The 144,179-nt window shown below is 44.6% G+C and overlaps 1 protein-coding gene across 4 annotated transcripts; it reads left to right on the top strand.

Moving 5' to 3' along the window:
• Positions 1-27,783: 27,783 nt before the first annotated feature.
• sfswap (splicing factor SWAP) lies at positions 27,784-143,422 on the top strand. Of its 4 annotated transcripts, none has more exons than XR_011594155.1 (19): positions 27,784-28,050; positions 32,618-32,784; positions 33,264-33,395; positions 38,268-38,350; positions 46,476-46,701; positions 49,920-50,029; positions 50,366-50,504; positions 68,925-69,159; positions 71,031-71,162; positions 77,697-77,790; positions 93,563-93,737; positions 94,391-94,603; positions 111,447-111,637; positions 115,916-116,107; positions 118,567-118,826; positions 121,991-122,176; positions 126,761-126,949; positions 134,104-136,332; positions 138,757-138,830. XR_011594155.1 is itself a non-coding variant. In XM_070888141.1 (19 exons), exons 1-19 carry the CDS (start codon positions 27,836-27,838, stop codon positions 139,394-139,396), a joined length of 3,075 nt encoding a protein of 1,024 aa, XP_070744242.1. In that variant the 5' UTR covers positions 27,784-27,835; the 3' UTR covers positions 139,397-143,422. The 4 variants fall into 4 exon arrangements, 2 of the variants coding, with proteins under 2 accessions (XP_070744242.1, XP_070744241.1); XR_011594154.1 differs by having other exon boundaries at positions 134,104-137,586; positions 138,757-138,829; XM_070888141.1 differs by lacking the exon at positions 134,104-136,332 and adding an exon at positions 139,331-143,422 and having other exon boundaries at positions 68,928-69,159; positions 138,757-138,829.
• The last annotated feature ends 757 nt before the right edge of the window (positions 143,423-144,179 follow it).

Below are 144,179 nucleotides of genomic sequence, written 5' to 3'. Positions count from 1 at the left end.
TTCAGAAGAATGAGAGGGGATCTCATAGAAACGTTTAAAATTCTGACGGGTTTAGACAGGTTAGATGCAGGAAGAATGTTCCCAATGTTGGGGAAGTCCAGAACCAGGGGTCACAGTCTAAGGATAAGGGGTAAGCCATTTAGGACCGAGATGAGGAGAAACTTCTTCACCCAGAGAGTGGTGAACCTGTGGAATTCTCTACCACAGAAAGTTGTTGAGGCCAATTCACTAAATATATTCAAAAAGGAGTTAGATGTAGTCCTTACTACTCGGGGGATCAAGGGGGATGGCGAGAAAGCAGGAATGGGGTACTGAAGTTGAATGTTCAGCCATGAACTCATTGAATGGCGGTGCAGGCTCGAAGAGCCGAATGGCCTACTCCTGCACCTATTTTCTATATTTCTATGTTTCCTGCTCCTATTTCTTATGTTTAACTGTGTTGGTTCAAACTTACAGTGCACTCTCAATCAGCCAATCCGTCAGTCAATTGTTCCTTGAAGCTGCAACTAGAATGTGGACATGACTAGCATCGAGACAAGGGAATCTGCAAGGGCAGATAGCAGAGAAATATAAGTGGCTGTACGAAGGCTCTCAGAGCAGTGGCAATGAATATGTGACAGTTCTGCTGACACAAATGATCGACCAGAAGCAAGCTCGAAGGGCTCAATACCGTCCTCCTGTTCCTATCACAGCCCATCTGACTCTGAATCCCTCATACGTGCTTTTGTCACACCTCGCCTCGACAATGCCAATGCTTTCCTGGCCGGGCTCTCATCCTTCAACCTCGGTAACCCTCAACCCATCCAATCAATATATCCTATCAATAACAACAACAACAACTTGTATTTAGATAGCACCTTTAGCATAGTGAAACGTCCCAAGACACTTCACAGGAGTATTACGAGATTTTAAAAAATGACATCGAGCCACATAAGTAGAAATTAGCGCTGGTGACCAAAAGCTTGGTCAAAGAGGTCGGTTTTAAGGAGCATCTTGAAGGAGGAAAGAGAGGTAGAGAGGTTTAGGGAGGGATTTCCAGAACTTGGGGCCCAGGCAACTGAAGGCACAACCACCAATGGTTGAGTGATTATAATCAGGGATGCTCAAGAGGGCAGAATTAGAGGAGCGCAGACATCTCGGGGGGTTGTGGGGCTGGAGGAGATTACAGAGATAGGGAGGGGCGAGGGCCATGGAGGGATTTGTAAACAAGGATGAGAATTTGAAATTGAGGCGTTGCTTAACCGGGAGCCAATGTAGGTCAGCGAGCACAGGGGGTGATGGGTGAGCGGGACTCAGTGCAAGTTAGGACACGGGGCAGCGAGCACAGGGGGCAATGGGTGAGTGGGACTTGGTGTGAGTTAGGACACGGGGCAGTGAGCACAGGGGGTGATGGGTGAGTGGGACTTGGTGTGAGTTAGGACACGGGGCAGTGAGCACAGGGGGTGATGGGTGATCAGGACTTGGTGCGAGTTAGGACATGGGCAGCCGAGTTTTGGATCACCTCTACTTTACGTAGGGTAGAATGTGGGAGGCCAGCCAAGAGCGTGTTGGAATAGTCAAGTCTAGAGGTAACAAAGGCATGGGTGAGGGTTCCAGCAGCGGATGAGCGAAGGCAAGGGTGGAGACGGGCGATGTTACGGAGGTGAAATAGACGGTCTTAGTTATGTTGTGGATATGTGGCCGGAGGCTCATTTCTGGGTCTAATAAGACACCAAGGGTACGAACAGTCTAGTTCAGCCTCAGACAGGAGTTGGGGAGAGGGATGGAGTCAGTGGCTTGAGAACGGAATTTGTGGTGGGGACCTAAAATCCTGCTCACCCATCACCCCTATCCTTGCGGCCAATATAGTTCTCAGACCCCAATGCCTCGAATTTAAAAATCACATCCTTGTGTTTAAATCATAGAACCATTCAGTGCGGAAGGAGGCCATTCGGCCCATTGTTGCCTGTGCCGGCTCTGTGATAGAGCGATCCAATCAGTCCCCCGCTTTTTCCCCCAAGGCCCTGCACACTTCTTTCCTTTTCAAGACATTTACGATGATTTGCCTGATTTTCTTGCAGTTCAGTGAGTCTTTCTTTTGACACTGTTAATTACTTTGGGGCCAAAATTGGTGGCCTGACCATCTACTGTCGCTGCCGGGTTTTTTTGCTGCTCTCCACTCAGTGACAGATTCCTCCAGGTCTGCATCCGGCGAGACAGAGTACCGCCGGGAACTTCCCGCTGAAGGCCAAGACGTGTAAGTGACGTCCCGCCCGCCAAGCTGGAATATTGGTGCGGGCGGGAGTCGGCGGGAGTCGATTCCCACCCGCTCACAAACAGCAATGTGATAATGACCAGATAATCTATTTTTTTTGATGGTGATTGAGGGATAAATATTGGGCAGAACACCAGGGATAACCCCACTGCTCTTCTTCAAAATAGTGGGATCTTTTACGTCCACTTGATAGAGCAGACAAGGCCTCAGTTTAACGTCTCATCTGAAAGACAGCACCTCCGACAGTGCAGTGCTCCCTCAGTACAGCACCTCCGACAGTGCAGTGCTCCCTCAGTACTGCCCCTCTGACAGTGCAGCACACCCTCAGTACTGCCCCTCCGACAGTGCAGCACTTCCTCAGTACTGCCCCTCCAATAGTGTAGCGCTCCCTCAGTACTGCCCCTCCGACAGTGCGGCGCTCCCTCAGTACTGCCCCGCGACAGTGCAGCGTTCCCTCAGTACTGCCCCTCCGACAGTGCAGCACTCCCTCAGTACTGCCCCTCCGACAGTGCGGCGCTCCCTCAGTACTGCCCCTCCGACAGTGCGACGCTCCCTCAGTACTGCCCCTCCGACAGTGCGGCGCTCCCTCAGTACTGCCCCTCCAACAGTGCGGCACTCCCTCAGTACTGCCCCCCGACAGTGCAGCGTTCCCTCAGTACTGCCCCTCCGACAGTGCGGCACTCCCTCAGTACTGCCCCCCGACAGTGCAGTGTTCCCTCAGTACTGCCCCTCCGACAGTGCGGCGCTCCCTCAGTACTGCCCCTCCGACAGTGCGGCACTCCCTCAGTACTGCCCCCCGACAGTGCAGCGTTCCCTCAGTACTGCCCCTCCGACAGTGCGGCGCTCCCTCAGTACTGCCCCCCGACAGTGCAGCGTTCCCTCAGTACTGCCCCTCCGACAGTGCGGTGCTCCCTCAGTACTGCCCCTCCGACAGTGCGGCCCTCCCTCAGCAGTGCCCCTCCGACAGTGCGGCGCTCCCTCAGTACTGCCCCTCCGACAGTGCGGCGCTCCCTCAGTACTGCCCCTCCGACAGTGCAGCACTCCCTCAGCACTGCACTGGGAGTGTCAGCCTTGATTATTTTGGTACTCAAGTCCCTGGAGTGGGACTTGAACCCACAAAGCTAAAAGTGCCATATAAATCCAACTTGCTGCTGCTGGGTACCACAGCCAGTACATGTCTAACATGTTGCCATGGCAGTTCATGTTATAGTCCAGGACGGCGGGCATTGTGCCAGATTATGATGATAGCCTTGCGTTGTAATAAAGTCTGCTGGCAGGCAAGAGGGATTTTATTGAAAAAATATGACACACTCTGCTATCGTGGGTTGTTATAATATGCCACAGCAATATATGTAGGTACACAAATCTTTGAAGGTCACAGGACAAGTTGAAAAGGCTGTTAAAAAGGCAAAAGGGATCCTTGGCTTTATAAACAGAGGCACCGAGTACAAAAGGTGAACCTTTCTGGTTCGGCCCCAGCTGGAGGATTGTGACCATTTCAGGGCACCGCACTTTCGGAAGGATGTCATGGTCTTAGAGAGGGTGCAGAGGGTTTACCAGAACAGTCCAGGGATGAGGGACCTCCGTTATGTGGAGAGACTGGAGAAGCTGGGATTGTTCTCCTCAGAGTAGAGAAGGTTAACTGGAGATTTGATAGAGGTGTTCAAAATCACGATGGGTTTTTGATAAGAGTAGAAAGAGAGAAACTGTTTCCACTGGCAGAGAGTCGATAACCAGAGGGCAGATTTAAGATAATTAGCAAAAGAACAAGGCGACATGAGGAGAAATTTTTTTACGCCGCGAGTTGTTGTGATCGGGAACGCGCTGCCTGAAAGGGCGGTGGGAGCAGATTCAATAGTGACTTTCAAACGGGAATTGGATAAATACTTGAAGAGAAATAATGTGCCGGGCTGTGGGGAAAGAGCGGGGGGAGTGGGAGTGATTGGATCGCTCTGTCACAGAGCCGGCACAGGACGATGAGCCAAATGCTCTCCTCTGTGCGCTATCATTCTATGATTCTATGTAGTGCATGCTATTGACAAACATAGGGTCGATATTTTGAGCTCACGGTAGCGGAGGGAAGCTTTGCCCACCAGCCATGCATATTTGGAAATGGAGCGTACGTTGCCCATGATTTTCTGTTCTTTAATCTTAACAGGTGGAAGAACTTGGGTGATGGAGCTGCAATTTCCCACACTTTGGAAGAGCTAGCGAATGGATAGCTACCCACAGAAAGAAAGCCTCTCATTTCTATAGCGTCTTTCACAAGCTCAGGATGTCCCAAAGCGCTTTACAGCCAATGAAGTACTTTTTGGAGTGTAGTCACTGTTGTAATGTAGGAAACAAGGCAGCCAATTTGCACACAGCAAGCTCCCACAAATAAGCTCCCAATGTGATGACGACCAGCTAAATTAAGGGTGAGGGATAAATATTGGCCCCAGGACACCAGGGATAACTCCCCTGCTCTTCTTCGAAATAGTGCCATGGGATCTTTTATGTTTGCCTGAGCGAGCAGACAGGGCCTCGGTTTAACGTCTCATCTGAAAGACGGCACCACCTCTCCCTCAGTACTGCACTGGAGTGTCTGCCTGGATTATGTGCTCAAGTCTGTGGAGCCGATTTTGAAGTATCCCCGCTCTGAATGCCTGGTCTACTCCTGTGGGTTCCATTGGACAGGCTGGTCAATCACCAATAATGCCCTGGAATTTCTTTGTTCAGTTATTGAATTGCCTAGTCCGGCTTAGGAGGTTGACCTGGTTGGAATCTTCCATTGCACGTCAACATTAAGCTACCTTGACCCTACAGAAACCCAAGCCCCGCCCACCCCCTAACCTTCCCCCAACAATGACAACTCAAATGTTGTGAAGGTGGGTGTGTTAATGGGTACAGTAGTGCAGCGGTTCTGTTACTGGACTAATAATCCAGAGAACGTGAGTTCAAATCTCACCCTGGCAGTTTGAGAATCTGAATTCTGCTTTTAAAAAAGATGGAAATAAAAAGCTGGCATCAGTAAAAGTGACCAGGAAGCTGTTGGATTGTCAAAAAAAGCCAACTGGTTCACTAATGTCCTTTAGGAAATCTGCTGCCCTTACCCAGGGGCTCAATTTTCTCCAGTGATTTGCGGCGTTTTTTTGGCACACGCCGCTTTTTTTGGTCTAAATTTAAAAATCCAAGTTTCCCCAAAGATTGTGCGCCAGCATAACTCAGTTAGTTATGAATTTTTTAGGTTAGTTTTTTTGCGTCAGGGAGGGCGTAACCTGATGTCTGCGCCAGTTTTTTTTTACAATTACGCAAGTTTGGCCAACTTACAATTCTCCTAGGATGGCGTATGTGACCACTCCCCAAAAAACCTCTGGACTCTTAAGAAAAACCAGTGCTTATCAAATAAGCGGCGCAGAAAGACGCCATTGTTTTTAGGCGAAGTTTTGGAGGGAGTCAGGAACACATCAAGCTTAATTTTTTCCAACTGAAAATGGAAGTTTCATGCAATTCTTTAAGTTTGGATTTTTTTTTAAAGTGTCACGCCACCACCAAACGAGAATCGGAGCATCGGCCGGCAGAATCGGTCCCTCCCCCGGGCACAGGGGCTCGGCTTGAAAATAAGCCCAGGGAGGGGTGCGAGGTTGTGGAAGGCGAACTGAAGGCATGAGAAGCCTTACGCTATTCAGCAAGCAGCATCAAATGAAGCCTGGGGTGAGGGCGGGAGGGGTTGTTTGCCGACCTAAACAAGCCTATTGTGCATGCTCAGACTTGGGTGTGGTTCATACTAGGGCATCGACCTTGGGGAGACAATGAAGCTTGTCCTGCCTGCTGTTTTGAGCTTCTTGCAAAGGTACAATTTATCTGGTTTTTGCCTCTCCCAGGAGATCACATGGCTCCGGTTGGGGTGGAGTATGTTTTAGTATAAGGGGTGTCGCAGTTGTGTGAGGCAGATTGGTTGGGCTGGGTGCTCTTTGCCTTTCCGTCATTGTTCATAGGTTTATATGTAACCTTTAGGGCTGCTGACCGAGGGCCGTGCGGCTCTTTGTTGGCCGACGCGGACACGATGGGCCGGAATGGCCTCCTTCTGCGCTGTAAATTTCTATGTTTCTAATCATTGGGGCAATACTGACAATGGCATACCTCATGCAAGTCTTCTGCATAATGGTGCTGCGGAGGAGACGACTGATTTGATGTCATCGCATGAGGAACCTCAGAGCACGTAGGATAATGGGTAGGAGGCCTCACCCACATTGGGTATATTGAAACAGGTGTTCTTACCTGCACCTGAGTGATGCAGGCTGTGTCAGAAGGCTGTGTTTCCGCAAAGAAGTTGTAACTGAGATCTGTGAGTTGGTGAAAGCAGATCTGCAACCTAGCAGCGTCAGGAGGACTGCTTTGTCAATTGAAGTGAAGGTTACAGCTGCACTTTCATTCTATGCATCTGGATCATTCCAGGCCACAACTGGGCATGTGTGCGCCATTTCTCAACATGCAACACATGTCTGCATTCGGCAGGTGACTGCTGCACTATATGCCCGGAGGAATGACAACATAAAGTTCCCCATGACCGCCCAGACAATGCATGACAGGGCTGTGGGCTTCTCCAGCATTGCTGGCTTCCCAAAGGTACAGGGCTACATTGATTGTACCCACATCGCCTTGCGAGCATTTTTGGAGGATTCCAAGATGTACTGGAACAGAAAAGGCTTCCACTCCGTTAATGTGCAGCTTGTGTGTGACGACATGCATTGCACCATGTCAATTGATGCAAGATACTCTGGGAGCACCCATGATGCATTCATCCTATACGACAGCATTCTATCTGCTATGTTTCAGCAGCAGCCAGAAGGGCAGAGCTGGCTACTGGGAGTCAAAGGGTACGGCCTCGCCACCTGGCTCATGATGTCCCGACGCGTAACCCAGATGGAAGCTGACCGTCAATACAACATGTCGCACATTGCGACGTGCAGCATAATAGAGGACCATTGGCATCTTGAAACAGCGTTTCCAATGCCTGGACCATTCCGGAGGCTACTTGCAATCCTCCCCTGAGATTGTTAGTCAGTTCACTGTTGTGTGCTGCATGCGGCATAACTTAGCCATCATGAGGCAGCAGCAGCTGGTGGTAGAAGACGCACCTGAGGTGAGAGTGGCTGATGCTGAGGAGGAAGATGCAGATGGTGAGGAAGAGGAGGAGGAGGAGGAAGCCAAGCAACTACCTGAACCCGGAGCACGACGGCAGAGGAGGGCGGGCCGTCGAGCCCCTTTAACGATTGCTCGAGTCTTGCGCCAGCAGCTCATCTGTGAACGTTTTGCTGCCTGAAGGCTCAGCGGCAACTATTCCACATGGACCATGTTTACTGATTGGACCTGGACCTGTCCGTAATGTTGTGTTGTGTTAATGGAACAAATAATGGAAATGATTCTTGTTTACTGCAAAAAGTTGTGTTAATAATCGAACAAATAATGGAAATTATTCAGTTATAATTTAAAATATATTTTAATCAAAAGTTTAACAAACATTTGTTTGTACTTAACTTTAATAAAAATATTCTTGTATCAAACTTTAAAGTTTTCAGTTAAGATCACTTACAAACTTTAACATCACGTAGAAACTCTAAGATCAGTTAAAAACTTTAAGAGCATTTACAAACTCTAAGATCACTTACATAAGAACATAAGAAATAGGAGCAGGAGTAGGCCATACAGCCCCTCGAGCCTGCTCCGCCATTCAATAAGATCATGGCTGATCTGATCATGGACTCAGCTCCACTTCCCCGCCCGCTCTCCATAACCCCTTATCCCTTTATCATTTAAGAAACTGTCTATTTCTGTCTTAAATTTATTCAATGTCCCAGCTTCCACAGCTCTCTGAGGCAGCGAATTCCAGATTTACAATGCTTTGAGAGAAGAAATTTCTCCTCATCTCTGTTTTAAATGGGTGGTCGCTTATTCTAAGATCATGCCCTCTAGTTCTAGTCTCCCCCATCAGTGGAAACATCCTCTCTGCATCCACCTTGTCAAGCCCCCTCATAATCTTATACGTTTCGATAAGATCACCTCTCATTCTTCTGAATTCCAATGAGCGGAGGCCCAACCTACTCAACCTTTCCTCATAAGTCAACCTCCTCATCTCCGCAATCAACCGAATGAACCTTCTCTGAATTGCCTCCAAAGCAAGTATATCCTTTCGTAAATATGGAAACTTTATGATCACTTACAAACTTTTCAACTTGTAAATTTACATTAACTTAAAAAAACTTTTAATTTGAGAACAGTTACAACAGTAATAACAATAACAACAACAACAGCAGGAAACAAAGGCTGCACCCATCTCTCCTCCACCTTATTCTAAGACCGCCCGCTGCGCTTGGTCTTGGTGACTCCACCCCTGCCTGCAGGCGGTGACACAGAGTTTCTCGGGTTGGTACCAAGTTTATTCTTTCGAACATCTCGGGTAATGCTCACTTCTTGATGGAGGGTGGGGGTAGGGTAAGCGGTAATGTGGAAGGCCTGGCTTGGGCCGCTTCAGAGGGGATTGGAGTGGGAGTGGCAGTTGATTCTGTCAATGGACGCGGGGTCTGGGCATGTTCCCTTATTGCAGCAGTTAACTCCGACATTCCCTCCCTCATGTTCCCCGGCAATGTCTCACCTACCTGTGACATGCCCTCCCTCATGTGCCCTGACAGTGTGTCAACTACCTGCAACATTCCGTCCCTCATATTTACTGACAGTGTATCAGCTACCTGCGACATTCCCTCCCTCATGTGCACCGACATTGTATCTGCTGCCTGAGACATTCCCGCCCTCATGTTCCCGGTCAGTGTTCCCATTTCTCGTGAGCGTGTTGTTACTTCTCCCGATAGTCCCGATACCTCATCACCCACCCCACTGATGGTGTCCAGGAGTGATCGCGTAACGTCAATGCTCTCCGCACTCATTGCCATCATCTGAACCACATCTGTTAGATCCTGCACCTCAGGAGAGCGCTGTCGAGCTCTCCTTCCCCTCCTCACCCTGGGTGTGGCTCGCTGCATCCCAGTGGGACTCGCAGCCTCGGACAGTGGGGCCTTGGGTGTGCCTCGCTGCACCCCACTGGAATCCCCAGCCTCGGACTGTGGGAAACCATGGAATGTCCCAGCAACATTTGTACCACTCAGGAACCGGCTGGCACCTCAATGCGCGGCATCTGCACCATCTCAAAAGTGAGTATAACAGTGGGGGCTTCATCCATTCCCTCCCTCTCCCCCTCCCCCCCACTTGCTCTTGGTCTGGAAGGTGAGATTGGAAGATGTTCTCCTCTTCAGGCTCGTCTGCGTCTAAATCTTCTTCAGTCTCGTCAGGATTGGCCTCAAGTTCTGCAAAATATAACAGAACAGGCAAATGGTTAGCAGCAGAGGAGGGGGCAGGGTGGGTGGTATGAGTAGGCTCACTCAGCGCAGGCAGCAGGCTGATTTGAAGGACCACGATGAATGATAGCACATTGCATCAACCGAAGCGTAGCTGATGGAGACATCCCCATGAACTGCAGCACGGCTAGCCCGCACAGTACTTAACATTTAGCAAAGCCAGACTGTGGAATTTGCAGGACTTACCCTCTCCCTCGAGTGTGGGCCCAGCTTGTGCAGTAGTGGTTGCTTTTCTTCAGGCAGGACCCATCAAAGCAGCGAACCTCTCTTCCACGAGTGTCAGTGGGTGCAGATATGCCGGGCCTCCTCCTGTTCGAGTTCTTTTCCGTTTGTTGTGAACCACCTTCCTCTGCAAAGATTAAAACATAACTTTTTAGAGAGGATGTCTTTCTGCTGGGTGGCACATATACAGCTGGTCACATTTACAATTGCAATTTCATAGAATAAATGAAAATATTACTTACAATAACTACTTGACCAAGGTCCTGCCACTTTTTGCACTGGCCTCCAGATCTCGGGGTGGTCACATTGCACAGTAATTTTATGCAAGTTGGTTCCAGCGTTTCTTCATTTCTTTTGGTGAAACTTTTATGTGACCTCTGCTGGTGTCCAACTCCTGCCATCTGGCCTCAATTACAGTAACCAGGGCCTCCACTTCATCCTGTAAGTCTTGGTCCTTGAGTACATTGCATCTTGTATTGCAGCTCCGACATTTCCACTGAGAATTAAAGTTCTCACACACAACTGGCTCTTTAAAAATGGCCGAATGCAGACCGGGAGCTGTACGGGGCATGCGCTCCCACAGCACTCACGTCAAAAACATCCTGTTTTTTCCCGCGCATGCGCAGAAGGGAGGGGCATCGTTTTTTTCGGCGCAGACATTAGGCTCCACCTCCCCCTCCCCCTCCCCTAAGTTACAGGACAGGTTGCACGGCGCCAAATTCAAAAAATAGAGCAGGGAAACATGGTACTTATGTTTTTGGAGCCAAGAAAAAAACAGGCATAACTCTGGCAATACGCCGATAAAACGGCATTGGTGAAAATTGCGCTCCCGGTCTGGGCCTATATGTGACTCCAGTCTCACACCAACTTGGTTGGCTCTTAACTCTCCTCAGAAGTGGCCTAAAATGCCAACTCAAAGGGAAATTAGGGATGGGCAACAAGTGCCGGCCTTGCCAGTAATGCCCACATCCCAGGAATGAATATAAAAATAAATGTACAGCCTAAATAAAAGCTAATCACATGTACTTTAAGCAATTGGCTCTTGAACATGTTTGTTTTTTGACTCACACTACAAGGATACAATGCTCATTTTCACACAACAGAGGTTTTGATTGACAGTTCTGAACAACTATATTTTGCATTGGACGACAGCAAAAAAAGTAGAAGCTGCAATGCCCGATATCACTGAGCTGATACAATCAGTTGGGCTTGACATCATAACGCACCTCTTAATGGTGCGTGCCAAATATATTATTTGCATGAGCAACCCTTTGAATCCTGCTTTGGTAAGAACACTGCGATTAATACCATTGATAAGGATATCCATCAAGGGCACCTGACTAATCCTTAACCCCTTCACCTTAATCCCCTCACTGAGTAGCTGTCCGGAGGTTACCGCCCAGCTTTTAACCACGGAATTACCAATGCCTAAATCTGGCTTCTCACCTGTCCCGGCAGGATCCGCACGAGCAGCTGAGTGAATGAATTAACCCTTTCTGGCCAATTATCGAAGAAGAACTCAAACAACAAAGTGATGAACTAACAATTGTTCATTAACATTGGAATCACGATTAGCAGCACTTCAACCTCGAGTTTGCGTAAATAAGGTTAATTGACAAAATAAATAACATAATTCAGTGTTAACTCCTTGCTAATTATAAACTTACAGTTCTGAATAGTGCCTGAGATTGTGATAAATTGATGAACTTCATTTAGTAACAGCCTCCCTTGATACCTGACAAGTTAATTAGAGATCCTACATTCAGTGATGACTACAGTTCAAAAGTATTTCAGTGGCTGTGAAGTGCTTTGGGACATCCGCTGGTCGTGCAAGGTGCTATATAAATACAAGTTCTTGCTTACAAGTATAGCCATTGTAAATATTATACTCTTCTTTTCTTCTTCTTCTTAGGCTGTCTCCCGGAGTTGAGGATGACTTGCTCCCACACTGAGTTCTCAGGTGACTGATGAGACCAATGCAGGACCTACAGTCTCTGTCACAGGTGGGGCAGACGGTGGTTGGAGGGACGGGTGGGTGGGGAGCCCGGGTTGCCGTGCGCTCCTTCCGCTGTTTGTACTTGGCTTCCGCATGCTCCCAGCGGACTTGAGGTGTTCGACACCTTCCCGGATACTTCTCCTCCACTTTGAGCGGTCTTGTGCCAGGGATTCCCAGGTGTCAGTGGGGATGTTACATTTTTTCAAGGAGGCTTTGAGGGTGTCCTTGAAGCATTTTCTCTGCCCTCCTGGGACTCGCCTGCCGTGACAGAGCTCCGAGTAGAGCGCTTGTTTCGGGAGTCTAGTATCGGGCATGTGGACGATGTGGCCCGTCCATCGGAGCTGGTCGAGCGTGGTCAATGCCGCGATGCTGGGGATGTTGGCCTGAGCGAGAACGCTGATGTTGGTGCGCCTATCCTGCCAATGGATTTGCAGGATTTTGCGGAGGCAGTGTTGGTGGTACTTTGCTTTGAGTGCTTTGAGGTGCCTGCTGTATATAGTCCATGTCTCTGAGGCATATAGGAGGGCGGGTATCACTAATGCTCTGTAGACCATGAGCTTTGTGCTAGGTTTGAGATCCTGGTCTTCGAACACTCTTTTCCTCAGGCGGCCGAAGGCAGACTGAAGCCGGTGTTGGACTTCATCATCGATGTGTGTCCTTGCTGATAGTAGGCTCACAAGGTATGGGAAGGGGTCCACATTGTCCAAGGAGCAGCATCAGTGGGAAGATGAGGAGGGGCTGGAAGAACGTGCAGTCCAGATCCCACCAGCAACCCAGAAAGTTGGTGTTGCAAATACACATAACCTTTTCTGTTCCAGATTTATTTAAGTAAATTTAAATTCCCAAACTGCTACGGTGGGATTTGAACGCATGTCTCCGGATCATTAGTCCAGGCCTCGGGATTACTGGTCCAATGACGCTACCACTATGCTACTGTTCCCCTATATTTATCTCTCATCCAGCATTAAAAACCCCAGATTATCTGGACATTTATCACATTAGTGTTTGTGGGAGCTTGCTCTGTGCAAATTGGCTGCTGCGTCTCCCTACATTACAACAGTGACTACAATTCAAAAGTACTTCATTGGCTGTAAAGCATTTTGAGATGCCCTGAGGTCGTGTAAGGCGCTATATAAATGCAAGTTATTTTCTATTTCTTCTTTTTTGAATATAAAATGAAGAGTATTATACAAGAATAATGACAGAACATATGTCTTCATAGAGCTGTAATAGTGGGGGATTTCAACTACCCTATTACTAACTGGGAAAAAGGTAGTGTGAATGGCACAGAGCGTGCGGAATTCCTAAAATGCATTCAGGATAACTTCTTTAGCCAGTATGTAACAAGCCCAACAAAGGAGGGAGCGGTTCTGGATTTGGTTAAAAGAAGTGGCTGCAGAGATAATGGATGTATTGATTGTAATCTACCAAAATTCCCTGGATTCTGGGGAGGTCCCAGAGGATTGGAAAACCGCAATTGTAACACCTCTATTTTAAAAAGGAGGCAGACAAAAAGCAGGAAACTATAGACCAGTTAGCCTAACATCTGTTGTTGGAAAAATGCTGGAGTCCATTATTAAGGAAGCAGTAGCAGGATATTTGGAAAAGCATAATTCAATCATGCAGAGTCAGCATGGTTTTATGAAAGGGAAATCATGTTTGACAAATTTGCTGGAGTTCTTCGAGGATGTAACGAGCAGGGTGGATAAGGGGGAACCAGTGGATGTGGTGTATTTGGATTTCCAGAAGGCATTCGATAAGGTGCCATATAAAAGGTTACTGCACAAGATAAAAGTTCACGGGGCTGGGGGTAATATATTAGCATGGATAGAGGATTGGCTAACTAACAGAAAACAGAGAGTCGGGATAAATGGGTCATTTTCCGGTTGGCAAACAATAACTAGTGGGGTGCCGTAGGGATCGGTGCTGGGTCCTCAACTATTTACAATCTATATTAACAACTTGGATGAAGGGACCGAGTGTAATGTAGCCAAGTTTGCTGATGATACAAAGATGGGTGGGAAAGCAAGTTGTGAGGACACAAAGAATCTGCAAAGGGGTATAGACAGGCTAAGTGAGTGGGCAAACATTTGGCAGATGGAGTATAATGTGGGAAAATGTGAGGTTATCCACTTTGGCAGAAAAAATAGAAAAGCAAATTATAATTTAAATGGAGAAAAATTGCAAAGTGCTGCAGTACAGAGGGACCTGGGGGTCCTTGTGCATGAAACACAAAAAGTTAGTATGCAGGTACAGCAAGTAATCAGGAAGGCCAATGGAATGTTGGCCATTATTGCAAGGGGGATAGAGTATAAAAGCAGAGAAGTCCTGCTGCAACTGTACAGGGTATTGGTGAGGCCACACCTGGAGTACTGCGTACAGTTTTGGTCTCTGTATTTAAGGAAGGATAGACTTGCATTAGAGGCTGTTCAGAGAAGGTTCACCAGGTTGATTCCGGAGATGTGGGGGTTTAGCTATGAGGAGAGGTTGAGTAGGTTGGGATTTTACTCATTGGAGTTCAGAAGAATGAGAGGTGATCTTATCAAAACATGTAAGATAATAAGGGGGCTCGACAAGGTGGATGCAGAGAGGATATTTCCACTCATAGGGGAAACTAAAGCTAGGGGACATAGTCTCAGAATAAGGGGCTGCCCATTTAAAACTGAGATGAGGAGGAATTTCTTCTCTCAGAGGGTTGTAAATCTGTGGAATTCTCTGCCCCAGAGAGCTGTGGAGGCTGGGACATTGAATATATTTAAGGCGGAGATAGACAGATTTTTTCACTCTGTTATCCCCATTGCTTACTGAACATAAGAACATAAGAATTAGGAACAGGAGTAGGCCATCTAGCCCCTCGAGCCTGCTCCGCCATTCAATAAGATCATGGCTGATCTGGCCGTGGACTCAGCTCCACTTACCCGTCCGCTCCCCATAACCCTTAATTCCCTTATTGGTTAAAAATCTATCTGTGATTTGAATACATTCAATGAGCTAGCCTCAACTGCTTCCCTGGGCAGAGAATTCCACAGATTCACAATCCTCTGGGAGAAGAAATTCCTTTCAACTCGGTTTTAAATTGGCTCCCCCGTATTTTGAGGCTGTGCCCCCTAGTTCTAGTCTCCCCGACCAGTGGAAACAACCTCTCTGCCTCTATCTTGTCTATCCCTTTCATTATTTTAAATGTTTCTATAAGATCACCGCTCATCCTTCTGAACTCCAACGAGTAAAGACCCAGTCTACTCAATCTATCATCATAAGGTAACCCCCTCATCTCCGGAATCAGCCTAGTGAATCGTCTCTGTACCCCCTCCAAGGCTAGTATATCCTTCTTTAAGTAAGGTGACCAAAACTGCACGCAGTACTCCAGGTGCGGCCTCACCAATACCCTATACAGTTGCAGCAGGCCCTCCCTGCTTTTGTACTCCATCCCTCTTGCAATGAAGGCCAACACTCCATTTGCCTTCCTGATTACCTGCTGCACCTGCAAACTAACTTTTTGGGATTCATGCACAAGGGATCTAAAAGAGTTTCATGCACAAGGGAGTTGTGTGCTGGTGGTTCTGTGGTAAGCATGGTTGCCTTCCAAGCAGTTGACCTGGGTTTGATACCCAGCCATCACATTTGTCAATTTCTACTTGAGGATGAAATGAACCTCTGATGACTCTGGTTGCAAGCAGTTCTTCCAGCAGCATCTCAAGGATTTTTCCACCGGTACGCTCGCGGCCTTCCGCGAGAGGTGGGCACCGGAGGGACTGGAGTGCATCATCATGCCCGGCAACCAAATTTTAATTTGATTTTATGTGTTTTAAGTTAATTTGTTTTAATTGCCGGTGCTTTTAGTGTCCCCCTCCCCTTTTATAGGGGGCACTTGGAAAAAAAATTTGATTCTGTGCCCAAAAAAAAAGACCAAAAAAATTAAAAAAAAAGGGCCTTGTAAATGTTGGTGTTTCCCCCAGATCGGGGGGCACGGTTTAATGTTTTTTGTTTACTCCTAAAAGAGTTTCATGCACAAGGGCCAATGGTAGAGCTTTGGAGGCGTGGCCTATTCAGTTGGAGCCTGGAGCAGTGAGGGAAGGAGCTGCTGCTTTAGCTCCTGTCTGGGAGCCCTGAGACCAGCCCAGGAAGAGAAGGAAGGAAGGGGCTTCATTACCATTCATCCGGAGTGAGAGGAGGAGAGCAGAAGACTGCAACACCTTCACTATTTCTACAAAGAGTTGGAGAGAGGGGGAAAAAAAGAACGACTTACCAGTGTGGAAGGAGGGAAAGACTTCTTCAGCCAAAGGTGGGTGTGTTTTGGTGCATTCCCCTAAAAAGACTTTGTTGTATTGGTGGGGGGAGGAAAGAAGACCAATCGAGGGCCGGAACATCGCGGGGGGTGTGTGTGTGTGTGTGTGGAAGTGTGTGTGGGGGTCTTGCCTACAGCTAGGCCCACACACCACTGAAGCACCCCTCCCCCATTGCCTAGCCTGGGATAGCTGGAGCTACCAGGCTGAAGAAACTCTGATTAACATCGTTGGGAGTGTGTACCTGTGTGGCTCCAGCTGCCCCAGGCGAAGACATCTTCTCCCCCCACCCGAAGACCACCCCAAAGACTGTTTTGTTTGCCATATGGGGAGTGCACCCACCTATTGCTGTGAGGGGAGACCTGCCCTCGCAGTTTCCCTCTTTCCCACGCCCCCTCACTCTATCTCTCTCTCTCTCTGTCTCTCCCCTCTCTCTCTGAGAGCCCTTTCCTCCCAAGTGAAAAAAAACAGAAAAACAATTAAGACAACTGAGCAGAGGGAGCAAGGCCCCTCCCCAATTGCCAACTAGGGGAGAGGTGAGCCTCTTTCAGAGCTCCCTCTGTTAAATATTTAAACGAGGCCACTTAAGACCATTGAGGCCTGTGACTTTGGGGTGGGTGTAGCCCTTAAAGGGACCCCGTGATGACGACCCCATCTATGCCGGTGGCAGGGCCAGCAAGGACATATGCGCAGGCGGCGTCCACATCCACGGCACCTCCTGCGCCTCCTGCTGCCCTGCCACCTTTTAGACTGATCACGAAAAAACACGGGATCAAGAGCTACACTCACCCCACAATGATCATTGAGGAGTGCGTGCGGGCGATGGCTGGGGTAGTCGGCCCCTCGGCCATTGTCGCAGCCTCCAAGATGTTTGGGAAGGCCGTGTTCTTCCTGGGGTCGGAGCGGGCGGTGTCCCTGGCCATTGAAAAGGGGCTCACGGTGGGCGGGGCGTTCCTGCCGGTGGACCCTCTCGAGGCCACCGCGCAGAGGGTCATCATTTCAAACGTCCCGCCCTTTGTTCCCGCTGAGCTCCTCCTCCCTCACCTACACCAACTGGGGGAGGTAAGGTCGGGGATCAACCCCATACCGCTCGGCCTCAGGGAGAGCAGTCTGCACCACGTGTTCTCCTTCCGCCGCCAGCTCTTTGTCCGGCTGGCGCGGGAGGAGACGACGGAGGGAAATTTTAATGTGGTGCACGAGGGGACTGCCTACCGCGTCTTTTGGACGTCGGACGGCGTGCGGTGCCATGCCTGCAGGGAGGTGGGGCACGTTCGCAAGAACTGCCCCGCCTCCAAAGCCGCCAAATCACCGAGGGCGGCCAAGGCTGGCGCCGCCGCCTCCCCTCCCCCCAGTAGCGTCCGCGTGCCGGGAGCTTTGGGTGCGCGGGCATCGCCGGGGGACTTTGTTTTCACGGCCTCCGGCGGGGGGGAGGGAGAGCGTCCGGCCGGAAAGAAGGCGCGGAAGAAGACGAAACATCTAGAGGCGGGTCCCCTCGGTGCGCCAGACAAGCTGTTTACCGCGCTCGGCCCAACCCCGTCACCGGCGAGCGCGGGGTGCCCTGAGCCCGTGCCTGAGCCCTTGACTAGTATCACAGAGGGGCTCGGGCGCGGGCAAGATAAGAAAAAGGGGGGAGTGGAGCGGGAGGCCTCGGCAGACATGGAGGTCTCCCTGCCTCCGCGCAACCCCAGGAACAAAAGGAGGCGCCGCTCCAATGAGGCGGAGGGGGAACAACATCCCTCCGTGGAGGAGTCGGTGCCCGCCGCGTGTCCCTCGTCCCCCACCGGTGCCCCCAAACTGCGCCGTAGACGCGAGGAATCTGTCCCCAGGGAGGGTGAGACAGTCGAGGCTGCCCAGCCGCTGCCTCCCGGGATGACGTGAAAGATCTGCCTGTCGTGGGGGGCGTGGGGCCAGCGGAGGAATGCGTTCCCACCGGGTCGAGCATCCCGGGGACTGAGGCGGGCGGGGCCGAAAAGGCCGTACCTGAGCCCGCCCAGCTATTATCCAACTTCCCCCGGGAGTCACTCAGCCCGGACGAAACGGCAATGAATGATTTTAATGAGTCTGTACACGCTGGGCCGGGGGGTGGCGGCGGGGAGGGGGAAGAACAACAACCCTCGCCCCCTACTTTGGAGCTGGGGTACTTGGTGGACCTGGAACATTACTTTGACCAGGTCTCTCCGTGTTCCCTGGCTCCTGGGGCGGAGGAGGAACCCCTTCCGCTGTCGCTTCCCGACCGAGCACCAATTTTAAAAGAGCCCAGTGGGGACTCCTCTGCCGACGATCCTGGGGATGGGATCGGGGCGGAGCCAGGGCCAGATGGAGCGGCCGGGCCGTTTGCCGTACCTCGTGCGGTCGACGGGCCGGCTGCTGGCGGCGACCTCCCGGAGGGGGACGGGGACTCGGTGGAGGACGCAGGTGAAGATCTCGAGTCCATCGCCAGTGAGGCGATGGATCTCCTCGTGCCCGCCGCTGAGTCCCCCCTCATTCCCGTAGAGGATCTCCGGGACTTTTTGGTCCAGAGCCAGGATCGCCGCAACCGAACCCATCTGGCCCGGGAAAGATGGTCCGAGCCGGGGCTGCTCGTCGCGTCCGTCCGCGCCGCCGCTAAAACCATGGCCGCGGGCGGGCCCTTATCAAAGGCGCAAGGCCTTGAGCTGCGCCGGCTCAAAAAGTTCCTCGCTGGGCTGCTGAGGGAGTGGAGGTCAACAAACGACTCCACTTCCCCCCCCCCACAATAGGTTAGGTAGAGGTTGCACGATGCTTTTGTCATGAAGATAACCAGAGCCAGCCTCAACATCAACGGCGGCAGAGAGGCACACCGTAGATTTAACAATTTTTCGCTCCTGCGGGAGGGGAAATATGCGGCGTGCTTCCTGCAAGAAACCCACACCGTTCCGCGAGACGAAGCCACGTGGCTCCTGGAATGGCAAGGAGAGGTCCGCATGAGCCACCTCACTACCACTTCCTGTGGGGTGGCCATCTTGTTGGCCCCGCATTTTCAGCCGGAGATCTTGGGGGTCGAGGAGCCCGTGCCAGGCCGCTTGCTACACGTAACGGTTCGCCTGGGGGACGTGCCGCTCCATCTCGTGAACGTGTACGCCCCTCAACCCGGCCCGCAGCAAACGCGCTTCTTCGAAGAGGTGTCCGCTCTTCTTGACTCCGTCGACGTCGGCGACTGTATTGTCCTCGGGGGGGATTTTAACTGCACCCTCGAGGCGAGGGACCGCTCCGGTGCCCCGCAGAGCATGACGGCGATGGAGAAGTTGAGGGACCTGGTCGGGTCCTTCGACTTGGTGGACGTCTGGCGAAATCTCCATCCCGACTCCAGCGCCTTTACTTGGGTGAGGCCTGGAGTAGGATGGTCCAGAGTCGACCGCCTTTACGTGTCTCGGGCGTACGTTTCCTGCGTCCCGGCGGCCTCCATGCGACCGGTGCCGTGTTCGGACCACCACCTGGTGTGGGCGGAGCTCGCTTCGCTCCGCGCGAGGACGGGGTCCGCGTACTGGCACTTTAACAATCAGCTGCTGGAGGACGTGCGGTTCCAGGACTCGTTCCGTCGTTTCTGGGCCGACTGGAGAAGGAAGCAGGGGGGCTTCCCCTCCTTGAGGCTATGGTGGGACATGGGCAAGGCTCACGTCCGCATCTTCTGTCAACAATACGCGAGGGGGTCGACCAAGAGGTAGGCGGCCAGAGTCGGGCGCCTAGAAAAAGAGGTGCTCGACCTGGAGTCCCGTCTCGGTCAAGTCGTCGAGGACCCGGCCCTGCGGACGGTGTACGAAGCGAAGAAGGCCGCGCTGAAGGACCTGCAGCTCGTCGGGTCCCGAGGCGCGTACGTGAGGTCGCGGATCCGGTTCCTGCGGGATCTGGACCGCGGCACCCCCTTCTTCTACTCGCTGGAAAAAAGACAGGGTGTCCGTAAGCAGCTCTTGACGCTGCTGGCCGACGACGGCTCTCTCGTCTCGGATCCGGAGGGCGTCAACAACAGGGCCCGTGAATATTACGGGGCTCTGTTCTCTCCGGAGCCGTCCAGCGAGGAAGCGCGTAGAGTTTTGTGGGAGGACCTGCCGAAGGTCAGCCCGGAGGGCGCCAAAAATCTTGAAGCTCCGCTAAGCCTGGCGGAGCTGACTGGCGCCCTCGACCGGCTCTCGAGGGGGAAATCCCCGGGGCTAGACGGGCTGACCGTGGAGTTCCACAGGGAGTTCTGGGACGTCCTGGGGGGCGACTACGCGCGGGTCCTGGGGGAAAGTCTGGCGACCGGGGAGATGCCCCTCTCTTGGTGCAGGGCAGTCATCGTCCTGCTGCCTAAGAAGGGCGATCTCCGCCTCCTTAAGAACTGGCGCCCGGTCTCCCTCCTCAGCACGGACTACAAAATCTTCGCCAGGGCGATGTCTGCTCGCCTTGGTGCCGTGCTGGACCACATGATCCACCCCGACCAGTCCTACACGGTCCCGGGCCGGACAATCCACGATAACATCCATCTGGTCCGGGACCTCATCCATTATTCCCAGGAGGCTGGTCTGTCGGTCGCCTTCCTATCTCTCGACCAAGAGAAGGCGTTCGACAGGGTGGATCACGACGATCTGCTCGGAACTCTGCGCACTTTCGGGTTCGGGACGCATTTCGTCGCCCGGATCCGACTATTGTACGCCGCCGCGGAGTGTCTGATTAAGGTTAACGGGTCCTTGACGGCGCCCCTTCGCTTTGAGAGAGGGGTGCGCCAGGGATGCCCCATGTCCGGCCAGTTATACGCCGTCTGCGTGGAGCCTTTCCTGCGCCTCCTGCGGACGAGGTTGATGGGACTGGCTCTGCAAGGGCCGGGCGTGGAGGTCGTCCTCTCGGCTTACGCCGATGACGTGCTCCTCGCGGTAGAGGATCCCGCTGACCTGCGGAGGATGCGTGAGTGCCAGGAGATTTACTCGGCCGCATCCTCTGCCAGAATCAACTGGGAAAAATGTTCCGGACTCCTGGTGGGTCAGTGGCGGGTGGACTCCCTGCCGGAGGAGCTCAGGCCTTTTGCCTGGAGCACGACCCATCTCCTCTATCTGGGAGTCTACCTTAGCCCCGACGAGGAAGCCTGGCCGGCGAACTGGCAGGAGCTGGAGGCCAAGGTCACCGCTCGCCTAGGGCGCTGGACAGGACTGCTCCGAGTGCTGTCCTACAGGGGCCGAGCGCTAGTCATAAACCAGCTGGTGGCCGCCATGTTGTGGTACCGGCTGGTCACTTTGACCCCTCCCCCTACGTTTGTCGCCAAGATACAGAAGAAGCTGGTGGACTTCTTCTGGAACAACAGGAAGCACTGGGTCTCTGCGGCGGTCTTGAGGCTCCCGCTTGGGGAGGGCGGTCAGTCGTTGGTGTGCGTCAACACCCAGCTCGCGACTTTCCATCTTCAGACCCTGCAGAGATACCTTTACGTTGAGCCCCCTCCTAGGTGGCGTGCTCTGGCGATGTATTTCTTCCGCCAACAGCACGGCCTCAACTACAACACGCAGCTCTTGTTTGTGAGTGTGGGGGGCGTCAGGACCGCCCTCCGGGAGCTGCCTGTCTTTTACAAGGAACTCATCAGGTCTGGAACAAAGTCTCCACCAAGCGCAGCTCTCCACCGGCTGGAGTGGCGGCTGTCCTGCAGGAGCCGCTGCTCGGGAATCCGTACCTCCACGACCGAGGTTTTAGGTGGTGGTCGGACGAGAGGGCTGTGGCTGGTGAGGTGACCAGGGTCAGGGACCTGCTCAATGGCGGAGGAGCGGGCTGGATGGCGCCAGACATGCTGGCGCGGCACCTAAATTCTGCCAATGTCCGCCGCGCGGCCGATGCCATCGAGTTGCTAAAAACAGCTCTGGGCCCCGACTCTGTTAGGTGCATCGAGGAGGCTCAAGCACGCGGGGAGATCCCGTCCAAACTGACCCCCGTCCGGACGGAATTCCTCATCAGCGCCAAACCCCGGAACCTCCCTCGGGAGCTGGCGCCTCACAACTTGAGCCGCCTCGGGGAAATCCCCTCCGTGCCTTTCAGTTCTGCGCGGAGGGGTTTCCTGTACGGGCTGCTCCTGCACACTCTCAACTTTGCCATCCTCGCCTGCCGTCCGGACACGCCATGGCGTACCATCTTGCCGTCCGGAGGAGGCGGGGGTCCCCGATGGAGGGCACTCTACGCGGGAGTCCTCCCAGTATTTATCAGGGACTTGGCCTGGAGGGTGGTGCACGGAGCAGTCCCGTGCAATAAATGTTTAAGCCGGTTCACGGGCTCCCAGGCCGCCTGCAATTTCTGCGGTCTGGAAGAGTCCGTGTTCCAAGTTTTTATGGAATGCACGAGGTTGCAGTCCCTGTTTTATTATTTAAAGGGGCTGCTCCTGAAATTCTGGCTGCACTTCAGTCCCACACTCCTGATCTTTGAGCACCCTGTGTGGAGGGGAGCGGGTAGGTCCGAGGGCCTCCTCGTAGGACTGCTCCTGGGCACGGCCAAGGGTGCCATCAGCCGGTCCAGGCAGCGGGCGGTCGAGGGGGTCGTTCAACCTGACTGCCTGCCTCTCTTCCGCGCGTACATCCGCGCCAGGGTGTCCTTCGAGATGGAGCACGCGGTGTCCACCGGTACGCTCGCGGCCTTCCGCGAGAGGTGGGCACCGGAGGGACTGGAGTGCATCGTCACGCCCGGCAACCAAATTTTAATTTGATTTTATGTTTTTTAAGTTAATTTGTTTTAATTGCCGGTGCTTTTAGTATCCCCCTCCCCTTTTATAGGGGGCACTCGGGAAAAAAAAATTCGATTCTGTGCCCAAAAAAAAACACAAAGAAAAGGGCATTGTAAATGTTGGTGTTTTCCCCAGATCGGGGGGCACGGTTTAATGTTTTTCTGTTTACTCCTAAAAGAGTTTCATGCACAAGGACCCCCAGGTCCCTCTGCATCTCAGCATGTTGTAATTTCTCCCCATTCAAATAATATTCCCTTTTACTATTTTTTTTTCCAAGGTGGATGACCTCACATTTTCCGACATTGTATTCCATCTGCCAAACCTTCGCCCATTCGCTTAACCTATCCAAATCTCTTTGCAGCCTCTCTGTGTCCTCTACACAACCCGCGTCCCCACTGCTTCCGTGTTCCCACACAGGTCGGCGGGAGGAGGGGTCGGCGCTGTTTCTGGAGAAATTTCTTCACCCAGAGGGTGGTGGGGGTCTGGAACTCACGGCCTGAAAGGGTGGTAGAGGCAGAAACCCTCACCACATTTAAAAAGTACTTGGATGTGCACTTGAAATGCCGTAACCTACAGGGCTTCAGACCAAGACCTGGAAAGTGGGATTAGGCTGGGTAGCTCTTTGTCGGCCGGAACGGACACGATGGGCCGAAATGGCCTCCTTCCGTGCTGTAAATTTCCATGATTTTATGAAAATGAGACTGAATTGCATCTATGTGCCCTGGTGTAATTAACCTCTGCCCTCGAACCCCACTACACATAAACCCCACAGTGGGCTTCAACTCCCCAGGGCGAATCTTTAAGTAGATGGACTTTAAATATGCAGATCCATTGTTTTTTTCTTCCTCCCTATAGGCCCAAGTTTCGGGCTGCGCCGTGGACGCCCGTTTTTCGCACCACAAAGTGCGCCTAAAAAAAACTTACCTATTCTCCGGCTCCCTGCAGGCCCTCTTGAGCTGGGCGCGGCACAAGCTGTAGGGGGCGGAGCCAGGTCCCTGTGCTGAAAACAGTGCCGGGACCTCTGCACATGCGCGCTACAGTGGGAGGGGCCCGAAGCGCGCAGCCCCTAGCCCTGGCCAAATGGGCTCACTGGGGCTGCGTGGATACGGCTCCTCCCACCCGACCTCCGCTCCCTCCCCCCCGACCCAACCCGACCTACGCGCTGCCATTCCCCCCCCCCCCCCCCCCAGCAACTCTCTCTCTCCCCCACCCCCCTCACCTCAGCAACTCTAACCACCCCCCCCCTCCTCCCCCGAGACCCAACGCCACCTATCTGTAAATCCAGCCCGAAGTCTTGGGCCCGGCATTTCAGCCTCCTTCTCTCCCTTCCTTCCCTCCACCTCCTCCCCCACTACCCCCAACCCCACTTCTCCCCTCCCCCCTCCCACCCCACCCCTCTTCTCCCCACACCACCCCCCTTCTCCCCACACCCTTCTCCCTCCCCACCCCCCTTTTCCCCCCCAACCCCACTTCTCCCCACCCCCACCCCACTTCTCCCCACCCCCCTTCTCCCCACACCCCCCTTCTCCCCCCACCCCCCTCCCAACCCCCCTTCTCCCCCTCCCCTCGCTGTCAGAAACACAGACACTGACAGTGAGAGACACACACACACAGACAGACAGAGAGATAGAGATACAGACAGAGACACACTGGGGGGCCGTCCCAGCACGCTGTTGGAGGACTCCCGGTGCTGCAGTCGGTAAATAGAAAATGTTTTATTTATTGATTTTTTTTAATTAATTTTTTATTTTTTATTAATTTTTTTTGATTGATTTATTGGTTGATTTATTGATGTATTTATCATTTATTATTGATGATGGCTCTTTATTTGTAAAACTGAAGTGTTTAATGTTTGTAAACTTCCCTTTAAACCCTAGCCCCCCTCCCCACCATTCCCTACGCCTGATTTGTAACCTACGCCTGATTTTCTAAAGTGTAGACAAGGTTTTTTCGAGCGTACAAAAATCTTCACTTGCTCCATTCTAAGTTAGTTTGGAGTAAGTTTTCACTGCCTAAACTTTGAAAACAGGCGTAAGTGGCCGGACACGCCCCCTTTTGAAAAAAAAATTCTGTTCCAAAGTGAAACTGTTCTAACTGACTAGAACTGGAGCAAACTAAATGCCGAGAATTCAAATTTCTAAGATACTCCGTTCTACACCAGTTGCTCCAAAAAATCAGGAGCAACTGAGGCCAAAACTTGGCCCCTATAATTCAGAAGAGGTTACATTTCTGGATCAACTTTTTAAAAACTGCCTTCAGTAGGCAGACTCATCAGTTCACCAGGCTCCTGAAAACTCAATATTGGTTGACTCCGAAATAAAACAGAAAATGCTGGAAACATCGCTAGTCATGAGGGCTGGATTTCCGGCTCCTCTGCGCCCCGTTTCTCGTCCCGGAGCGCCGGCAATGGCGGGGGTGAGGTTCTGGGCGGGCGATCAGCCTCCAGCGCCCCGCGGCGATCCTCGGGTCTGGTTTAGCGACGGCGCGGAGCAGCATCGCCCGGAAGAGCAGCGCCCGGTGTGTGCAACGCCGCCCGGTCGCGACACCGGCGTGAGTTTTGACTCCCGCCCGACCTGTCCGTCCCGCAGCGCGCCCCGCACTGACCCCTGGGAAATCAGGGCGGTCCCACCGTCTCGACAGCGGAACGGGGACTAATGGGCTCCTGAGGTAAGTGCGATTGTTTGTTCTTTTCATTTTTTTTGCGATTTGTGTTGTGGCGTGGGGAATGTTTGGGGAATGTTTTTGTGGCTTTTGTTAATGTGTCCTCCACCCCACTCCCCCGGTGTCTCTCGGGGGGCTCTTTAGCTCCCGGCTCTTCAGCTAGGGGGTTTCCCACCCTTGCGCCCCGAGAGGTGTACAACGCCTCCCTTATACTGCGCCCCCTGACCCAGGGCCCAGCTGCCCAAACTTACCCACTGAGGTGCAAACTGTTCCCGGGCGCTAACTTTCCCACCCCGCCGCCATTACCGCCCCGAAAACATCAAAGCTGCAAACCCAGCCCATAGGGTTAACGTTTGAGATTAATGAGCTTTCATCGGAACTATAACATCTTCCAGTGTTGACGAAAGGTCATCGACCTGAAACATTAACCCTACGTTTCCCTCTGTGCACTGATGCTGCCGGACTTCCTGAGTGTTCCCAGCATTTTCTGTTTTTTTAAATCGGGTTTCCAGGATCGGTAGTCGTAGGTGGATGGAAAAGATCCCACGGCACTATTTTGAAGCAGAGCAGGGGAGTTCTCCCCAGTGTCCTGGGGCCAATATTTATCCCTCAACCAACATCACTAAAACAGATTATCTATCATTATCGCATTGTTGTTTGTGGGAGCTTGCTATGCGCAAATTGGCTGCTGCATTTCCTACATTACAACAGCGACTACACTCCAAAAAGTACTTCATTGGCTGTAAAGCGCTTTGGGATGTCTGGTGATTGTGAAAGGCGCTATAGAAATGCAAATCTTTCTACATTTCTTTTTGTAATATGGCGACCCAAGTAGGATGATTAGAAAAAGGGCAGAGATATAAGGAAAAGGTGAAGGTGAGACTTGGCTATTTTCTTTTGGAGCACTTGGCTCAGGCCAACATGTGATTTAGGGGGTTACACATTCGCAAGATTCTGCAAATCCCCTGGGAGGACAGACACACCAACGTCAGTGTCCTCGCTCAGGCCGACATCCCCAGCATCGAAGCACTGACCACACTTGACCAGCTCCGTTGGGCGGGCCACATTGTTCGCATGCCCCAGACACGAGACTCCCTAAGCAAGCGCTCTACTTAGAACTCCCACACGGCACACGACCCAAGGTGGGAAGAGGAAGCGTTTCAGGGACACCCTCAAAGCCTCCCTGATAAAGTGCAACATCCCCACTGACACCTGGGAGTCCCTGGCCAAAGACCGTCCTAAGTGGAGGAAGAGCATCCGGGAGGGCGCTGAGCACCTCGAGTCTCGTCGCCGAGAGCATGCAGAAACCAAGCGCAGGCAGCGGAAGGAGCGTGCGGCAAACCAGACTCCCCACCCACCCCTTCCCTCAACCACTGTCTGTCCCACCTGTGACAGAGACTGTAATTCCTGTATTGGACTGTTCACCCACCTGAGAACTCACTTTTAGAGCGGAAGCAAGTCTTCCTCGATTCCGAGGGACTGCCTGTGATGATGATGATGATGAGAAACGCAAGTCTTTCTACATTTCTTTTTATAATATGGCGACTGGAATGGGATAATTAGAAAAAGAGCAGAGATATAAAGAAAAGGTAAAAAGGAGAAAAAGAGTGGCGATATAAAGAAGAGAAAAAGAGCGGAGATATAAAGAAAAGGTACAAAGGAGAAAAAGAGTGGCGATATAAAGAGAAAAAGAGCAGAGATATAAAGAAAAGATAAAGAGAAAAAGAGTGGAGATATAAAGATAAGATAAAGAGAAAGGAGAAAGAGTGTAGATAAAGAGAAAAAGAGTGTAGATATAAAGATAAGATAAAGAGAAAGGAGAAAGAGTGTAGATAAAGAGAAAAAGAGTGTAGATATAAAGATAAGATAAAGAGAAAGGAGAAAGAGTGTAGATAAAGAGAAAGAGAGTGGAGCTATAAAGAAAAGAGAAAGAGAGTGGATATAAAGGAAAAGGAAAGTGAGACTTGACTATTTTCTTTTGGAGCAGTTGGCCAACATGAGAGCCATCTGTGATTAGGGCGTTACACATTCGCCAGGGAGTATATGGGTTTTTTGTTGCGCAGCCGGGAAACTAATGGCGGATAAAAAAATAACGGCGGAATTGATAAAGTGGGGAGCAGCCGGCGCGGGTTGGAGTTGGTGTTGTTTGATGGGGGAGCGGCGCGGCGCGGCAGATGTGTGGCGAATGTGCGGGCGCTGCCTGGCGGCGGCCATTTTGTGTCGGCGGGGTCGGGCGGGAGAGCGCGGCGTCCGCTCGGGTCAGTCCGTGTGTGTGTGTGTGAGGTAAGGGCGGGGTAGCTGGGGGGGGGGAGGGGGTGAAAACAACCGGCACTGCCGCACACCATGGCTCAGGCTTACCCGCACCTCCACCACCGCGCCAAGAAGACGGCGAGCGGCGCGGCCAAGAAGAAGAAGAAGCGCGACGAGAAGCCGGCCGCCGCCGCCGAGCTGCTGGTGTTCGGCTACGCCTGCAAACTGTTCGGCGAGGAGGAGCAGGCGCGGGGCCAGGAGCAAGGCCTGATCCCCTGGATGGGAGAGCCGGGCCTGCTGATCGACAGGTCGGTGCCCGGCCCGCGGCCCGCACTCTCTCTCTCAGCCCTCTCGCACACCTCTCTCTGGGTGTGTGTGTGTGTGTGGGGCGGGGGGCAGCGCCGTGTACATGGCAGCCTCAGCAAACCACACACACACACACCCAGAGAGGGAGAAGGGAATGCTGGAAACACTCCCAGAGATTGGGGTCATTCATTGTTTCAAACATTGAGTGTGTCTCTGTTTCAACACTCGCATTTGGTTTCTATTTAAAAGGTTGTCTCTTATTTTAACACTCAGAAATCTGGTTTATTTTTAAAAGGTCTCTATTTTAACACAGAAATTTGCTTTTTATTTAAAGATTGTCCTTTTTCAACTCTCATTTGATTTTTATTGAAAGATTATTTCTATTTTTCAACACTCAGCTTTGGTTTCTTAAAATTCCTCTTTTAACACATTTGCTTTTTATTTAAAGATTGTCCTTTTTCAACTCATTTGATTTTTATTTAAAGATTGTCTTTTTCAACTCTCCTTTGCTTTTTATTTAAAGATTGTCCTTTTTCAACTCATTTGATTTTTATTTAAAGATTGTCTTTTTCAACTCTCCTTTGCTTTTTATTTAAAGATTGTCCTTTTTCAACTCATTTGATTTTTATTTAAAGATTGTCTTTTTCAACTCCTTTGCTTTTTATTTAAAGATTATTTCTATTTTTCAACACTCCGCTTTGGTTTCTTAAAATTCCTCTTTTAACACATTTGATTTTTATTTAAAGATTGTCTTTTTCAACTCTCACTTGATTTTTATTTAAAGATTGTCTTTTTCAACTCTCACTTGATTTTTATTTAAAGATTGTCTTTTTCAACTCTCACTTGATTTTTATTTAAAGATTGTCTTTTTCAACTCTCACTTGATTTTTATTTAAAGATCGTCTTTTTCAACTCTCACTTGATTTTTATTTAAAAATTATTTCTATTTTTCAACACTCAGCTTTGGTTTCTTAAAATTCCTCTCTTTTAACACTTGATTTTTATTTAAAGATTGTCTCTTTTTCAACACAGATTTGGTTTTTATTTAAAAGATTGTCTCTATTTTAACACTCAGAAATCTGATTTATTTTTAAAAGGTCCCTATTTTAATATTCAGATTTGATTTTTATTTAAAGATTGTCTCTTTTTCAACATTCAAAGTTGGTTTTTATTTGAAGATTATTTCTATTTTTCAACACTCCACTTTGTTTTTTTTTTAAAAAGGTCTCTTTTTCAACACCGGTTTGGTTTTTATTTAAAGATTGTCTCAATTTTAACACTCTCAAATTTGCTTTTTATTTAAAGATCGTCTGTTTTTCAACTCAAATTTGATTTTTATTTAAAGATTACTTCTATTTTTCAACACACAGATTTGGTTCTTTTTTTAAAACGAAAGATGGAGTTTCTCTATTCTTCAGTGCTCACGGAGCTTTGAGTTTTGAGTGTCTCTATTTTCCTCTTGAGAACAGAAGGCTGAGGGGTAGACCTGATTTAGATTATGGAACCTACGATTTAAAAATTTTCATCCCTGCTATCAAATTCCCACCCTATCTCTAACCTCTTCCCACCCTCCAAGATATCTGCGCTCCTCCAATTCTGGCCTCTTGCTGCTTTCGTATGTTACTAGCAAAACAAATCAAACATCAATATCTCACTGGGATATCCAGGCCGTAACAGCGTGGATATCTTGTAGGCTGCCTGCAGGATATCCAGACCGTAACAGCGTGGATATCTTGTAGGCTGCCTGCGAATTCCCTCTGAGGGCAGTGCTCAATGTGCTCCAGGGTGTGATTAGGAGCTCCACAGTCGCATAATGGGGAGGCTTTAATCTTCCAGCTATTGAAAAGGTGGCAGCATCGATCGTAACCACGGTTTGTGAGGAAGGTTTGATCCTTCAGGTTGTGCTGTGGGGTCCTCTATAAGGAATTCATTCTGTATGTCACAGTTCTTCCAAGCATTCGCCACTTGCTCATCCCTGAGATTAATCGCTCCACCATTGATGGCCGTGCCTTCAGCCGCCGAGGCCCAAAGCTTTGGAATTCCCTCCCTAAACCTCTCCGCCACCCCTCGTTAAAACACTCCTTAAAACCTATCTCTGACCAAGCGTTTGGTCATCTGGTCAGGCAGCATCTGTGGAGAGAAAAACAGTTAACATTTCAGCTTGATGACTATAAGAACTGGGAAATTTTTAGAGATAAACCAGATTTTAAGCAAGTGGACAGACAGGGAAAGGGGGATAAGAACAAAAGGGAAGGTCTGTAATAGGTGGAAGGCAGGAGAGATTAAATGACAAAAGGGATGATGGGGCGAGGCAAAAGCTAATGAGACAAGTAAAGAAACAAGATATGGGTCTAGAAGAGGTGTAAATGGGAATGGCAGAATCATCATCAGCTGCCATGTTTTAAAAAAAAATAGAGATTATAGTCTGAATTGCTGAACTTGATGTTGAGTCTGGAGGATAAGGTGCTGTTCCTCGAGTTTACGTTGAGCTTCGTTGGAACAGTGTAAGAGACTGAGGACCAACAGGTCACAATTGGAGTACAGTGGAGAATTAAAGTGACAGGCAACCGGAAGCTCGGGGTCACGCTTGCGGACTGAACGGAGGTGTTCCTCAAAGCGATCACCCAATCTGAATTTGGAGGAGACCACTTGCTTAAAACTGGTTCTATCTCTAACTTTTTTTCTAATTCTAACAAAACTTCATTGACCTGAAATGTTAACTCTCTCCACAGATAAGAAACACATAAGATTCTGAGAGGGCTTGGTAGGATAGATGCTGAGAGGTTGTTTCCCCTTGCTGTAGAATCAAGAACTATAGGTCACGTTCTCCGGGTAATGGGCCGGCCACTTGAGACTGAGATCGGGAGGAATTTCTTCACTCGGTTGTGAAACTTTTGGAATTTTCTGCCCCAAGGGGCTGTGGATGCTAAGTTGTTGAGTTTCTTCAAGGCTGAGGTAGATTATTGGACTCTCGGGGAATCAAAGGATATGGGCATAGGACGGGAAAGTGGATTTGAGGTCGAAGATCAGCTATGATCTCGTTGAATGGCGGAGCAGGCTCGAGGGACCATATAGTCGACTCTTGCTCCTAATTCTTATGTTCTTAGCGGGTCAGGTAGCATCTGTGGAGAGAGTTAACATTTCGGGTCGCTTACCTTTTGTCAGAACTGGACAAAGTTAGCGATGTAATGGGCAGGGGGGGTGGGTGGGTGCAGGCGGTGACAAAGAACAAAAGGGGAAGGTCTGTGATGGGAGCAATTAAAAGACAAAAGGGAGGTTGGTGCAAGGCAAATAGCCCTCCCCTGAAATGTTAATAAGAAAGTCTTGCACTTCTATAGCGCCTCAGGACATTCCAAAGCACTGTACAGCTAATGTAGTCGCTGTTGAAATGTAGGAAATGCGACAGCCCATTTGTGTACAGAAAGCTCCCACAAACAGCAATGTGATAATGACCAGTTAACTGGTAATGGTTCTACTATTCCCATTTACACCTCTTCTGGACCCATCTCTTGTTTCTTTACTTGTCTCATCACCACCCCCTTTTTGCTTCGCACCATCATCCCTTTTGTCAATTGAATCTCTCCTGCCTTCCACCCTATCACAGACCTTCCCTTCTGTTCTCTCCTTTTCCCTCCCTCTGTACTTGCTTAAAACCTGTTCTATCTCTAACTTTTTCCTGTTCTATCTCTAACTTTTTTCTGTTCTGACAAAAAGTCATTGACCTGAAATGTTAACTGTTTCTCTCTCCACAAATGCTGCCTGACCTGTTGAGTGTTTCCAGCATTTTAAAAAATGTTATATTAAATTTCTGGGATTTGTGGGCCATTATCTGTTAAATGTAAGCTGCATGAAGTCTCTCTATATTTACTGATTTATTGATTCCCCCTCTTCTCTATATGTGTATATATATATATATATATATGTCTCTCTCTATCACGTAATCCAGAGCTTCTTTCCCCAGTGAATTTGCCAGGTAGTAAAATGGCTAGGAAAAAAAAAACAGAACTAGTCATGATTTTGCCTCCAAGGGACGGGCCTCCAGTTGACGAAGAGCTCTCACTCTCCTCCTCCTCGTCCTCCAGGAAAACGCAGAGCATGGTGAAGCGAGGACATTTTCGGCCCTTTTGGTTCTTGCTGATAGGTATTTATGTCCTCGGGTTTGTGCGCCTGTTAAAACTGCTTTTTGCAGATGAAATGTTGTCAAGCAAGAGTATCTTTGACAGATAGCAGTGCGGGTGATTGACTGAAGCATGCACGGTAAGATTCTTTTTTAAAACAGTGTTGGCACTTGGCAAACCGGATGTTTGTTTACATTTTGTTAACCGTACAATATTGTGGTGAGGAACAGGGTTAACTTTTCTCTGTGTACTTTCTACCGTCCTTATAAAGGCAAATAAATGTTTAAATTTAAATTTTTAATACACTAAGTTATTTCATTTTCATACTTTGATGTAATTTGTAATGTTATTGTTTCTTAAATATCACTTTCAGGTTGCCTAGTGTGGTAAGTATGTGATCTGGTCGGTAGTGTGTGTTTTTATTGTATTGACCAGCGTCTTCGCCTTGCAGGTATGATTGTCGGGGTCACTTGCATGACCTCTCAGAATGCGATGCTGAGTACACTTGGAACAGAGACTATCAGTTATCAGAAGAAGAGGCGAGGATTGATGCTCTTTGCGATGAAGAGAGGTATTTAGCCTTGCATACGGACTTGCTTGAGGAGGAGGCAAGGCAAGGTACTTTTTGCAAAACAACTTTACCTTTCAACCAAATTCATGTGAATTTCTGCAAATATTTACAACCTTCTGGAATTTGACCATGCACTCATTTTTTTTGATGTTCCTTATTTGACAGTATCCTGGGGATTGGAAAAGGAATCCTTCCTTGTCAAAAAGGACCTCAGGAGTAGTTAAATTAACCTGCAAAAGAGAATTGTTCGTAACTTATAGGGCAGATGGAAACTAAGAATTCTGTTTTGTCTTTCTCTGCAATGGGAAAGCTGACTTGTCTGCTGATTATCTATTTTGAGCCTTTTTCGTGATTCTCATCAAAACTGATTTGCAATTGTATTTTAAATCTTGTCATTTAGTCTGTACCACCACAATTGAATGTCCGATTTTAACTTTTAGCTTTACGTGCATGTTAGATTTTAAAGTAGTGTTTGCTTCTTTAAGCCTAATGCATTTGTTTCCCCTCCACAAACCTGCCCTTTAAGAGGAAGAATATAGGCGTCTGAGTGAGGCTTTAGCAGAGGATGGCGTCTATAATGCAGTTGGATTTGGTTATAACAAAGATTACTATGATCCATCGCAACCAACAGAAGAGGAAGAACTCAACAAAACAGATGGCAAGTATAGAATTAATGTGATCTCCTCCGGCGCGTTCTCCTTTTGAGCATCTCGCCTTATTTCTCCCCTCATTTAAAATTCTCGTTCTCTACTGCCCATTCAGTACTGTAAAAATGTTATTACTGATATTTCTTCTCTACTTTCCTCCCTCTGCCTCTGCACTGTACGACTTCTCAGCCTCAGTGATTTCAACCTCCTTCTCAATTCATCATGCTCTCTATCTTCTGAGTTCACTAGCCTCCTATCCTCCCTTAATCTCTCCCTCCATGTAAACTCCCCAACCCATGTTCCCAGTCCCTCGGCCTTGTCATCTCGTGCCCTCACTATTCCCATCGTGTCAATCACAGATAAGGCCATCTCTGACCACTTCCTTGTATCGCTCTCCACTCACATCCCCCTAACCCTACCACCTCCTGTATTCGCCCTGGAAAAAACTCTCCGACTATCTTACAACTGCACTTATCAACACCCAACTGTCCAGTCTTTGGCCCTCCAGTCACCAGGACATTTCTGCAGCTATCGATCTGCTCAATCACACCCTCACCACCACCTTTGATGCCCTAATTCATGTTAAAACAATTTCTCTCACCCTGGCCGTTCCCCCTGGTACAGCCCTGATCTTTGCTCCCTTAAGTCCTAGGGACGCAGACTTAAACAGATATGAAGGACAACTGGTTTATCCACTCACCGCCAGATCTGGCTGGACCACATAAAACATTATTCAGTCCTGCTCTCGTCTGCCAAAATTGCTCACTATTCCAGAATAATTCTGGAATATTAAGATAAACCTCGACTTCTATTCTCCACTGCTAACCGTCTTTTTAAACCTCTCTCCCCGGTCTCTACCCTCATCTCCGACAGTAGGTGTGAGGAGCTCATGAACAACTTTGTCTCTAAGATTGAGACCATCCGTTTGGCCGCCTCTGCTTCTTCCCTTCCTTCCCGTGGTCCACCAGGCGAAATTTCCTCCTAAGGATCCCCCTGCCCTAGCCCTGACCTCATTCTCATCTTCTCGCATCTTTCTCCAGTTTCTCTCCGATCACCCCTCATGACCTTTCTGAGCTCATCCTGTCCATTTGACCCACTTCCTGCTCCCTTGACTCTTCCCACCAAACTGCTGACCACCCAACTTCCTTTTCTGGCTCTCATGTTAGCTGACATTATTAAAGGTTCTCTCTCCTCGGGTACTGTCCCCCCTCCCTCAAACCTGCCGCCATCACCTCCTTAAAAAAAAAAAACCTCCACCCCTCCTTCCTTGCAAACTACCGCCCCATCTCCAACCTCCTTTTGAATGTGTTGTTGCCTCCCAAATCCGTGCCCATTTTTCCCGCGATTCCATGTTTGAATCCCTCCGATCCGGTTTCTGCGCCTGCCACAGTACCGAAACAGCTCATCAAATGACATCCTTTGTGACTGTGACAAAGGGAAATTGTCCCTCCTCGTCCTTGACTTGTCTGCAGCCTTTGACACGGTTGACCATTCTATCCTTCTCCAACACCTCTCCACTGTCATCCAGCTGGGTGGGACTGCACTCGCCTGGTTCCATTCTTATCTATCTGATCGTAGCCAGAGAATCACCTGCAACAGCTTCTCTTCCCGTTCCCGCATCGTTACTTCTCGTGTCCCCACGGATCAATTCTTGGCCCCCTCCTATTTCTAATCTACATGTTGCCCCTTGGAGACATCAGCCGAAAACACAGTGTGAGTTTCCACATGTACGCTGATGACACCCAGCTCTACCTCTCCACCACTTCTCTCGACCCCTCCAAGGTCTCCAAATTGTCAGACTGCTGGTCCGACATCCAGTTCTGGATGAGCAGAAATTTTCTCCACTTGAATATTGAGAAGACTGAAGCCATTGTTATTGGTCCCTGCTATAAACTCCGTTCCCTAGCCACTGACTCCATCCCTCTCCCCAACTTTCTGTCTGAGGCTGAACAAGACTATTTGCAACCTTGGTGTCATATTTGACCTTGAAATGAGCTTTTGACCACACATCCACAGCATATCTAAGACCGTCTATTTCCATCTCCATAACATCGTTCGTTTCCTCTTATCTGCCCTCATCCATGCCTTTTGTAACTTCTAGACTTGACTATTCCAATGCATGCCTGCCTCTCCCACATTCCACCCTACTAGAGGTGATCCAAAACTTGGCTTCCTGTGTCGTAACTTGCACCAAGTCCCGCTCATCCACCTGTGCTCGCTGACCTGCATTGGCTCCTGGTTAAGCAATGCCTCAATTTCAAAATTCTCATCCTTGTTTTCAAATCCCTCCATGGCCTCGCCCCTCCCTATCTCTGTAATCTCCTCCAGCCCCACAACCCCCCCACCCCCACCAAGATGTCTGCGCTCCTCTAATTCTGCCCTCTTGAGCATCCCTGATTATAATCGCTTCACCATTGGTGGCCGTGCCTTCTGTTGCCTAGGCCCCAAACTCTGGAATCTCAAATAACCTCTCTGCTTCTCTACCTCTTTCCTCCTCCAAGACGCTCCTTAAAATCTACCTCTTTGACCAAACTTTTGGTCACCTGCCCTAATTTCTCCTTCTGTGGCTCGGTGTCAATTTTTTATCTCATAATACTCCTGTGAAGTGCCTTGGGACGTTTCACTACGTTAAAGGCGCTATACAAATACAAGTTGTTGTGCCCGGATAATAAACCTTTTGTAAATGCCAAATATTCGTAATAATTGATCCTAAAGCCTATGGATTACATGTGATTTCGCAAAGCATTTTGCTCTTCAATTCAAAATAAGGGATAAATATAGATCTGAAGTTCAGCCATTTGAAATTGATTGAAATATAAAATTAACAGTAAATTTGATCAGATTGTGAATATCTCGATTGATAATTGAAAATGATGCTAGTGTAGCGAGAAGAGAGTGTTGGCTGTTGCTAAACTGTGCCTAAGTTTTATAGACTTGACAAATGGATTGTTTACGGAATTTCCCTATCCAAATGTATATTCACATTTCTATAACTAAATTACTCTTTGCTGGTTTATCAAATGTGAGTCGAAGCTTGACTAGCGAACATAAGAATTAGGAACAGGGGCAGGCCATTCGGCCCCTCGAGCCTGCTCTGCCATTCAATGAGATCATGGCTGATGTTCAATCTCCACCGCACTTTGCCGCCCAATCTCCATAACCCTTGATTCCCATAGAGTCCAAAAATCTATCGATCTCAGCCTTGAATATACTCAATGATTCAACATCCACAGACCTGTGGGTTAGAGAATTTCATAGATTCACAACCCTCAGGAAAGAAATTACTCCTTATCTCAGTCTTAAATGGCCGGCCCCTTATTATCCTGAGACTGTGACCCCTAGTTCTAGACTCTCCAGCCAGGGGAAACAACCTTTTGGCATCTACCCTGTCAATCCCCCTCAGAATCCTATATATTTCAATTAGATCACCTCTCATCCTTCTAAACTCCAGTCAATTTAGGGCCCAATCTACTAAATCTCTCCTCATAGGCCAACCCTCTCATCTGGATAGAGGGAATTAATTGCTGAACTCCATTACAAAAATTGATGCAGTTTATATTTATTAGAAATATGTTTCAAATTATATTGTAATTCAAATAGAAATAATGTATGTAATAATCTTGGTATAGTAAATAGTCCAACCTTAATAGCTTTTAAAATTGGCAATTGTTTTCCCAGTTTGTCAGCAATAGAGATGAAGTTCATGTTGCAATGCAGTTAATTTGTACTTTATATGTCAAACCTGATGTAGCAAGTCTAACTTCCTATTCTTACATACATATTGTACCAAGTAAGGAAAGGAGCTGCATTTGTATTAGCACTTCTCATGTCCTCTGGATTTCCCAAAGTACTTCACAACCAGAATACCTTCTCTGAAGGCTATCATTGCAGATGAATAAATGTACATTTTCATTAACTTAGTCACAGCCTATGGATTACAGTGTAGAGGGACAGAGAGACCTTGGAGTGCATGTCCACAGATCCCTGAAGGTAGCAGGACGGGTAGATAAGGTGGTTAAGAAGGCAAATGGAATAATTTCCTTTATTAGCCGAGGCATAAAATACGAGCAGGGAGGTTATGCTTGAACAATATAAAAAAGTAGTTAGGCCACAGCTAGAGTACTGCGTGCAGTGCTGGTCACCACATTACAGTTAAGTCATGATTGCACTAGATAGGGGACAGAGGACATTTATGAGGATGTTGCCAGGACTGGAGAATTTTAGCTATGAGGAAAGACTGGATAGGCTGGGTTTGTTTTCTTTGGAGTAGAGGAGGCTGAGGGAGGGATCTTATTGAGGTGTGTAAAATTATGAGGGGCCTGGATAGAGTGGATAGGACGGACCTATTTCCCTTAGCAGAGGGGTCAACAACCAGGGGGCATAGATTGAAAGTAATTGGCAGAAGGATTAGAAGGGAGTTGAGAACTTTTCTCACCCAGAGGGTGGAGGGGGTCTGGATGTCACTGAAAGGGTGGTAGAAGCAGAAGCCCTCATCACATTTAAAAAGTACTTAGATGTGCACTTGAAGTGCTGCAACCTACAGAGTTACGGACCAAGAGCTGGAAAGTGGGATTTGGCTGGGTGGCTCTTTGTCGGCTGGTGTGGACACGATGGGCCGAATGGCTTCCTTCTGTGCTGTAAATTTCTGTGATTCTACATCTGGTGTAGTGACTGTTATGTAGGCATAATACTCTGATAAAATGGTCAGGTGGAGATATATTTTCCCATGAATATACTTGAGCTTAATTCAGTTAGTCATCTGCAATGATGTAATAGCCATTGGTGGGAGGAGTTTTTTTTTACTTCAGAACACTGCATCTCCATGTGTAGTTGCATGTTGTATTGTATTGCATTACTAGCATTTTCTTTTTATCTTTTGGCAGTTGAGAGTGATGATAATGCAGAAGAGAATGAGGAGCCATACACTGCTCCTCCTGGGCTACTTGTCCCTTCTGATGTAGAAGTTGTAAGTATCTCGCACTTCTTGCCATTATTTCATGTAGAATGTCGTTGGTTGTAGTGTTTAAATGTGGTCGGTTTTCACAAGAAGAGATGTTAATCAGGTTATATCTACCGATTCCAAAATCAAAAATGCCACATTTTCATAACGAGAATTTAATTTCTAGACTATTGTATTTATCGATGTACCTTATTTTAAGTTCTTCTACCATTAATGGGCAACGGCACCCTATTGAAAACATAATTTTACTTTACTGTTCAGCCAGTTGTTCTGAATTGTGTTCTTGAGATTTTTGGGAAAATGTAACTAGCTAATTGGCAGTCGTAAGCAGAATATTTTTTTAATGGTGAGAGACTATTCAGAAGGACCTGGGAGCCCCTGTATGTGAGTCACAAAGTAAAAATGCAGGTACAGCAAACAATTAGGAAAGCAAGTGGTACGTTTGTCTTTACTAACCTTTTTCTCTTTACATATAGAAGAAACATAGAAAATAGGTGCAGGAGTAGGCCATGCAACTTCAGTACCCCATTCCTGTTTTCTCGCCATGATCCCCCTAGTAAGGACTTCATCTAACTCCTTTTTGAATATATTTAGTGAATTGGTCTCAACAACTTTCTGTGGTAGAGAATTCCACAGGTTCACCACTCTCTGGGTGAAGAAGTTTCTCCTCATCTCAGTCCTAAATGGCTTACCCCTTATCCTTAGACTGTGACCCCTGGTTCTGGACTTCCCCAACATTGGGAACATTCTTCCTGCATCTAACCTGTCTAAACCCATCAGAATTTTAAATGTTTCTATGAGGTCCCCTCTCATTCTTCTGAACTCCAGTGAATACAAGCCCAGTTGATCCAGTCTTTCTTGATAGGTAAGTCCCGCCATCCCGGGAATCAGTCTGGTGAACCTTCGCTGCACTCCCTCAATAGCAAGAATGTCCTTCCTCAGGTTAGGAGACCAAAACTGTACACACTACTCCAGGTGTGGCCTCACCAAGGCCCTGTATAACTGTAGCAACACCTCCCTGCCCCTGTACTCAAATCCCCTTGCTATGAAGGCCAACATGCCATTTGCTTTCTTAACCGCCTGCTGTACCTGCATGCCAACCTTCAATGACTGATGTTCCATGACACCGAATGACCTACTCCTGCACCTATTTTCTATGTTTCTGTGTTTCATTACAAAAGGACGAGTATAAGAGTAAAAAAAAGTCTTGCTGTGATTATAATAAATTGATTATCTGCTCAAACATTTTTGTGTCTTTCTGCGTATGCAGGTGGTCATGCCCGCCCCTTTTTGTGCATGCACAGTACTCCACAGTGCAGCGTGTCATGGGCCTACGTGTTCATAAGAACATAAGAAATAGGAACAGGAGTAGGCCACCTGGCCCCTCGAGCCTGCTCCGCCATTTAATAAGATCATGGCCTTAGCTCCACTTCCCTGCCCGCTCCCCATAACCCTTAACTCCCTTATTGTTCAAAAATCTGTCTATCTCCACCTTAAATATATTCAATGACCCAGCCTCCACAGCTCTCTGGGGCAGAGAATTCCATAGATTTACAACCCTCTGAGAGAAGAAATTCTTCCTTATCTTAGTTTTAAATGGACGGCCCCTTATTCTGAGACTATGTCCCCTAGTTTTAGTTTCCTCTGAGTGGAAATATCCTGTGCATCCACCTTGTCGAGCCCCCTCATAATATTCTGTTTCAATAAGATCACCTCTCATTCTTCTGAACAATGAGTATAGGCTCAACCTATCCTTATAAGTCAACCCCCTCATCTCCAGAATCAACCTAGTGAACCTTCTCTGAAGAGCCTCCAATGCAAGTATATCCTTCCTTAAATACGGAGACCAAAACTGTACGCAGTACTCCAGGTGTGGCCTCACCAATACCCTGTACAGTTGTTGCAGGACTTCTCTGCTTTTATACTCTATCCCCCTTGCAATAAAGGCCAACATTCCATTTGCCTTCCTATTACTTGCTGTGCCTGCATACTCACTTCTTGTGTTTTGTGCACAAGGACCCCCCCAGTACTGCATGCAATTTTTCTCCATTTAAATTATTTGCTTTTTTATTTTTTTCTGCCAAAGTGGATAACCACACATTTTCCCACCTTAAACTCCATCTGCCAAATTGTTGCCCACTTAGCCTGTGTATCCCTTTGCAGATTTTTTGTGTCCGCCTCACAATTTGCTTTCCCACCCATCTTTGTATCATCAGGAAACTTGGTCACATTACACTCTCTTCCCTCGTCCAAATCATTAATATAGATTGTAAATAGTTGAGGACTCAGCACCAATCCTTGCGGCACCCCACTCATTACTGTTTGCCAACCGGAAAATGACCCATTTATCTCAACTTTCTGTTAGTTAGCCAATCCTCTATCCTTGCTAATATATTACCCTCAACCCCATGAACTTTTTATCTTGTGTATCTTTTATGTGGAACCTTATCCAATGTCTTTGGAAATCCAAATACACTGCATCCACTGGTTTCCCCCCTATCCACCCTGCTCGTTACATCCTCAAAGAACTGCAAATTTGTCAAATCTGATTTTCCTTTCATAAAACCATACTGACTGCTTGATTGAATTATGCTTTTCCAAATGTCCCGCTACTGCTTCCTTAATAATGGACTCCAGCATTTTCCCAACGACACATGTTAGGCTAACTGGTCTATAGTTTCCTGCTTTCTGTCTGCCCCCTTTTTAAATAGGGGCATTACATTAGCGGTTTTCCAATCCGCTGGGACTGCCCCAGAACCAAGGGAATTTTGGTAGATTGCAAACCAATGCATACACTATCTCTGCAACCACTTCTTTTAAGACCCTAGGATGCAAGGCATCAGGTCCAGGGGACTTGTCTGCCTTGAATTCCATTATTTTACTGAGTACTACTTCATTAGTGATTGTATTAGGAAGGAATCCCTCCCTATGGTCCCTTGATTATCCACTATTGAGATGTTTTTAGTGTCTTATACTGTGAAGACCGATACAAAATATTTGTTCAACGTCTTTGCCATTTCTCTCTTCTCCATTTATTAATTCCCCAGTCTCATCCTCGAGGGAACCAACATATACTTTAGTCACTCTTTTCCTTTTTATATACCTATAGAAACTCTTACTATCTGTTGTGGGGGGGTTGGGTCATGAATCCGTTGGAGGAATCTGGGCAGGGTGAGAAGGTCAGGATCCGCTGGGGGATGGCGGAGGGGGCAGGTGGAAAGAAGGTCAGGAACTTGGGCGGTATGGGGAGGTCAATAACTTGTGCTGGGGGTAAAGGTCAGGCACTGGGGGGGTGGGGGCAGGAACTTATTTAGGGGGTGGGAGAAGATCGTGAAAGTGATCCCTGTGTTCCAAGTGAGCTCTGTTCTATCTGGAGTCGGCAGTCAGAATAGGTCAAATTACACTTTAGTCCCCTTGGAGGATAAGACACACCCAGCAGTTTCTCTTTGCAATCAGGAATTGTCATCAAGGAGGCTTTAGGTGTTACAAACAAATGTGTCACAATTGGTGAGACCACACCTGGAGTACTGTGTACAGTTTTGGTCTTCTTACCAAAGGAATGATATACTTGCCATAGAGGGAGTGCAACAAAGGTTCACCAGACTGATTCCTGGGATTGGGGGATTGTCCTGTGAGGAGCGATTGAGTAGACTAGGTCTATATTCTCTTGAGTTTAGAAGAATGAGAGCTGATCTCATTCAAATATACAAAATTCTTACAGGGCTTGACAGAGTAGATGCAGGGAGGATGTTTCCCCTGGCTGGGGCGTCTAGAACCAGGGGTCACAGTCTCAGAATAAGGGGTTGGCCATTTAGGACTGAGATGAGGAGAAATTTCTTCACTCAAGAGGGTGGTAAATCTTCGGAATTTTCTACCCACGAGGGCTGTGGAGGCTCAGACATTGAGTATATTCAAGACACAGAGATCGCTACATTTTTGAATATTAAGAGAATCAATGAATTATGGGGATAGTGCAGGAAAGTGGAGTTGAGATACGATATTGAATGGCGGAGCAAGCTCGAAGGCCGAATGGCCTACTCCTAATTCTTAAGGGAGGGAGCTGTGAGGCGGACACTAAGAGGCTGCAGGGTGACTTGGACAGGTTAGGTGAGTGGGAAAATGCATGGCAGATGCAGTATAATATGGATAAATGTGAGGTTATCCACTTTGGGGGCAGAAACACGAAGGCAGAATATTATCTGAATGGCGGCAGATTAGGAAAAGGGGAGGTGCAACGAAACCTGGGTGTCATGGTTCATCAGTCACTGAGAGTGGGCATGCAGGTACAGCAGGCGGTGAAGAAGGCAAATGGTATGTTGGCCTTCATAGCTAGGGGATTTCAGTAGAGGAGCAGGGAGGTCTTACTACAGTTGTATAGGGCCTTAGTGAGGCCTCACCTGGAATATTGTGTTCAGTTTTGGTCTCCTAATCTGAGGAAGGACGTTCTTGCTATTGAGGGAGTGCAGCAAAGGTTTGCCAGACTGATTCCAGGGATGGCTAGACTGTCATATGAGGAGAGACTGGATCAACTGAGCCTTTATTTCGGAGTTTAGAAGGATGAGAGGGGATTTCATAGAATCGTATAAGATTCTGACAGGACTGGACAGGTTAGATGCGGGAAGAATGTTCCCGATGTTGGGGAAGTCCAGAACCAGGGGACATAGTCTTAGGATAAGGGGTAGGCCATTTAGGACTGAGATGAGGAGAAACTTCTTCACTCAGAGTTGTTAACCTGTGGAATTCCCTGCCGCAGAGAGTTGTTGATGCCAGTTCATTGGATATATTCAAGAGGGAGTTAGATGTGGCCCTTACGGCTAAGGGGATCAAGGGGTATGGAGAGAAAGCAGGAACGGGGTACTGATGTGAATGATCAGCCATGATCTTATTGAATGGTGGTGCAGGCTCGAAGGGCCGAATGGCCTACTCCTGCACCTATTTTCTATGTTAACCACATTGCCCTCATCAAGAAAGTAGAAGATCAGCCATGATATTGAATGGCGGAGCAGGCTCAAAGGGCCAAATGACTTATTCCTGCTCCTATTGCATGTATTATGCCGTGTCTGCAGAGAAATAGATTCAATAATAGTCATGTTTCCCAGTGAAAAGGTTCCTGGTGGGGCAGGGTTGTTATGTGTTGTGATTTATTGTTTAGTGGTCTGCTAATGGGATAGCAGGGACTGCTGTGTGGATTTCAGTACTACTCCAGTGTGGCAAATCATCTAGATAAATTTGAGTTCCGGTCTTGTTTACTGTTGGTAAATTTAGAAATTCAAGAATTTTTATGTAGGCCCAATGCATTGCACAGCTGGATATTTTATATGACTAATTCGAAGCTTGTCGCTTGTCTTGGGAGTTGATGAGGGTGATGGAAGAGGCGCGTGTACAACATAGACTGTTGAAGCAATAAGATAAGATGGAAAATGCAAAAACCGAGAGAGTGATTATCCATGTTTGCTTATATTAATCACCCTGTCAGAATAGGTATTTATTGGCACTTAAGTTAATCAAACTGTCCTAAGGTTGTTGGATATTTTTTGCATGTTTACTGGTTGTTCAATCGCAGGCAGCTACTCTTTCTCCCTTGGGCTGAAGGCTACAGTTGCATCGGCAGTCACTTCTAGTAGTTTGCCCACACCATCGTTTTTTCTTCCCCCTCTACAGAAACCTTGTGATTGTCTAACTCGCCATGTATTTGCAATCAATGTTATTGTCCTTCTGGATCATTGTAGTCCATTGCTCACTGAGCCAATTGAAAAGATAGTATACCACTAATGTTGAGGATTTTTCTCTGCAGGCATGTTGCACTTCACTGGAAATTCGCTTTTACTAAAAAAGGCAGAATCTGATCTAAGCTAAATATATAATATTAGTAACACTTTTAATCGTCAAAAACAGTTCAGTGAATCTTTTGTAACAAACATGCCCTCCAAATTCTTTAAATCTTGAACTGAGAAACCTCTTGAAATTGGCTAGTTTTTTCCTGCTGTAATAATCAGCATTACTGGCAGTGAAATTGTCTACACGGTTATAGTGTCTCGAGGAGAGGTTGAACATTGATGGCACGAGTACCTTTTCAGGCCCACCTGATCACCTGCCCAATTTTTCAAATGTGATTAACAAAATGTTACCATTTGTGTAACAGTTATGGTTAAAGTGATTCCTCGGACTGAGAATTAAAAGTGAACTGAAAAACTGTACTAAACGCGCTACCGTTTAGTCAAGTTTAATAAAGAACATGGTAAACCATTTCTGAATTAAAAATTGAGATATTCAGTAGTAATTTTCAGGACACGATGTTCAAGATCTGTCTTCCACCAGTCAATATGTTGATGTTCTGTAGGGAAAGAGACCTTGGAAAGTGTCTGCATTTTCTTTAGAATTTACAGCACAGGAACAGGCCATTCGGCCCAACAGGCTTGCCGTCTCTAAGGAACATATTGTGGGCTGTCTGGACTTTTTGCTTTGTTCTCAGTACCCTGATTTCTTTATGTTACAGGTTGTTGGAGCATGGAATTCTTTGCCACAGGGAGTGGTTGAGGCAAAGATTGTTTTTAATTTTTGAAATGTGGGCAATGCTGGCAAAGTTACATTTATGATTACTGTAGTGGTGTGTCTTTAACTGCTCCAGTCTTTATGGCAGTGGTGTTCCGTAGGGAATTGCAGGATATTGACTTGGCGACAATGAAGAAACAGGAGTGTATGTCTAAAGTGGGATGATGTATGACTTGGAGAGGAACTTAGTGATGATCAAATGCTGCCTTTATCTCTAGTGCCGTTACTCTGACCTCTGGCATTCAGCTCGTGTGTCCATGTCTGAATCTTTTAAGGGGAAAATGGATAACTTTATATAACTATAAGTAATGTATATTGAAGGAATCAAGGGATGTGGTGATATTGCAGGAAAGTGGAGTTGAGGTAGAACATCAGCCATGATCTTATTGAATGGCGGAGCTGAGGGGCCGAATGGCCAACTCCTGCTCCTATTTCTTATGTTTGAAACAAAGGAAGATACATAGCTACAGGAGGAGATTGGGGCGGTGGGATTAGTTTTCGATTGCTCTGGCGAAGTGCTTTCGATTGCTCTGCCGATGGCTGGAATGGCCACCAGTTCAGTATTGGAAACTGTGGTTCTGAGAGGGAGTACTAGAAAAGGCACCCTATGAATAGTTTCAGAAGATTTTAAAAACGTCGATAGCAGCAATTTTGTTTCTCCCTCTCCTTCACCCCATGCATACCCTGCAGGTGCAACTATGTTGGGGGAAAAACATTGTACCTTGCATTTGTGACAGAAAGCTTTAGTATTGTAATAAAGCCATCGCGTCCCTGAGAGATTACTCTAGAAATATAAAAGTAACACGAGTGGAGCTATTTTCAAGGAGTGTTTCAGGACAATGTATGCACCGTGCTTGTTGCTTCCCTTCACTGTACAAAGTGCATTTTACATGAGCATGGTGCATCAGTTGTGCACTCTGTGACAAACTATTCCCGTTTGCTCATGGTGGGATATCACCGATGCTCCCTCTAAGCTGGTCGCACAGTAATGGAAACGTTCCCGTCAAGGCCGCTCACTGGTTTTGCATTGTAAATATCGAGCATGCGCAGAAATTTAAAAGGACCGTGCGTATTAAAGGAAGCAGGCCATGCAGAACAATGTGCAGCATACAGGTACAGGGAGCATTGAATATCACCAATCTTCAGTTTTATTTTGTGTTATAGCAGAAAGAAGAAACATGAGCAAAGCTGCCTAGTTTGTGTACTTGAATGCAAGTGAAGAAGATAAAACTGACTTGAATACACACTCACTAGAAAATACGTTCTGTTCTTAAAAACAAATATGCTTGTGTTACATTTACCTAATTGATAAATTGTGATCTTATCAAATGTACCAAATCAACTGATGTTTAGTGTCCATCGGTTAACTAGTCAATATTTTTAGATTCCAGTACATTGATTGTATTGTGGCAGTTTGAACCTCGAAAGTATTAAATAAACTAACTGTATGCAGCATTATAAGTGGCATTCTACCATTGGTGGAGACTGAATATTTACTTCAGCTCTTCTAGTTTTACGACTGTTTCCTTATGAATGTAGGTTGTTGCAACATGCATACAATTTTCTTTTCTCTCTCCAGCCTGCAACCTCTAAAATGCATGCCATCATTGAGCGCACGGCAAAATTTGTCTCCAAGCAGGGCACGCAGTTCGAAATCATGCTTAAAGCTAAACAAGCCCGGAATTCTCAATTTGACTTTCTGCGTTTTGATCACTACCTGAATCCATACTATAAGCACATTCTCAAGACCATGAAAGAAGGGAAATATGTTGCTCAGCCAGAAAAAAGATTTGACGAGAAAAGGAGTAAGTTAAACTATTTCTGATCACCTTTCCGTTACCAATTCCTGTTTGGAATCCTGCAATTTGATCCATTTTATTCTGAAGTTGCACGATGTTGCTTGGGAAACAAGAAGTGCAGTTTTCAGTGTGTGTGAAGGAAGAGAGGGGTTGAATATGTCATTGATGTTCAGGAATTAAAAGGGCCCAGTATGACTTGGAAGTTGATGGGTCACCAAGTTGGGATGCTGAGGGGATTAAAAAGGTGATGGAGAGGCACTAACTATAATGTTTCTCAATTCTTTGCAGATGGGAATTGTATCAGGGTGGTGAAGGTTAAACCGTAGTCTTGGGGGAAGGGGATACACCGGGCAATTACAGATGAGTTAGCCGAGTGTTGATGGGAAAACCGCTAGAGGCTATAAATAAAGGATAGCATTGGTGTATATTTAGAAAGGTATGGGCTAACTGGAGACCGAAAGCAAGGATTTCTAAAAGGCAGCTTGTGCTTGCCTAATCAAAATGATCAAGCACAATCAATAAGGGAATGTAATGGACCCCCTATATTTGTCTTGATAAAGTACCGCACCGCATGTTTTGTAAGTGAGATTAAGGCACACTGAAGATGTGGCATGAATCGATCGATGGCTAAAGGATAGAAAGGGGAGAGTAGGATTCCATTTTTTCTTGGGATTGGCAAGATGTAGCTAGTGTGCCACAGGGATCTCTGTTGGGACACCTTTACATGCATAAGTGACTTGGGCATTGAGCTAATGTTAAAATCTGCTGAAAGCATTAAATTAGGAGGCATGGCAAATGGGGAAGATTGCAAGAGAGCGCAGGCAGGGGATTGGGTAGATAATGTGGCAAATGACGTCCAATGGCCATAAATGTGAAGTCGAACGTTCTGAGAAAAGAACATGGAATGGAAATCTAACATGAACAGTAACATTCTCAATGGAGTGGAGGAGCAAAGCGCTGAGTTACAGATGCACTGATCTTTAAAAGCACGATAGCGGTTGGAAATTTATTAAAAAAGGGACAATAGAACTCGGGATTTTTATATAGGGGCTCTGCATTAAAACCCATGGAAGTAACATCTGTATAAGAGGTTGATTAGGCTACAGTTGAAGTAGTTTGTACTGTTTTGATGCCCCCATTATAGAAAATATTAGTCATGGAAAAGTTGCACTGTAGATTTTCTAGGATGCTTACATAACACTGCTCTTCAGAAATAGCTTATTGTCTGTGATGATCGGGAAAGGTTTCTGAGAGCCATGACACTGGTTATATAAATGCAAGTCTTTCAGCAAGGTAGCAGGGTGAAGAATGTATGGTTATGTTAGATTTGTAACACTAAGACTGTATTCACTAGAACACAACATTCAAGGAACAGCGTGGAGGAGCATCTAATTTAAACATTCAAAGCTGAGAGAATGGTCAAATATTATTGCCAGTGGTGCATTGTTAACCATTGGACTGAATGCCTTTATTTAAAGGGTCAGGTTATAAAAATCAAAAATAAATCATGCAAAGGTTTTTCAGTCTTTGTGGTCTTTTTTCGTCGTGATTTGGTACAACTGACTTGCTCGGCTATTTCAGAGGGCGGTTAAGAATCAATCACATTGCTATGGGTCTGGAGTCACCTATAGGCCCAGACCGGGTTAGGTCGGCAGATTTTCTTCCCTAAAGGACATTAGTGAACTAGATGGGTTTTTACAACAATCTGGTAATTTCATGGTCACCATTACTGTCTCCATTTTTTATTCCAGATTTGCTTAACTAACTGGATTTAATTTAAATTTGAGTTCGTGTCTCCGGATCATTAGACCAGTAACATAACCACTATGCTAACAAGCCTCCAGTTCTTGAAGAGAAAAATATTAAAGGGTAATGGGGAAAGAACCAGGAAATTGGATTCGAGTGTTATCGTTCCAATGCTCCACATAGAGACAACTAGCTAAAATGAAAGCTCATGGAATTGAAGGCAAATTATTGACCTGGTTAGGAGATTGGGTAGATGGTAGAAAACAGAGAGGTAGGGATAATGTGCATGTACTCAAGCTGGAAGGAAGTGACTAATGGTGTCCCATAAGGACCTCTGCTGGGGCCTCAACTTTTAATGACTTGGATAACACAATAGAGAGTTATATATCCAAGTTTGCCAATGGCACAAAGATTGGTGGCATAGCAAGTAGTGTAGACAGGAACGTAAAATAACAAAGCGGCATCGATAGATTAAGTGAGAGAGAAAAACTGACAGATGGATTTCAATGCAGGTATGTGTAAGGTCATCCATTAGGGTCATCAAAAATGGATAAATTCAAGTTTTTTTTTTAAATGATAAGTTAGGAACAGTGGAGGTCCAAAGAGATTTCGGGGTCCATCTACATAGGTAACTAAAATGGAGTGGTCACGTACAACAAATAATCAAAAAGGCTAATAGAATGTTGGCCTTTATAGCTGGAGGGCGAGAATATAAAAGGCAGAAGTTTTGCTACCGTTCTACAATGCCCTGGTTAGATCACATCTGGAGCACTGTTACCGCTCTGATCACCACACCTTAGAAAGACCTTGGAAGTCGTGCAGCGCACATTCACCAGAATGTTACCAGGGCTCCAAGGGTTAGATTATGAGGAGAGATCAGTTGAAGGTGATCGAACTTTGGGGAGTGATTTGATTGCGGATTTTAGGATTTTGAAAGGAATTGATGAGTAGATAGAGAGAAATGTTTTCCGCAGGTTGGAGAGTCTAGGACAAAGACAAATCTTAAAATCAGAGCTAGACATTTCATGAGAAAAGTTAAGAAACACTTCTTCACACAAGGGGTGGTAAAAGTGTGGAACTCTCTTCCATAATAAACAGTTGCTCGTTCAGTTAACAATTTCAGAACTGAGATTGATAGATTAAGAGAGTTGGTGCCAAGGTGGGTGGATGGAGTTAAGATACAGATCAGCGATGATCCCATTGAATGACTGAACAGACTGAAGGGGCTGAATGGCCTCCTCCTATTCCCATGTTCCAGTGTGGATCAAGGACTTGCAGAGATGGAATGGGCCCGCTCTATAATACAATTTCTATAATTTGAGAAATAGCACAATTTCCTTGCCGATGTTGGATCTTTAAGATCAGTTAATCGAGCAGAATATTGTAGACTGCTGCTTTGGCCATTAAGGAGGAAAAACTCAAGGCCTTTTCAAGACTTGGATATTACAATTCATTGAAATGCATTTTAATCTTAACAGAATCTGTAACAGAATCGGGTGAAGATGATGATGATGACAATGATGGTTGTTACCTTCATCCGAGTCTCTTTGCTTCTAAAAGTAACTCCAGATTGGAAGAACTGACGAGGGTGAGTGTTCGCTGACATCTGGTTTTACAGTGGCTTCATTTCAACACAAAGTATAATTTGATTTTGAGTTGGTAAAAATGGCTGAAACTCAGTTTCCAACAGTGGCTGTACTCCACCTACGTTTTTTATTTTAATTTAAGGAGTGAACACGAGTATAGTACTAAGTCAGTGTCTTGTAATCCAAGTGGAGCATTGTCTTGTGTTTGGGTAAGATGGTTCTGCAAAAGAAAGTCAAAACCTGGATAGTAACTTGCAAAATAAATCGGTGTATCTGTAGGCAAAATGTTGGTCGACATGAGAGTTGAGCTTAATGAAAGGTCTACCATTTTATTTTAGCCTCTGAAAGTAATGGATCCAGACCATCCTCTTGCAGCTTTAGTGCGCAAAGTACGAGCAGATGCCAAAAACCTGCAAAAACAGCAGGAATCGGAGAACTCCGAAGCAGTAGCAGCCACCGTAGAATACACTGCAGATTGTAAGTATGCAGAACAGCACTGGCTGTTCAATTCAACATGTGAAAGTAAAACTTGATGTCAATTTCATAGATTTTTTTTTCCTCTTCCAATTTTCTGCCATCATCTCCCGAAGGCATTTCTTTGTACGTAAGTCCAGTCCGTTATGTGCTGCAGGTGATTGCTCTTTTAATATGTTCATTCTCGGAGATGTGGACATTGCTGGCAAGGCCGGCATTTATTGCCCATCCCCAAGTAGCCTTTGAGAATGTGGTGGTGGGCCACCATCATGAACTGCTGTAGTTTGTGTGGTGAAGGTACTGTCATAATGCTGTTGGGTAGGGAGTTCCAGGGATTTTGATCCAGCTTGATGAAGGAATGGCAAGACGTGTTCAGGATGGTGTGTGACTTGGAAGGGAAATTGAGGAGGTGATGTTCCCACGTGCCAGCTACATTTGTCTTTCTAGCTGGTGGAGGTCGCGGGTTTGGGAGGTGATGGCATATAAAGCTTTTGTGAGTTGCTGCACTGCATCCTGTAGATGGCATACACTGCAGCTACGGTACACTGGTGGTGGAGGGAGTGGATTGGATGGTGTTGAGTTTGAGTGCTTTTGCAGCTGCACCCATCCAGGCAAGTAGAGAATATTCAGTCACACTCCTGACTTGTGTGACTGTGGTGAGGCTTTGGGGAGTCAGGAGATGAGTCACCTGCCACAGAATACCCAGCCTCTGATGTGCTCTAGTAGCCACAGTATTTTTGTGGTTGGGCCAGTTGAGTTTCTGGTCACTGTGGATCCCCCAGGATGTTGAAGGATTTGGCGATGGTAATGCCATTGTGAATGTCATGGGGAGGTGGCCATTGCCTGGCACTTGTGTGGTACAAATGTTACTTGCCATTTATCAGCGCAAGACTGGCTGTGGGCATGTGGGCACAGACTGCTTCATTATCTGAGGAATTGCGAATGTGGCCGAACACTGTGCAATCATCAGTGAATAGCCCCACTTCTGACCTTATGATGGAGGGGAAGTCATTGCTGAAGCAGTTGAAGATGGTTGGGTTGAGGTGATAGATACTGAGCCCTGGATCTCTGGGCATGTGTTCTTATACTTGGCCTCTGTGAGCTGTGTGGGGAGCGATGGATGTGAGTTCTGCATTGCATCGCTCAAGCACTTGCTGGTTTGTACATTATAGTACAGATCTCTCCAGACCAGCACCCTTGGGACCTGACCGGTGCTGGAACAGAGAATTTCCCAAACCCCGGGAGATCTTGCTTACCGGTACCGGTGGACAGCGCCGGGCTCCTGTGTGTGCGCACTGGCAGCCTGTGAGCTGTTCGCTCGGCACCCACGCACGCACAAGCTCACTGACAGCCGCTCCCAGCCGAACACAATGATTGCAGCCGATCAAAACTGTTTTTTTAAAAAAAAACGCTCGATTCTCTCAAGCTCAACTAATGCTGAACCACGCATGTTTCCGGATGAGAGTCCCTGACTGGAGTGGTACAACCTGTATTGTGATTTTACAGCATTCATGGTAGAACACTGTTGGGAGGGAGTACTTTGGACAATTTTTCAATGAAGTAATCTGATATTTTAAGTAAAACATGTATAAAAGATTGCAGGTGGGCTGATCGGAAGATATTTGCAGACAAGGAAGGCGATTTGGCCCATCTTGTTGCAGCCATTCAGAACTCCCTCCCCATCCCCCCCGGCCATTGTTGCCTCCAATTGTTTCTTAAATCATGACTCTACCTAGCAGGCCACAGTATGCATTGATTACTCTTTGTATGGAAAAGGACTTCAAAGAACAGTCTCAAGATTGCTGTACATAAGTTTGAACCCATGTCCTCTGGCTGTTTAGTTTGAAGTATTTTTCTGGATTTAACTTTTCCATATCGACTATCTTGTATACTTCAATAAGAGCACATCTCATGTATGCTTTCCTCATAACGTTAATTCTAAGGTTTCAGCCTTGTGGCTCCTCTCTGCATGTGTCCACTGATGTGCTGTCTCGGACCATCACTGGACTCGTTACTCGAGATCCAATCTGACCAGAGTACTGTGCAGTTTGAGCATAATCTCCTCTGACTTGTACTACTGTTTTGGTTGTATCCTGTTTGCGCTGTTGATTTCTGCTCTGCATTGGTTCGACATGTTGAATGTCAAGTCAACTAAGATTCGTGGATCTTTTTTAACTTCAACTGTCGCCATTTCAACTTCATTTGTGAACTGCCTGTGTTGCCAAGTCTTTCTTCCCACGTGTAGCACTTCACATCTGTATTCGCATTAAATTTTATCTGCCCTTATTCTGTGCGCTTAGATATTTTGTCCAACACATTTTGTAATTTCTGAGCTGCCTCCTCCGAATCCACTGCCTCTTATAGTTTGGTACAATTGTACATTTGACTGCAACAAAATCTTGCATTAATACAGTGCCTTTAACATACAAGCACCCTGCTGCATATTGGAAAGGAATAATAAGCCGTGGGAGAAAGATTTGGGGAGGTGACTGATTTTATGTTGAAGTTTTTGAATAGGTTATTAAAGGCTGAGGCACTTATGATGGGAATTTTGTAATAAAGATGGAGCGACTAAAAGCTCCAACATCAGTCGGGGAGAAGTTGGAGGAGCACATGGTGCAGGAAGGGACGTGTGACTGAGGAGCTTGCAGAGTGGAGGGATTTGAAGAGAAGTACACTAATTTTAAACTCTTATGTATTGGGGGATGAGAGCCACTGTCGATGGATGAGGATTGGCGTTATAGACAATTATAACTAAGTTCGGGGCAGGACATTGTTTTTTGGACAAGTGGAGTCTGTAGCGCCTTTCATGACCACCGGATGTCCCAAAGCGTTTTACAGTCAATGAAGTACTTTTTGAAGTGCAGTAATGTGGGAAACACAGCAGCCAATTTGCACACAACAAGCTCCCACAAACAGCAATGTGACAATGACCACATCATTTATTTTTTGTAATGTTAATTGAGAGATGAGTTTTGGCCAAGACACCAGGAATAACCCCCCTGCTCCTCTTCAAAATACATCGCCGACCTTTAAAATCCGGAGTTCCGGAATCCAGAATGTTCCAGAATCTGGACACTGGGCCAATCCGTAGCAGGGTCGTCCGGAAACCGGAAAATGTTCCGATATACGGACTTCCCCCGCCTCGGCGAACCGACTTCGCCCGCCACGACTTTCTCCGCCATAATTCACGGGGCCCAATCTTGCCCCGGCTCCCCTTTACCTCGGCTGCCCGACCCCACCTACCTCGGGCCAGACAAGGAACTCCTCCACGGCGGCCGGGCCCCGCCCGATCAGGTCCACGGCGGTGGGCCCCCGCCCGATCAGGTCCACGGCGGTGAGGCCCCACCCAGCGACCCGAACACCTCTCTCCCCCGCCCCCCCCTTCTGACGTTCCGAAATTATGAAATACCCGAACCTGGGCTCGGGTGTTTCCGGATTTGTGATGTCAGAAAGACGTTCCAAAATCTGGCAAAACGCAAAATCCAGAACGTCCTCCATCCCGAGGGTTTCGGATTCGGAACGCTGCACCTGTAGTGCCATGGGATCTTTTACATTCTCCTGAGAGGCATTCGGTGCCTCGGTTTAATGATTCATCTGAAAGATGGCACCTCCGACAGTACAGTGCTCCCTCAGTACTGCACTGAGAGTGTCGGCCTAGATTTTTATGCTCCAGTCTCTGGAGTGGGACTTGAACCCGCAACCTTCTGACTCAGAGGCGAGAGTGCTACCCACTGAGCCACAGCTGGTACACAAGGGAAGGATGGATGGAGAGGGGAGTGGGGGCCGCAATAGGGAGAGTATTGGAGTGTTCAGTTCTCAACTTGATCCCTGTCTGGAGTAAAAATAAAACGGGGAAGGTGGCTCAACCGTGGCTAACAAGGGAAATTAAGGATAGTGTTAAATCCAAGGAAGAGGCATACAAATTTGCCAGAAAAAGTAGCAAACCGGAGGACTGGGAGAAATTAAAATGCAGCAGAGGAGGACAAAGGTTTAATTAAGAGGGGGAAAAATAGAGTACGAGAGGAAGCTTGCCGGAAATATAAAAAATGACTGCAAAAGCTTCTATAGGTATGTGAAGAGAAAAAGATTAGTGAAGACCAGCGTTGGTTCCTTGCTGTTGGATTCGGGTGAATTTATAATGGGGAACAAAGAAATGGCAGACCAATTGAACAAGTAATTTGGTTCTGTCTTCACAAAGGAAGACACAAATAACCTTCCCGATGAAGAGGGGTCCGAAGGACTAGTGAGAAGGAGGAACTGAAGGATATCCTTATTAGGCGGGAAATTGTTTTAGGGAAATTGACGGGGTTGAAGGCCGATAAATCCCAGGGCCTGATAGTCTACATTCCAGAGTACTTAAGGAAGTGGCCCTAGAAATAGTGGATGCATTGGTGATCATTTTCCAACAGTCTATCGACTCTGGATCAGTTCCTATGGACTGGAGGGTTGCTAATGTAACACCACTTTTTTAAAAAAAAAGGAGGGAGAGAGAAAACAAGCTAGTTAGCCTGACATCGGTGGTGGGGAAAATGTTGGAATCGATCATGAAGGATGAAATAGCAGCGCATTTGGAGAGCAGTGACAGGATCGATCCAAGTCAGCATGGATTTATGAAAGGGAAATCATGCTTGATAAATCTTCTGGAATTTTTTGAGGATGTAACTAGCAGAGTGGACAAGGGAGAACCAGTGGATGTGGTGTATTTGGACTTTCAAAAGGCTTTTGACAAGGTTCCTATACAAGAGATTGGTGTGCAAAATCAAAGCACATGGTATTGGGAGTAATATACTGATGTGGCTAGAGAACTGGTTGGTAGACAGGAAGCGGAGAGTCAGGATTAACGGGTCCTTTTCAGAATGGCAGGCAGTGACTAGTGGAGTGCCACAGGGCTCAGTGCTGGGACCCCAGCTCTTTACAATATAAATTAATGATTCAGATGATGGAATTGAGTGTAATATCTCCAAGTTTGCAGATGACACTAAACTTGGTGGCGGTGTGATCTGTGAGGAGGATACTAAGAGGCTGCAGGGTGACTTGGACAGGTTAGGCGTGTGGGCAAATACATGGCAGATGCAATATAATGTGGATAAATGTGAGGTTATCCACTTTGGGGGCAAAAACACGAAGGCAGAATATTATCTGAATGGCGGAAGATTAGGAGAAGGGGAGGTGCAGTTAGACCTGGGTGTCATGGTTCATTAGTCATTAAAAGTTGGCATGCAGGTACAGCAGGCGGTGAAGAAGGCAAATGGTATGTTGGCCTTCGTAGCAAGGGGATTTGAGTATAGGAGCAGGGAAGTCTTGCTGCAATTATACAGGGCCTTGGCCTTGGTGAGGCCCCACCTGGAATATTGTGTTCAGTTTTGGTCGTCTAATCTGAGGAAGGGCGTTCTGGCTTTTGAGGGAGTGTAGCGAAGGTTCACCAGACTGATTCCAGGGATGGCTAGACTATCATATGAGGAGAGACTGGATCAACTGGGCCTTTATTCACTGGAGTTTAGAAGGATGAGAGGGGATCTCATAGAATCGTATAAGATTCTGACGGGACTGGACAGGTTAGATGCGGGAAGAATGTTCCTGATGTTGGGGAAGTCCAGAACCAGGGGACATAGTCTTAGGATAAGGGGTAGGCCATTTAGGACTGAGATGAGGAGAAACTTCTTCACTCAGAGTTGTTAACCTGTGGAATTCCCTGCCGCAGAGAGTTGTTGATGCCAGTTCATTGGATATATTCAAGAGGGAGTTAGATATGGCCCTTACGGTTAAGGGGATCAAGGGGTATGGAGAGAAAGCAGGAAAGGGGTACTGAAGTTGCATGTTCAGCCATGAACTCATTGAATGGCGATGCAGGCTCGAAGGGCCGAATGGCCTACTCCTGCACCTATTTTCTACGTTTCTATTAAAGGTTTCAGCGGACTTGGTGATGAGAGAATTTGTTGCGTGAATCTTAACTTGGTTGTACGTAGTGAGTTGGGTGTACGTAGTGAGTTGTGCACAGTTTTATTCAGCCTGAGCGAGTGCCCAGAATTGGAATGGCATCAGTGGCAGTGAAGCGAGTTTATGGCTGGCAGCAGAAATCGTGGCTTTGGTCTTCCTGTTCAACTGGAGAAAGTTGTTACTCCTCAAAGACTCCATGTCAGACATGCAGTCTGACAGCGCAGCAGTGAGCGTGGGTTCGGGAGGAGTGGTAGACAGATAGAGCTCACGTATGGAAAACTGGCCCTGTGTCTGCATGATTTCATCAAGGGGAAGCATATAGATGAGGAAGAGCAAGGAGCTAAGGATGGATCCTTAGTAGAACTCTGGAGATGACCGCGAATGCTCGAGCGCTGCGATGATGCACTGGATCTGGATAGGTACATTGTCAGGGCAGTTCTGTGGAGCTGGACAAGAGCGGAGAGCTGGTGAAGGAGGGTGGCATGATTAACTATCAAACGTTGTGGAGGGGGCAAGGAGGGATAATGCACGTGGTCACAATCCAATTTTCACTGACCTTGTACAATTCCTCTGAGAAATTCAGTAACCTTTTATTGTATTAAGCAATATTTAGCAAGTCAAAAGCTGTACATTTTACTATTTTTGAAAGTGAGGAAGATGGATTTTCGATAACTGTGTTGTGTGATGGGCCATTAGTCTGCAGAAGTCACCGTTGCATGATTTTCAGTTTAGATGGCCTGCAATTCCTCGTTTTTAGTGAGGACTGAAAGGGAAAATTTAGGATAGACGTCAAAAAGCATATCGTTATACAGGGCATGATTAGCCGTTGCATTGCGTTACAAAGCAGAGTGGTTTAAGCCAAGCCAAGACATGACTTTTGAGAAATAGTGAAAAGCTGTATTGGGAAGCCTGTAGGGTTGATATTTTGGCAATTACATCAAATGGACTCCATCCTGTGGTATTGTGAAAGAATAACTTGTGCATATTAACACTTTCAGAATAATTGGTGCAGAAAGAAGTAGTTTGTCTTGGCAGCTGTTTGGAATATGTGTTGTAAAGTGTTATTTAGGAAACCTAGAGTTGCATCGCAGTAATTAACAATGGTTTAGAACATGTTTTTACTGATGCTCGTAGATCTCCTGTGGCATTGATTGTGGGCAAAAAGAAAACTGTTCCCCTCGTTCTCCCTGTGCCCTCCATTCCCCATTCCTCCCCTCTTATCTATTCAAACCCCTCTACCCCATCCCATTTGCTCTCATTAAGTAGAAGAAGGAGCGGCACAGTTGGAAGCAAGCGTGTGCCTTTGCTCTGCTACACATGGATTCCTCATGTTGCTCCTGCATTAGGCTGGGCCTTGAAATGCTGTGGTGTGGGTGGGAGTGATATTGTCTGATTGCTGGGAGGGTGTACCCACGATTGGGGTTGTTTTGAGTGGGAGAAGGGGGAAAACCAGAGCTTATTGGAAGGCAAAATTGGGAAGTTTATAGATTGTGTCTGTCTTTTATAATGAATTACTGAATTATTTATTCAAATTACTTCAAGAGGCCAGGAGTGGGATGGGTGAAGGGCTGTCATCGTGGATGTATGCCTCTGTTTTTGGTGGTACAGATGCAACGTCCCGAATCCGGAATTCTATAAACCGAACATTGTGCAGATCGCAGGAGGAGTCGTCCGGAATCCCGAAGTATTTCCCGAACTTTTAAGCTGTACATACCTTTTCAAAGATAAATCCAGAAAAATACACGGCCCAGCCCTGAGGTTGCTGGATTCTGGGCGTTGAATTTTCTGTTCCAAAATCCGGAAATACCTGAAACTTGGCACAAGGGTTTCCGGATGTCAGATTGTCTCCGAAATCTGGAAATACCCGAAACTCGGCACAAGGATTTCTGGATTCGGGGCGCCGGATTGTCTCCGAAATCCGGAAATACCCAAAAATCATCCACGAGGTTGCCAGATTCGGGATGTCGGATTTTCTTCTCCGAAATCTGGAAATACCTGAAACTTGGCCCAGGGGTTTCCAGATTCGGGATGTTGGATTTCTTCTCTGAAATCCGGAAATACCCGAAAACCGGAACGGCCTCAGTCTCGAGGTTTCCGGTTTTGGGACGTTGTACCTATGTGTTTTTTTTAATGGAAGAGATAAATGATCATTTTGGTGATTGGATAGATCAGCAAAGACAGTAGAGATGGTTTTGGGATTTGATTGGTTGAATGTACATGTTACAATGTGTCTCATCAAAATTCAAGGGTATGGATTAAACTAAGACTTAATATAAATGGTTATTATTTGAAGTGCCCATAGAGCAATAGATGAACACAATTATTTAACAATCGCTAAATGAAACCTTGTGAAAGCGAGCATGGAGACAGCGGAGCAGAGATTTTCCATGCTAATGCAGTGCAACGTCTGCGAGAGGAACTGTTGGGACCTGATCAAGAGTAGGTGAAAAACAGCAAGAATGAGGGGAGTGAGGAAGCTGGACAATGGAGGAAATAATGAAGTTATTCTGTCTGTGTTTTCGTCAATGCATGAGATAATGGTTTACTTACCTTCTATTCAACGGCCCCCTTTAAGGACTCCTGGTTAGGCTGCTGTAGAGCCAGAAAAACTAGCCCGAGATAGCGCAGCACAAGTTGTTGCCCAGTTTCAGAGCTGGGTCCTTAAACAGGTGTTAGGCCTCTCATTAGCACATGCCTGAGCCGATATGGCACTGGATGTATTTCAGGCACCCATCGCGTGTGGGACTTTGCGCTGCTAAACTGGATGGAGTCCTGAAGTAGGTCAAGCCTGGCAAGCTGTGTGGAGAGATAAATTGCTGGGATAATAAGGAAGTGGAATGGCTACGTTTGTTTATATGCTTTATTTAAGGGTAATTGGGTGAGTGAGGAATTGTCACGGAATTTATATTGCAGAATTATTTTTTGATTGAATGTGATTGAAGATATATTTGAAATCGAGGAGAAAGACTTTGCGTAAGTGATCAATAACTAAAATAGAAAATAGTCAATTAGATGGGATAAAAATCACACAGATTTGTTAAGAAAAGAGGAAACTTGGCACTGCAAACTTTCCTGGTGCATCATGGGTTACCATATTGTCAGCTGAGGCTCAGTGGGGAGCACTCCTGCCTCTGAGTCAGAAGGTTGTGGGTTCAAGCCCCACGTCCGAGAACTTGAGCAGGTAATCCAGGCTGACACTCCAGTGCAGTACTGAGGGAGCGCCCGCACTGTCGGAAGTGCTGTCTTTTGCGTGAGATGTTAAACCGAGGCCTCGTCTACTCTCTGTTACGAATGTAAAAGACCCCATGGCACTATTTCAGAGAAGAGCATGGGGAGTTATTGCAGGTATCCTGGCCAATATTTATCCCTCGATCAGCATCACCAAAATAGATTATCTGGTCATTATCACATTGCTGTGTGTGGGAGCTTGTTGTGCGTTAATTGGCTGCTGCAATTCCTACATTACAACAGTGACTACAATTCAAAAATACTTCATTGGCTGTAAAGTGCTTTGGAACGTTCCGTAGTTGCGAAAGGTGCTATATAAATGCACATCTTTCTTTCCTTGTGCTTGCTTGATTGCCTGAGGGAGTGGGGAATTTGTCCTGAAACTAGACATATTTAATTTACTGTTTGCTTCCTCCATTACTGCTGACTGGGAAGGATAGTGTCACCCTCCCTTGTATGAAAGTCATTGTATAAAGACTCGTCTGCATTGTATCATGGTCGAATTTAATACGACAAGATAGAACCATAGGAATAGAAATTGGACTGTGTTTCGTCCATTTTTCGAGTGTACAATGGGGGCAAAAATGATCAGTTTAGCAGTGCAAAGTCCCACACGCGATGGGTGCCTGAAATACATCCAGTGCCATATCGGCTTAGGCATGTGCTAATGAGAGGCCTAATACCTATTTAAGGACCCAGCTCTGAAATTGGGCAAAAACTTGTTCTGCGCTATCGGGCTAGTTTTTCTGGCTCTACAGCAGCCTAACCAGGAGGACCCCCCCCCCCCCCCCCCACCCCACTTGCCTTAATGGAGATGAAGGGAAATGGAGATTTCCATTTTTGGTGCTCTCCACTCTCTCTCTCCTGTGACAGTTGGAACTGGTGCTCTCCACTCTCCCGTTGGTGTAGGAGGGAGGGCTTTAGTTTCCTGAACAATTGGGACCGCTTCTGGGGTAGGTGGGACCTGTACAAGTCGGACAGGTTGCACCTCAACAGAGACGGGACCAATGTTCTCGCGGGTGTTTTTGATAGTACGGTTGGGAGGGCTTTAAACTAGCTTGGCAGGGGGATGGGAACCCAGGAGAGGGCTCTGAGCTAGTTAGGGTGGGTGAGAGCTCAGATGAACAGAACACCAAGAAAGCATGCAAAAGGCAGGAGGCAACAGAGGAGAGTAGCACTGGCGTACGTTTAAACACAAGGTGATAGGAAAGGACAATATGTATGAATATAAAGGGGCTGTAGGAGGGGTCAAAACTAAAAATCATGGTTTAAAAACTAGTATTAAAACTAATGCTAGTTTTAGTTTTAGAACGCACGCAGCATTCGAAACAAAGTAAATGAGTTGACGGCACAAATCATTACAAATGGGTATGATTTGGTGGCCATTACTGAAACGTGGTTGCAGGATGGCCAAGACTGGGAATTAAACATACAGGGGTATCTGACAATTCGGAAAGATAGACAAGAGGGGAAGGGATGTGGGGTTAGCTCTGTTAATGAAGGGTGATATCAGGGCAGTTGTGAGAGACGATATTGGCTCTAATGAACAAAATGTTGAATCATTGTGGGTGGAGATTAGAGATAGTAAGGGGAAAAAGTCACTGGTGGGCGTAGTTTATAGGCCCCCAAATAATAACTTCATGGTGGGGCGGACAATAATCAGGGGAATAATGGAGGCATGTGAAAAAGGAACGGCAGTAATCATAGGGGATTTTAACCTACATATCGATTGGTCAAATCAAATTGCTCGGGGTAGCCTGGAGGAGGAACTCATAGAATGCATATGGGATTGTTTCTGAGAACAGTATGTTACAGAACCTTCAAGGGAGCAAACTATCTTCGATCTGGTCTTGTGTAATGAGACAGGAATAATAAACGATCTCCCAGTAAGCGATCCTCTCGGAATGAGTGATCACAGTATGGTTGAATTTGTAATACAGATTGAGGGAGAGGAAGTAGTGTCTCAAACGAGCGTGCTATGCTTAAACAAAGGGGACTATAGTGGGATGAGGGCAGAATTGGCTAAAGTAGACTGGGAACACAGATTAAACAGTGGCACAATTGAGGAACAGTGGAGGACTTTTAAGGAGCTCTTTCATAGTGTTCAACAAAAATATATTCCAGTGAAAAAGAAGGGTGGTAAGAGAAGGGATAACAAGCCGTGGATGACCAAGGAAATAAAGGAGAGTATCAAATTTAAAAACCAATGCGTATAAGGTGGCCAAGGTTATTGGGAAACTAGAAGATTGGGAAAATTTTAAATGACAGCCAAGAATGACTAAGAAAGCAATAAAGAAAGTAAAGATAGATTACGAAAGTAAACTTGCGCAAAAAATAAAAACAGATAGTAAAAGCTTTTACCGATATATAAAACGGAATAGAGTGACTAAAGTAAATGTTGGTCCCTTAGAAGATGAGAAGGGGGATTTAATAATGGGAAATGTGGAAATGGCTGAGACCTTAAACAATTATTTTGCTTCGGTCTTCACAGTGGAAGACACAAAAACCATGCCAAAAATTGCTGGTCACGGGAATGTGGGAAGGGAGGACCTTGAGACAATCACTATCACTATCACTAGTGGGGTAGTGCTGGACAGGCTAATGGGACTCGAGGTAGACAAGTCCTGATGAAATGCATCCCAGGGTATTAAAAGAGATGGCGGAAGTTATAGCAGATGCATTCGTTATAATCTACCAAAATTCTCTGGACTCTGGGGAGGTACCATCGGATTGGAAAGCAGCTAATGTAACGCCTCTATTTAAAAAAAAAGGGGGCAGACAGAAGGCAGTTAACTATAGGCCGGTTAGTTTAACATCTGTAGTGAGGAAAATGCTTGAAGCTATCTTTTCTTTTTTTCCGTAGCCAATCTTTCCAATTCTTTGTTAAATCACAAATGCCAGAGGTCACCTTGCACACATCAAGGATCACTCTGCGCCAATGCTCTTAGCCAAAAGGCCGAGAGCCACTGCACCGTTCCTGGAAGTACTGCAATACCAGGTTCGTGCCATGGAGATGGATGGTCATTAAGGCAGAAATAGCAGGACATCTAGATAGGAATAGTGCAATCAAGCAGATGCAACATGGATTCATGAAGGGGAAATCATGTGTAACTAATTTACTGAAATTCTTTGAAGATATAACGAGCATGGTGGATAGAGGTGTACCGATGGATGTGGTGTATTTAGATTTCCAAAAGGCATTCGATAAGGTGCCACACAAAAGGTTACTGCAGAAGATAAAGGTACGCGGAGTCAGAGGAAATGTATTGGCATGGATAGAGAATTGGCTGGCTGGCAGAAAGCAGGGAATCGGGATAAATGGGTCCTTTTCGGGTTGGAAATCGATGGTTAGTGGTGTGCCGCAGGGATCGGTGCTGGGACCACAACTGTTTACAATATACATAGATGACCTGGAAGACGGGACAGAGTGTAGTGTAACAAAATTTGCAGATGACACAAAGATTAGTGGGAAAGCGGGTTGTGTAGAGGACACAGAGACTGCAAAGAGATTTAGATAGGTTAAGTGAATGGGCTAAGGTTTGGCAGATGGAATACAATGTCGGAAAATGTGAGGTCATCCACCTTGGGAAAATAAACAGTAAAAGGGAATATTATTTGAATGGGGAGAAATTACAACGTGCTGCGGTGCAGAGGGACCTGGGGGTCCTTGTGCATGAATCCCAAAAAGTTAGTTTGCAGATGCAGCAGGTAATCAGGAAGGCGAATGGAATACATAAAAAATAGGTGCAGGAGTAGGCCATTCGGCCCTTCGAGCCTGCACCGCCATTCAATGAGTTCATGGCTGAATATGCAACTTCAGTACCCCCGTCCTGCTTTCTCGCCATACCCCTTGATCCCCCTAGTAGTAAGGACTTCATCTAACTCCCTTTTGAATATACTTAGTGAATTGGCCTCAACAACTTTCTGTGGTAGAGAATTCCACAGGTTCATCACTCTCTGGGTGAAGAAGTTTCTCCTCATCTCAGTCCTAAATGGCTTACCCCTTATCCTTAGACTGTGACCCCTGGTTCTGGACTTCTCCAACATTGGGAACATTCTTCCTGCATCTAACCTGTCTAAACCTGTCAGAATTTTAAATGTTTCCATGTGGTCCCCTCTCATTCTTCTGAACTCCAGTGAATACAAGCCCAGTTGATCCAGTCTTTCTTGATCTGTCAGTTCCGCCATCCCGGGAATCAGTCTGGTGAACCTTCACTGCACTCCCTCAATAGCAAGAATGTCCTTCCTCAATTTAAGAGACCAAAACTGTACACAATACTCCAGGTGTGGCCTCACCAAGGCCCTGTACAACTGTAGTAACACCTCCCTGCCCCTGTACTCAAATCCCCTCACTATGAAGGCCAACATGCCATTTGCTTTCTTAACCGCCTGCTGTACCTGCATGTCAACCTTCAATGACTGATGTACCATGGCACCCAAGTCTCGTTGCACCTCCCCTTTTCCTAATCGGTCACCATTCAGATAATAGTCTGTCTCTCTGTTTTTACAACCAAAGTGGATAACCTCACATTTATCCACATTATACTTCATCTGCCATGCATTTGCCCACTCACCTAACCTACCAAGTCACTCTGCAGCCTCATAGCATCCTCCTCGCAGCTCACACTGCCACCCAACTTAGTGTCATCTGCAAATTTGGAGATACTACATTTAATCCCCTCGTCTAAATCATTAATGTACAGTGTAAACAGCTGGGGCCCCAGCACAGAACCTTGCGGTACCCCACTAGTCACTGCCTGCCATTCTGAAAAGTACCCATTTACTCCTACTCTTTGCTTCCTGTCTGACAACCAGCTCTCAATCCATGTCAGCACACTACCCCCAATCCCATGTGCTTTAACTTTGCACATTAATCTCTTGTGTGGGACCTTGTCGAAAGCCTTCTGAAAATCATCGTCGTTGGGTGGGTCCCCACCGAGGAGGTTGTCGGGCGGGCTGGCCTCACTGAGGTCATCGTCGGGCTGGCCCTGCCAAGGATGTTGTCAGGTCGGGCCCCGCAGGTGGTGTTCGGGCGGGCCCCGCCAAAGATGTCAGGTGGGTCCCCGCAGAGGTGGTGCTCGGGCGGGCCGGCCCCGTCGTGACACAAATTCCCCAATTGTTATAAAACACTGCACTTTGACTCGTCGAAGCAATATTGGCTTGGTTTGCCAACACCCGTGGATTGCCCTACAATCTTTCGGAATGGAGCAGGAATCTCCCAGGCACTGCTGCAGGCAGTCCGGGAGAACTTTGGACTTCAAATTTTCCGTGGAGCGGCTCGTTGACTTCACCCCCAGCTTGGTTGCCGGGAATTTGGGTGGGGGGAGGAGGGGGCGGGGGCTGGGGAAGGAGAGAGAGAGAAAGATGGAGAAGTGGGCAGCTAGGGAGAACAGGGACTAGGGAGCGGGGTGGTGGGAGAAGTGCTTTAGGGAGATGAATGGGGGCCGATCTTCACAAATTAAATGCAGTATCATTGGCAGAGGTCACATGGTCACAGCTCCATGAATACCTCCTAACATAGTTGCCAACCCTAATGTCATGGAAATCTAACAACAATATATTAAAAATCTTGTAGCTTCATGCATTTCCTGTCAAGACTTTTAATTCAAAATCTTACACCCACTTTTATGATGTAGCACCACTGACAGGAGGGTGTAATTACAGTATAACTAGATTATACAGGCAGTTTGCATTAAAATGAGGGCTCTGGAATTGGTACTGGAAATATATAAAAATAAGGATACAATGCACAACTTCAAAATGGGGACTGAATTACACCTAATTCAGGGACTATTCCGATGCTCTCCTGGCTGGCCTCCCATTCCCCCACCCTCTTTTTAAAAACTCAGCCCATCCAAAATATTGCTGTCCATATCCTATCCTGCACCAAGTCCCATTCACCCATCACCTCTGTGCTCGTTAACCGACATTAACCGCTGGTCCCCAAGTGCCTCCAATTTAAAATTCTCAACCTGTGTTCAAATCACTTCACAACATTTCGCCTCCCCACCTCCGTAACCTCCCCCAACATGACAGCCCTCCCGGATCTTTCCACTGCTCCGACTCTGGCCTTGTGCAAGCTCCTTGCTCTGCAACAAGACAATCGTGCATTTAGGCCCCATACTCTGGAATTCCCACCGGATGCCTCCACTTCGCTCTCCTCCTTTTAAGATCCTCCTTAAAATCTTTTGGGCCAAGCATTTCGTTAGCCCTATGAATATCTTACTTTGGTTCGTTTTCCATTTTTTCCCCACATTAAAGGGGCTGTATAAATGCTAGCTGTGTTGGCCTTCGTTGCGAGAGGGATGGAGTACAAAAGCAGGGAGGTCCTGCTGCAACTGTACAGGGTATTGGTGAGGCCGCACCTGGAGTACTGCGTGCAGTTTTGGTCACCTTACTTAAGGAAGGATATACTAGGGGGTACAGAGACGATTCACTAGGCTGATTCCTGAGATGAGGGGGGTTACCTTATGATGATAGATTGAGTAGACTGGGTCTTTACTCGTTGGAATTCAGAAGGATGAGGGGTGATCTTATAGAAACATTTAAAATAATGAAAGAGATAGACAGGATAGAGGCAGAGAGGTTGTTTCCACTGGTCGGGGAGACTAGAACTAGGGGGCACAGCCTCAAAATACGGGGGAGCCAATTTAAAACCGAGTTGAGAAGGAATAATTTCTTCCAGAGGGTTGTGAATCTGTGGAACTCTCTGCCCAAGGAAGCAGTTGAGGCTAGCTCATTGAATATATTCAAATCACAGATAGATAGATTTTTAACCAATAAGGGAATTAAAGGTTAAGGGGAGCGGGTGGGTATGTGGAGCTGAGTCCACGGCCAGATCAGCCATGATCTTGTTGAATGGCGGAGCAGGCTCGAGGGGCTAGATGGCCTACTGTTCCTAATTCTTATGTTCTTAATGTGGAGCTCGGAGCAGCACGAGTGCTGGCCCTCCCAGGACCTACCTGAAGGCCACTGCCGACATGCAAGCTGGCTGCTCTTACACTCAGCCCTACCCGTGATCTGTTGCGGGGATGCCCGATTGGTGGCCGCAGATTGTTGGCTTCATGGTTTTCAGGTCTGAGGACCAATTTCCGGCCAGCCTCAGGCCGACCTCTCTTCGCTGCTGTTGCAGTCGCACCGCCCTGTTAGCGCCTAGCTCAGCGCTAACTAATTTTTCCCCCTAGAAGTTTACAGCCTGGAAGGTAGCCACTTGGCACATTTTGCCTATATTGGTTGTTCTGCTGGAGCAACCCAAAGCTAACCCACTGCTTCCATCTCTCCCCTTATTTGTATCCTCTGCTTCAAATATTTATGCTGAGCACAAAATGTTAGAATCAATTCAAAAAGTTTATCTTTACTGTGGCCAGTATTGGACAAATGAATTGTCTCTGTGTATTTTTAAAATAGGAAAGGAAATTACTTAGGTGGAAATGAGTGCTACCAGCATTAAAACATTTAATCTGGTAAACCTTCCTCAGGAGAAGTGTAGAATTGGGAAGAAAGGTGTATTTTAAGTATGACAGCTTTTGAAAGCCTGCATTTGTGTACATGTTAAAATTGGGAGTGGAAAAAAGCTGTGTTCAAGTTTTAAATATACATACTCTGTATCAGCTGTTTGTTAAATAGTTTATGCCTCTGCAAAATGAAATGTGATCTTTGTACCTCAGCAAATTTAGTAGGTTTCCCTTCCTCAGCATTGTCCTGCATTTGACCCCTTCCAATGGTGACGCTGTAAATAGGATTACAGGACTATTGCACTCCACTTCAATTATTGGCCCATTTTAAATATTCTTTGCCTGAGCTTTGTGGTTTTAAGGCTATAGACATATATTAGTACACAATGGCCCAGAATTTGCAGTCGAGATGACGGCGAACTGGCAGCGGTGATTAGAAGTGGGGTCGGGGGAGGACGGGATATTGTTGAGCTTCAGACATGGTGGGGCAGGCTGATCCGCTACACCAGGACTGGGCCAACAAGGGAGTACATTGGGGTCATCGCCAGCAGCGGCAAAAAGATAGAGGATTTCCTCAATTCATTTGGCCAGGAGCAGCGGCCTGAGAATCATTAACCAGCAGTAACCAGAGTCACCCAAGGAGAGCTTCCTCTTCACACCCACTCACGGCGGTGGGTGCCATCAATGTTTGACTTCAGGGCCTGCTTCGGGTCGTATCATGTTAGTTTGTCTCTGAATTAACGGTAGTGGAAAAATATACTTTCATCTGATTTCCGATTAATGATTAAAGAGTTGGGTTAATATGATTTCAAGTTCTCTTAATTAGTCCATTAAGTAATACAAAAATAACAATAAATACATATTTAATTGTATAACTAATTTTTGTACAGAAAAAATACTCGTGTTACAGGGGATCCGTGGGGGGGTGGGGGGGGGGGTGCCTTCAGAAGTAAAAAGGTAGAGAACCTCTGGTCTAGCCTATATTTACCCAGAATGTGAGGTAGTGAATTTATTGTCTTGATTGATTTCCTGTCTTTCAGTTGTTTAGGATGGGTGTGTTGCAAAGAAAACGTATTGTCAGAGGGAATACTTCCCTGGGTCTTGGTGGAGGGGGAGGGGGTTGGACATATCTGCTTGCTGTATTGTCCTGTAAGATGATTTGGGAGCGGAATGTCCTCCCCACCCCCAACTGATTAAGTTAACGAATTTATGCTTTCCAGTTGAATTGATTATTGCTTCAAAACAAAAGTGACAGCGGATTCATGAACCAATAGATTGTATTACTGCTCTAATGAGGATTTATCCTCCATCATCTTTTGACACTGCATTCAAGTAGTAAAGCCAAAAAGACTAGTTGAGTGAAAATGCAATCAATCTTGTAGTACTTGGATGGTTAATCAACGTTGATTTAATAAGGTAATTTGCATCAAGTGAATTGTTTCAGAGCTATAGTTGAATTCTAATAAATGCAAAACTAGTTTGTCACGAAGTCGTGTGCTTAAATTAGGAATATAGTGGGATAATTTTTATATATAAAAGTCCAATTATAATCTGGTTTGCTAATTTTTGTTTTTATATGGCACATTGAGTAATTGGTCCAATCGATATATTCATTTAGCATTGCAATCTAAAACATTTGACCAATTTTGATACAACTGGTTAAGCTTCTGCTCAGCATTACCATTAAAAAGACTGAGCAGTGATGAAAAATGACAGTTTTGTTACAGCTTTTTTGAAAGATTCTGTGAACGTGGAAAAAGTAACTGGCTTTTATTTTAATTAAGCATCTCTTCTGTTGCAGCAGCAGTGACAACCATGTATTACGGATATTACATGATGCCTGATGGTACGTACTGCCTAACGCCACCCCCACCAGGAATGGAAGTTGCTGGTTATTACAGCGCCGTGCCTTCAGAGATGGCAGTACCAACCACGACTGGGGTGTCTGCACCTCCACCTCCTGGGACCACCCCTCCACCACCCCCAGAAGGTGATGGCAGTAACATCCAGCTTCCCTCTACTACAACCACAGTCAGGTGGGTCTTTTTACGTTCAACAGCTTTCCTTAGTTTTAACTTGTATAAATGAACGATGCAGTCTCATACTTGAGGTCACCTCTGTGGATTTGGCAGGAATTGAGTTTTGTAATCGTCCATACAAACACGATCCTAACCTAGATTCCTTGTGTGCACACTACCAACTGAAGTGGATGTCTTCACTTCGATTACTATCAGTGAAGTGCTAACTTTCCTCTTCACTAGGCCTGCCTGTTGGTCAAACTTGTTGTTTGATGCAGAAGCAAGGTGCATAATATGTCAGGATAAATGTAATTTATAGATATGAAAGATGATGAGTGTAGTTGGAGAGGAGAATACTAGAGTGGGAATCAGACAGAGGAGCATTTGGTTGGGATTGCAATATTATAGTGATATTTGGGGAAAAAATATCATAAAAATATGAATTCATGCAAATCAGTAAAAATCCCAAACTGTGTTGTGGTAATTAAACTATCTTTCTTTATTGCTACTCCAGCTTTCTCTCCTATTCCCCACACCCCCTTTTTTTAAAAAAAAAAGTACAACAGATTCCAGACCACACCCTTGTTTGCCAAGTGGCCCCAAATCCTATCTCTTCCCCAGATCTCATTCTCAATGCATCCTCCCTGCTCCTCCTTGCTTCCTGCAACCTTATGCTCTACCATCAGCTGCTCCCCACGCATGTGTCCCACTACATCCTGGTCAGCCTCTCTGCCTAAACTAATTTCCAACCCCAACACGGGAGTACATGCCAGCTACAATTTTGATGCAGATTTTGAGCTTAAAAATGGTAATAGAAAATGAGCACATGGCAAAAGGAATATGGGGGAGCCGTAGAGGCAGATTGGGAGTGAGCCAAAAGGGAGGTTACAGGAAAAGAGAGACTAACACAAAACGGTGACGGAGATTGACAAAATGGAAACCACAATGCAAAAGATCTGAGAATGGAGCAAAGAGACTAGAAGACAAAGGCAGAAGAGGGAATTTTTACCCCTGGGTGTGAAGTCGGCAGGGAGCTCACATGGGACTCTCCATGGGAGACCCGGCCAGTATTAGCTGCTTGGCCCCGCCGACCGGTTTTCCACCCGAAACAGGCGTAAAGAGGCACCTGGCTCACTGCTGGCAAGCGAAGCTCTGGTGGGCTCTCTGGTAAGTTGTGTGGGAAGGGGTTCAGCAAGTGGGTGAGAACGGGGAAGGAGCCCAAGACAGCAGAAATCCAGTCTCCTGCTCCTAGCTCCACAAAAGGGTTTTGCCTGCGGTGGGTGTACCACTCAGTGCATCATTAAAAGGCCATCAGGGTCCTCTTGCACTCTATTAATCAGGGTGCCTAAGCTGGGCACTTCAGCTGCTAGCAAAAGCAGCAGGGGGGACGGGGATAGAGCGGCAACTACAGAGCCGCTCGATTTTAGCTCCTTGTTCTGCCCGGTTTGTGCTGGACCGAGGGATTTAAAGTTTCCGCAGAGTGACACTGAATCAAGAAGGAGGAAGATAGTTGGAAGGAGAGAAACACTGTTCCTGGTTTCGTCTCGGAGTGTTGCACAAGAGATTAGCTGTTGCACAGTAACATCCCAGTTATAAAACAATGTGCCCCATGACTTGCTTTGAGCAATGCCAAGGGAAATCAGCGGGCAGTTATTAAAGGTGCTCCAGTTACAAGCATCTGTAATCTGTTGCCATTGTATTTGGAAAGGTGTCCGTTATCGATTAGAGTGAGAACATTTGTTTGGTGTCTATTGGATTGGAGGGTGCCATTCATTATATTTTATTCATGATTTTATCATAGATTGTGAGAAGGATTGCAACGTGCTATTATTGTGTCACTATATTTGTACTGGTTTACTTGTATAACTTTTCTATATTGTATTTTTCAGTGCCTCCACTGTCGTTCCTGTCATTATCCCTCCTCCGCCTGATATCCAACCAGTCATTGACAAGCTGGCCGAGTATGTGGCCAGAAATGGAACCAAGTTTGAAACTAGCGTAAGAGACAAGAATGACACGCGGTAAGAAATTATTTTGAAATAAGTTAAAACTTGTGTTAAATATGTCATTATAAAGGAATGATGGAGGGAGTTTAATGTGGAGGAACGTATGTTAATTTATTAGTCATGTATCGGGAAACACTGACATTATGTACTGGATAGGGTTTCATTGGTGAGTTGAAAAGGAGAAAAATTGGTGTGTGCTTGTTGAAAGTTCACTGGAAATATTCACTGATAATGAGGCAAATCAGTCTTGGGATACAACGCGGGGAGTTTCATTACAAATCGGAATAGATTACTTCAGCTCACCCTCGAGGCTACATTTGGAGCACTGTCACCTTTATTGTCATAAAGATGTGAATGTAATGGAGAGGATACAGAGAAAAATGATTAGGATGATTCTGTGACTTACACCTCCAAATTGCAAGGATAGACTGCTGGAACTCAGTTTTTTCACTGGAAGAAAGACAATTGATTAAGAGGCAGTTGATTGGATTGTTTAAATGATGCAAGGAATGGGTGCTATCCGTGTAGATCGGTTTTTAAACTTGGTTGTTAACGTGAAATGAGTCAATATCGATTCAAATAAAGACAGTCATGCAAGGTGGGCGATTCCTAGAAATGATCTCTGATTGAAGTGGAATGGATTTCCATAGCAATTGGTGCTTATCCACTGAGCTTTCAGGATGATTATGTGGCAAGAATGGAGATTGAAGGCGATAAGGATAAATTGAGGCCCAGATGATTGAACCGTTTATGGAACATGTTACATTATGTTCAATTCAAGGCAAGAATATTTGGATGAGGTATATTTTCTCTTTTTGGAAGTTTTATCTGATCTTGATTCCTTAGGCGTGTTTTGGATTGGGCTTGATGGGGGCCACAATAGTATTGTGCTTGCTATATTGGAGAGCATAGGCCGAATTGCCTGTTCCTCTATCATGGTTACTTATATTCTGAACCTAGTTTGAATGTAGTGAGTCAACCATGAGGTCCCAGGCACGGCAGCAGTTGAAGCGCTGTAATTGGCCCTTGGAATAGGGAAAGGAAAAAGAGCTTCATTTTCCCCCTTCCTGATTGCTCGCTAATGACTGCTGCCAGAAAGAGTCCATTTGTGGTTATCTGGTTAGGAAGAATTAGACGAGCTTGTCAAGATCACCACGTGGAAAATACCCTCTTGGGCAGGGTACTGAAGGGTACAGGTACCAATGGCACCATATACCTGCGAGAGTCAGCAGTGCACCCTCAGGAGAGGAACGGTGGGAAAGTTATACATGATAACAATGGTTGTGGTTGCAGGGTCTGTCTGTCTGAAATTTATGTGTGTTAATATGCAAAGCTGGTTGTCTGTATATTTGTAATGCAAAACATATAACAAAGAAATTTCTATGAATGCAGGAAGTATTTGTATTCTAAATTGAAATTATATGAAATGTGCCAAATTAAGGGCTTTTTAAAGAAACAATTTTTACTGCACACATACACAACAACCTCAGTACACATCAGCTGCATTAATATTTTAAATTAGATGTATGGTGATTTGGACTCCCTGCTGGTCATTGTTAATTTGAAGATATGTTTAAAGTAGTCCCAGAAGATTAGTCATACTGCAGGAAGCTATTTTGTCAAAGACTGATAAACATCATGCAGTTATATTAATAATTAAAACTAATTATATCCCTGGATTTATTATAGCATAAGTCCCACATTGTACTCTTTGGGCAGGTATTTTGGAAGGAGAGAGGTGACAAAATAAGAAACATGGAATAAGAAAGGGTCATTCAGACCTTGTCTACCCTCAAATTGAATTTTTTCCCGCTCCTTTAATTTCAAGGCAGTATTATGTACAGAATCTCCCTGACGCCCAAAGACAATTGAGCAAAACAGTGGTGTGACCAGCCACCGGCACAATTCTCTCATTCACCCCTTTTGCATCTCAGAAATTTGCAACATCCACCCCAGCTGCAGTAGTTCACGGTGTCCTATGGAGCGGGTGATCATCTCTAATCTATACCGGCCTCTTATCACCCTCCATGCCATTTCTAACCAAACATTCATCCAGATTCTTGTTGGTGAAACTAATTGAAGCGGCAGTTTTTGCTGTTCCACATATTGACTGTGCTTTGGTGGTGGGGGGAGGGCGCAAAAGTCTTCCGTTTTATTTGAGGCAAGTTGATTTTGAACCCACGCCCTCTAATTCTGTGCGTGGACTTTAAAGCTAGATATCCTGCTTAGATCTGCATCTTCACTTAAAGTTTTAAAAACACGGATCCCTTAGATCTTCTCTCCTCGGAGCTTGAAGTCCAAAGTTATTACTTTTCTTTAATATCCTGCATCTGTCCTTATTGAAAAAATGCAGTTAAAGTAATTCAATTTTTATTGTCAGGCAGGTTATAACCCTGCAGGTTATATTGACCAAAAGAAGAAAAATTGTAATTGACTTTTGCCTTATCTGAAGTTTAAAATTAGGATATTTTTTGTGTGAACTAAAATTATAGTAAAATTAAAATTTGAGATCATTCAGATTAAAATTATTTCTAGGGATTAAACACTGGACCATATTCAAAGTTCTCTGCTTTTTAACAGGTGTGAGTTGAGCAGTTATTTAACTCTTGCAGCATACCGTTATCACTTTTTTTTAGTTCATTTGAATTTTTGTTTAATCCAATTTGATTTGACTAGACAATCCTTGCTCTTTGCTTCAGTTGATAGTGAAACTAATTAAGTTGTCACCTGCATATGTTTACAGAAAAGGGTACGTGGCATTTATTGTACTGAGGTTATGACAGCATAAAATAAGATTAATTGGTTTATTGGTTGACGTTTTCGAAATATGACTTGACTAGTTGTTTGAATCACTTGTGTAGGCAGTATCATATTCTGGTTAATATAGTGCATCTGAAACTCACCACAGACTACATTAAGGAGGAGAACTATGGAATTAACTAGTTTTATTCTCTCTTTGCTACCCACCCAACCCCCGCCAATCCCAAATCCTATATTGTCAGATGTGACTTAGCTATCAAGTTTAATGATATTTTAGGATAAACACTAATTGTATGATTCTAATTTAATATTTGCTTGTCTAAAAGATTTTTAGGTGCCTTTGTTTGAGATATAAATTTTATGTTCTAATACTCCAATAGAAACAAGGTGCAGGAGCAGGCCATTCGGCCCCTCGAGCCTGCACCGTCATTCAATAAGATCATGGCTGATCATTCAACCTCAGTACCCCTTTCCTACTTTCTCTCCATATCCCTTGATCCCTTTGGCCGTAAGGGCCATATCTAACTTCCTTTTGAATATAATGAGATTATAGGAATGTTACAAGTGTAGTGTAGTGGTTACATTCATCATCATCATCATAGGCGGTCCCTCGAATGAAGATGACTTGCTTCCACTCCAAAAGGGATGAGTTCGCAGATGTTTCAATGACTGACCCGATATTCCAGTCCTGAACTTCAGGGATGGAAGATGCCTCTGCGTGGATTTTTTTTAACGTGTGGTGACCATTGCACATCAGCCACCACATGGGCTTTACAGAGCTAGGCCTTTATCCAGTGGCAAAATACCCAGCTTCTGACCTCTTGCTACAGTATTTATGTCACTGGCCTAGTTAAGTTCCTGGTCAATGGTGACCCCCCAGGATGTTGGGATTTGGCTTTGGCAGTGCCGTTGAATATCAAGGGGCGGTGGTTTCCCTTGCTTGTTGGAGATGGTCATTGCCTGGCACTTGTGTGACGTGAATGTTACTTGCCACTTATCAACCCAAGCCTGAATGTCGTCCAAGTCTTGCTGCACACTGGCACGGACTGATTCATTACCTGAGAAGTTGCGAATGGTACTGAACATTGTGCAGTCATCAGCAAACATCCCCACTTCTGACCTTATGATGGAGGGAAGGTCATTGATGAAGCAGCTGAAGATAGTTGGGCCTGGGACACTGCCCTGAGGAACTCCTGGGGCTGAGATGATCGACCTCCAAAAAAACCACATCTTCCTTTTTGCTGGGTATGACTCCAGCCAGTGGAGCATTGTCCCTCTGATCCCCATTGACTTCAGTTTTACTCTGGCTCCTTGATGCCACACTCTGTCAAATGCTGCTTTGCTGTCCAGAGCAGTCACTCTCACTCACCTCTGGAATTCAGTTCTTTTGTCCATGTTTGGACCAAGGCTATAATGAGGTCTGGAGACAAGTGGTCCTGGCAGAACCCAAACTGGGCATCGGCGAGCAGGTTATTGGTAAATAAGTGACTCTTGACAAAACTGTCGACGACACCTTCCCATCATTTTGATAATTGAGAATAGGCTGATGGAGCGGTAATGGGCCGGATTGGATTTGTCCTGCTTTTTGTGGACAGGACATACCTGGGCAGTTTTCCACATTGTCGGATAGATGCCAGTGTTGTAGCTGTACTGCAACAGCTTGACTAGGGGCGCAGCTAGTTCTGGAGCACAAGTCTTCAGCACAACAGCCAGGATGTTGTCGGGGCCCATGGCCTTTTCTGTATCCAGTGCGTTCAGCTGTTTCCTGATATCACATGGAGTGAATCGAATTGGCTAAAGACTGGCTTCTGTGATGGTGGGGACCTCAGGAGGAGGCCGATATGGATCATCCACTCGCCACTTCTGGCTGATGATGGTTGCCTTGTCTTTCGCACTCACGTGAGGACACTCATTGAAAATGGGGATATTCATGGAGCCTCTTCCTCCCGTTAGTTGTTTAATTGTCCACCACCATTCATGACTGGATGTGACAGGACTGCAGCGCTTTGAGCTGATCCATTGATTGTGGGCTCGCTTAACCCTGTCTATGGCATGGTGCTTCTGCTTTTCAGCGTGCATGTAGTCCTGTGTTGCAACTTCCCCAGGTTGGCACCTCATTTTTAGGTACACCTGGTGTTGCTCCTGGCATGCTCTTCTACACTCCTCATTGAACCAAGGTTGGTCCCCTGGCTTGATGGTAATGGTAGAGTGAGGGATATGCCGGGCCAAGAGATGACATTGTGGTGGAATACAGTTCTGCTGCTGCTGATGGCCCACAGCGCCTCATGGATGCCCAGTTTTGAGCTGCTAGATCAGTTCTGAATCTATCTCATTTAGCACGATGGTAGTGCAACTCAACACGATGGATGGTGTCCTCACTGCGAAGACGGGACTTCGTCTCCACAATAACTGCGGTGGTCATTGCTACCAATGCTGTCATGGACAGATGCATCTGCAACAGGTAGATTGGTGAGGACGAAGTCAAGTAGGTTTTTAACCTCGTGTTCGTTCTCTAACCACCTACCGAACTACTCTTGGTGATGAACATTGAAGTCCCCCACCCTGTGTACATTCTGTGCCCTTGCTACTCAGTGCTTCTTCAAAGTGGTGTTCAACATGGAGGAGTATTGATTAATCTGGCTGAGGGAAGGTGGTAGGTGGTAATCAGCAGGAGGTTTCCTTGCCCATGCTTAACCTGAAGCCATGAGACTTCATGGGGCCATGAGACAATGTTGAGGACTCCCAGGGCCACTCCCTCCCGACTGTATATCACTGTGCTGCCACCCCTGGTGGGTCTGTCCTGCCAGTGGGACAGGACGTACCCAGAGATGGTGATGGGTTGGCTGAAAGATACGATTCTGTGAGTATGGCTATGTCAGGTTGTTGCTTGACTCGTCTGTGGGACAGCTCTCCCAATTTTGCCACCCAGATGTTGGTGAGGAGGATATTGCATGGACGACTGGACTGTATGTGCCGTTGTCGTGTCCATTGCTGGTGCTGAGGACGATGCCGGGTGCTCCGTCCGTTTTTATTATTCTTGTTTCTCGTAGCGGTTTTTGTTGCAACTGAATGTCTCGCTGGGCCATTTCAGAGGGCAGTTAAGAGTCAACCACATTGCTGTGTATCTAGAGTCACATATAGGCCAGACCAGATAAGGATGACAGATTTCCTTCCCTAAAGGACATTAGGGAAACGGATGGGTTTTACGACAATCCGGTAGTTTAATGGTCACCATTCACTGACACTAGCTTTTTATTCCAGATTTATTTAATTAACTGAATTTAAATTCCCCAGCTGCCGCGGTGGGATTTGAACTCGTGTCTCCGGATCATTAGTCCAGGCCTCGGGATTACTGATCCAGTGACATAACCACTATTTTAATGGTGTTTTCTAGTGGTGTTAGTTTGGCTTGTGTCTCAATCAAATTCATTCAAATTGTTTGGGCTTGACATTTCTTTTTAAATTGGCTGGATTAAAGTTTTTTTTTTATCCCAATACAAATCATGTCATGTGAAGGCAATTTGAGCAATGTATTACTGTGATTGTGGATTCTATACTGTTGCAGACAGCTGGCATCTTTCGCTTTATTCATTTGGCAACCATTTCATGAGCGATCAAATATATATAATCAACAATAAACTGCAAAAGTACATAACTTCTTGAAATCTGATTTGTTATAGTTTTTAAACAGTTGGTAATGTGTTTTGTGTTTAAATGTGGCTTGAAATCTATTATTGCATGGCGAACAATGGAAAAATGTTTTGACTTTAAGACTGACCTCTTTTCCAGGTTTGAGTTTCTACAGCCCTGGCATCAGTACAATGCATATTATGAGTTCAAGAAACAGTACTTTGCTCAAAAAGAAGGTTGCAGTATTCCACAGGTATGAAGCAGGAGATAAAGCATTTATGTGCTCTGAAACTTTCAGGGTCTTTCAAATAAGTTTATAATGTTGGGATTCGTGAACTTTAACAACAGAGAAACTTGGAGTGTAGACTTTGATCCAGTTTCAATTTTGATATTTAAAATTTGGACAAATGCACCATATTCACTGTGTCCAGGCATCAGATAGCGACTAATTGGTTTTAGGCAGTGTGAATTCACACACAATCCGAGATGAAACCAATTTGTCATTTCCAATAGGTATTTAGCATCTATCCAGCAATGTGCCCGTTAAGCTGCGTGGCCGCGCAGCGGTCTGGAGGTCCCGTGCAGGCTGCTCACCAGCTTTGCAATTGGAATAACTGCGTACTCATGAAGATTAAGCCAGTTAATGGGCCTGCGCCGAAAAAATAAACTGCAGGGAACATTGATGACCAGTATGGTGGAGACACTTGAACATTAAAGCTGTGAAACCATCTCTAAAGAAGCAACAGTGTACTGCTTAAACTAAACTAGTGTCAGCTGTGGCTCAGTGGACAGCACACTCGCCTCTGAGTCAGAAGGTTGTGGGTTCAAGTCCCACTCCAGAGACTTCAGCAAAAATCTAGGCTGACACTCCCAGTACAGTGCTGAAGGGGACGTTAAACCGAGGCCCTGTCTGCTCTCTCAGGTGGACGTAAAAGATCCCATGGCACTATTTCGAAGAAGAGCAGGGGAGTTCTCCCCGGTGTCCTGGGGCCAATATTTATCCTTCAATCAACATAACAGAAAGAGATTATCTAGTCATTATCACATTGCTGTTAATGGGAGCTTGCTGTGTGCGCAAATTGGCTGCCGCGTTTCCCACATTACAACAGTGACTATGCTTCCAAAGTGCTTCATTGGTTGTGAAGCGTTTTGAGACGTCCGGTGGTCATGAAAGGCGCTATATAAATGCAAGTCTTAAAGAATACAGATAGGTTTCCTGTGGGGAAACTACTCGAGCAATTTTGAAAGGTGCACAGGCAGATTTTCAACTTACTGCCCAGGGGTAAAGTGGTCCTTACAGAAACTGCCCGATTTCTATTTATTGGTTTCAGTATAAATGAAAATACGGTGCTTTTCCTGTATTCTTTTGGGGTGGAGGGGCGGGGGGGATTTTCTGTTATGCTCCATTCTCTGTGACTAAAGGTTTCCTCCAATCTTTGCAAAGACACGTAATTGAGGAATCTTGGGCAGTCAGTCACTTGAAATCTGGTGTAGTAGAAGAAATGGCTATCCATTTATCTTTAGCTTTGAATACACATGAATATTTCTGAAGAGTGTAATGAGTTTGTGTGGGATTTTAATTAGGTTTAGCTGCGTGGGTGATTAGACGTGCTGCCTGTAATTTGTTTTCCACTTCAGATTCTCATTTCTGTAATAAACAGTGGCCCCCTAAATAATTGTATGGGGGAAGTGTTTCATTCCAACGGTATGAGACTGGTTTGTTGATAAGACAATAGTGTGGGTACTGGGGTTACCATCACACCAAAAATTGCCATGGCAAATGGATTACTAGATTGTTTTGTTTGATAGGGTATAGGAATAGTGGGGGGGAAAAAAGTAATTGCTTGAAAGATTGTGCCCCTATCTTTAGGTTTGGCGGCCATGAAACCTAATTGACAGAATTGTAAAGCGTATCCTGTTGGTTGAATGGTTTTGTGTCTCACGGATCAGCATGCTTTGTCAGGTCGTAAATGACACTGGTACTGGTATTTACAACCATGAAATTATTCCACATTTATGACAATTGTAATTATTAGATGGGTATAAATCCTTTTGCATTGAAAATGTAGACATCTGCCATAAGTTTATCATTTGTGCAGCATAATGGAAATATCAGATTGTGGTCGGCTTCTGATTTTCTTAACTATCAGTGGGTGGTGAGAGAATGTGTTTTATTTGTTGTACAGTTGTACAGAAAACATGTGCCTGGGATATGTTGCATAAGAAGCTGACTGCAATGTGCTGTCACCTTGAGTCTGACATGAATGCGTTAGTTATAAATGAGTTTCATGGAACTTAAATTTTAGTTGTAAAGCTTTGGTCCAGTCTGCCTATGCCACCCCTATCTACAAAATATAAAATAATCCATTATGTACACTGAATGATAAACCTGGAAAAACACTTTTTAAATGAAGTCAAATGCTTTAGCATACCATTTTGAACCTTGCTTATTCAGAAAATAAAGTAGAAGCAATGCACTGATTGAAAAGTAATTTAAATTTATATAGCGCCTTTAACAGAGAAACATCCCAAGGTGCTTCACAGTGACGTATTCAAGCAAAAATGAACAATGAACCAAAGAAGGAGATATTAGGAGTGGCAAATTGCCTGGTCAAAGAAGTGAGTTTTAAAGAGGTTGTTAAAAGAGAAAAGAGAAGAGAGAGGGGTGGAAAGGTTTAGGGACGGGATACCAGAGCATGGGGTCTAGAATGCTGAAGGTGCAGACACTAATGGTGTGCTAAAGGACCAGCAGAGCTGGTCTCCAGTCGTTTTGGGTTATCCTTGCCACTGGACCAAGACCTAGCTCTGTCAAGCCTGTGGTGGCTGGTGTGCAACGGCCATCACATCTTAATAAAATCTATGCACAGGCATCTTCCACCCGTAAGGATGTAGTTCGGGTCATTCGAAACACCTGTGAACTCATCCTTTTTTGGTGTGGAAACAAGTCATCCTCGTTTCGCCTATGATGATGGTAAAGGAAGAAAGGGGTGCACAAGAGGCCAGAGTCAGAGGAATAAAGTGCTTGGGGTGGGTTGTCAGACTAGGAGGTTGCACAGATGGAAAGGGGCAAAGCCATGAAGGGATTTCAACACAAGATAATTTTAAATTTAAGGCATTGGAGGACTTGGCGCCGATATAGGTTATCGGTGACAGGGGTGATCCGTGAGCGGGTAGGATACGGGCGGCAGAGTTTTGGGTGAGTTGAAGTTTATAGAAGGCGAAGAATGGGAGTCTGGCCAAGAGAGCATTAGAATAGTCAGGTCTGGGGATGACAAAACCATGGCTGCGGGGAGATCATTGAAAGTCTTCGGTGACTGTCCAAAATGGCCACCTAGATTTGAGACAAGTTGGTGTTAGGTTGGTCAAGTGAGCCTGGACTGAGGCAGGGCCAGAGGTGGGCCTTGCTTGAGGTGGGGGAAACAACCAAATTCCCTGTGCTTTGGGTGTTAATGTGTTTGTCTGCGAACTGTTCTGATGTGGCTTTACTTGACATGGGAGTGCTGAACTTTCGACACATATAGCAGTTACCCAAGTAAGAATGATACTTCCAACTTGTACATGGAATTTCTACTTGTAAATTGTCATCATAGCATTTTTAGGAATCCCTTTTAATAGTTTTGTCAGATAACTTCAACCTTGCTATCCCAGTCAGACTGGAGCAGTTTAGAAAAGCATCTGAAAGTCTTCCTTTAAAAATATTTGTGTTGAGTCTTTACCTTTTCGCATTGATCACTTTATCTTTGGTTTTCTTTTCCAAAGCCTGTGTATAGGCAAAAAGCAGTGAGCTGTTTGGGACCAAGCAGAGTGCTTCTCTTAAATTGTGTTTTAAAAGAAAAAAAAACAAAGCAATCCATTTATTTTAGTGTCGTTAATTGACCACTTTGTGAAAATGTATACAGCCAATTTGTGAGCTGCCAGTATTTATTTCTAGTCAGACAATGACTTTACCTCTTGTGTAGCTATCCTTGTACATTCCTGCCAATGAGAATCCAGTCGATTCGAGAATCGGAGCTGCAATCCCAGAAAAAAAAGAGTTCCGGAGGTTGACCGGTCATGTCCATTTAGAATGATCCACAATGAAAGAACTGGCAATAGAACAGCAAGTGATGAACCTTAACTGCTTAAGATGCAAAGATTTAATTCACTAGTTACCTTTATTTCAACCAAGGAACATGAGTTCTGCAAAGTAATTAAATTAAGAACTAGGAGCAGGGGTAGGCCATATGGCCCCTTAAGCCTGCTTAATATTTTTGTCTGGCTGAGTGTTGCTTTATACAGTGCTTGGATTTTTTTTCAATGGAAAGGTGCTGCTCCCACTTAACACTGATCGGAGAAACATTGTTTGAAAGGCATTATGGAAGAATGAGTGGATAGGCGTGTCTTTTTATCGATGGACATGTCATTTGAATGTTCCATATAAATTTGTCGTCATTTTTCTGTTAACTTCCACAAAAATTACAGCACTAATTGTGAAAGTAATTGCAAACTTTTGCTTAAAAAAAACTTTGACTTCTTTCATATGGTAGTACCAAAAAACAAATTGAATATCAATATCTAAGTTGGATATCTTAACATAAGAAATAGGAGTAGACCATTTGGCCCCTCGAGCCTGCTCCGTAATGTAATAAGATCATGGCTGATCTGATCATGGACTCAGCTCCACTTTCCTGCCCGCTCCCCATAATCCTTGACTCTCTTAATGCACCAAAAATCTGTCTATCTCCGCCTTAAATATATTCAATGACCCAGCCTCCACAGCTTTCTGGGGCAGAGAATTCCACAGATTTACAACCCCCTGAGAGAAGAAATTCCTCCTCATCTCAGTTTCAAATGGGCGGCCCCTTATTCTGAAACTATGTCCCTTAGTTTTAGTTTCCTCTATGAATGGAAATATCCTCTCTGCATCCACCTTGTCGAGCCCCCTGATTATCTTGTATGTTTCGATAAGATCACACCTCATTCTTCTGAGCTCCAATGAGTATAGGGGTCAACCTTCATAAGACAACTCCTCATCTCTGGAAACCTAGTGAACCTTCCCTGAACAGCCTCCAATGCAAATATATCCTTCCTTAAATGCAGAGACCAAAAGTACGCAGTACTCTAGATGTAGCCTCACCAATACCTTGTACAGTTGTAGCAGGACTTCTCTGCTTTTATACTCTATCCCCCTTGCAATTAATGATTTAGACGAGGGGATTAAATGTAGTATCTCCAAATTTGCAGATGACACTAAGTTGGGTGGCAGTGTGAGCTGCGAGGAGGATGCTATGAGGCTGCAGAGTGACTTGGATAGATTAGGTGAATGGGCAAATGCATGGCAGATGAAGTATAATATGGATAAATGTGAGGTTATCCACTTTGGTGGTAAAAACAGAGAGACAGACTATTATCTGAATGGTGACAGATTAGGAAAAGGGGAGGTGCAACGAGATCTGGGTGTCATGGTACATCAGTCATTGAAGGTTGGCATGCAGGTGCAGCAGGCGGTTAAGAAAGCAAATGGCATGTTGGGCTTCATAGCGAAGAAATTTGAGTACAGGGGCAGGGAGGTGTTACTACAGTTGTACAGGGCCTTGGTGAGGCCACACCTGGAGTATTGTGTACAGTTTTGGTCTCCTAACTTGAGGAAGGACGTTCTTGCTATTGAGGGAGTGCAGCAAAGGTTCACCAGACTGATTCCTGGGATGGCGGGACTGGCATATCAACAAAGACTGGATCAACTGGGCTTGTATTCACTGGAGTTCAGACGAATGAGAGGGGATCTCATAGAAACGTTTAAAATTCTGACGGGTAGATGCAGGAAGAATGTTCCCAATGTTGGGGAAGTCCAGAACCAGGGGTCACAGCCTAAGGATAAGGGGTAAGCCATTTAGGACTGAGATGAGGAGAAACTTCTTCACCCAGAGAGTGATGAACCTGTGGCATTCTCTACCACAGAAAGTTGTTGAGGCCAATTCACTAAATATATTCAAAAAGGAGTTCGATGTAGCCCTTACTACAAGGGGTATGGCGAGAAAGCAGGAATGGGGTACTGAAGTTGCATGTTCAGCCATGAACTCATTGAATGGCGGTGCAGGCTCGAAGGGCCGAATGGCCTACTCCTGCACCTATTTTCTGTTTCTATGTAACATTCCATTTGCCTTCCTGATTACTTGCTGTACCTGCATACTAACTTTTTGTGTTTCATGCACAAGGACCCCCAGGTCTCTCTGTATTGCAGCACTTTGCAATTTTTCTCCATTTAAATTATAATTTGCTTTTCTATTTTTTCTGCTAAAGTGGATAACCTCACATTTTCCCGCATTATATTCCATCTGCCAAATGTTTGCCCACTCACTTAGGCTGTCTATATATCTGCAGATTTTTTGTGTCCACCTCACAATTTGCTTTCCCATCCATCTTTGTATCATCAGCAAACTTGGCTACATTACACTCGGTCCCTTCATCCAAGTCATTAATATAGATTGTAAATAGTTGAGGCCCCAACACCGATCCTTGCAGCACCCCACTAGTTACTGTTTGCCAACAGGAAAATGACCCATTTATCCTGACTCTCCATTCTAATATATTACCCCCAACCCTGTGAACTTTTATCTTGTGCAGTAACCTTTTATATGGCACCTTACCGAATGCCTTCTGGAAATCCAAATACACCACATCCATTGGTTTCCCCCTTATCCACCCTGCTCGTAACATCCTCAAAGAACTCCAGCAAATTTGTCAAAAATGATTTCCCTTTCATAAAACCATGCTGACTCTGCTTGATTGAATTATGCTTTACCAAGTGTCCTGCTACTGCTTCCTTAAAAATGGACGCCAGCATTTTCCCAACAACAGATGTTAGGCTAACTGGTCTATAGTTTCCTGCTTTCTGCCTCCTTTTTTTAATAGGGGCGTTACATTTGCGGTTTTCCAATCCGCTGGAACCTTCCCAGAATCCAGGGAATTTTGGTAGATTACAACCAATGCATCCATTATCTCTGCAGCCACTTCTTTTAAGAACCTAGGTGTAAGCCATCAGGTCCACGGGACTTGTCCGCCTTTAGTCCCATTATTTTACTGAGTACTACTTCTTTAGTGATCGTGATTGTATTAAGTTCCTACCTCCCTATAGCCCCTTGATTATCCACTATTGGGATGTTTTTAGTCTACCATGAAGACCAATACAAAATATTTGTTCATCGTCTCTGCCATTTCCTTGTTCTCCAGTATTAATTCTCCAGTCTCATCCTCTTGGGAACCAACATTTACTTTAGCCACACTCTTCCTTTTTATGTACCTGTAGAAACTCTTACCATCTATTTTTATATTTCGTGCTAGTTTGCTTTCATAATCTATCTTCCTCTTTATTATTTTTTTAGTCGTTCTTTGCTGGCTTTTAAAGGTTTCGCAATCTTCTGGCCTCCCACTAGTCTTGGCCACATTGTATGTCCTTGGTTTTCAATTTGATACCATCCCTTATTTCCTTAGTTGGCCATGAATGGTTATCCCTTCTCTTAGTCTTTCTTATTCATTGAGATATATTTTTGTTATGAGTTATGAAATATCTCCTAAATGCCTGCCACTGCTCATCAACTGTCCTATACTTTAATCTATTTTCCCATCCCACTTTAGCCAATTCTGCCTTCATACCTTTGTGGTCTCCTTTATTTAAGCTTGGGACACTGGTTAGAGATCCAACTTTTTCAGCCTCCAACTGAATTTCAAATTCAATCATGTTATGGTCACTCATTCCTAGAGGATCCTTTACTAGGAGATCATTTATTAATCCTGTTTCATTACACAGGACCAGATCCATGATAGCCTGCTCCCTGGTTGGTTCCGCAGCGTACTGTTCAAGGAAACTATCCCGGATACACTCTATGAACAACTCCTCAAGGCTATGCTGGCCAATTTGCTTTGTCCAATCAATATGAAGGTTAAAATCGGCCATGATTATTGCCGTTCCTTTTTTTTTTTTACATGCCTCCATTATTTCTGGATTTATACTCCGTCCAACAGTGTAGCTACTGTTAGGGGGCCTATAGATTTTCCCCTTATTATTCCTTATCTCCACCCAAACTGATTCAACATCTTGATCTTCTGAGCCAATATTGTTTCTCACTAACGCACTGATCTCATCCTTTATTAACAGTGCTACCCCACCTCCTTTTCTTTTCCTTTCTGTCCTTCCAAATTGTCAAATACTCCTGAATATTTAGTTCCCAGCTTTGGTCACCTTGCAACCACGTCTCTTTAATGGTTATCAGATCATACCTATTTGTATCTATTTGTGCCGTCAACTCATCTATTTTGTTAGGAATGTTGCGTGCATTCACAAAGAGCTTTTAAATTTGTTTTTTTTACCCTTTTTTCTGGCTTTGACCCCACTTTCTGATTCATCTTTATATTTATACATTCTGTCATGTCTGGTTTTCATTTCCCCTAGTGCTAACCTGCTCTATTGCCTTCTCCTTTAAAAACACTGAAATTTACAGCGCAGAAGGAGGCTATTTTGGCCCATCGTGTCCACGCCGACCGACAAAGAGCTGCACGGCCCGCGGTCAGCAGCCCTGAAGGTTACATATAAACCTATGAACAATGACGGAAAAACAAAGAGCACCCGGCCCAACCAATCCGCCCCACACAACTGCGACATCCCTTACACTGAAACATTCTACACTGCACCCCAACCGGAGCCATGTGATCTCCTGGGAGAGGCAAAAACCAGATTAAAAACCCAGGCAAATTTAGGGAGAAAAAATCTGGGAAAATTCCTCTCCGACCCATCCAAGCAATCGAAACTAGTCCAGGAGATCACTCTGGCTGTATTCGATTCCCTGCAGCACTTGCCATTATATCTGCGCCGGTCAACAAAAGGTCTTATTCTTTGACTTTTTATATTTTCGCTCACCTTGAATGCCCCCGCCCCCCACACCACCACTAATTAGTTTAAAGCCCCTTCTACAGCCCTAGTAATTTGATTCACCAGGTCCCTAGTCACAGCACGGTCTAAGTGGAACCTGTCCCAAGGGAACAGCTCCTTCTTACCCCAGTACTAGTGCCAGTGTCCCACTAACCAAAACCCTTTTCGTAGGCTGCCTGCGCTTTTCTTCTGAGGGCAGTGCTCAATGATGTGCTCCAGGGTCTGATTTGGAGCTCCACAGTCACATGATGGAGATGCTTTAATCTTCCAGCTATGGAGAAGGTGGCAGCATCGACCGTGACCAGTTCTGAGGCGGTCGATGGTTGTCCACTGTTTGCGAGGGAGGTTTGATCCTTCGGTTTGTACTGTGGGGTCGTCGATAAGGAATCCATTCTGTATGTCGCTGTTCTTCCAAGCATTTTGCCATCGGTCATCAAGTCTGAGGGGAGATCATTGAACGGCTTCAGTGCCCATCCAAAATTACCTTCTCAATTTGAGGTTGGTTGGTCAGTCAAGTCGGCCTGGATCGCATGTCTTTGCTGGGGTAGCGGTTGTATTATCTGGAGTCTGAATATTCACGGCGTAGGTGTGGTGGTGCGATGTTTGCAAGCATGGGCAGCTAAGGCCGATAAATGCAACGAATATACACTATACGCTGCTAGAAACTATGAACTCTGTGTCCTATTTCCTATGAAGCATTTACATACCTGGAAGATTCTTGGTGTTGAAAGTGAAGTTGGTTACGATCACCATGAAATTTCACCATTAGAATGCATATACATGTTTCGCAAACACTGCAGGTGTCGAGGCTGGGCGTGTACTTACAAGAAAAAAATTAAAGCATTGTGTGCTGCTCAAATAAAACCGTTTTTCCGAACCTCTTGCAAGTAATTGAAGGTATTATTGAAGCCTTTACATCTGACCGCAGTTTGAATTTAAAGTTTCCTGTACCATAACCATCCAATTTAAACTGCATGCATCCTTATTCATTCATCCTACCTGTACGAATGACCCAAGTAGGATAATCCTTTATATTATTCGCTCGTCGCCTATGTTGCCTCTTGGCTCTCATCTTTTCCTCCGTTCATTAGTTCTACTGTTGCTTTACACTCAGAAAAAACTTTGTCAAACTTAGTTCTTGTTTTTTTTCTCTTCCCTGTTATAGGCTTGCTATCAATTTGCTACATATTGCTATCCATATGCCACCCTTAAAGCACTTCATAGGGTGTTCTTACTTTCTTTGATGCTTTTTCCACCATTCAATTCAAAATTGCTGCTAGTGCTTTGATTTAGAGTTCCAGATCCTGACAAGCCTGTCCTAACATCTTGCCTTGCCCTGAATCACATTACCTTGCTGCAGTGATTGGGTTGTTTCAGTTTCTTGAAGGATTTACTGGCAATGGTGCAGACAATTGGAAATTCATTCTATTTATTGGAGCTATTTGAGTTTCTGTACTCTTACTTGTAAGGCTTTGAAGTAGAATTTGTACATCAATCACAAAACTCTAGATCAGAACGTACGTACAAATTGTAATCAGCCTTAAGTAGTGTTGTTTCTGAGCGGTCACCAGTTTAAGCAATGTGTTTCATCTTGCCGAAAGGTCAGGGTCCTAAAGAGGCTCAAATAACATTCAGCTCCAATAGAAAACCCTTGTTGGCCAATTGTTGGTGTTGGCCTGAAGGCCTCATAGCTGAGATAGATCAGAAGCAGGTGGTTGTCTGTGCCTTTCATATTCCTCTGCAAGGCACCAATAGTCGTCATCATAGGCAGTCCCTTGGAATCAAGGAAGACTTGCTTCCACTCTAAAAGTGAGTTCTTAGGTGACTGAACAGTCCAAAACGGAAATTACAGTCTCTGTCACAGGTGGGACAGAGAGTCGTTGAAGGAAAGGGTGGGTGGGTCAGGTTTGCCACATGCTCCTTCCGCTGCCTGCGCTTGGTTTCTGCATGCTCTCGGCAACGAGACTCGAGGTGCCAGCGTCCTCCTGGGTGTTCTTCCTCCACTTAGGGCGGTCTTTGGCCAGAGATTCCCAGATGTCGGTGGGGATATTGCATTTTATCAAGGAGGCCTTGAAATGTTTCCTCTGCCCACTTTTGGCTCGCTTGCCGTGTCGGGGTTCCGAGTAGAGTGCTTGCTTTGCGAGTCTTGTATCAGGCATGTGAACAATGTGGCCCGCCCAACAGAGCTGGTCGAGTGTGGTCAGTGCTTCGATGCTGGGGATGTTGGCCTGATCGAGGACACTAACTTTAAGGATATCACTTGAGGTCAGTCCCACACCTTTCTCTCGTCTGTTCTGTGCTGGGCCAGTAATGCTGAACACTGCTGTGTTAGTTTGCCATTTTCCTGGAGTGTCTCCATAAGAACACAAGAAATAGGAGCAGGAGTAGGCCATACGGCCCCTCGAGCCTGCTCCGCCATTTAATACGATCATGGCTGATCCGATCATGGGCTCGGGTCTACTTTCCTGCCCGCTCCCCATAACCCCTTATTCCATCTGTCTTAAATTTATTCAATGACTCAGCTTCCACGGCTCTCTGAGGCAGCAAGTTCCACAGATTTACAACTCTCTGAGAAGAAATTCTTCCTCATCGCAGTTTTAAATGGGCGGCCCCTCATTCTAGTCTCCCCTATCAGTGGAAACAACCTTGTCAAGCCCCCTCATAATCTTATACGTTTCGATAAAATCACCTCTCATTCTTCTGAATTCCAATTAGTAGAGGCCCAACCTACTCAACCTTTCCTCATAAGTCAACCCCCTCCTCCAGAATCAACCGAGTGAACCTTCTCTGAACTACCTCCAAAGCAAGTATATCCTTTCTTAAATATGGAAACCAAAACTGTACACAGTATTCCAGGTGTGGCCCCACCAATATCCTGTATAACTAACAAGACTTTCGTGCTTTTATACTCCATCCCCTTTGCAGTAAAGGCCAAGATTCCATTGGCCTTCCTGATCACTTGCTGTGCCTGCATACTAACCTTTTGTGTTTCATGTGAAAGTACCCCCAGGTCCCACTGTACTTTAGCACTTTGTAATTTTTCTCCATTTAAATAATAACTTGCTCTTCGATGTTTTTTTTTTCTGCCAAAGTGCATAACCTCACACTTTCCAACACTACTCCATCTGCCAAATTTTTGCCCACACACTTAGCCTGTCTGTCTTTTTGCAGATTTTTTGTATCCTCCTCACACATTGCTTTTCCTCCCATATTTGTATCGTCAGCAAACTTGGCTACATTGCACTCGGTCCCTTCATCCAAGTCGTTAATATAGATTGTATATAGTTGGGATCCCAGCACTGATCCCTGCGGCATCCCACTAGTTACTGATTGCCAACCCGAGAATGAACCATTTATCCCGACTCTCTGTTCTCTGTTAGTTAGCCAGTCCTCTATCCATGCTAATATATTATCCCCAACCCTGTGAACTTTTATCTTGTGCAGTAACCTTTTACGTGGCACCTTGTCAAATGCCTTCTGGAAGTCCAAATACACCACAACCACTAGTTCCCCTTTAGCCACCCTGTTTGTTACATCCTCAAAGAATTCCAGAAAATTTGTCAAACGTGACTTCACCTTCATAAATCCATGCTGACTCTGCCTGACCAAATTATGCATTTTCAAATGTCCTACTGCTTTAATAATGGACTCCCAACATTTTCCTAACCACAGATGTTAGGCTAACTGGTCTATAGTTTGCTGCTTTTTGTCTGCCTCCTTTTTTAAATAGGGGTGTTATATTTGCAGTTTTCCAATTTGCTGGGACTTCCCCAGAATCCAGGGAATTTTGATAAATCACAACCAGTGCATCCACTATCCTGCCGCTAGGATGCAAGCCATCGGGCCTAGGGGATTTATCCGCCTTTAGTCCTATTATCTTACTGAGTACCACCTCCTTAGTGATTGTGATTGTATTAAGTTCCTTCCTCCCCCCCCCCCCCCCCGCCCATAGCCCCATGACTATCCACTGTTGGGATATTGTTAGTGTTCTCTACCGTAAAGACTGACAGAAACTCTTGAGCAAATGTTTTATGTCATCTTCATGTTCCCCATCACTAATTCCCCAGTCTCGTCCTGTGAGGGACCAATGTTTACTTTAGCCACTTCATCATTAACTGTCACTTAACTCGAGTGGAAGTGTGTTTGGCATTTGGATAAGGCAGCCCTAGAGTCGTGTCCTAAATTTTTGTATAAACTAGATTATATTGCCTCAATTTATTTGCCGCTGGATGGTGTTTGAAAGGTGTTTAGTGGAGTTTTTGCTTTCTATATAGACAGAGCAAAGGGGATTTGCAAATGTTTTTAATTTGCCTGAAAATTCGAGAAGTCATGTCATTTAGTAATGAGTTTAACTGTGTAGTAGAATGCGTTTTAATGTATCTCTCTTTTAGATGGTTAAGAAACTGCCAAGTATTTTCAAGATTCATTCTATTTTACGCTGGTTTTCTCGTGGGCCAATGTAGGCAGGGAAGTGGAACTGAGTCCATGATCAGATCAGCCATGATCTTACTGAATGGCGGAGCAAGCTCGAGGGGTCAAATGGCCGACTCCTGTTTCTTGTGTTCTTGTGCACAGGGGATTCGAGGCATGGAGTAATTTGCATGCTTTCACAAAGTATTAATGTGGTGACATGACTACTGCAGTGCTGCTTTGATCCAAGCTGCCGTTACAATTGTCAGTTTTTCATGCAGATATCGTAGTACTTAGCTGTGACTTGTCTAAGGGTAAGAAAGAACGTAATAACACTTTTGATACAGGCTTCCTTAGTCTTTAAATATAGCACATATGCAGTGTGGGCTGGCCCGTACCGCCCTCGGCTCTTCAGGGCCCCGCACCCTCATTTGCCGCACTCCCACCACGATTTAAACACGGAGCTTAGAATCATAGAATGATACATCACAGCAGGAGGCCATTTAGCCCGTTGTGCCTGTGCCGGCTCTTTGAAAGAATTATTCAGTTAGTCCCACTCCCCCTGCTCTTTCCCCATAGCCCTGCCATTTTTTTCTCTTTTGAAAGTTACTATTGAATCTACTCCCACCGCCCCAGGCAGTGCATTCCAGATCATAACAAAACTCACTGCTCTCCTCTCCTCTAGTTCTTTTGTCAACCACCTTAAAATTGTGTCCCCTTCTGCCACTGGAAACCATTTCTCCATATTTACTCTTGCAAACCCCTTCATGATTTTGAACATCTCTATTAAATCTCCCCATAACTTTCTCTGCTCTAAGGAGAACAATCCCAGCTTTTCCAGTCTCTCCACATATGTGAAGTCCCTCATCCCTGGTGCCTTTCTAGTAAATTTCCTCTGCACTGTCTCCAAGGCCTTGCCCCCCCCCCCCCCCCCCGACCTGCCAGAGAGCATATCTGGAAAGTATAAGGACTAGAACGGCGGACCCTGGAGCATCATGGTCCCCGACCTGAGAGAACACCTCCACAGGTCGGGAAATATAAGAGCTGGAGCGGCATACTACAACAACTTCCAGCGCGAGCTGCTCCAAGTGTTCGAGGTGAGCAATTGGGTGACGTCATCGGGACCAGGTCGCCGTTTGGAGTGTTGGCATGAGTATTGGCAGGACCCAGGCACAACAGAGATGTGGCGAGTGATCGAGGCGGAGGAGCGATGAGGGATCATGGCTGAGAGTCGGTGGGTGATCGTGGCGGAGGTGCGGCGAATGTTTGTGGCGGAGGATCGGCAAGAGATCGTGGCGGGGGTGTGGCAAATGAGGGTGCGGGGCCCTGAAGAGCCGAGGGCCCAGGGGCAGTACGGGCCAGCCCACACTGCATATGTGTGCGCACGAGGTCCCTGCAGCAGAGCAGATCTCCAGTCGCCCTTGCCATTGGATAAAGGCCTAGCTCTCTGTCAAGCCCGTGTGGTGGCTGGTGTGCAACGGTCACCACATGTTAAAAAAATCCACGCACAGGCATATTCCACCCCCTCAATTGGAGTTCAGGACTGGAACATCGGCTCCTTCAATAAAACATCTGTGAAGTCATGTGGAAGCAAGTCATCCCCGTTTGAGGGACCGCCTATGATGATGAGTGTGGTATCCAGAAGTGTACACAATACTCCAACTGAGACGTAACCAGCTTGTTTTCTTTATATCTGCAGTGTCTGAGCTATTCATTTTCTGTGGGTAATAATGAGTATCAATGGACCTTGGCGGGGGGGGGCCACATATAAAGTTTAAATTCATGTCATTATTGTGCATATATCTTAATTTGCTGGTGCTAACAGATCTTTGTCTTCTGAGTTTGGATTTATAACCTAATGACACCCAGACCAGCCTGTTCAAAGCCTCTGAAATTCACAGGACAATCCAGCAAATAAAAACTTTAAGCACTAATGGAACTTAGTTGTCCGTGTTTAGACGGCCATATTGCCATAACTTGCGGGTTACATGTGGCCCACGAGCTGCAGTTTGAACACGTTATTCAATTTCATTTTATTTACTCTGGTTTCTACTGGCAAAGAACAGGGCTGGTGAAACATAGCAGTGAAAAGGTTTTAAGTGCTGTACAAGGGAGTTGGAAGCCACCTTCATTATCAGCTGTGGCTCAGTGGGTAGCACTCTCGCCTCTGAGTCAGAAGGTACTGGGTTCAAGTCCTACTCCAGAGACTTGAGCACAAACTAGGCTGACACTGCAGTGCTGAGGGAGTGCTGCACTGTCAGAGGTGCCATTTTTCAGATGAGATTTTAAACCGAGGCCCCGTCTGCCCCCTCAGATGGATGTAAAAGATCCCATGGCACTATTTCGTAGAAGAGCAGGGGAGGGCTGGTGTCCTAGCCAATATTTATCCCTCAATCAACATAACCAAAACAGATATCTGGTCATTGTCACCTTGCTGTTTGTGGGAGCTTGCTGTGTGCAAATTGTCTGTCGTGTTTCCCACATTACAACAGTGACTACACTCTAAAAGTACATCATTGGCTGTAAAGCGCCTTGGGTCATCCAGTGGCCGTGAAAAGCGCTATATAAATGCAAGTCTTTTTTCTTTCTTTCTTGGCTGCTGTCTTCCAATTATAGCCCTCTGCAACATGTTGCTGAACAAGTCCAGATGTTTTAAGATTTTAAAATTAGTCTGGAATGCCTTTTAACATTAACTTATCCTGTTTTATAGGAGACTGTAGCATCAAGTACTCTCGCTATATGTTCTGAAAGCGACACGGCAGATGTATTGCAGTTCGAAGTACAGCAGGAAGTGACTAGTACAAGTGGATCTAGTGCTATGATAACCCAAACAGACTGCACCAGTTCTACTGATAAGCCTGTCAATGATGGGAAACTAATAAAAGGTAAGTTTTAGGACTATGCCAACATGTCATGCAGAAAGAAAAGTTAGTGGAGATTTTTTAATAAAATGGAAGTTTGAAGTCTAACCAAGATGATGTGTCTGCAAAGCAGATCTGTCAGCATGTGAAAAGAGAAAAGTCAGGTTAACTGCTGGCGTGTCTCCACCACAAACATTTTCCTGTCTCTATTCGAATGCTGATGGATGTGCTGCATATAACCAGCATTTGCTGAGTTGCTCCAATTCAAATTTAACTTGCTGCACTTGAAAAGTATTGAATGTAAATGACTTGAGTAGATTTTGTGTTAGGAGTAAGGAAATTGGAGTTGAGACGGTTGAATGAGTTTACGCTTTGGCGTTTGCTTAATTTACTGTGTACTTCATCTTCATTATTTCTTAGCAAAATGGGGCTGAGTATATTCGACTTTAAAAGCTATTATTTACTCAGTTTCCGTGTAGGGCTTGCTGAATATTCTAGACACCAAGGGAAAACTGTTACCTAGGTTTGCGAAGGCAACTAGCTGCAGTAGATAATTTAAGAATATACAGTCCATTTTGAAACTGAAGTTTTCACATTTGTTTAAATAAAGAATTCTGTATGTTTAAAAGATGTGGTCATGGAAAACTTGTATTACATTCTGAATATTTCCCTTGCAGCCTCTTTCGCACCGATAAGTTTTGCAATTAAGGCAAAAGAAAATGACATGCTTCCTCTTGAGAAAAAGCGAGTCAAACTGGACGATGACAGTGATGAGGACCAAGATGTACAGGAATCGTCCAACAATGATTCAAGCAAAGATGTGACTTCTTCTCTTCCTCCAGAGGAGAAGAAACCCCAGCTCACTGCAGAAGAAATTGAGGCTAAGCAAGGTATGGGATTTTGTGCTGAAATTGGATCGTGAGGCTTTACTTAATTGGGAAATTATCCTTTTGATTCAAATGGGATATTTATTGTCATGGCAAAGAGCTGTAGTTACCTTCCACATTTCAATTTACTTTGTCATGGGTATCCACGCTTCTTGTCTTTGTGGGTTGCTAGGTGCATGCAATGCAACCTAACGGACACACACCACACACACATACTTTTGTTAAACCAGTGAGCCGGCTATGCAGGAGCTCCAGACAGCTACATGGCCGCACAGCTTAAAGAGAACATGCATCTCAACGTATCTTGGCATCCAGAATGAGGAATTACCCGACGATCAGGTAATAGTGTGAAGACCAGATTGTCTGAAACCAAGCAAGTGAGTAACAACTAAGCGTGCATAAATTCTTAATGGTAATCATGAAATATTGTTTAATTCCCACTTTTGTACATGCCCTAACTTGCTTCAGTTGAATTATCTTCACTCCATGGGATACAGAGCTGGGACCTATTACATGGCTCCGAAGGAGAACTTGGAAAAAGAGTAGCAACAACTTCCTTAAACAGCTATTATCACTACAAACTTAAAGTATAGGATCTCGTGTGTTAGACCGTGGGCAGAAATATGGATTCGGCCAGCTGTGGCTCAGTGGGCAGCACTCGCCTCTGAGTCAGAAGGTTGTGGGTTAAAGTTCCACTCCAGAGACTTGAGCACATAAATCAAAACTGACACTCCAATGCAGTACTGAGGGAGCACTGCACTGTCTGAGGTGCCGTCTTTCAAATGAGACGTTAAACTGAGGCTCCGCCTGCTTTCTGGTGAATATAAAAGATCCCACGGCACTATTTTGAAGAAGAGCAGAGGAGTTATCCTGGCCAATATGTATCCCTCAATCAACAAAAGAAAAAAGACTTGCATTTATATAGCATCTTTCACGACCACCAGATGTCTCAAAGCACTTTACAGCCAATTAAGTAATTTTGGAGTGTAGTCACTGTGTTACATGGGAGATAACTCCCGTGCTTTTCTTCGAAATAGTGCCGTGGGATCTTTTACATCCACCTGAGGGCAGACGGGGCCTCAGTTTAATGTCTCATCTGAAATACCTCTGCCAATTCTGAGAGAAGTACTCCCTCAGTACTGCACTGGGTGTGTCAGCCTAGATTTTTGTGCTCAAGTCCTTGGAGTGGGACTAGAACCCACAACCTTGTGACTCCGAGTGTGCTACCTACTGAGCCACAGCTGACAACATCACTAAAACAGATTATCTGCTCGTCATCATCGCAATTAATGTTGGTGGGAGCTTGCTGTGCGCAAATTGGCTGTCGCATTCCCTAAATTACAACAGTGAATACACTTCAAAAGTACATTGTCTGTAAAGTGCTTTGCGATATCCGGTGGTCGTGAAAGGCGCTATATAAATGCAAGGCTTTTTTCAAGAGTTGTAAAAATAAAAATGATACTGTAATTTCCATCCTTAATTTTTTAATGGAGTTGCCGTTCATTAAATACAGATTCCTTTTTGTGTTGCTTTAGCAGTAAATAGTATTCTGAATAATGCTATTTTTCTTAAAATGCTCCAAATTATAATTTAAAATCAATTTTCAATCTTTTCACAGTTGTACTATTTCTAAAATTGCCACTGTGGCTGGCTGGTATGACAGATTATGATCAAATTTCAAAGTGCAATAATTTTAGATATAGTTTGGGATTTCAATTAGTTTTCATCAGTGAGGACCATGAATTCAAAATTGTACTAAGTTTTAAACGTGACTAGGGTATGGTATCTTGACTACTTGGATGAAGAATGAATTTTTAGTCATAGAAATACATAGAAGTTGCAAGACAGAAACTGGCCATTCAGCCCAACCAGCAAATGTCAGCATTTACCTTCCATGGGAGCCAATCGATCTAATCACATTTATCTGCCTTGCTCCTATATATCTCCTTTTCCTTTACCCACCTATCCAATCCAAGCTTGAATGTTGATATAGTTGCTGCCTTGCTCACTAATCCTGGAAGTGAATTCTGCAGTCTCTCAATTCTGTGTGAAGAATTGTCCCCTGCCCTCCGTTCTAAATCTCTTGCATTTAATCCTGTACCTATGGCCCCTTCTTGACCCCTCAACAACTCAAATCAGTCCGCTTCTCATCATAGGCAGTCCCTCTGAATCGAGGAAGACTTGCTTCCACTCCGGAAGTGAGTACTTTGATGGCTGAACAGTCCGATACGAGAGCCACAGACCCTGTTACAGGTGGGACAGACATTCGTCGAGGTAAGGGGTCGGTGGGGCTGGTTTGCCGTGCGCTCCTTCCGCTGCCTGCGCTTGGCCTCTTCATGCTCTTTGCGTTGAGACTCAAAGAGCTCAATGCCCTCCCGGATGTACTTTCTCCACCTCGGGCGGTCTTCGGTCAGGGTCTCCCAGGTATCAGTGGTGGTGTCGCACTTTACCAGGGAGGCTTTGAGAGTGTCCTTATAACACTTCCGCTGTCCTCCTTTGGCTAGTTTACTATGAAGGAGCTCCGCATAAAGCATTTGCTTAGGGAATCTCGTATCTGGCACACGACCTATGTGGCCTGCCCAGCGAAGCTGATCGAGTGTGGTCAGTGCTTCAATACTGGGATGTCAGCCTGGTCGAGGACACTCATGTTGATGCACCTGTCCTCCCAGGGAATTTGCAGGATCTTGTGGAGACATCGTTGGTGATATATCTCCAGCGACTTGAGGTGCCTTCTATACATCGTCCATGCCTCAGATCCATGCAGAACGGCAGGTATTACTCCAGCCCTGTAGACCATGAACTTGGTGGTAGATTTGAGGGCCTGGTCTTCAAACACTATTTTCCTCAGGCGGCCGAAGGCTGCACTGGCGCACTAGAGGCGATGTTGAATCTCCTCATCAATGTCTGCCTTTAAGAGGCTCCCAAGGTATGGGGAATGGTCCACGTTGTCCAGGGCCGCGCCGTGGATCTTGATGATTGGAGGGCAGTGCTGTGCGGCGGTGACAGGCTGGTGGAGGACTTTTGTCTTGCAGATGTTAAGCGTAAGGCCCATGCTTTCATATGCCTCAGTTGATTGTTGATTGTGAGGTGGAGCATGGCGGCGAGGAAGATTGAGAAGAGGGTTGGAGTGATGAAGCAGCCTTGTTTGACCCCAGTCCGGACGTGGATTGGATCTGTAATGGATCCGTTGGTAAGGATCACGGCCTGCATGTCATCGTGAAGCAGGCAAAGGATGTTGACAAACTTTTGGGGGCATCCAAAACGGAGGAGGACGCTCCATAGACCCTCACAGTTGACATTGTCAAAGGCCTTTGTAAGATCGAAAAAGGCCATGTATAAGGGCTGGCGCTGTTCCCTGCATTTTTCCTGCAACTGTCGCGCTGCAAAGATCATGTCTGTTGTGCCCCTTAGGGGACGAAATCCACATTGTGATTCCGGGAGGAGCTCGGCCACAGGGAGTAGATGTATGAGGAGAACTCTAGCGACAACTTTCCCAGTGGCTGACAGCAGGGAGATTGCCCTGTAATTGCCGCAGTCGGACTTGTCCCCTTTTTAAAAAATGGTTACAATCACTGCATTTCAGATCTCCCGGCATGCTCTCTTCCCTCCAGATGAGAGAGATGAGGTCATGTATCCACGCCAACAGCGCGCCTCAGCAGGGATTCCATCCGCACCCGTAGCCTTGTTATTCTTGAGCTGTTTTATGGCTTTGCCTACCTTGTGCAACGTTGGAGTTTCACTGAGTTGGTGGCGGGTCACATGCTGCGGGATGGAGTTGAGAACACTCAAGTCAAAGGCAGAGTCTCGATTGAGGAGATCTTCAAAGTGCTCCTTCCAGCGGGCCCTGACCGCCTCAGTGTCCTTGATGAGTGTTTCCTCATTCTTGGCCAGGAGTGGAGTGGAGTGGGTGGGATCTTGGGAGTTGGGACCGTAGGTGGCCTTGACTGCAGCGAAGAATCCTCGCATATCATGGCTGTCAGCCAGTTGTTGTATCTCCTGTGCTTTCTCCATCCACCACCTGTTCTTTAGGTCCTGGGTTTTTTGTTGGACCTGAGCCTTGAGCCGTCTGTAATGTTGTTTTGCAGCTCCCGAGTTGGGATGTTGCTTGAGGCTCAGAAATGTTTTGCGCTTGCGATCCATTAGTTGTTCTATCTCCTGATCATTTTCATCAAACCAGTCCTGATGTTTTCTGATTGAGTGACCAAGTGTCTCTTCACAGGCACTGGTTGTAGAGGCCTGGAGGGCAGACCAAGCGCTGTGGGGATTCAGCATCTCGGGGTCATCAAGGCACGCCAGATTGGCTGTGAGGCGCTGGCTGTATAGGGCTCTCTTAGCTGGGTTTCTAAGCGCCCCGGCATTAACTTTTTTGCGGATCTGCTTCTGCTGTCCCCTCTGCTTTGGGGCAATGTTAATGTTGATGATGGATTGGATTAGGTGGTGGTCCGTCCAGCAGTCGTCCGCTTCTGTCATGGCGCGAGTGATGCGCACATCCTTGTGATCCCTGGCTCGGACGATGACATAGTCAAGCAGGTGCCAGTGCTTGGAGCGAGGGTGTTGCCACGATGCCTTGTATTTGTCCCTCTGGCGGAACAGGGTGTTGGTGATGAGTTCATGTTCTAGACATTTTGTCAGGAGTAGGGTACCGCTGGAGTTGGCTTTCCCTACTCCCTCTCTGCTCAGTCTGCTTCTATCTACTCTGTCTCATCCTTTCATCATTATAAACACTTAAACATAGAAAATAGGTGCAGGAGTAGGCCATTCGGCCCTTCGAACCTGCACCGCCATTCAATAAGACCATGGCTGATCATTCCTTCAGTACCCCTTTCCTGCTTTCTCTCCATACCCCTTGATCCCCTTAACCTTAAGGGCCATATCTAACTCCCTCTTGAATATATCCAATGAACTGGCATCAACAGCTCTCTGCGGCAGGGAATTCCACAGGTCAACAACTCTGAGTGAAGAAGTTTCTCCTCGTCTCAGTCTTAAATGGCCTACCCCTTATCCTAAGACTATGTCCCCTGGTTCTGGACTTCCCCAACATCGGGAGCATTCTTCCCGCATCTAACCTGTCCAGTCCCGTCAGAATCTTATATGTTTCTATGAGATCTCCTCTCATTCTTCTAAACGCCAGTGAATAAAGGCCCAGTTGATCCATCTCTCCTCATATGACAGCCCAGCCATCCCTGGAATCAGTCTGGTGAACCTTCGCTGCACTCCCTCAATAGCAAGAATGTCCTTCCTCAGAATAGATGACCAAAACTGAACACAATATTCCAGATGAGGCCTCACTAAGGCCCTGTACAACTGCAGTAAGACCTCCCTGCTCCTATATTCAAATCCCCTAACTATGAAGGCCAACATACCCTTTACCGCCTGCTGTACCTGCATGCCCACTTTCAGTGACTGATGAACCATGGCACCCAGGTCTCGTTGCACCTCCCCTTTTCCTAGTCTGCCGCCATTCAGATAATCTGCCTTTGTGTATTTGCCCCCAGAATGGATAACCTCACATTTATCCACATTATATTGCATCTGCCATGTATTTGCCCACTCACCTAATCTGTCCAAGTCACCCTGCAGCCTCTCAGCGTCCTCCTCACAGCTCACACCACCACTCAGTTTAGTGTCATCCGCAAACTTGGAGATATTACACTCAATTCCTTCGTCTAAATCATTGATGTATATTGTAAATAGCTGGGGTCCCAGCACTGAAACTTGCGGCACCCCACTAGTAACTGCTTGCCATTCTGAAAAGGACCCGTTTATCCTGACTCTCTGCTTCCTGTCTGCCATTGTTCTAAAGATAAGAGATCTAATTTTTCAATCTTTCCTCATGCATATCAGGCAGTATCCTAGAATCTACATTGTACCCTCTCTAAAGGCTCAATACTTTCTACACCTCTTTACTCCTTTAAGACACTCATTAAAACCTACCTCTTTAAACAAGCTTTTGATCATCTGCCTTAATTTCTTTTGTGGCTCAGTGTCAAATTTATCTGTTTGTCTGTAACACTATCATGAAGCGCCTTGGGACGTTTTGCTATGTTAAAGGCGCTATATAAATAAAAGTTGTTATTAAAGATGGTCACGATCACTGCATCTCAGATCTCCCGGCATGCTCTCCTCCCTCCAAATGAGAGAAATTAGGTCATATATCCGCGCCAACAGTGCCTCAGCAGGAATTCCATCTGCACCCGTAGCCTTGTTATGCTTGAGCTGTTTTATGGCTTTGCCTACCTCGTGCAGCGTTGGGGTTTTACTGAGGTAGTGGCGGGTCACATTCTGCGGGATGGAGTTGAGAACACTCGAGTCAAAGGCAGAGTCTCTATTGAGGAGATCTTCAAACTGCTCCCTCCAGTGGGCCCTGACAGCCTCGGTGTCCTTGATGAGTGTTTCCCCGTTCTTGGCCAGAAGTGAGGTGGGGCTTTAGAAATTTGGACCGTAGGTGGCCTTGACTGCAATGAAGAAGCCTGGCATATCATGGCTGTTGGCCAGTTGTATCTCCTGTGCTTTCTCCATCCACCATCTGTTCTTTAGGTCCCGGGTTTTTTGTTGGACCTCCTCCTTAAAAGGAGGGACAAGTCCGACTGCGGCAACTACAGGGGAATCTCCCTGCAATCAAGCACTGGGAAAGTTGTCGCTAGAGTTCTCCTCAACCGTCTTCTCCCTGTGGTCGAGGAGCTGCTCCTGAAATCGCAGTGCAGATTTCGTCCCCTACGGGACACAACGGACATGATCTTTGCAGCGCAACAGCTGCAGGAAAAATGCAGAAGCAGCGCCAGCCCTTATACATGATCTTTTTCAATCTTACAAAGGCCTTTGACACTGTCAGCCGTGAGTATCTATGGAGCGTCCTCCTCGGTTTTGGATGCTCCCAAAAGTTTGTCAACGTCCTTCGCCTGCTTCATGACGACATGCAGGCCATGATCCTTTCCAGCTGTTCCATTACAGACCCAATCCATGTCTGGACCGGGGTCAAACAGGGCTGCGTCATCGCTCCAACCATCTTCTCAATCTTCCTCACTGCCATGCTCCACCTTACAGTCAACAAGCTCCCTGCTGGAGTGGAACTAAACTACAGAACCAGTGGGAAGCTGTTAAATCTACGCCGCCTCCAGGCCAGGTCCAAGCTCACCCCAACCTCTGTCATTGAGCTACAGTACGCCTGCATCTGCGCACATTCTGAGGCTGAACTCCAGGATATAGTCGATGTATTCAGCAATATGAAAGCATAAGTTTTGCGCTTAACATTCATAAGACAAAGATCCTCCACCAGCCTGTTCTCGCCGCACAGCAGTGCCCCCCAGTCATCAAAATTAATGGCGCAGCCCTGGACAACGTAGACCACTTCCCATACCTCGGGAGCCTCTTATCAACAATGGTAGAAATTGATGCAGAGATTCAGCACTGCCTCCAGTATGCCAATGCAGCCTTTGGCCGCCTGAGGAAAAGAGTGTTTGAAGACCAGGCCCTCAAATCTACCACCAAGCTCATGGTCTACAGGGCTGTAGTGATACCCGCCCTCCTACATGGATCAGAGGCATGGATGTACCTCAAGTCGCTGGAGATATATCACCAACGATGTCTCCGCAAGATCCTGCAAATCCCTTGGGAGGACAGGCGCACCAACATCAGTGTCCTCGTCCACGCTAACATCCCCAGCATTGAAGCACTGACCACACTCGATCAGCTTCGCTGGGCAGGCCACTTAGTTCGCATGGCAGACACGAGACTCCCTAAGCAATTGCTCTATGCAGAGCTCCTTCATGGCAAACGAGCCAAAGGTGGGCAGCGGAAACGTCAAGGTCACCCTCAAACCCTCCCTGGTAAAGTGCGACATCACCACTGACACCTGGGAGTCCCTGGCCGAAGACCGCCCCGGGTGGAGAAAGTGCATCCGGGAGGGCGATGAGCTCTTCGAATCTCAACGCTGCCAGTATGAAGAGGTCAGGCTCAGGCAGCGGAAGGAGCGTGCGGCAAATCAGCACGTGACGAATCTCTGGCTAAAATTTAAGCACAACTCATTCAGAATAAATTGAATGTTGCGCATGATGTACAGAAAGGCTAAACTTTTACATGCTTTTCATTTGAAACTGATGAACTGCATGTGTTTAGAAAGGGTAGAGCACTGTTTTCTGACTGAGCTTCGATGTGTTGTGTGCCAGGTTTATATATATATTTTATTACCAGACAGAAATTTGATTAAAATATGATTTCTATAGCCACATGAAAATGCAACTCCTGTTTTAAATGTAATTCAGTCCCATTTTAAAGCCAGGTGTTTTGTCCTTATTTTTATATTCCCATTATAAATTCCTAGCTCCACATTTATAACGGGAACTACTTCCATAAACATTCCACGCTGTAATTACACCCGTCTGTACAGCAAACGCACTGCAGCCCCTCCACTGGCAGGAGGGTGTAATTATAATGTGACGAGTTTACACAGGAATTTCCATTTAGAAATGTGGACATTAGAATTTATAATGGAATGTTCACAGGAAATGAGTGCAGGCGTACCAATATTTTAGTTATAGATATTTTAAGAATTTAAACAGTTACACTCTTCTCTCTGTATGTATGGTTGCAAGACAGTTGTCAGTACTTCAGTCCGTGTGTCTCTAAAGAGCAGATTGAGAGTATTGGTAGAATTGTACTACATGTTGAGATTTGGCGATGCTCATGTTTGTTATGTGCTCATGTGCCCGAACTTTAAATGAAATTTGTTAAAGTGGAACTGCATTTTGTATTCCCAGTGCACTATTCATCAGGGATTGACTTCAGTCGGGATACCTCTTAACAAGGCTATTGATTTATGACTTACATAGAAAATGAATAGAATCATGCAATCTGATCCCCAAAGCGCTGCAGTCCCGTGTAATAAAAATTGAATGTGACTCTTCCATTCACTATAAACCAGAGGGCCTAATTCTATACCAATGGAATTGAAGATTGCAATTGCTAGGTTGCTGGTAAAAATTCCAGAAGCCTCATGTGATTAAAAACAGTGGCATTGTTTGTAAAATATTGTGCTGGGTATGTACTAATTAACCTGACCCAATGCAGTTAAAGCTTCATATGTAATCACTGTTTTGTAAATTAGATGACCACCTGCTCATGAAGAGGGTGACTGGCATTTTAAATAATGTCCTGAAACCAATATCTCTGAAATTAAGTAATGTGGTACAGACATATGCTATTTCATCTGCATAATGTGACATTTAAATATTTGAGTGCTCACTTAATATTTTACCCATAGGGGTTTAAAGAGCATCCTTATTTCTAGTGCAGTGGGTAATGGCATTTTCCTGTTACAAGTCCAGTATATATTTGGCCAGAAAAAACTTCAAATTGCAAAGCTGTAAAGAGCACTAATGTTGCAAAAGATTGATTGATCCAGAAAGTAACACATCTATTGGAGATAATGCATGGCATAATATTCATCCGAGTTTCCAAATCCCTCCATGGGCTCGCCACTCCCTATTTCTGTAACCTCTTCCAGCCCTGCAAGGCTCTGAGATCTCTGCCAATGTTCCCCCTAAGGTGTGCGACCACGCATTGTTCGCAAGGTCCAGCGCAGGCAGCTCACCAGCTCCTGCTGCTGGAAGAGCAAATTTTTAAGGGGACTGCACAGGAAAAAATGAAAAAACATTGATGTCTGCGTCCTCCAATTCTGGCCTGATGCGCATCCTTGAATTTAATCGCTGCACCATGCCTTTGACTATCTGTGGCCCCAAGTTCTGGCATTCCCTCCCTCAGCCTCTCTGCACCTCTAACTAGCTCTCCTCCTTTTGACAAGCTCCAATCTACTTCTTTGACTTAAGTTTTTGGTCACTTATTCTAACAGCTCCTTATGTGGCTCGGTGTTTGATAACGCTTCTGTGAAGCGCCTTGGGACGTTGTACGACATTAAAAGGCCCTATATAAATGCAAGTTGTTGTGCAATCACTTTGGGATTGCACATGCGATGGTAGAGAAGTGGATAATACCAATAGTGATACTGTGGTGCACTAACTGGTGTCAGCTGCAGCGGTGGCAAGGATAGGGGAGGAAATGCCATGGGTTTTACGCTCCTGATGGCTATCCAGTGGATATGCACATATGTGGACTTTGAGTAAGGACAGGATTGAATTCAACTGTGATGCTCTGCGACACTGTCAAAGTTCCTAAATAAAGGCCACTGGAGGTGGACCTGAACCCCAATGAGGTTAATGGCTTCACAAAAGGAAGGGGACCAAGACTGAACATTTGCCTGTAGTTTTTTTTGACAAGTGTTAAAATACATGGGTGTGAAGCTTAATTAAAGTAGCAAGTTAATTATTAAAACAAATTCTAAAAATGGATTTCAACTTGTGAAAGCTGGGTGTAGATTGGTGCTCAGTGTGGGAGACCTGGTTGGCTAAAGCCCTCCCCTCCATAGCAGTTGCCCATTGGATTTACTCTCGTGTCTACTGTTGATGCTCCACTTCAGTAAAATGTCTCCTTCAGGGCTTTCTGTTTTTCTTTGCTAAGAACCTTCAGGTTTTGATCTGCAAAAATCAGGGACAATTGTTATATCCAGCAGGCTTTAACTCGTACATCCCATCCGAATATTATCCTCACAAGCGACGTGCAAATTGCAGAAATTTTTATTTTTGGTGACTTGCAGATTTTCTCCCATTTGATAATCTAACCATGCTACGTGGGTGCAGTGAAAAATGCAAGTGATTATTCCTCCGCCCTCCCCAGGATACTGTCAAAAACTGATTGCAGAACTATTAAGTGACATCATAAATTTGAAGAGTCAGTGTGCTAGTTTCTTTTCCTGTTGTGTTTAGTGCTGACCCCTCTTGGTCTCTCTGAATTGTTCACTGTTCCTTAGTTGAAGAACATCAATTGTATTTTGAGACATGAGAACCAATTAACTTGATAGCTAACTGCCCTTCTACAAAATTAACAGTATCCTTTAGAAAAGGTTTCACAAAACCTAATTTCATGCTTGAAGTAGAGACAAATACAGCAACCAAACTTTGCCAGTTTGTGTAGTTATTGGCTATGATTTAAAAACTTAAATGATGTGCACATATATTAAATTTGACAGTCCAGTTTTTTATTTAAATTCCACTGCTTTCTTGTTCAAGCTCCCCCGTGGCCACTTTCATAAGCAGGCCACATCCCTCAGTCCAACATCCTTGCCTTTCGCTCTCTGCCTTTTAACGATAATGAAACTCTGGTCTCACAAGTGACCTTGATTGGTGTAACTTGTGCCCTGGAATTTAGATAAGATTCCCACTGTGTCTCCAGAACGTCTCTCAGGAAATTAGCCGAACACTCGGAGATTTGTTTTTTAGTTTGAACGTCCTTCATAATTCCAAGGACTGGAGTAAACAGGGAAAAATCCACTTCTCTAAATCCTTAATTCTTCTGAAGATAGGACAGCGAGCCAATTATGGCCAAAGGGACACTCTTGACACAATAGCATAAATTCTCTCTCTCGTTCTAACAAACCACAATATCATAAAGTGCCCCATGGAATGCTAATAAGATAAATCTGAAATCTTAATCGGATTTAGCTCTCCAGTGACTGCAACAAAGAATTGTGGTCACTCGTGAGACCAGAGTTTCATTATCACTAAAAGGCAGAGAGCGAAAGACAAGGATGTTGGACTGAAGGATGTGGCCTGCTTATGAAAGCGTCCATGGGGGAGCGTGAACAAAAAAGCAGTGGGATTTTTTTTTAAACTGGACTGTCACATTTAATATACCTGCACATCATTTTAAGTTTTTAAATCATGGACCATAATTACACAAACTGATTTGATTGGCAAAGTTTGGTTGCTGTATTTTTCCCTACTTCAGGCATGAAATTATATTTCGTAAAACCTTTTCTAAAGGTTACTGGTTATTTTTGCAGAGGGGCGGTTAGCTATCAAGTTAATTGCTTCTCATTTCTCAAAATCCCTTGTTCACAACTCAATGTACACAATCTACTTCGTGTCATGATCAAAGGCTCAGGAAGTCAGAGTTTCCTTTTTTTGTCTGAAATAAGGAATTTCACAAACAGAACTCCAGACACGTGGTGCTACCTGTTTCAGGATGTAAGATTTCACACCACAGTTGGTGTTGCAGTAACTGAAACCCCAAAACAAAGCACGTCAGCTTAACACTGTCCCTTTGGCTGGGTTTGTGTCTCGGAGTAATGGGTACTTTTTGAAGAGCCTTATGTATGAGTGGGAAACTTTTTGCCAGGCACATAAAGTGCATCCTTTCACATTTGGTTCTGAATTGGGTGAGCCCCCCCACCCCCAAACAGAAGAAACTCGTCCAGGCTTTGGTTGTATTTTACAAATTAGTGGCTGGGCATTTTAGCTAGAATTTTTGTATTCTCATTTGTTACTAAAGATGATTTTAGCAGCTTTTAGACTGCATGTTTATTGGAGCCCAGACTTCAAATTCAAGACTAGAAGACTTTGTTTGTTGGAGATAGCTATCATCAATGCAATCTGATACGATTTAGTTTGAACACAGTTTTTGACTGTCTCCAGATGGTTACTTTTCTCTGGCAGCGGTAAGTGATGTATAGTTCTGTCTGGAAGCTTGGCTGATCAACTAACCTGCCGTTATAACTCGCAAAGATTGGAATTTCTTATCAATCAAATGCCACCAACTTTTGTTTCGCAGAACCTCTGAACTGGGTTTGAAACTCTCTTACAGTAGTCTCTTCGCATTGCTCATTCATAAAAGTGTAACGCCAAACAGGAGTGCTGTTTGAACGTTTCTTTAAAAAAAGAAAGACAGACTTGGATTTATATAGCACCTTTCAAGATCCTACCGGATGTCTCAAAGCGCTTTACAGCCACTGAAATACTTTTGGAGTGTAGTTACTGCTGTAATGTAGGAAATGTGGCAGCCAATTGGCACACAGCAAGCTCCCACAAACAGCATTGTGATAATGACCAGATAATCTGTATTTGTTATGTTGATTGAGGGATACATATTGGCCAGCTTACTTGATTGTAGTTTGAAAGTAAGATCCATCTGTGTTTGTATTTGTAGGATTTTTGGCTCTGGGTAGAGTTTACGAACATGTACCAGTTTGCCTGCATTATCACTTATTTCATAACTGGTGCTTTGTTCCGCTGAAAATTTATTCTGGCATCTAATTGTCGAGTGGAAATGAATGTAAATGTCTGTAGCAGCAGGTTTAAAGGAAATTGGTTTGGAATGCATCCTTTGGTCAAAATTAAGCCTGACTTATTATCGGAATAGTTTTCATCTTCATTTAAAGAGGACAGCAAATTTCGAGTCGAGATGCCTAAAGCTATATTTTTCTGTGAATGACATTAACAATTGCAGATTTGCAGATGATTCTTACAACAATGGAAAGGCAAGCTATCCTTGCCTGGCAGATTTTTTAATGGACTTCATTCACACACAGCCAGTGTATATGCAATTAATGCTTTACTACTCTGCACACGAAAGCATATAAAAGCAAAAATTGGCCTTCATAAACCATATGGGAACATTGTAGACACTGTTTTCCTAATGGAGGTTTCAAAGCTGATGCACAAGAAAAATAGAAAGCTCTGGAGGAAACTGATGGAATGTCAATTCTCCAATTCTACAGCCAATCAAACCTTGTCCCCAACCCTCGAAGCTGCGGGGTTGCACAGCCCGGGATCGGCGCATGCGTGTGACTTTGAATGAGCCGCACACCCAAGAGTGAACACTGGTCGTCGGTGCTTGGAACTGCAAAATTCTTACTGGGACAAAACAGTCTAATTAATCTTATAAATTGCAAGCATCAGAACTCCAGGAAATAACTTCAGCTACCCTTTGATCAACTGGTCTTGTTCAGCCCAGGGATTGAAGCAGTGGAGGTTCTACATACTCCGTGTTCTCTGGATAAAATAGCAGCCACTTGACACGAGCAGTAGAGTCCAAATCTCTTTGGGCAGAATAAATGAGTGGTGCCAGCAGGTATTGCTGTGTCAGCCGCAGCTCAGTGGGTAGCACACTCGCCTTTGAGTCAGAATTTGTGGGTTCAAATGCCACTCCAGGGACTTGAGCGTAGAAATCTAGGCTGACACTCCAGTGCAGTACTGAGGGAGCGCTGCACTGTCGGAGGTACCGTCTTTCGGATGAGACGTTAAACCGAGGCCCCGTCTGCGCTCTCGGGTGGATGTAAAATAGCCCATGGCACTTATTTCAAAGAGCAGGGGAGTTACCGCCGGTGTCCTGGGGCCAATATTTGTCCCTCAATCAACATAACGAAAACAGATTATCCGGTCATTATCACATTGCTGTTTGTGGGAGCTTGCTGTGCGCAAATTGGCTGCCGCGTTTCCCACATTGCAACAGTGACTACACTCCAAAAGTACTTCATTGACTGTAAAGCACTTTGAAATGTCTGGTGATCGTGAAAGACACTATATAAATGTAAGTCTTTCGGTTATGCTAGTTCAGCCAACTCAACATAGACCATGGATCAAATCTGGGACTTTCCTGGTATCTGCGGCTATGGAGCAACCTGCCAAACTATTGGGGGAGCCTGTTTCTTTTTAGGTAAAAGCTGGGGCATGAATTGTAGGATCGATGCCTGATACACAGTCGTGCACCAGCTTCGTAACCTCCATTAGGAAAGCAGGGCTGCAGTCTACAATGTTCCCATATAGTTTATGAAGCCCAATTTTTGTTTTCCTATACTTTTGTGTGCTGAGTAATAAAGCAATTTATACTGGCTTTGTGTGAATGTAGTCGAGCCTATTGTGTTGTTGGATCAATGGCCATTTAGAAGTAGAATTAATGGGAGAGCTACATTAGGTTTCCTTAGTAAATTAGATTTTTATGCACTTAAATGATTATGCTGATTGATCTGTGATGTTTTCAAATTGAAATGTGAAATTTTCAAGACTAATGGTTTGAAAACATCAGCATCCATTGAAGTTGTTGAGCTGCAGATATTCCCTCTCGCTGAACGTTATTTATGTTGTCAGTCAGTACTTGCTATACCCGCTATATCCAAACTAAAGATTGAAATAGCAACAATGATACTTGTGATTTATTTTAATATTCCCAGAATCTTATGCAGCATTATCCTTACTCCTCTTATTAGTTTTGCAGATTTCACAGTAATTTTATATATTGCCTCTTGCACCAGTTCATTAAGGTGTTTTTTCTGATAAACTGCATTGCTAACAGAAGGCAGCAAATTTAGAATCTTGACCCTGGGCAGAATTGTTGTTGCATTTGTGCACTCGCATCTTTTTATTGAGGCACGGAAGTGCTGATGCATATTTTTGTATTATGCAGTGCATTAGCTTGGAACAAAAAATACCTGTTGCTATTGAAAATGGGGTGCATTCTAAACATTGAACTGTACAATGCACTCCTGGCGTATTCTTGCTCTCCTGTCCCAGTTACTGTTTACAGTGCCACAACCCAGCCATCACACACCAGTAATACCAAGGGACGAAATCAACTGAAGACTATCAAAGAAATTTGTGCAACTGCGGTGCCATTTTGCCCAGATAATCTTCTCCAACTGAACTGTGTAATGTTTTATTCTGGTTATTTTTCTCCTGTTGTTGACGACAGTCTTGCTGCTGAAGCCCGTACCGAAGTGGTGGCTTAGTTGAGGTGTTTAAAAGCTGCAGGCACACTTGGAAGAGAACAGCAGTAGAAGCCTCTGACTTCAGAAAAGGAAGGTGTAAAATTGACTTAACAGCCCTTAACCACACAGATTTGTTGTGCATGATTGTGCTCAGTAAGAACTTGGGCCATCTCAACCTATTTAATGGAGGTCTTCAGACTGGAAGATAAACTAAGTTTCCATCCCAGTAATAGAGGCTCAATTTACACCCAGCTCGCTGAGATAAACAGATGATGTGCATGCAGGGTTGCAATTTGGTGTTGCTACTGTAATGTTGCAAAACTTTGTTACACTTCATACAATTTTTAAAATATAATCTTTGTCTATTGGTAAAAATAATGAGCATCCAGAATCGATAAGCAACCTGCAGCTTCCTTAAGCAATTTGAAACCGTTGCAAGACCTTTATACTCACAAGATCAACTAGTAGGGAGTCCTTCCAAGTCTCTCAAAGTTAAGTTTAGTCTGTACCAAATATAACACAATGACTATCCATGTTCCCTCTAATTTTTTTTCTTGGCCCGCACGCCCCCTTTAAGGGGCTGCACGAGCTATTCAAAATTCTGCGCAGGCACGGTTTTATCTATTCAAAAGCAGGCTCACCGGCTGTTTGGGACCCGCAGAGCGCTGCGCTGCCGTGCAGATTATAGGGAACGTTGCTGACTATACTGATAATGTTTCAGGTTTGCATTAGTTTATTAACTTACTAGTTAAGTGAAAAGCATCAGAATTGCCTAGATGTTGACACATAATTGCAGTTTGCATGCATAAATGTAGAAATCTGATCTCTCGTCAATCCATCATATATCTAAATGATTATTAAAATGTTAGCTATGCATTATAAAATGCAAATGTAGAAATAATTTATTCAAGATATGTAAATTAGGCTTGTAAAATTCAGATAATTATTGAGCTGGTGACAAATATAAATGTTTGTGTTTTTCATTTAATTAGTCCTTGTGCATGGCTAAGAAGCTGTGCTAAAGTAATATTTTGTCTTTATAGAACTTGATTTTATTCCAGCACCCACAAACCATTCCATCCACAGTGTAGTCGTGTATGCAAATTACCTACGTTTTTACTTCTATTATAAGCATTTTAGAAACATTGTACAATTAATAAATTCTTGCCTCTTCCAAATTTTCCTTCCTGTGCCTATCTCTTTGTAAGAGAATGTTTAACATGCATAATCAGTGTTTTCTGTCACTCATTGCAGCTAAGCAGAAGCTGGAGGACAGACTGGCCGCAGCAGCAAGGGAGAAACTTGCACAGGCTTCAAAGGAGTGCAAGGAGAGGCAGCTGCAGGCCGAACGCAAGAAAAGAGCAGCACTTTTCCTTCAAAATCTCAAAACCCCGTCGGGAGATCTGGAAACTGCAGCCACTGAAGAAATCTCCCAGAACTTTCAGGTCAGTTAGGCTCAGCAGCTTTTATATAAAAAAATATATTTTTTTAATTATGGCAGAGAATTCCCCAGATAACTGAGCTTTCCACTCAAAACTGTGGCCTAAGTGAGGGCCTTGGACCTTTTCATTCAGTGCTACAATGTAATCTGATAACCAAGCTTGATGCAGCAAATGGGCTTAACCAGAATGTCTTTACTCGCTGTTCGAGATTGGTTCGTTGCACAATAGATAAGTCAGTCGCCTTTTTTTTTTAAAAGAGTATATATTTTTAAGCATCCAGGGTTTGGGTTATTTTCCTGTAAGCCTAAACACAGCATAATTAAATTTAATATGTTAACACTGATATTGTTGCAAGTAAGTGTTGCAAGTAATTTACCAGACAAGTAAGATAATTGTTGCTAAATGTGATCCTTTTACTGCAGCTATCAGCAGTGATGACTGTTCACAGTACATGGATCAGCATGTTCCCTGTTTGCCTGCTGTAGCGGTGGAATGAGTTTCTATAAGGCGAGGAGAGTAAATTTATCCATTGCAAGGAGCATAAAAACTGACTGCAAAAACTTCTATAGATATGTGAAGAGAAAAAGATTAGTGAAGACAATTGTAAGTCCCTTGCAGTCAGAATCAGGTGAATTTATAATGGGGACCAAAGAAATGGCAGACCAATTGAACAAATACTTTGGTTCTGTCTTCACTAAGGAAGACACAAATAATCTTCCGGAAATACTAGGGGACCGAGGATCTAGTGAGAAGGAAAAACTGAAGGAAATCCTTATTAGTCAGAAAATGGTGTTAGGGAAATTGATGGGTTTGAAGGCCGATAAATCCCCAGGGCCTGATAGTCTGAATCCCAGAGTACTTAAGAAAGTGGCCCTAGAAATAGTAGATGCATTGGTGGTCATTTTCCAACATTCTATAGACTCTGGATCAGTTCCTATGGATTGGAGGATAGCTAATGTAACCCCACTTTTTTAAAAAAAAAGAAGGGAGAGAGAAAACGGAATTATAGACCGGTTAGCCTGACGTGGGGAAAATGTTGGAATCAATTATTAAAGATTTAATAGCAGCGCATTTGGAAAGCAGTGGCAGGATTAGTCCAAGTCAGCATGGATTTATGAAAGGGAAATCATGCTTGACAAATCTTCTAGAATTTTTTGAGGATGTAACTAGTAGAGTGGCTAGGGGAGAACCAATGGATGTGGTGTATTTGGACTTTCAAAAGGCTTTTGACAAGGTCTCACACAAGAGATTAGTGTGCAAAATTAAAGCACGTGGCATTGGGGGTAATGTATTGACGTGGATAGAGAACTGGTTGGCAGACAGAAAGCAAAGAGGAATAAACGGGTCTTTTTCAGAATGGCAGGCAGTGACTAGTGGGGTACCGCAAGGTTCAGTGCTGGGACCCCAGCTATTTACGATATACATTGATGATTTAGACGAAGGAATTGAATGTAATATCTCCAAGTTTGCAGATGACACTAAGCTGGGTGGCAGTGTGAGCTGTGAGGAGGATGCTAAGAGGCTGCAGGGTGACTTGGACAGGTTGAGTGAGTGGGCAAATGCATGGCAGATGCAGTATAATGTAGATAAATGTGAGCTTATCCACTATATGAACGATAACAGATTAGGAAAAGGGGAGGTGCAACGAGACCTGGGCGTCATGGTACATCAGTCATTGAAAGTTGGCATGCAGGTACAGCAGGCGGTGAAGAAGGCAAATGGCATGTTGGCCTTCATAGCGAGAGGATTTGAGTATCGGAGCAGGGAAGTCTTACTGCAGTTGTACAGGGCCTTGGTGAGGCCACACCTTGAATATTGTCTACAGTTTTGGTCTCCTCATCTGAGGAAGGACATTCTTGCTATTGAGGGAATGTAGCGAAGGATCACCAGACTGATTCCAGGAATGGCAGGACTGACATACGCAGAAAGACTGGATTGATTAGGCTTATATTCACTAGAATTTAGAAGAATGAGAGGCGATCTCATAGAAACATATAAAACTCTGATGGGATTGGACAGGTTAGATGCAGGAAAAATGTTCCCAATCTTGGGGAAGTTCAGAACCAGGGGTCACAGTCTAAGGATAAGGGGTAAGCCATTTAGGACCGAGATGAGGAGAAACTTCTTCATTCAGAGAATTGTGAACCTGTGGAATTCTCTACCACAGAAAGTTGTTGAGGCCAGTTCGTTAGATATATTCAAAAGGGAGTTAGATGTGGCCCTTATGGCTAAAGGGATCAAGGGGTATGGAGAGGAAGCAGGAAAGGGGTACTGAGGTGAATAATCAGCCATGATCATATTGAATGGTGATGCAGGCTCGAAGGGCTGACTGGCCTACTCCTGCACCTATTTTCTATGTTTCTATGAATAGTTGATGAGCTATTGGTATGGCTCTTGATAGTAACACTGGTAAGAGTTTCCATTCAAAGATACAATCAGTGAAGCCCATGACCATTGGGTCCCCTCAGATCACACTTCAGGACTCACTGTTTTCTCTCTAGTTTGCACAAATCAGGCTCCAGTTCCCTGCACCTGATCTCTTCTGTTGAAAACAATTGGCTCCAACTCTGCATGCCAATTTATCTAAAGCTAAAATAAATCTGTTAAAAGAAAGCTTTGTTTGCATATAAAGCCAGTGCACTGATGCTACTTAAGAGAAAATGCCTACCTGTGAATAGTGACAATAGCTGATGCTCTCCATAGTCATATTCCTCACAACTGTGAGGTTTCATTTATCTATTCTCTGGGCGTGGGCTACACTAGCAGAGCTGCATTTATTGCCCAGTCTTCAGAGGTTGTTTACAGTTTGCTTGGCCACTTCAGAGCATATTAAAGGTGAACCAGATTGGTGGTCTCCATTGCTACATGACCACTACATGGACTGTACTTAACGTTAAGTCTGAGACATGATGGGGTCTTGTACCTTGCTTGCATGGATGAAGATTGAATTCTTAATCATAGTTCAACATCAGATTTCAGACTTTGAGGGTGATTCTAAATCGTGTGAAGACTGGAGTGTTTATTGAGCTATTGGAAAGTCACTTTGCTTCACCACACAATTTGCACAGCAACTGAGCCAACATGGAAACTGGCCCCAGTTATGTTCTTGAGAGCTTACTGGCTGCTGCTTTGCTGTCTTTCAAAGTCCTATACATTTGTGGAGCTGTTACACACGGACATACAGCAACAAATTGTATTTATCAAGCACCTTTTAACGTAGAACAACATCCAAAGGCACTTCAGAGACATGAAGAAAATGGTGCCAAGCCAAAGAGTGAGAGCTTGATAAGTTACCAAAAGCTTGTGGTTTCAAGGAGGAGCTTTGTATAATACACAGCAGTTCCAGCCTTTTAAACCATGTTACTAGTCTGCAAAAGCCATCAGCTGCTGCTTTCGCAGGGTAGCGTATTTGAACTTTCGAACTTTACTGTGTGCTCCTTGTCTGATTTTTTTGTTATCAATCCTACAAAGAGATTCCTTCAGCCGGAGAAGGAAAGTTCACACTTAAAACATGAACCTTATCTCTTTCAGGGTTGATCAGCCTTGTGTGCAGTTCTATTATTTTGTTATTAGTGCAGTACGTTCTTTCCTTTCATTGGTGGTTAGCACATTGCATTTTTCTGCAAACTTTTATAATGGATTCAGTGTGTAGACTCTGAAAGACGGGCCTTCATAATTTTTTAAAAAGCAGAGTGGATTGAATCATGTCTTTATATTGCCTCTGAGACAGAGCACACACTTCACCATTTTTCACCCCTTTTGAGCTTTTCAAAAAATCTGTTTGGTCATTAAGCTATCTTACAGCCGGTGTTCTGATCTCTCTCTTTTTCTCTCTCTCTTTTTCTCTTCTTTCTCTCTTTCTTTCTTTCTCTTTTTTTCTCTTTTTTTTTTCTCTCTCGTTCCCCCCCCCCCCCCCACACAATAAAACGGACTAAGCTCCCTTTTTTTTTTATCCCTTATTTCAAATTTTCCTGCAAGGTTTGTTAATGCCAGCTGGAGACACTGCCAGGATGTTGGCACATAACAGAAGTTGCCTCTTTTTTTTAAAGCTACAAATCTGTCCTATTCTGCTTACATTTACTTTTGAAAATGACTTTTAACAAGCCTCCCTGTTGTGTAAACCATATTTAAGAATGCAGTAATCCTGTTTTGTTAAGTACTCAGTTAAAGCTTTTCATGTATGATTGTCCTCGTACATTATTTTAGTCATATAATTTCCTATTCATTCACAAGAAACTTAACATGCTTTACACAAGTCCAAAACTCTCTCTAATTGTGCAGATTGACAACACTGAAGTGTTTTCCACTAAATTTCATCAAAGACTCATCACAAAGATAAGCGCTGATGCGGGACGCCATCTAGTTCATCCTTCCGTAGAAACCTGCCGTCCTCCTAACTTGGCATCGAACTGTCTAACTCTGAATGATTCCAGAGTTCATGCCTCTGCTACCCTGCACAGAAGATCAATCCAGGTATCAATCATTCTTTGCATAAGGTGCTGAATCCTGAGCTAGCCGTTTACCAGTTTAAACTTGTGTCTGCTCGTGAAGCAGTTGTGGTTGAACTTTAAAATGATGTTCCGCTTCAAGCTATTTCTGTTCTGCTTGTTATCTCGTACTATTATCAGACGGAAAAATAATAAACAATTCATTTGCAATCTACCTTGATGCATTTTAGTCTCCAGTACATGGACTTGTATTCAGGTCAGAATACCTGGTGTCACGGAGAGCTGTGATTGATTATGCAGCCTGAAAATTACTGCAAGATGGTTCAGATTTCTTTTTGAGGCAATAAGTACAGCAGCTTAGAAATTACTGAATTTTTTTTTTATTGAGGGAGGAGTTAGTCATATTTGTTAAATAAGTTGGAAATTAAAATTCCACCATGCGCGTGTGTGTTGGTAAAGTTAAAGTGTATGTAAAATTGACTCGGCACCAATGAACCATGTTTTTTTTTTCTATCCTGTTTGGCCAATTTTTCTTAACATTGTTGAAGACTCTCGGGGCGGGGGGTTGGTGGGAAACATTTCTTGGAAATATTCCAAGTGACACTGGCACTTTATAACTTGAAGCTGAGTGCTGTCTGTGAATGCAGTACTTTTGAACTCAGTCAATTGTAATGGACGAAGATTTTGAATAAGAGCCAGTTAGCTGTAATATTGGACAGGGTAGTCACTTAGCCCTAGCCTCTTGAATAATGGGAGCAATTTATAGCACACTAACAGGTGTGTTGTGATGTTGATTGCAGCGAGGTGGAGAGTTACACTGCAAGGACAGTTACGTACCATCGAACATGGTGTTACACTGCTGGTCATAGTCCTGTCCCTCCATCTGTAGATTCATTGCTGTTATTCTGGCTCCTGAGCTCAACGACAAATCTTGTGTTGCTAGGAAAGTTTGGAAATCTCCAGTTTGTTTTTCTGTGCCTTTTCTTGAGTGAGACTCAAATTTGTACTTGTGACACCGCAACTTTGACTTGTCCTTCTATACGCAAGTAGACGATCTGTTTTTAGTTGAGCAAAATACAAATGGATTTTGGTTCCCATGTGCTAACGAAAAATGTAGTGATGCCATGGTTGGAGATGTGCAATGAGCAGCACAAAAAGTTAAATCGAGGTTACTTTCAATTTAGGGCCCACTTTCATGAAAGTAAATGGGTCACAACTATTTTTGCAGCTGAGCAACATCTCTTGATGGATAACTATTGATATCGTTAAAGATGCACTGTGAGATAATTGACTTTGAAATAATACCACTGAATGATATTAGTAGTCATCACCTGCAAGAAAGAGATGGCTGGCACATCTCGAGTTGCTCTGTGTAGCCCTGTCTATCACTCTGAAAGTAGATGTCTATCATATAACTGAGGAAGCTCGACTGAACAATGACAGCTAGAGGTGGGATATGCGAGTGTGTGAGCCGACCATGATTGGGTGCAGTGAGAGGCAGCTACTGCTGAAACACTTCACCTCCGACTTGTGGAATTAAGAAAGATTTGCATTTATACAGCACCTTTCAGACATCCCAAAGCACTTTACAACCAATGAAGTACTTTTGAAGTGTAGTCACTGTTGTAATGTAGGGAAACACGGCAGCCAATTTGTGCTCAGCAAGGTACCACCAACACCAATGTGTGACGACCAGATAAAATGGTTTGATGATGCTGGTTGAGGGATAAATAGTGGCCAGGTCACATGGGATTAGCACTACTGCTCCTGTGAAGAATAAACACCAACACTGATCGAGCCAAACGGCCTGTTTCTGTGTTGTAATTTTAGTGTAATAGTATTTCCTGATTTTCAGCACTGTGCCTTGCTGTGCAGGGGTAGGACTGAACCATTAGTCCTCGTTCTCTAACCCGTGCTCCTATTTAGCAAGGTTGAGTGCTGAAGGCAGGATTCTCACCTTTTCCCTTGAATTTCACCCTTATCCTATCGATGTAACCTTTTATTTAAAAAAATATATAGTTGTTCCGGTGTACCATTAATCCAGTTTGTTCCAGCTACTGTGGCTGTGATGGAAACGTTATAACTTTTATTTTTGGTCTGTTATATATCTTTTATATTTGATTGCTCCAATATTAATTAACTACTTAATTGGAAGGCAGTTTTTTTTTAAGTAAATGTCAGCAAGGTTGTAATGTTTCCAGACTGAGCTCCTTAGCTTTTGACAACACAGGAATAATACATTAAGTTTTAGTTAATAGCCAGTTAGGGTTGGGAGCCAAGTCTCTTTTTTTTTTAAATGCGAGCACTTTCAGATTGCAAGTTGGGTGATTCAGAATCTGATTTTGTTGGGAGAGCTGTGAAAGTGTTGACGTAGTTGGGAAGCCCTGGATTTGACTGCTGCTGTTTGCTTAACTACAAGGGAGGGGGAAACGGCACCTTGCTTTTGACATGGGTTCTAAAATTCATCATCTTTCTTGTCTGTAGGCCACCAGTGAAATTTCTCATAAAATTGCCTCCGCAACAGAAGCTAAAACACCTCACCAGGTCTCGTCAAAAAGTGCAAAACCTTCAAAGGAAAAAGAAAAGGAAAAGGAAAAGAAGAAAGAGAAGAAGCACAGGAAGAAATCCCGCTCCAGATCGCGGTCCCGCCCCAGATACCGATTGCGATCGAGGTCGAGATCAAGATCGCGGTCAAAAGCAAAACACTCTCTGCCTACTGCCTACAGAAGTGTCAGACATTCAAGGTGTGCTCTTAATGCGCAGAATTAATTTATTTATATATAAATAAATAACTTGGATGTTACCTTGGGGAACTAGAGGTAAAACCTGGGAATTAATAGTACCTTAAATTTACTAAGTATGTCGGACACTCCTTATTTGGGCTGTGCCATTATACAAACAATGAGGGACAGGTAAAGACCCTCTGGTCCATCCAGCCTGTTCCCCACAATCGCAATACCTTGAGTATCTCAATATCGACACTCCCCACCCCCGAAACAGGAGATGCGAAAAACCCAGGCCAATTTGGGGGGTGAAAATCTGGGAAATTACTCTCCAATCCATCTGGGCGATTGAAACTAGTCCAGGAGATCACTGTGGCCATGATAATTGAATGCAGTAGCTACCCTTCTGTGAGAGGTGATCTCCGCCTCGGCCAGAAACTGGTCCAGCTCTCGCTTGAAGGAATTCAGCGAGTCGGCATCCATGGGACGGCAGCCTGTTCCAGAGGCCCACTATCCTCTGGGGAAAGAACCACCTCCAAATATAAAAGTATGTCACAAAGCCATGCCTACAGCTTCATGCTTTACCACTAGATGGAGCTTTATAGACTACTGAAGATGGAACCAGTGGATGTGGTGTATTTGGATTTCCAGAAGGCATTCAATAAGGTGCCCCATAAAAGGTTACTGCACAAGATAAAAGTTCATGGGGTTGGGGGTAATATATTAGCATGGATAGAGGATTGGCTAACAGAAAACAGAGAGTCGGGATAAATGGGTAATTTTCCGGTTGGCAAACAGTAACTAGTGGGGTGCCGCAGGGATCAGTGCTGGGGCCTCCACTATTTACAATCTATATTAATGACTTGGATGAAGGGACTGAGTGTAATGTAGCCAAGTTTGCTGCTGATACAAAGGTGGATGGGTGGGAAAGCAAATTGTGAGGAGGACACAAAGTTGCAAATGGATATAGACAGGCTAAGTGAGTGGGCAAACATTTGGGAGATGGAGTATAATGTGGGAAAGTGTGCGCTTATCCATTTTGGCAGGAAAAATAAAAAACAAATTATTATTTAAATGGAAACTACAAAATGCTGCAGTACAGAGGGATCTAGGGGTCCTTGTGCATGAAACACAAAAAGTTAGTATGCAGGTACAGCAAGTAATCAGGAGGGCCAAGGGAATGTTGGCCTTTATTGCAAGGGGGATAGAGTATAAAAGCAGAGAAGTCCTGCTACAACTGCACAGGGTATTGGTGAGGCCACACCTGGAGTACTGCGTACAGTTTTGGTCTCTGTATTTAAGGAAAGATATACTTGCAATCGAGGCTGTTCAGAGAATGTTCGCTAGGTTGATTCAGGAGATGAGGGGGTTGACTTATGAGGATGGGTTGAGTAGGTTGGGACTATACTCATTGGAGTTCAGAAGAATGAGAGGTGATATCAAAACATATAAGATAATGAGGGGGCTCGACAAGATGGATGCAGAGAGGATATTTCCACTCATAGGGGAAACTAAAACTAGGGGGCATAGAATAAGGGGCCGCCCATTTAAAACAGAGATGAGGAGAAATTTCTTCTGAGGGTTGTAAATCTGTGGAATTCTCTGCCCCAGAGAGCTGTGGAGACTGGTTCATTGAATATATTTAAGGTGGAGAGTAGACAGATTATTGAGCGATAAGGGGGTAAAGGGTTATGGGGAGCGGGCGGGAAAGTGGAGCTGAGTCCATGATCAAATCGGTCATCTTATTGAATAGCAGAGCAGACTCGAGGGGCCGAATGGCCGACTCCTGCTCCTATTATGTCCTTATGAAGCTGTAGATCCCCATACCAACAGCATCACTCGTGCACTCCGGAAATTTGCTTTGTCTTGGCCATCACCATGGGAGAGGCACGAATATTCACTCCAAATTGCCATTATTTCTTTCTGCTGTCACTCTCCTGTCTTTTTTGTTTACTACTTTTCTAATTACCAATTTTAATTTTTACTTTGCAATCTTGTTTGATGCATGTAGAAAGAAAATTGGGGCACACTATCCAACAATCACAGCGATTACAAAGATAAGAATTTGCTATGATTAGATGTTGTGCAGGTTTTAAAAGTATTTTATTTGTACTGCATCTATAATATGTTAACGGTCTTGCAGATCAGCCATGAGAAGGAACATAGGAACAGGAGGAGGCTATTCAGTCTGTTACATAAGAAATAGGAGCAGGAGTAGTCCATTTAGCCCCTTGAGCCTGCTTCACCATTCAATAAGATCATGGCTGGTCTGATCTTGGCCTCAACTCTAGTTTCCTGCCTGCTCACCATAACCCTTGACTCCCTTATCATTCAAAAATCTGTCTTAAATATATTCAATGACCCAACTTCCACAGCTCTCTGGGGTAGAGAATTCCAAAGATTCACAACCCTAAGAAAATAAATTCTTCCTCCTGTTCCGTTATTCAATGAGATCATTGAATCTGTATCTTAACTCCATCTACCCGCCTTGGTTCTGTAACCCTCACGCAACAAAAATCTCTCAATCTCAGTTATGAAACTTTCAATTGACCCCCAGCCATAACAGCTTTTCTGGGGAGAGTGCGCCAGATTTCCACTACTCTTTGGGTGAAGAAGTGCTTCCTGTCATCACCCCTGAATGGCCCCACTCGCACTTCTCGCCCCATGTTAAAATTGGGGCTACAATTTCAACTATGTAGACTGTAGGGATTTCTGTGTAACATTAAGCATGAAAAATTGAAATAGTTAGCAGAATTCCATGGCTGACTTGCTTCCCCGTTCCTGTGTTGTATGTTTTAAAGCTGAGAGGTGACCTGAAGCCGACAATTTAGGGTTGATGTTGGCTCCTGTGATCCCTTAAATGGGGGGGTGTAGCAATTCGAGCTACAGTATGGAGCTCTCCTTATTTAGGATGCATATTGGATCTGGTGATTCATTATTCCAAAATATGAATCTCCACGAGACCTTTTTTTATTCCAACAATGTGGTTTTTGATTTAGTTTGCTTTCAGTAATTTATAATACAGGATTGCATTTATACAGCACCTTCAACAAAGAAAAACACCCCAAGGTGCTTCACAGTGCACGAGAGGAAGCAAATGCTGAGCCAAAGGAGAGATGGCGAAGGGAACAACCAAGCAAGCCCTCTGAGTACTTAACAAACCTTGTTTTATTTCTTGGCTGTAGATCAAGATCGCCTCATGGGAGAAGAGTTCAGTCTTCAGAAAGACGGCGGGAAGAGAGAGATAGAGATAGAGACAGAGACCGAGATAGAGACAGAGACCGCGACAGAAACAGAGACCGAGACCGAAATGTTCCCAGTGCCTACCGTGTTGGTAACAGCTCAGGCATAAGTAGCAGGAAGCGATCACGGTATGTTTACCACATAGCAGATCCTTCTAAGTAATGTTCAATTCCTAAATCGCGTGGATTCTGTCCAGTTGACACCGATTGTACGTAGGGATCATTGTAACCCTGCACACACTTCCATTTAAAGCTATTGTTTACCAAACCATAATCCCAGTGTTTACTTGGTGTGCTCCTTTTAATTTGTACAATTATAATTACATTTATTTGTTTTATAATTGGAAACATTGGCTTTTATGGACATTAGTTCTATTGTAGCGGTTGTTAGAGCATTTTATTAAACCAGTATTTGTAAGTTATTTAAATTTCATTGTGGGTGTGTGAGCTGCGTGTGCATACAAGCTGGTGGGGGGGGCTGGGGTGTAAAGTGTGTGTGTGTAAGCTGGTGGGGATGGGTGTAAGGGGTGTGTAAGCTGGTGGGGGGAAGGGGTGTGTGTGTACAAACTGGTGGTGGGTGTAAAGGGTATGTGTAAGCTGAGGGGGTGGGGTAAGGGAGCGTACGAAATGGTGGGAGGGGTGTAAGGGGTATGTGTGTAAGCTGTGTGTGCGCAAACTGGGGGGTTGGTAAGAGGTGTGAGTGTAAGGGGCGTTGCTGTTGAAATTGCTGTCACCTACATTAATGGCATGGATTCAGAAGCTGAATGCAAACTGGTCATACCTATGGATGATGCCAAGCTAGAAGGGGCAGATGAATCTGAAGTGGGAGCTTGGGAATTATAATGAGAGTTGGGCCAAATGTTTGATGGGAATGGTGTCCTATTGTTTACTGCACTCGCAATTCTGAGGTTTGAGTTCAAATCCCTTGTGTGATTAAATTCAGTAAATACGGTAATTTATGGGCTGATGCCAGAAAATAATTACCGCACGATCTGCCGGATTGTCGTCAAAAACTCAACAGGTGCGTTGATGTCCTTCAGGGAAGGGAACCTCTCACCTCTACCTTGTCTGGCCTACATGTGACTCCATTTCCATGGTTGATTCCTAATGTCCTCGGGACAACAAAGGATGGGCAATAAATGCCTTGTCAGTGTTGCCTACATCACAAGAACAAATAAAATGCAAGTGGGATAGAGTTGGGAGATGCACGTATCCACGAATGGTGTTTAAATATCTAATTATGAAGTGGAATGATTGAGTCTACTAAAATTCTCTATGAACAAAACATATAGTGTTGAACTATATAACCTAAGACAGTGGAAGCCATGCTCAAATTATACAGTCATCTGGTCAGATGATACCTTGTGTATCCTCCCTGTCTCTGCAATCTCCTCTAACCCCACAACCCTCCGAGATATCTACGCTCTTCCAATTCTGGCCTCTTGAGTATACCCGATTTTAATTGCTCCACCATTGCGACCGTACCTTCAGCTGCCTGGGCCTTAAGCTCTGGAATTCTGTCCCTAAACCTCTCCACGCCCCTCTCCTCCTTTAAGACACTCCTTAAAACCTACCTCTGACCAAACTTTTGGTCACCTGTCCTAATATCTCCTTATGTGGTTCGGTGTCAAATTTTGCTTGATAATCGCTCCTGTGAAGTACCCTGGGACATTTTACTACATTAAAGGTGCTATATAAATGCATGTTGATGGTGATGATGTTGTAGTTGATGATGATCTCCAGTTCTGTTCATCAATACCGAAGCGACACTTTTAAACCCTAGAGGTGTTTGAGAAAAGACTGATCTCGAGCATCAGAGAAGTGAGTTATGAGGAGAAACTTGTTTATAAGATGGCAAATTGTATAGGACATCTGAACACTGTCAGACTAAACCATGAGAGCAGTGCTGATGTCAGGAAGCTCTGAACAGAATGTGATCAAAACATAGAAGAAATGTGGGAGGGGCATGGTGCCAAAAACCCTGGAATCATTTAGGGAACAATTGGGATGGGTGTTACAATGGGCTGAGTAGCATCTGGTCTGTATCTATCTTGTACACTGCACTCGAGCTGCATTAACTGTACATTTACCTCGGACTTGCTTTAAATAAGATTGACATGGGAGTCACAAGAATAGAGAATGCACAGCAATTTTATCGGCTCCTTCAGTTGTGTGATAAGTCTTGGTTTCAGTAAAGTATATTAATGCCATAAAATTCATTGATAATGTTAAGCTTATTCCCTTTGTTGTGAAGCTGATGTGAAGCATTTCCTTGTGAGCTTCAGCTCTATTTTACCAACCTGAATGTCTGAGCTTTCCATTTTTCAGTATGATCTAAGATTGAGATGGTTATAAATGAGGGAATAAGGCAATTGGTGGGCGCTTCAAGAGGATTATTGCACACCTCCGATGTATTGGAATTTAATATGCTTTTCCCATTCCTCACAGCAACTTTATATATGAGAAGCTCTTCCATTCATCATACTCATGAAAGAAAAACATGTTCTCCTTTTCTGTTACTAAGCTGCCAGAAATGTTAAAACGGTGATGTAAATATTGCCACTGCTGTTTCATTAAATCAGCTTTCCATCCAGGACTATGAGTGGATATCGCTGCAGATCTTTATGCTTTTATCAATTTAAATGCACATTTGTGCTTCCATCACATTCTTGCCAATTGGCCCCATATTTATTTCAAAAAGAAGCTGCATCTAAAGGTCTATAAATTGCTTCAGGTTTTTGCTTTGTAACCAGCTGAGGCAAAGAAAAGACTTGAACTGCTCACACAGGAACATTGCCTTGAGTGTTGAGGTTTAAAATCTAGATATCATACAATGGAATTCTCATTGTAGACAAAAACAATCTGAGCACAAATGTTTGTAATGCATTAAAGGAAAAGCTACTGGCAGAATTGTAAGCCTCCCGAGAATTCAGTAAAATAGATGGAAAATATACCTTTGTTCACAATGAGCACTACGTAGCAATCTATTAGAATTACCTGTTGAGAAGCATTTCACAGCTAATGTTAGTTCACATAATTATGACTGGGATGGTCTTGATGCCTTTAGCAGTTTTGATCATTTCGTTTTCTAGTTTATTCTTCATGCACTGACCATGTTTGGTTATCTCACAGGGAACATTGCTAGGAATGACAATGCATTTACACATTTTTGTCTTGTAAATACAGTTGTACCTCCCCAGTCCGGCACCCTCGGGACCTGACCGGTACCGGAACAGAGAATTTCCCGAACCACGGGAGGTCTCGCTTACTGGTACCGGTGGACAGCGCCTGGGGTCCTGTACGTGTGAGTGCATGTCACGGCAGCCTGTGGATGGCTCCCTCAGCACCCGTGCACACATTCATTGACTGACACATGCTCCCAGCCCATCACCAAACACATTGATTGATCAGCCATTGCAGCCGATCAAAACTTTAAAAAAAAATAAACGCTCCTCTTACGCAGGCCCAACTAATGCCGAACCACAGATGTTTCTGGATGAGTGTGTCCCGGACTAGAAAGGTACAGCCTATAGTCGGTCTAAATTTTCAGGCAACTAAAACCTAGATAAATTCTTTCCAAGACAGTCCTTTCATTGAAAATAGGTTCAAGACTATCTTGGGTCTGAAATAAAACAGAAGATGCTAGAAGCACTTAGCGGGTCAGGCAGCACCTGTGAGAAAAGAGAAAGAGTTGATGTTTCAGGTCAAATGGCCTTTTGTCAGAACTGGAAAAAATTAGAGATATAACCAATTTTAAGCAAGTGCACAGCCAGGGAAAGGGGGAGGGGTGGGAAGAACAATGGGGAAGATCCGTGATGGGGTGGAAAGCAGGAGTGATTAAATGACGAAAGGGATGAAGGTGTGTGGTGAAAGGAGATGGTAATGGGACAAATGTTTGCTGAATTAGTTTGACTTGGGTGGTGGGAGAAAGAACAACTTCCATTTTATATAGCACCTTTTCATGACCTCAGGCCTTCCTAAAGCGCTTCACAGCCAATGTATTGCTTTTGCAGTGTAATGTGGTAGTGTGGGCAAATATGGCAGCCAATTTGTGCACAGCGAGGTGCTATACACAACATTCAGATAAATGACCAGTAAATCTGATTTAGGGAAATTGGTTGAGGGATAAATATTGGCTATAACACTAGGAGAACTCACCACCTCTTCTTTGAATAAGATTTTATGTCCACCTGAGGGGGCCTCACTTTAACATTTCGTCTGAAAGACGGCACCTCCGACAGTGCAGCACTTCATCAGTACTGCATTGAAGTGCCTGCATAGATTATGTGCTCAAATCTCTGGATTGGGACTTGAACTCACAACTTTTAAACTCTGAGGCGAGACTGAGCCAGCGCTAACTCCTAAATTAGACTCTCTTCCCTCAGGTCACGGAGAGTTGAAAATAAGCTGGACCTTCTCCCTGATCCTGTGAGATGACATCTTTGATAGCAACAATAGTCTTGTGACGAGTATTCACTTGAGCATACTGGAGGGTTGTGTTGCTTATGAAACTACACTTTCGGGAGAGGGGAGAACTCCAAACACGTGTGTTCATTATCTGATGGAGCACGTTTGATGGCAGGGGAAGTTGCGTGTTGTGGAGCAAACTTCTTAGTGATTTACCTCATGAGGTAACTTTCTTCATGCTGAGGTCATTATCATTTAAAACGTACTTCACTCATATATTGCTTTGCATAAATGTGTCTCATCCAGGTCTCCATATGAAAAGAAGAAGAAAAAGAATTCAAAATCACATCCTAAGTTAAAAGGAAAACCTTTACGTTCACGCTCGCGGTCTTTATCACCGAAAAAGTCAAGTATAAAGTCTTCAGCACGAAGTTCAGCACATTCTGCCAGTTTGTCACCAGCAGAGAGCAGAGATTCCAGTCAGGAACATTCAAGGTAATGTTGTTTTTCACACTCTTTTATAACAAATTTTAAGTGAGCCATATTATTTAGTTTAGGCTTTGGAAGTACAGTGGCTGATGAACCACTAACAATATACAAAATAAGCACGCACACACTTTTTAAACTACTCAAATGGAGCGGGACTACTGCCAGTACCACGCAGATGGGCTGGCTAAGCATACTATAGTTGTGTGGATTGAAATATGTACAGCCATGTCTCCCTCCACATTTCTGGCTGTGTGCGCTCCAGTGTAGGTTGACTATACTGATCAGGCTGGAAAGGAAATCGGATTGATTCCCCAATTAACTAAATCTACATTTTTGAATCACTGCTGTGAGAAATTAGATGTTGTTAACTAATTATATACGTCATCAAAGTTAGGATTCCTCTGCATCAACACTCTACGTATAAAATAGGTTGTCATCCGAATAAGGGAGGAAAACACTGGGACATGAGTCATTTAATAGTTTGGTGCCATACAGGAGTCCTGTTGGTGATGTGGTCCTTGCTTATCCTCATGGTACATGGAATCTTACTGTGAAATAGTACTTTTATCCGGCTAGGAATGGTTTCTGTTGGCGCATCAGAAAAAAGTTGGTCTAACACGGTCTTTCCTGTTAGGCCAGTTTTATTGTTCTAGCCCTTCATAATACTTTTTTTTTAACAAAGTTAATAAAGTCATTATAAAGTTCATAGGATTTTGGCCTCCGTTGTCAGCAGAATTATTTTTGTGCTTTAAGTTCATTGGTTAGATTCTGCGTCATTTCTTCTTTAGTTTGGCTTTGGTTGACCCTGTCGGTAACTGATTTTGAAATCTATGTCTTGTTAAAGGGTCCCTTCTAATGATTAACGTGTGGAGATAAATTGTATTGGGCCTGAAATCCCAGTTCTCAGAGAGTTGTTAACCTGTGGAATTCCCTGCCGCAGAGAGTTGTTGATGCCAGTTCATTGGATATATCCAAGAGGGAGTTAGACATGGCCCTTACAGCTAAAGGGATCAAGGGGTATGGAGAGAAAGCAGGGAAGGGGTACTGAGGGAATGATCAGCCATGATCTTATTGAAAGGTGGTGCAGGCTCGAAGGGCCGAATGGCCTACTCCTGCACCTATTTTCTATTTCTTCCTGCGGACGCTCGCCTGAAAATAAGAAAAAAGATCGGCACCTACCATTTGGTGCTGCGCCCTCCAGCGATCCCGGTCGGAGGCCTCCTCTCCCTGCGCATCGCAGCGTGTTCACGTCTTGGAGATCCGCAGAGAGAAGCTGGAGTCACATGGCACTGGACAGCCAATCAAGGTAAAGTATCCTCATTCATCATAATGGGAACTCCGTCAGTAGGAATTCTTGTTGTGAATGAGAACCCCCCCCAAAGCAAATTTTTTTTTAAACTCCGTTATATTAATTTATATAAAGTTAATGAAATGTTAGAAAAAAATATATTCCGATTTTTTTTTTTAAGTGTTGTAATTAGGGTTTAAAATAAACTTAGCTTGGTGGATAGGGTTTTAAACATGGTGTGTTTTTAAATTTTATTTTTATATATTTTAAAACTCTTACCCTGGTGGCTATGCCCATGCTTTTACCAGGCACAAGAGCTTTAACGACATTCGCTGGGCAAGAGATGGACAAATAGTGTAATCTTGTCCATGCAAAAATGTCCTGGCTGCGGGGATCTAAAACTTGACAGATCAGAAAAGCCGGTTTTCAGCGTATGCGCATCGCATGCCAAAAACCGGCTGTTGTGGGGCGTCGTCAGGTCCGTACATATTCTGTACGGACCCAACGAGCCTGGAATTTCAGGCCCAATGTCTTACAATATTTCTAAAGGTGTATAGACTACTTCAGGTTAAGTAGCAAGGGTTATAATCATGTAATTCATAGAATGTTACAACCCAGAAATGAGCCATTTAGCCCATTGAGTCTGTGCTTTTGTTTTTCCCCACATGGCCCACCTAGTCTAACCCCACACTCTTACTTATTCCCCAAACCCTTTAATTGTTATGTCTTTAGATGCTCTGATAATGACTCCACGAGGCAAGGTATTGCACTTGAACTATAGTGACCTTAGTCCATTTAATATAACTCCCGAGTGAAGATCACACCTGGTGGCCTGCCTTTTATACTAGGCCAGGCACACCTGTACAGGTAACTTACAAGTCTCCCACTGCAGTGCCCTCTGGTGGCACACCTTAGTGACCGTACAGCTGGTGTACAAGTTTCCCCTAGTAGTGCCCTCTGGTGGCATATCATATGTAATAGTATAAGCAGTAAACATGTCTGGATACATGACATTAATATTCCTGTCTTTCAAGAAACTTATCAAATTCCCTGTAAAAGAATTTCTGCGTCAACAGCCATTTGTGGCAGAGAAGTCCACATTTTAACTTCCATCTGTGGAATTGTTTTAACTTCCCCGTTTAATTATTTTTGTGATTATCTTAAACTTGTGCCGTTGTTGCTGTCTCACTGACCAGTATCGCACTGAAACACACACTGGATATTTGTTCCAGATTGCTGTAATGGCTGGTCAGCTGCAATATTTAAGCGCCTTGAGCCGTTGGTTCGACTTGTAAATGCAAGTTGTAAATGCTTTGTAAACAGATGAAAGATAACACTGCCTTTTAGCGCCTTTTTCCATAAAATGGCCCCATCCCACCATCGCTGCCTATTGAATGATCTGAGAAATTTTGCCTGGATAACCCTATCAGGAATATTATTCCAGGTATTAAGAGGTGCTTTCTAAAATGCTTTTACCAGTATGTGCCTATATTGCCTAGTTCAATCGTGATCGAAGTTGCAGTGGTGCTCTGGATTAACCTTTTCTATTCCACCTAATTTCTTAAATAGCTCTATGCAGTCCCCTCTCATTTTGACCCCCTTGAAGCTTGGAGAGTTTTGAGTTTTTCTAACTTTGCTTCCTAACTCCGACACTAGGCGTCTGCCTCATAGTCCTCCTCTGAATTACTTTCAGGTCTTGGGTGTTTGTCGTTTCCCATGTGCCTCAATGACGGGAACTGAACGCAGTACTTGAGGCGAGACCTGACAGTACAAAATGTCTTCAGCCTGATCCTACTGATGTGACACTATAGCTCAGCATTGCCTTTACTTTATTGACTGTTGCCCCACAATGATTGAACAGGGTAACTATTGAGTATCTCTCCCAGATCTCTCTCTGCCTCTCCCTATCTACTTAGCACTATTTCATTTTTTCTTCCAAAGTGTATCACCTTGAATTTGAGTTGTCGTAGCTCTGCCCACTGATAGATTTTGTTTCTGCCATTTTGTAGTTCCTTGGCTGCTGTATCTACGTCTAGTCCGGTTTAGTATTTGACCAACTTGCATTGAGAATCCCAAATCCAGTTGTTTATGTATATTAGAATCAATAAGGGCCCCCCGCTGACTGTTGGGACATTTTGCTGAGTGGATTTCTCCTTCTGAACAGTACTCCCTAATTAGTACCTGTTGCTTCCTCTCTCGTGTCAGTTCTTATTCCGCTCCTTCTGAAACTGTGTTGCCTGCCATTTATTAGATTAATTTCATATAGACGATCCTTTGTTCCGAAGGATCAGTTATATTATTTCACCAGTTAATTGTTGCTAGACTAAAGGGGCTGCAGTTATCCGAGTTTGTTTTATTGCAATTTTTCTGAAAATGGGTGATGTGCAGCCCGGGACCGGCTTTTACGGTGTAATTTCACACATGAAATTTTGATTGGGCTGTGCAGTCCGTTAAAGGGACCACGCAGCCAAATTTCCAATTGGCGACGTGTTGGCTCGTTTCTAATCCGGTAATTATTCACTCCCTCGTGATGACAGCTAGCAATGAGTAGGTTTGATCACTAATCTCTCGGAGCACCTTTGGGCATACCTTCCATGCAAGGGCTGTGAAAGTCGTTGAGTTTAGCTGATGAACCTCGGGTGCCGTGCTACTGTTGAGACTTCCAGGAGTGAATCATTCGTTATGTTTAGTTTTACTTCACTTTTCGTTTCAATCCTGCTTACATCCTTCAAGGTTCTTAATTTTCCTTTGATAATCCTCGTGCTGTTTTAATACTAGTAAACATTCTTCTTCTCACATTTGGCTTCCACGGCATGTTCATTTTTAGTTCCCTCTTTGCCCATCTGATTACCTTTTATTTTGCATTCTTCGATTTTTCCAGTGATTTGCTTAAATTTTCTCCTTAGAGACTTTATAATTTTTTTTTAACCCATTTACGTCACATTTGTTTAGTCTGGCTATTGATTTTGTAGTACCGGTGTAACCTAGACCAGGGGTTCCCAAACTACTCTTTGTAATGAGATGGGAAGTGAGCACATCAATCTATAGCTGCGCAGAGTTTTGATGGCTGTTGTATATGTGTGTTATAATTTGCACATTTTGTACAATGCTTTGGCATTAAAGGGATTAAAATATTAAACCTGTGTGCTACTTGGAGTACATGGGCAGCTGGAAGGGGATACACAATAAGTAAAGTTTGGGACCCTCTGACCTCGATTAAATGAAATTTAATCATGTAATGGATGGTGTTGCCCAGGAGTGCTACTATTTCCATTCCCAGTCTGCTAGGGCCATTTACCAAGTCGAGATGTGCGTGACCTCTCGTGTTAACTCTTGCATGCTACATCTGAAATATTATTGTTAATAGGTGATTCTTCAGCTTCACCGCATCGAGAAACTGAAACCATTATTTAAAAACATAACCAGTCTGGGGCTGGATAATTCTCTGGGGATGGCAGTCCTGAAAGATTAAATTTATTTTAAAGCTGTTATATTGTTGGTATTTTGACATTAGTGAGATCCATGGCAGTAGATGCATGTTATGCTTGGCATTCAGATAGGGCAGTTTTAAAGCCATAGTAACATTTATGCCTGAAGTTTTTCCCTTGAGTTTTACCTATCTTAGTAAATTATGGTGTCATTTTTAACAACTCCATATTTCCTTGTTCGGATGGATGTATCAATGTGTTGGTTTGCAAAGCCTTAATGTCCTGTCAGTGATGAAAAAACAAAATACCTACCAATCTGGAAATCTCAGTGGGTTAGGCAGCATCTGTGGAGAGAAAAAGAGTTAACGTTTCGGGTCGATGACCCTTCGTTAGAACGGTTCTGACGAAGGGTCATCGACCCGAAACATTAACTCTGTTTCTCTCTCCACAGATGCTGCCTGACCCGCTGAGATTTCCAGCATTCTCTGTTTTTATTTCAGATTCTAGCATCCGCAGTATTTTGCTTTTGTACCTACCAATCTGGCAGTTACTTTGCATTTGGTAACAAAGCTGCTTTTGTTTGGCGTGTTACAGTTTAAACCTAACTACTCAAAGCCAGCGAATACTCTGGTCTTACTATATATACTCTAGTCTGGTCTCAGAATGTGATTGTGCCTTTCTGTATTCTGTACTACTTTGGCATAGTTCATGTCGATGTGTTGAGTGCGAGATGACCATATGACCAGTATGGCTCCTGTATGGTAAACTTTTAAAGGGTCTCTTTCTTTCTATTCCCTCACTGCACCCCCAAGTTCTAGATGACCGCCTGTTCCTTTGCTTTGCTGAAGTTGCACTGCTTCATAGCTTGAGGAAAACCTACATCTGTGGAAGCTAATCTAACATTGCCCCAGTAGCAGTTGATTAACAGCAGTGGGATTTCGTAACACTAAGCTTGCCCATGGCCAATATTATTGTCATCAGAATCTTGGCTTTCCAAGTGCCCAAATATTATCCCATGAGGGTAAATGGCTTTTAGGTGGATCCTACAAAATGGCTGGAGGATGATCATTGTTTTATGTATTGTTAGCTCGACTGTTCTACTGAATGGGAATATAAGTATTAACAGTTACTCCATATTGTTGAAAGTGTTGTTTCACGTTTTTTAAGACTGGAAAATGAATGAAACCACTTTATAATATTGGCCATAGGTTTTACTTTTTTGCAAATCATATTTGTACATCACACTGTTTCAGTAGAATAATGGGCAAACAGTAGGCGGACATTTGATTGGGAAATCTGCTACTTAAGTAAAAGAATGCTTCTGTTATACTCATCCTTGTGTATTTACATTGCTTTGGTTGCATCTTTTTCAGTCCTGCCCCTTGACTGGCATATCCTTACACATATCCAGCATGGTAATGGGGAATGCAACTCACTGCCTAATCACATTTCGAGCTGCCCAAGTCCATGATACAGCCTCCCCTGCAAGCTCCTACATGGTAGCTTGGGGCTGGATAATCCATGTGTACAAGTATTTCTAACATTTATTTAGATGTATGCATGGATAAGGTTATAAGGTTATTGTCCCCCTTGCCCTCTGGAAATGTGCTTTCTGCAGGTACTGATTATATCAGTTCCTGAGTCTAACGTGTGCATTAGACAATCGTATTTTAAGACTAGGGGTGATGAACATACGATAAATCCAAATATTGGACTTCATTATGACACCTGTTGGACTTGTAGACCACTGCTATTAAAAAATGTTGTTCAGTAATGCAAACAATTTTTGAGTTTGTCATGAAGTTAAACAAAAGAATACGGGGTCAGTATAATTTGACTCTACTGAAACTGATTGCAAAATTTTTTTTTAAAAAACCTGTACAAATCGAACATTGCTAACCCCTCTCATGGATGGATGTCCAGGCCAGATTGGATATAGTTCATAGCCAGTCAACAACCAACTCCTCTCATTACATTATGTCATTCAGTCCAATTTTTGGATAAATATTGTATCTGGTGGTACCATGACTGTTAATACAACGGCTGAGTGGGTTTTATTGTGAATTTTTATTTCTAATGTAATGTTCTGAAGATGGCGGTTATATTTATGTGGTGGGGACTACATGCGGCAGAGGGCAGAAGACTTCTGTGATGTTCCGGTGACACAGCTCCCTTTATTCTCTTTGTATGGGAGTGCCATTGTTATGGTAGCTGATCTCCTGTTTCTTACTGGCCTTGAATACTGTATCAGTCGAGTCCTCCAGTGTCGGGGTGTTTTCTCTGCACCCAGATCTACTTCAAGAGACTCGAATGAGCCTTTCAGGGTTTAAAATGTGCTGCAAGTGTCACTGGACCTTCCTGATTTCTGACCGCTATGACTGCTGTCTCCTCTGCCTTCTCATGGGACTCAATTTATTATCCTGTACCCACTACCAACTTTTCAGGGAGAACCTAGAAAGAAAGACTGAAAACTTGGAAACAAACTTTAGAAGATTGGATGGCAGGCCTCGACGCAGAGCAATACAGGAGTGCCAACCTGTGCAGCACCAGACATGCCATGAGTGAGCCCAGGGAGTCCTCTTCATTATGAAAAAACAATAAAAGCTCAAGAAGCACTCCCAGAGGGTTGACCATGATAGGTCTAGGGAACAAAGCAGGTCTAGGGCTTCACCTGAGAAGTCCTCTGTGCCATTTCAGTCAACTAACACTGGTACAGTGGACTCCAAGGAGATTCCTAAGCCAATGGTCCAACCTCAACAATTAGACTTCATCTTCCCTGGTATCAGTGCATTCTCAGCACTCGCGCAAGCATCGGTTTCTTTTGCTAATTTGCGCTAAGACCAATTTCCAGCTTGAGTAGAGACAAGGAAAGTAACTCTGGTCAAGTACAGCAACCTCGACATTGACCTTTGGTTTGGTGTCTAGATAAATGAGTCCCCTGCAATCTTTGATCAGTGAGTAATTCTCTTGCATGAACTGATTTGCATAATTTCTAAATTGCTTTCAGTATCATCTGCCTTGATATAAAAAATGGAGACTTACATTGATTGAAAACACTTGCCTTGGCCTAAGTAGAGTCTGGGCAGGTGGAAGGGTGAGGGAAATTTTCCACATGATTCCTATCCCTTCAGAACCAGGGATTGGGATCCGATAACATGACGAGAGTAGCATTCACCTTGAATGTCCTTCTGTTAAAGAAACCAGCTCGGGGGCTGGGCAGTTTCTCAATGAAATCTCACTCGGCAGTTTTCCAGGAATTCCATTTCTTGGTGCTCTAGACCAGGGTTGTGTAAAATCCAGTCCATGAAACTTAGTTGTATTAGCACTTGTATTTATTTGTTGATTTGTTTAACCCGGAGGTTTGGAAAGAGCCATTTGTAGCGCTGTTGTCTCATTGGTGGATAAATAAGAGTTTTGTTACTTTCAGCAACTTGAGATATTTGTAAATGAATGGGAGCTTAGGTTCGGACTTAACGTTCTTGAGTATCACAGAACTTACCAAGGTGATCCACAATGCAAAGTCAGGCACTCCTGCTCTAGATTGGGAATTCCTGAGCTAATGAATTACAGTGGCTGTCAGTCGACACTAACCTTTTAAACTACACCTGTAAATACCGATGAAGTTAAGAAAGGCAACTATGTAGAATACAAACTATACTGCCCAAGTGGATGATCTAAGATGAGGAATGTGGGGTGCCTCCATGGGACCCTTTAGATGAGAGTGGTTGCATACCATACATCATCTAATTTTGTTCAAGTGCCATCAACGCTGGATCAGAAAGAGACTGTTGGAAGCATTTGATCAATATACCTGCGTGCTGTCAGACATCACTCGGGATACTTGAACCAGGATCTGCAGGTCTCGGCTTCATGGCAGCAGTGAATCGTTTCTATAATGACCCACTGTAATTAAGCTTCCATATACTTGACAGTACAGTGGAATTGACCTGTTTGAGGTGCAATCCCGAAGCTAAATTTTCTCTCGAGATACAGTTGCAACCTCCACCTCACCTTCGCTCTCTGGTGGTGCTTCCATAGTAAAATCGAATGCCGTTTGTTAGATAGATGCATGCGCAGTCTTTGCACCATTTCCCAGTGCAGGTGACCTACAGACAGACTGGACTGTCACCGTTTGTTGTTCCCAGACCCTCCTATTGGGCCCCATTCAGTGCATCTCTGGAGGATCAAATTGCTGGGTTTCAATTGTGACCTTCTGCCAGAGCATTTTTGGTGGGGCACTGATATCATCACCACAGTGTCGCCTTCTCAGCCCTCCACTTTGCTTAAGAGAGGAGAGTTTATTAGCCAAAATAAGATACATCCAACGAGTGTATGTAGATGCGATGAAACTCCTGTTTCTCAAGTAGAATTATTCAAAAATGGATCTGTTGGTAATAAACACTGACGGCTGTCTTGCTTCTGCTTAAGAGCAGCAACCCTTCAATAGCCTTCCCTTCTCTTAGCAGGAGAAAGCTTTATGGGTATCTTTTGTTCATCCCGCAACCCCCCCCCCCTCCCCCCTTAGAAGGTTCAGAAGGTCAAAGAAGAGAAGAATGTGAAGATTTTCTACTGGTTACTTAAGGTGCGATTCTAACACCACTTCAAACCAAGAGCAACTCTTCCATTTTATTTTTCAGCTGCAGAAATCAGTTTTCTGAATTGGAAGTGGAGGGGTAAGCTTTACATCTATCCTCGGCCATCCTTCAGTGATAGCGCCTCTATTAGAAAGGGCCAACACAAAGCACATCACTTTATGTAGTGGAAATTATGACAGCTTCCAGCAGCATGTGATGCCATCACCACACTTACAGTATTCCTTTTGTTATGGAATACTTAGCTTTGCTGAATCAAAGCTGGTTCTATACCAGCTTATACAGCTGCTATGGGCGTTTCAATTCATCTTTTTACCATTCATTGAGAGACTGCTCAATTAATTCACATTTTATGAAAGTAACATTAGAAATTAGGCTGCCCACAGATCTGTGTTTGTGCCTTGGGTCTTGGTTTGATGCTACAAGAATTACTGCACCTACTTTTGAATCATGGAATCCTGTATGCTTGAGGAGTGGATAGTTAGAGCTCTGGTGAGGTACAGGTTAACCAGAATTCCTCTGAGGACAGGCATTCTGATCTAACCCCAAATCATTCCAAAGAAACTTCCCAAGTTTTATTCACCAGGATTTCACTCATTGCATGCCCAAGTTGAGGATAGCTTTTATTTTTTATGGGAGTTGGATATTAGGAAAGCTTGCTAAGCAGTGGCTGGTTAAGTGTTTTATGAAATGTTGCCCCCACCCCATAGTGGAGAAGGACCGATTTGTGAGAGTTGAATACCATCTGACCAGTGCTAATACCACTCTTTGGACCAGTTTTGAGAGAGTGCCCTAATGCAGTATCTGCAAACCTCCTATTACTTGGACCAGCCCTGATACTTTCACTCAGCAAAGGGAAATTGTGGAAATTGATCCAGTGCAAGTCTCGCATTGCAAGGTAGTATCATTAGATCAGAATTCATTGGTTTGTGGAGGATAATGAATGAAGAAGAAAATAAGATGACCTACTTCTGGTAGGGTCTTAATTTTTTGTTTGTTTAACTTATCCTCCAGATACCGATTTCTTGCCCCCTTCCTCCTTTGTCCCCTGATCTGGGAGTATGGGCTTGTTGTGCTTTTTTAAAAATAATTTTAAAAAATTAATTAACTAGCTTTCAGCTGTATTGCCACCACCTCCTTGGTTTGAAAACAACTAAGGAATGTTCCAGGGCAGAATTCATTTATTGTAAAGAATGGGAAGGTCACTTGACCACGATATCCAATTGTAAAGGGGCACTGTCCCAGTGCTTTTATTTCCCCCTCCATTCGACTGGGCTTGTTCATTGGTATGTGAAGGATAACTTCATTTGAAGAATGGAGAAGACCCTACTAGAGGTAGGTCACCTAACTTTCCTGATAACATGTGCAATTATTAATTCGTAATCTAGAAGCTAGTGGGGCATGGAGAAAGGTGGGGAGGATATCAAAAATGTGCTTTTGAAGCCGAATTTCCCCCTCCCAACTTGTTTGCAAATGATGCAACATTTTAAATTGAACAGGCATAACCTGGGTAAACGTGGTTCAATTTTTACACTGCAGCAAAAGCCACAGATGTTATTGCTCTGCCTCCCATTATTTTTCAATGAGATTAATGCATGTTAGAATATTTTCACCAGCCAAAGCCAGATAAAATGTTTTGCTATGTTAGTTTGCCCTATCAGTTCTGATTTTTGCCATTTTTATGTAGTAATATAGCTCTCTCTTTTTTTTTTCAGATCAACCAAACTTTTTAGGGATTGCTAGCCCCCCCACCCACACCATGTTTCGGTTACTATTCAATGTTTCAGTAAAATACTAGTCATTCATTTAGAATATGCACCCAATTAGTCATTTAATTTTAAGTATTTTCTGTTCATTTATTTGACAATTTGTTGGTGCAGCTAAAGGTGTTATTTCTACTATTAAATGTGTTTACTTACTAGTAACCTTGCCCAACCTAATTTTGCAATTTTCATTTATACTCCAAGCCAAGGCGTTTCAACTGTGAATATATGTAGCCAAGTGAACATGCTGAGCAACTCTACTTGGCTCGCATGTTAAAGTTGCTTGCAAGTTCACATTTCTGTTTTAACAGTGGCTTTGTTGACACAGCTGCAACTTTATATTGTTTAAATATGAATAAAGGAAAGCTAGCAAAGACTCTCATCATAAATTGCGAACACAGCTCAAATTGTCAACGGAACCGAGATTGAAGCATGCCCTTTAAACTTAATGCCAGATTGCTCACAATGCAGTTCAATGCTCATTGTAAAGCTTACATTTTTGGTTTCCTTACCATTACTTGGCAAGTGTGGTAGAGATGGCATATTGTAGGTAAAAGGTTTATTAAAAAATAATGAGGTGGGCTCCAAAGATAACTGCATTGTGTGAATGATGCAGCAATGCCAGGTATTTTCTGGTGAAGTATAACTGGGTTCTTGCTGCAAATGCATTATACACATTGCATACAAATGACTTCAGTTTCAATGCGGAAATATCAAAATACAATTTTTCCCCCATTTCTAGGGGCTGCTCTCAGGAAAAGGATGGAACAGCATCTCCAGAACTGCTATCTTCAATGCAGAGTAAAATAACTCAGGTATGAACTCTTAATACTACCTTTTTTAATATTATTTATTCTTGGGGTCTGGGTGTCGCTAGCAAGGCTGCCATTTATTGCCCATCCTTGGTTGTCGTTGAGAAGATATGGTGGGCTGCCACCTTCCACTGCAGTGCGTGACAAGGCAGGCCTTCTGTCTGCGAGTCTAAAACCTAACGGTTGACGGTGAGTGAGTAGTTTATACAGAAAGTACTGGAATCCTTTCGGCACCCTTTCCTGCTCTGGTAGTTTTGATTACTCTAAAATGAAAGGAGATGTGTGAGAAGGAAGATGGAAATTCTTTCAAGCGTTGTATTTGTTGGTTGTACTGATGCAGTAACTTGGATTGGGTAGTGTTTCCTACATTACAACGGTGACTACACATCGAAAGTACTCCATTGACTGCAAAGTGCTTTGTGGCAGCCTGAGGTTATGAACGGCGCTATATAAATGCATGACATTTTGCAGTTATTTCACTGATGTTTCTTTCCTTTCATGTAGGGTCTAATGGCCAAAGTGAGAGCAATGCTGGCTGCTTCAAAAGATGTACAAACACATGTTTCCTGAAAAAAACAATCCACAAGCGGGCCCTGCAGGAACACGAGGATCCGAAATGGCTTCGCAAGAAGCTCGAGCTGCCTTGTTGCAAGAACTAATTTATTTTGACAATTTGGGCAGTATTCCACTTTGGCAAAAAAAAAACTTTTGTATAGCTCCTTTTGATAGGTACAGTTTGAACTGAGATCTTGCTCTGTTCTGTTGGTGTTTTGCAATTTCCCCCTCCTGTTTTTTGAACACAATGAACGATATGTGCTCTACGGTGTCTGAATACCCACCAACATCTCTGGAAATTTGGGGGTGCACTTTGTATTGAGCACCAAAAACTAGCTGACTACAATCACTTGTGATAACCAGACAGGAGCTTAGCTTATCCTTCTGTGAAGGAGTTTTACTACTTGATTTCTACAAAGATGAAGTAACATCTCATTTTGTAAATTTGAGGAGTTCTCTGGACATAAGTCTTTGGCGACTGTATGGGGTTTCTGCCCTGGAGCAGACTAGTCTTAAAAGACCAGTCGAGGCCCAGCAGAGCATACCATCACCATTTCTTGCGATACAGTGTGTATCGACCATTTTCTGAAAGCATTGCATTTATTTAAACGGCTACATATAAATTTACTTTGATTTCGCACCCTGAGTGGGCTCTAGTAAGGTAAAGTTTTCAACCACAGTGATGCAAATCTATTGAAATATTAAAGGTAACTTATTTGTTTAGAATAATAGTTAAAGATTTATTTGTAAAAATGAGTGGAAACGCTTGAATATTCCATCTGCTTGAAACGGTCATTTTCAAGTTGCTGTTCAGTTGGTGCTTTGTGTTAAAATTAGCTTTTCTGACACAGTCATGGCTTATTCATTCACTGTCCTGCCATTTTGATGCCACTGCAGTTCAAATCCGCTGTGCGCAGTTGCAATGATGTCACCTGACGAAATAAGGTTGGGAGGAAGAATTATGATTTCTGACCAGTGTAAATGTGGTTAAAATGATTGCGTGTTTGGTCAAGGTAAAGGGTCAATTAATGATTCACTCACTCTTGCACAATGAGATTGGCCCAGCTTATTTGGACTAGATTTTTCTACTACTGGAGAGCTATAAACTCAACACTTTTCATCGTTAGCCGATGTTTTATGCTGAGTGGGGCAAGATCTGAGTGATTGGAAATGTGTATGTTCAGTATTATATCCACACCAATTGGCTCGGTGTCTTTTCCAATTAATCTGTTAACTGCTTAAACCACCACCACCACCACAACGACATAACCTTGTACTTAAAAAAAAAAAAAAAAAAAAAGGTACTTGATTTATTTTTGACTCGATTTATTGTATGCCACATCATTTAGCTGGGAAGTGACAGTGATGTCTGTCTCTGAGAATATTAAGCTAGTATATCATGTATAAGAGCACCCCTTTGTAGCCACCTCTAGGTTTTTTCCACCTCTGGCATCACTTTCTTGGCACTGTTGAAATCTGGGACCAGAATCCATATAAATTTTGCAAGACTACTTTCTGACCTGATTCAGTTTTCTTAATTTATTTCTTGTCATACCCAAGCTATTTGTTTAAAATTAGTCCAGGTCTCTCAAGCCCCTCTGCAGTCACTAACCGCAGTGCTTGGGTGATGATTGCAAAGTTGATAGTATGATGTTTTTGACAACCCTTCTGAGGAAGGTTAAAGAACAAACTCCCATTTCAGTTACACGAGGTGACCACCCAAAGGTAAGAGAAACTTAAGATTATATCGAATTTATTTATGCTTGAAAGAAAGTGGAAAAACTAAAAGCCCAGACAGATGAACTAGAGTTATATTCTTAACACGCCTAGATAATCTCAATGCATCATTGAGCATCTCAAAGTTGTGCGCTGAGGGATATTACTACACCGTGGTTGTGTGTGGTACTCTAGGAGTAGGCTATGGGTTGACATTGCTCCAATACTCTGGGTACCCGTGTAGAAATGTTTTCTTGATCCATTAATTTTCTGGACCTAATGCAGAAAAGCTTCTCTATCCAACTACAATCGGATCACCCTGATGGTGTTTAAAACCCTCGGCATGGTTGGACATGCAATACTTAGAGAAGATCCTTAGCTAAATTGACATTAACATAGTTGACGCCTGTAGTTTGTGATTTCTATATATCAGCTTACTGGAGAAAGAGGGTGATGTATCAGCAAGTTAGTACAACACTTACTGGCAGCAGAGCCCGTGGAGATCCTGATGGCATAATTCAAACCACGTTTTGTTGATCTATCGATGAATGCCAATAATTCTTAAGATATAGTTCTTCTGTTATCTGGGGCACTTCCACCTTAAAACAGGTTACCCGAAGGCATATTTTCCGACTGAGCGGGGTTTCAAAGCATGATTCTCTGATGGGAAGGAAGAGAATGGTAGGCAAACGGTACAAGTCTTAAGTTCGAAAGGGATTTCCACGTAGGATGGCTTGCCTTATCCTCTGGTTTATGAGGATTATTCAAAGGATGAAGAATAATACACCAGAGGTGAGTTACCAACCTTTCGTCTTTGTATAAAATTTGGGAGCAACTCCAAAATCGATCCAAATTGCAGTGATGGCAGCACATAGTAAGTTGTCAACTTAAAATTTGTACCTGGTCCATTGCCAAAACCCGTGTCATGTTCGATACTCAGACATGGTTTGAGTAAAAGACAAGTTTGAAATTGAATGACTTTATATTTTTAAAAGTAAATAATTTAATTTTTGAATCTGCATACTGAGATTTGCAAATTCGTTTACAAGATTTTTACTTAAAAAATCAAGTTTGTGGATACTTAATTAGTCATTTATTTCTCTATACCAACCGTGGCAGTATTATCATCTCTGCGAATTCAGTAGTACTGGGGGTCTAAATGCAAATGTATGTAGTTATTGGACTCACGGGACTTGTAAAGTATTTATCAAAGATTCACCTTCTATCCACTTTTATTCCTTCAATATCAATTCTCTCAGCCCTTTTAAGTTTATTTTGTGTTTCTTCATTTATGTACTGCAAGTAAAGAGAACATTCCAATGGGATGTCCAGTTAATGCTAAAGGTTTCAGACTAAGAATCAAATTGTCACAGATGGTGCTCTCTCGTACCTGTTGGCCTCGTTGGGGCAAAAAACATTCTGATCTCAGACTTTAATGGAACTAAACCCAGGATCACGTTAAAGGTTCTCTCAGTTGCTTTCTAATAACCTGCGTTTTATGACAATATTTCATTGTTACATTTATAGATGCATTAATGTATTTGAACTATTTCTGTTCTGATTTTTGCTGTCAATCTCTTCAATGAGTCCCTCAGGGAAGTTGCAAAATCATTTAACCTTTTTATTATCAACTGCCCAGAAGCAACCACCCAACTTATAATGAAATAATTGATTGGAGATGGCATTCCTCAAAGCGATCAGGTGGGTGGGGGGGGGGGCATTCCTATACTTGTGGGATTCATACAACTATAGTTTCAGCTTTATCATTTCTTAATGTGCATAACTTCTGACGCTTTCTGTAAGTTGTAAAATCGCTGTGGCATTGCTATACTGGAGAGCGTTATGACAGCCAAGAACACCAAAGCAAACACCAGCCCTTTCAAGGAGAAGGGAAAAGATTGTGGGCAGAACTGCATGTGGTGGACATGACACTAAGGTACACCAGTATGAATTCAGTGAAAGGAAGAAGAGAATTTGCATTTAATAGCACCTTATCACATCTCAAATGTCCCAAAGCATTTCACAGAATGAAGTGGGGTCAGTTGTATATGCAAATACCTTTTGCACACAGCAATGAGATGATTAACCAATTACTCTGTTTAAGTGGGATGCACCCTTACTCCATGTGCAGTGTTCTGTATCTGCCCTTGCATTACCTGTTGGTGAGTCATGTTTCCTCTGGTTGTTCCTCCGTTTTTTTTCCCCCTCCCCTCCTCCCCATCACAAACCATTTGTGGTTGCATAAAGCAATATGAAGTTTGGAGCCCTATGAAAGACGGGTGTATTTAAAAAAAAATTGTAAATAAACTACTTTTATTAACTTTCCAGGAGTGTAATTGAGTCAATTCAATTTTAAACGCACAAAGGAAATATTCCATACTTGTTATATCTTTTGAATTTGAACAGAATTTTCTTTGGTTCATTTTCCTAAACTTGGTCTGGTGTGTCTGGATGATAAACGTTTGATTTTTTGTGGTTGGTATGTCTCCAGTAGATTTTTTTTTTTGGCTTCTAATTTTTACCCTTCCCCCTCCCCTAAAGCTGCTGACTCTTGCTGGAGGGCAGGTTTCCACAGATGCCGTCGACCCTTTGGTACTTTGTGCAGGCGATTGCCCTTATTGCATGAGCCGAGGCAGCAAATGTGAACAGGGCCAACACAACCAAGACCACTCCTGCCTTCCACGAGGATGCTCAGCCCAACAGGACTCGCTGGCCATCCGAGAGCAGGACCCGGGCTGACAGCTTCACCTTCACTGCTGAGGCTGCGGAAGCAGAGAGCAATGCCTCAGCTGCCATCCCAGGCTGAGAGCAGATAACTGGGAGTTGCACCTGTGGCCCAGTTTGAAATAAGATTTTGTTCTCCTTTCATGACTGCAGTTAAATGTAATACCATATGTACATCAGACTTGAGTGGCTTGTACTTACTGAAGAACATTTACTTAAATCGATAATCATTCGAGTATTTGATCCTCTCCAGTCAAGTTCCGTGTAGCTGCTGAAATAACATGATTTTGCCAGCTAAAAATGTGTACTTGCCTGTATATTTAACCTAGCTGTTGATGCAATTGCTGGGACTGCTTTA

Source organism: Pristiophorus japonicus, chromosome 8 (assembly GCF_044704955.1).
Source record: "Pristiophorus japonicus isolate sPriJap1 chromosome 8, sPriJap1.hap1, whole genome shotgun sequence".
In the NCBI taxonomy this organism is placed as follows: Eukaryota; Metazoa; Chordata; class Chondrichthyes; family Pristiophoridae; genus Pristiophorus; species Pristiophorus japonicus.
The sequence above is the reverse complement of the archived record's forward strand: the minus strand, read 5'-3'. Positions and strand labels throughout refer to the sequence as shown.

Bases quoted from the DNA above. Each gene is read 5' to 3' on its own strand.
- sfswap (XM_070888140.1), top strand. From the start codon at position 27,836: ATGGCTCAGGCTTACCCGCACCTCCACCACCGCGCCAAGAAGACGGCG. The intron at 28,051-32,617 runs GTCGGTGCCCGG...TTCGCCTTGCAG, and splicing joins CCGGGCCTGCTGATCGACAG to GTATGATTGTCGGGGTCACT. The intron at 138,830-139,330 runs GTATGAACTCTT...CCTTTCATGTAG, and splicing joins TGCAGAGTAAAATAACTCAG to GGTCTAATGGCCAAAGTGAG.